At 36.8% G+C, this 144,179-nt stretch overlaps 1 protein-coding gene and 1 pseudogene across 3 annotated transcripts; one reads left to right on the forward strand and one right to left on the reverse strand.

Annotated features, from left to right (window-relative positions):
* The first annotated feature begins 2,135 nt into the window (after positions 1–2,135).
* On the forward strand, positions 2,136–116,684 carry RPS6KA6 (ribosomal protein S6 kinase A6). Of its 3 annotated transcripts, none has more exons than XM_040999525.1 (22): positions 2,136–2,221; positions 30,469–30,528; positions 48,069–48,182; positions 54,221–54,302; positions 55,267–55,347; positions 56,818–56,897; positions 68,094–68,200; positions 68,441–68,478; positions 74,950–75,092; positions 77,976–78,046; positions 78,279–78,367; positions 79,268–79,326; positions 82,064–82,166; positions 82,737–82,867; positions 83,391–83,513; positions 84,258–84,347; positions 86,185–86,343; positions 89,067–89,228; positions 93,034–93,110; positions 94,981–95,098; positions 111,501–111,641; positions 116,270–116,684. In XM_040999525.1, the coding sequence occupies exons 1-22, from the start codon at positions 2,141–2,143 to the stop codon at positions 116,393–116,395; spliced, it is 2,235 nt and encodes a 744-aa protein (XP_040855459.1). In that variant the 5' UTR covers positions 2,136–2,140; the 3' UTR covers positions 116,396–116,684. The 3 variants fall into 3 exon arrangements, with proteins under 3 accessions (XP_040855459.1, XP_040855458.1, XP_040855460.1); XM_040999524.1 differs by lacking the exon at positions 2,136–2,221 and adding an exon at positions 3,870–3,950 and having other exon boundaries at positions 116,270–116,546; XM_040999526.1 differs by lacking the exons at positions 2,136–2,221; positions 30,469–30,528; positions 48,069–48,182 and having other exon boundaries at positions 54,257–54,302; positions 78,279–78,372; positions 79,249–79,326; positions 116,270–116,546.
* LOC121169432 lies at positions 76,994–77,715 on the reverse strand (annotated as a pseudogene).
* Positions 116,685–144,179: the final 27,495 nt, after the last annotated feature.

Below are 144,179 nucleotides of genomic sequence, written 5' to 3' on the forward strand. Positions count from 1 at the left end.
GATTTGAAATACAGAAGACATGGTTTTAATTCTAGAATTTTTCATTTAATAGCTGTGAGACCTTGAAGAAAAATCACTGAGCCTTTCCTAGGCTCAGATTCCTTGTCTATGAAATACAGTAGTATAAATTTTTACAATTTGTTATGAGGGCTAAGTGAATTCATGCAGAACATAGGTCTGGAGCATAGTGGGCTCTCAATAATGAACAGTTGATACAATTGCTTGCTATGAAGAATAAATTGTGAAAGGTGGCCTGGGATCGAGAAGAGGCCATCTGCATACATTTGACTAGCAAAGGAGGTGGCAGAGAGTGAAGTGGAAGCTGGAAGGATAGCCAAAGGCCAGATGGTAAAAGCATTTGCATTAAGTCCTAAGGATTATGGATATTTTATTGGAGATGATGGAGAACTACTAAGGAATTTTGATCACTGAGTTGACAGGCTGGATGGATAGGTGATTGAGGGAGTATAAATTTGAAGTCAGACTAAGTGGGAGGGCACTATTAGTAATCCTTGTTTGTAATTCAGTGCCAGCCTTTGCGGGCCTGCTTTGCCTCGTTAACTCTCCATGCCAGATGGTGAAATAAATGAAGGGCATAGTTCAGTGTTCTCCCAGAGCACACCGCCATAGCCCTAGGTGTGGAAGCTGGGAAAGCTGCATTGTGTGTTGTATGCAAAACGTTAGAAATCTCAACCAGGTACCGAGCTTGGTCACCGTGCCAGTTAATTCTTTCTGTAGTGTCCAAGATAGGGGAACTTCTAATATTTGAGTTCAGAAGTGCTCTGGTTGGGAAGGATCTTGAGCATGCCTGTACATGAGATTGGACTTCCGTTCAGCTTTGTCGCTAGCACCCAGCCCAGTGCACAGTGTGGCAAAACACTAAAGCTTGGTTTGGAGAAGGTATTTAAATTATAATTATTGCCATTGCAGACCCAATATTCTGAGAGCAGCGTGGAGGAGGAGTTAGCGTTGCAGAAGTCGTCCTTCGGTTCCTCGGTAAGTTGAGTCCATTCAATGGTGTGTGTGTGTGTGTGTGTGTGTGTGTGTGTGTGTGTGTAAACACGAGAAACACTGTGTGAGGACAACCTAAAGCAAGCATCATGTGAGGGATAAGCAACGGTGGGTCGAGTGGATAGGCGGCACGGGTACACTCATTTCTTTCTTAAAGCATTTTTTTTTTCTGCCTCTGGCTTCTAGGAGGCTAATATACTTGTATAAATGGGTTGAAATCCCCGCCCGGGTATTTGTCCCTAAGTACCGACTGGGCGTGGTTAGGCCTGTAGGACACCTGCTTCTTATAAGGTCCCTAAGCAGACACTCCTGGCTTCTCCCCCGACTATGATTCTTCAGAGGCTGCAGAGGGTTCCCCTTTCCCCCCCGCCCCCCGCACCGGTTTTTTTTTTTTTTTTTTTTTTTGGGAATCCTCCCGCCGGCTAGGCTGCTCCAAAGACATGAGAGGGCCTGCTGAGCATGTGTGAGAGCGCTGCGCATGCTCCGTGGAGTGGGCAGGTTTACCGAGGCGCTAGCAGTGGCTTTTTACTACTCTTCACCCGCCTCCCCCGCCCAGCACGCCCCCTCCCCTCTCTCCCGCCCCCCACCACGCGGTCTCCCGCATCCACCCCGCCCCTCCTCCCCACCCTCCCTTCACCCACGGCTGGGGGAATCTCCGTTGACGTTCGGGTGACGCCGCTGTGCCGCCGCCGCCGCCGTGGGGGGTTCCGGGCGCCGTACAGGTAAAGCCGCCGCTGCCGCCATATTGCTAGTGGGGAGCGGGGAGCGGGGAGCGCGGAGCGGGGAGGGGGCCCGAGGAAGCGGGGTTGGTTGGGGAGGGGAGTCGCCGCCGAGCGGCCGTCGCGGCGGCGGCGGCGGCAGTGGTGAGCCAGAGCCAAGCGGCAGCTCTCGGAGAGAGGCAGCACAGAGTTGTCTTCTCTATGGGAGCAGCGGTCTGCGGCGGAGGCGACCCTCCCCTGCTCCCTGCCTCTGAGGGACCCCGCGGCGAGGGCAGCGGCCGCTGAAGGCCGGCCTGGGGGTCGCAGCGGCGGCGTCGTCGGCGGCGGCAGCGGCGGGCCAGCTCCGTAGGCGGGATGCGCGGCCGCGCCGGCGGTCAGCACCTCCTGTTCGAGCGCTCCTGAGGGGGGCGATGCTACCGTTCGCTCCTCAGGACGAGCCCCGGGACCAAGAAATGGAGGTGTTCGGCGGCGGCAACGCGTGCAGCGGCGAGGTTAGTGTGGTCGTGGAGATGGGCTGCAGCTACCCCCTACCCCCTTTTCCCTTCAGAACCCGGACCGGGGGCCGGAGAGCGCCGGGCCGGGGAGCAGAGTGCCAGGACGTGCCCCTTGCAGGCTGCCGGGTTGCGGAGCACGAGCGCTGTCCCAACTAGGCTTTTTGGCTGGGGGAGCGGGCGGGGAGGAGACGGCGGGCTCCGGTGAGCGGAGCCAGGGGCAGTCCCAGCCCGGGCTCGGCCTCGGGCGCAGATGGTGCCTCTCGGCCACGCTGGAGTTGTTGGGAATAAGTTTGTTCACTTTGCGACCCGAAGTGGGATTGCGGGACGCGCGTCTTTCTTTCTTCACCGCGTCGGATTTGCTGGTCTGGGAACACTTCGGTGGGGACTGCCCCGGGAGCGTTTGTAGGAACCCAGTGCAACAACAACAACAAAAAACCACGTAGCAGCGATCCAGTAACTCTGGGGACATTTGCGCATAGGGACCAGTGCTCCCTGGTAACTTAGCTTTCTTGTTTCTCTGTGGCTTGTTGTGGTTCTTTGTAACGACCCACGTTGAGATGAACTGGCGGCCAGGTTTCTTTATCTACATTCAGGTGATGTTCTGCTGCCTTCTCTTGGTCCCCTTGATTCTCCTGTTCTTTTCCTCCTCTCCCCTTCTTCCCCCAATCACTGCCTCCGCCCTGTTGGTCGGTCAAAGAAGGAGCAAAGTAAATCCCAGCCCTTGTAAGACGAATCCTTGGTAAGCTGTAGTGGGGTTCGATCAGAATATTTTGGTTTGCTTCTTTTCCCGCTCTTCTCACTTTTCAAACTATTCCGTTTGGGCTTCGGTCAGCTGTGCACTGTGATCTTAGATGTGCACGGAGATTTTGTTTTTATTGTTATGAAAGCGGGTAGCATTTAAAACACAGAAACGTGTCTTTTGTGATAGAAATTCGGAACCTTTTTTGATAACTTAATCGACTACATACTACTCCAGTAGAGGCCACCATACACCTAAAAATAGTTGAATGCCAAATCGATTCACAGTAGGATATTTTGAGGTAAGACTCTCAAACCTCAGCATCTCAAGGGTGCAACTTTGAATACTTGCTTCATCTTTAAAATACACTTTGGAGTTTTGTATGATTACCATGTTTTTTTTTTTTCTTTAAAAATTTTTCCACTGAACGGGGGTGAAGATTACATGCCAGAATAGTATGTAACAAGAAGTGTTACGAATATAAATTCAGAGCTTCCCAAAACTTAACCTTCTATATTTAAAAGAAATATTTTAGCTCTAAGCTAAGCAACCCTAAAATGCGTTTTTAATATTTGACATTTCTTAGGAACAGTAAACGAAGAGAAGTTCACTTATTCTCAAATGTGGGAATAGTGTTTACTTGCATGAATTTTCCAGCCAGATTTTTCAAGGGGAAAGGATTTTTATTCATGTATGTAATATATTGGTTTATAGTCACAGGTGTTTAGTTTACAAAAACAGTTAAATGCTTTGATACAAGGATGGGATGGGAGGTGGGGAGCCTTTCGCATGCCTACTATTTTATTATTTTTGTTATCTTTGAATGTAGTATGTTTTAAATTGTAATTACCACATATGGTTTTTTTATTGTTTACAGTATGTTTTAGGTATTGTAGAGATTTAACAATGGGTCTCTCTACTTCAGCAATTTGGAAAAATACTCGAGTGGAAATTGTTAATCCCTATGAAGTAAAACGAAAGGTGAAGGTAATGTGGTGAAGATAGTATTTATGCCTTCTTTCTCTAAAAAAATTACAATTGGTTAGATTTAACCTTACAGATAACCTAATTTAAAATATTAAAAAATATTTTTAGGTGAAAAATACTGATTTGAACAGACCCACATTATATTTGCAAGAGGTTTTTTTTTTAAATTTGTTTTTAATTTTTTTCATAAGAAGGAAATGATTTTGCCTTCTAGAATTTATATTTATTTTAGTTACATGTTTGTTGTTGTTGGCTTTAAAAACCATTAATTTGAAATATGAATTTTACAATCCCCAATTGCACAGTCGTGATAGTTTTCAGGGCTAAGGTATTTTCATCGTAGAGTATATACATTGTTTTAATTGTTCTGGAATCCTTAAAAAGTGGTTAATAACCTATTAACTTTGATGTCTAGAAAAAGCTTTCTCTCTCTCCCCTCCTTTTTTCTTTCTCTCTCTATGTGTGTGTATGTTGAATCCTGGTAAGGTTAAAGATTTAAGACACTACCATATATTTTTATTTTGGAGTCATTTTTGGTATCTTTTACCTGTCTTGTTTGCATGAGCAATTATTAACTTTTGAATTATTATTAGGAACTGGGTAAATTGATAGTTTGAGAAGCTTAATGTGTTTTGCCATCAGAAAAACTTCCTATGGATAGATGTGTTTTTAGAACAGCGCACAATAGCAAGTTGTAAGATGAAGAACGTAATCACAGTAAAATTATCCTAGTTCCAGTGAAGTATGGAGAATAGGCCTGTAAAAGGGAAACATGAATTTTGCTAGTTCCTGGGAAGAGATTTCTGGAAAGAAGGGAAAAAGGGTAAGGCGAAGCTCAGCTTTTGAGAGCTCTTAAATGAGACTTTCTCAATTAGGTCTACTGGGAATAGGAACTTCAAAGGGCATCACCCCTCAGGCAGCCACAATTAGCTCTTGCCTGGATTCTGTCAGGGTCAGGGAAGAGGTGTTACTTGAGGTGGGATGAGTATTGGTCATTTCTGGTCAGGGGTCATAAAGAATGGCCTGTTGGAGAAATGTGGACTTTTCAGGAACAGTACCTTGCACATTAGAGATTAGGCAAATAATTGTTTATCTTTTGTTTAGGGAGTGCTTGCTTCATAATGGAGGGATTGATTAAAGAGTTTTTGAACTGCAGATTATGATACATAATTAACTGGCACTTTATATTATTTCTTTATATTGCTTTTGTTTCAGGATACTGGTTTTAAGAGTAGTATTTTTCACTGATAAAACAGTTGGGATTAAAGCCACAGACTTGAAAAATCTAACCAAGATAATGTATCACAGATTAGGAAAAAAATGGTAGTTTTGATTAATTTTTGTAAGACTCTGAAGTAGTAGAGGAATGAACGTGAACATTGGAAGCAGAAAAATCTGCAATCCTACATCTGCTTCGCACTAGGTCTGTGATTCAGTGCATATAGTCCAAACTCTAAAAAGCCTCAGTTTCTTCATCTGTAAATGGGAGAATAGCCATCTTCAAGAATTATTTAAAGAAAATTCTGTGCTGGGTTTAATATGTTTACAGAGGGTGTTTTTTTCCATACATAGTGGATTGTCAATATACAATAGTTTCTATTTTCTCATAGCCATCATTTTCTTCCTTTCCTTGCCACTAAATTCTGCGTTATTGTCATGTATATGGAAACCTTGAGTTTCAGATAGCCAATGCCATAGCCCTAGCATTTTGTATTAACATTCTTAGAGCTGCTTCCTGAATCTGATGATTTCATCTAGGTGTGGTAAAGTTCTCATTCTGTACATTTGTGATCATGGATAGGGTTGTTCAAGGATAAAATATGAGGTTATTTTTAGCAGTGCTTTGAGGGATAAGAAGAAGCAAGTCGTTTCATTTACTGACTGGCTAGTGAAGTATTGAGTTGACATTTTTGCTCTTCTCAACTCTCGTCATGGTAGGAACTGATTTAATTTTCAAGTATTTATTGAGTACAGATAGTATAGTTACATAGTGCTGTAATGTGAGATTCTTAAATATTTAACATGGAGTCCTATTTTACACTTCCTCCCTGTTTTGCATTCAAGAAGGTAAAATAAGCATGTTTAGAAAACATTATAGAAGGGAAAGATCATTAACCATCAAGTGGTGGTGGGAGTGTGATTTTACTAGAGCTGATAAAAGTCTTATGAAGGACAGAAATGTAGAATGTTCTTAGAGATTGGTAATAATGTTCTTAGAGATAAAAAAATATATTTGAAGTGGATAGGAACAATATAAACAGAATTATCAAGATGGTTTTAGAAGAACAAATACTCTGATATCCTTAGGATGTAAGTCTGATATGTGAATGGGGGTTTAGTGTGAGATGAGGTAGCAAATATATTAGGGTAGGCTAGGCCCAGATTGTAGGAGGCTTTTAAAGTCAGCTTAAGGGTTCATTTTTAAAAATTTATGAATTTATCTATTTGATAAGTGCCAGAGAGAAGAAAAGACAGATTTGGAGACGGATAAGGAAGAGAGTGGGAGATTCCCTCTTCTGGTTCACTCCCCAAGCTGTCACAATAGCCAGGTCTGGTCCAGGATGAAACTAGGTGCCAGAAACCTCATCCTGGTCTCCCATGTGGGTTGGAGGAGCCTAAGTACCCTGTCTTCTGCTGCCTTCCCAGGTGTGTTACAAGGAACATAGAATAGAAGTGGAGCAGCTAGGAATTGGCACTCTGATATAGGATGCTTGTGTCACAAGCTGTAGCTTCGCATATTGTGATGAACTTCAACCCCAGTGTTTTTGTAAACGGGACCATTGAGGATATTTGAGCACATGAATGATATTTTTTTTATAGGATTTGTACCTTGAAAAATAATGGATGTATTATGTATGCTGGATTTGAGTTGGAGAGATAATCAAGGCGGAGAACAGTAGCTCTGAGGTTATTGTGCTAGTGGAATCAGTAGTGAAATAAAAAAAAAATAATGTTTTTTTACATTGCATTTTTGTAGATATAGGGATTCGTGCCATGTTCCGCTTCCTTCCTCTCCATTTTCCCCTCCCACCATTTTTCTTGGTGTTGTCACATATAATCCCTTAATGTAAGTTATAAGTTTAACTTTCTGATATATAAATATATCATGACATGATCAACACAGGCAAAAGTAGAAAACCTAGTATTGTATTTTGAAGGTATATTTAAAAGTTTCCTTGGGAGTCTTACTTTTATTTGAAAGTATATGCACATACTGCATAGTACCATTATTTGCTGGTATGGTAGTTTCCTTTATGTATATTAATACACACATATTGTACTTTGCGTATTGATTGTCTTATATCAGAGAGAACATGATATTTGTCCTTTTGGGACTGGCTTATTTCATTAAGCATACTAGTTTATAACTGGGACCTTTTTTTTTTCAAACAGCAAGATTTCATTGATTTTTCTGACAGAGTAGTGTTTCATTGAGTAGATTTACCACAATTTCTTTATCCAGTCCTCTGTTGCCAGCATCTGGGTTGATTCCATGTCTTCGCTATTGTGAATTGTGCTGCTATAAATATAGGGTTGAATGCAGGTTTCATTTCATTTGAATATATTCCCAGGAGTGGGATGGCTAGTGAGATTTTTAAACTTGGCAAGTTGGGGTAGAAGATGGGAGAGACCTGATAGAGGTGGAATTAGAATTACTGATTAGATATTGGCAAATAAGAGGGAAGAATGAACAACTGAGAGTAGTTATATCATGGTAGAGTTAAACTTAACTTAATGGATATTTAGTGCATAGTTGCAATATGAATCTAAGTGTGAGCCACAAAACTAGTAAAAAATAGATTTTTACAGCATTGGAAGATAGCTAAAAGGAATTTCCCTTCGTTAATATTGTCTTGAACAGTAGCAGAATGCTCTAAAGATTTCTGGTCTATGTGGCGCACTTAAAATTTTACTACCAAAGGTGAATATGCTCATTACTTACTAATTTTTTTTACATGATTTTAAATTGGACGTTGGATTTATAGTTATTGTCTCACCAGCATTCATTCTACATGTAAGTAGGCCCTGGGTACAGAGCATTGCTCTGAAAACGTTGGCTGGTGTCACTAGGGTGTGGAAAAGAGAACAGGGACGTGAGTCTTACTTATATGCTTTAATTAGTTGTTTTTTTTAGTTGATGAGGAGAAGGGATTAGAAGAGCACTAGTTTCTCTATGAATAGGTGCCTTCCCAAACTGGCTTTAGAAATACTCAGGTCAGTTCCTTCAGAGCAATGCCTCTTGAGTTCTCCAGCTTGATTAATTCATCAGGAAAGCTAATCATTACCTTGCTGTTCTGTGAGTCCTACCAATGGTACAGTTGCTTTCTTGGGCTGTACTGTTTTATTATCTCCCCATACCTCAGTACTCTGTTTTATTTGTAATTTTGAAGAGGAAATACCAAAATTTTTTTCTCTTTCCTGTGATTTCTTTGTTCTTTTTTTTATTGGAAAGGCTGATTTGAAAAGGAAGGACAGAGAGAAAGATATTCTGTCCACTGGTTCACTCCCCAAATGGCCGCAATGGCTGGAGCTGAGCTGGATCCAAAGCCAGGAGCTTCTTCCAGATCTCCCACATGGGTGCAGAGTCTCAAGGCCCTGGGCCACACTCTCCTGTTTTCCTAGGTTACAAGCTGGATGGGAAGTGGAGCAACTGGGACATTAGGCTGTGCCCATAGGGGGTCCTGGCAGTTCCAAGGCGAGGATTTAGCCACTAGGCTATCCTGCTGGGCCTGCCTGTAATTTCTTTTGGTTAGTGCTGTCACTGTCATTAGCAATGGTTCTGATGTTTTGATAATAATACATATCTTGAGGTAAGTTTTTTTGTACTTTGTCAGAATTTATAGTATTGACCATTTATTTTGAAGCATTATTTACTATTTCCACTAGTTTTTTTTTTTTTCCCTGATACATTTTGTTTTCATTTTGGTTTTTAGGTGAAAAATGAGTTGTATAGAAGAGAAATTTAGAGTTAATCTCTTTCATATAATAGGAGGAGGTATTTTCTGAATTATATTACTAATTTTACTGTTAGATTTTACCATTTATGTGTACATTTGAAGGAGCGTCTCTCCTTGCCTCCTTGCTTCCCTCTTTCTGTGTGTGTGAGAGAGAGGGCTAGGGAGAGAGAAAATATATTTGTATTAGTTTGATTTTGCTTATTTCACAAAGCATTTGAGATAATTTACCAGAAATACACTCCGATAACGAGTTATTTTGATATTTAGCTAAATATACATAAATGTGTAGAAAAAGTGGATAGTAGAGGTGTGGGTGAAGTATAATACAGCTTCAAAGGGTCTGTTACACATTCAAAATAATTCAATTGTAAAATTGACTCAGAATTTCCTTGGGCTTGTTGTTTGTTCAATTTACCGAGGAATTTAAAAAAAAAAATCCATGCAAGTGGCCCACTTTACGGATTCACAGTTCATTGATCTGGAAGGGGGCCTGAGATGATTGTGATACACAGCCCATTTGAAGAACCACTAGTTTAGGCCAGATTAACAAAAGAAATCATCGTATACTTTTCACTAATCAGCAAGGGAAAAACTATCTGTTTCTAAGGTAGGGATTAGGAAAATAAATGACTTTTGATGCTCTACTGTATATTTTATTTTGTTACAATTTTAGTATATGACCAGGGCCTAAAAGCATTTCTGCATTGTCTTATATGCTGTTGCTGTTTGGTTTTGAGAAATTTGTTTTATTCGTAAGAGTAGAAATGATTTTAATACCTTAGCTAATTTTGATGCACTTTAACCATGTAATTTAAGAGATTAAATATCTGTACCTTTTTATTGCCTAAATAGGGGGATAGTGCCTGCTTTGAGTAATAGATACCCTATTACATCTCTAACGAAAATTTCAAAGACCATGAATAATTACTAGTATAGGACCTTTCTGCTTCTCCTGTAAAGTGACTGGGACAATCTTTAAGAGAAACTGCAGTGGTTTTTAAAGTCAACATAAATTTTTACCAGAGGACCTGGCGCAGTGATTCAATAGCTAAATCCTCACCTTGAATGTGCCAGGACCCCATATGGGTGCTGCTTTGTGTCCCAGCCATTTCACTTCCCATCTAACTCCCTGCTTCTGGCCTGGGAAGGCAGTAGAGGATGGGCCAAAGCCTTGGAACCCTGCACCCATGAGGGAGACCTAGAAGAGGTTCCTGGCTCCTGGCTCCAGATCGGCTCAGCTCCTGCCATTGTGGCCACTTGACGAGTTAATCAGAGGACAGAAAATCTTTCTGTCTCACCTCTTGTTTTTAATTCTGCCTTTCCAACAAAAAGATGTTTTTTGGAAAAATAATTTTTTATCTGAAGAGACACTGTAATCCATTCTGTCTTAAATTTATGAAAACTATGGGAAAATAGGATATGAGAGTCATTAGGTGTGTATTATAAACCAGGCCTGATTATATGCCTCACATATAGTATCTCATTAAATTTTATTCATGCTTTGTAACAGCTTGTAAGACAGATGTGCCTTGCTAGCAAGATGACAGACACATGCAAAGTAGTGGGAAATACATTTGGAATTTGAACCTGGGTTGTTTTAAATTTGTGTTTATTCCTCTCTGTATTGCTCTCTTCCCACGTGTGGGCAATATTAAGATTAAAAAGTTGGCTGCAGACAGGTTGTTGCAGTGATACCAGATCAGGAACCAGATGTTCTAATTCAATAGCCATATATGTCTACTCATTTTAAATAAAGTGAACAGAATCCTAGTAAATCCTGGACTTAAAAGCTCTAAAACAATTTTGAAAAAGAAGAATGAAATGTAAGGTATTGTTCTGTTGAACGTTAAGATTTATCATGTAACTGCAGTAATTAAGACAGTATGATATTGGTGATGGTTGGACATATATATCAATGGAACATAATAGAGAATCCAGAAATAGATCCTCATAAATATGTTCAACTGATTTTTGGGAAAAATACAAAAAAAAAAATAAAGGTTAAGATCAGTTTTTAAAATAAGACAATTAGTAGGGGAAAATTCTCTGCCTGATTCAGCAAAACAGAACCTAAACTTGTGTTATACTTCCTTAAGTTAAGATTCTTTGAGGGAGATTATTTGCTATTCTCATTTTTAAAAGATATAATTATTTAAAAGGCTGTCTGATGGAGAAGAGAGAGGAAAAAAAATACTCTATGAACCAGTTCACTCTCCAAATGGTCACAATAGCTCAGGCAGCAAGATAGAGCTCTGTGTGGGTTTTCTGTGTGGGTGGCAGGGGACCATTTTACTGGGGCTATCTTCTGCTTTCCCTGGTAAATGATCAAGGAGCTGGGACAGAAGCAAGAGCAGTCAGGACTGGAGCTGGTACTGGTACTAGATGCTGGCATTGTGAGTGGTGGTTAAGCTTCTGTACTACAATGCTGGCCCCAACTGTTCTGTTTTTAAGATGCCACATTTTGAGATAATTTGGGCCATCTAAAGCACGAACTAGTAGTTGAAATAGCCAACATTTAAGAACAAAGGAATAGTTCATAATACTACATAAACTTTCAGTTAAGTGTAATTTGATAAAAGTCCTTTGAGTTCACGATTGTTCAGGCAGGGAAACTATAACAGTAGAATATTGTTAGAAACAGTTCAGATTTAAATATACATACGTATGTGGAAAACTACATCAATTGTATGTATGTAATAGAACATAGCTTAGAGATAATTCTTTTGTTTTTCTGCTGTATTTTGCAAATGAATAGTTCTAGACCAACAGAATGATCAGATGTTATAAAACATAATATCATATGGATGACAATCATGTAAGAATATGTGAATACTTTAGCAACTCACATCTATACATATTAAATTGATTTTGTTTGATCTCATCCATGATTCTGCATGTATCACTAGATTTTTTTTCCTGCTTTGAAGTATTCATTTGTATGGATATATCACAGTTGGTTTATTCATTAATTAGTTGAAGAAAATTTGGATTGTTGCTAGTTTTTGGTAATTGTTAGTAAAGCTATTATATATGTATGCATGTATATTTCAGTTTAATGTAACAATTTATTTTGTTTAAATACCTATATGCTTGGCAGTAAATGGGAGTCCAAGTTTCTCTGAATTCTTGCTAACATTGTCTATTATCAGATTAAATTTAAAAAGTCAGTCTAATAGGTATATAGTGCTCACTAATGTAATTTTAATTTGTATTCTCCTAATGACTAAGGTTGCTAGGTTTTTTTTCTTTATGTGTTTTTTTTTTATACTTCAAAAATTCCATGGAAAATGAGTGTTCTGAAAAATCTAAGGTGTTTCAGAGTTTTTTTTGGTAGTGAAATTTTACCTTTTATTTTTCATTAACTCTAATGTTACCCCATATACTTACTTACCATTCATATTTTTCCTGTGTTGAGTTGCTTTTTTCAGAATTTCTTAACTAATTTTGAAATTGGGCTGTTGCTTTTCTCATATTAACTATTGGACATGGATTCACAAGTATTTTTTCCCATCCCGTGGGAGTGTAGGCTTCTAATTTTAGTAAAGTTCAGTTTTTCTGTTTTTTTTTTAAGCAAATCACTTTTACTAATCTTTGTCTAATTCAAGTTCATAAAAGCTTTCCTGTTTTTTTTTCTCCAGAAGTTTTATGTTTGCATGCCTTACCATTTCCACTCATTTCCAGTTAATTTTTGTATACAATGGGTTTTATGAGTTGAGACCTGCTTTTTTTCTGCATGTTGGGATAATTGTTCTTGCACCATTTTTTGAAAAGACTTCTGTTTTCCATTGAATTATTGGTATATTACTTCAGAAATCATTAAGTCATGGATGTCTGATTTTCACAGTAGTTTTATAATACAGTCAAGGCACATGAAAAACTGTTCACAGTAGTTTAAATGAATTAGACTTTTAGAACTTTAGAATTGAATTTATTAAGTGTAGGTATATGTGGTGCTAGAATTCTTGATGCTTTTTCTACATAGAATGTAATTTTTGTAAGAAAACACTGAAGCCTTTATTTACAAAAGTTTAAAAAATAATACCTCTTTTGTAAAGAGATCTCTCTGTAACTATGTTTTAAGTAAATAAATCTTTAAAATATACACATGCTTTGACCATTAATACAAACATCTGATTCTGAACTATAGAGTATTTATGGTCCCCAACACTTCTACAAAAATAATATGTACTTAAATAATTGCAATAAAATATGTGTCATATTTATAAAGGGACAATCAAGTGACATAACAGGAATAAAGTTTGTGCAGGGGAAACAACCTGTTGTCAACATTTGGAGATTTCCTAATATGACTGATTGAAGTGCGGATAACACACATTTGTAACTTGGAGTCTGTCATTTTAAGATAGAGTTCATGATTACCAAAAAAATTTCCTGCACATGCCATTGTTTCACCACATATTCTGCTTGGCTAAATATTCCACAGTCTCTTGTCAAAATATATACAATAGACTGCAAAGAGATGTGCAAAAAATAAATAAACATATTCTTCAGGTAGTTTTATTAGCTATACATACTATTTTTAAAAGAATAATTTCCATGTATATATTTTTGCAGTCATTTATTTTCTAAACATTAGTGTTAATGACTGTTCTTAGCCTTCGCCCCCACTGTTTTTCATTTTAGTTGAACGACAGTGATACACAGCCATCTTCCATCCAGTGATTGACTCCCCAAATGCCTGCAGCATGGAGGGCTGTGCCAAACTGAAGCCAGAAGCCTAAGAATTCCTTCCTGATCTTGCATGTGACTACTAGCGATCCAAATGCTTGAGTCCTCATTAGTTGCCTCCTAGAGTGAGCATTTTAGCAGGAAGCTAGAGCAGAAGTGGAGGAATCAGGACCAAGCACTCTGATATGGGGTACCAGCAGGCAAAGTGGTGACTTAACAGTAGCACCAAGTACTTATCCTGTTTTAGTCCCCTTTAAAGATGTGTCCTATATGCATTTATGTGTAACTTCTTGCTCTGTAGTGACACATTTCCTATTTATTTCTCCATATTCATTATTCCTAACAGTTCATTTTAGTGTAGCAGTTGGTGACATATTAATTAATACTGTACATGAAAGCTACCAAATTGAGTAAGCTGTAGCTGATATTCTCAAACTTACTTGTTTGCCAGGAAAATAGGAACCTGGAATGCTGAAGTTTTCTGATTGACTGTAGCATAGACTTGTTTTTGCTGTTTTCTAAAACAATATTTTTAAGTTGAGAAATGATTGTGTATTTTTAATATTATGAAGAAAATGACATTAGTTTTGGGAAAATTTTTTCACTAATTTCTAAAAGCCTGATTAGTGATATGTGCCTCATGCCTTCAAATGGGGAAAAGAAATGTGAAAATAATGTGAGTTGGAGCTGTTTTGAGAATTATTCTATTAATTGATTGTTACCCTTATACTTAAGGAAAAGATAAAGCATTGGTTAGCAACCTATTTTTCGGTAGAGTCTCAGAACAGGATAGAAGATACAGGCAAGTGTTCTGGAGCTAGAATGCCTGAGTTCAAATCTTGACCTCTCAGTTATTGCATAACCTTTGGCAACTCATTTAATTCCTCTGCATCTTGCTTAGTAGCTCTATGTGTACAGTTGGAATAGCAGTAGAACACATGTAAAGCACTTAAGAGAGTGCCCGTTACACTGCAAGCACTCAGTAGACATTATATTAGATGTATCATGTCTGTGATCCAAATAATTAAACAAGTTTCTTGATTTTATTTATTTATTTATTTTTAAAGATTTAGTTATTTATATTGGAAAAGCAGATGTACAGAGGAGGAGAGACAGAGAGAAAGATCTTCCGTTTGATGGTTCACTCCCCAAGTGGCCGCAATGGCCGGAGCTGAACCAATCCGAAGCCAGGAGCCAGGAGCTCTTCTGGCTCTCCCACATGGGTGCAAGGTCCCAAGGCTTCAGGCTGTCCTCGACTGCTTTCCCAGGCCACAAGCAGGGAGCTGGATGGGAAGCAGGGCTGCCAGGACTAGAACTGGCGCCCAAATGAGATCCTGGTGCATGCGAGGCGAGGACTAGAACAACTACGCTATTGCACCAGGCTCAAGTTTCTAGATTTTAAAAAACCAATTATTCCAGGGTGATTTTTAAGCATCATATATAATTATGAAGTGATGTTGCATCTACAATGTATATGTATGTAAACCTTTTTTTCTTTTGAATGCTTGACTCTCCATGTTGCTTGAAGTTTGAAATCTTTTTATTCTTTGATTATAATAATGCTGGTTATTTTTCCTTATTAATTCCTCAAGAAGATGGTGTTGATTTCGCTGAGATGTTTCTGTTTTCTCTATTTACTGAGTTTCTGCTTTCTAAAATCATGATTTCCTTGAGTCTTTTGATAACAGATATGTATTAATAGGAAAAAGTACATATCAAGTAGGATTTGACCTGATGCTAATAGTTGTGTAGTAGCGTCTATTTTCAATCCATTTCCCAATAGCAACCTATTTATTTATTTAAACATTTTTCCTGTGTTCTATGTTAATCCTGAAGTGACAAAGAGATAAAATAATATGCTATGTATTTTTTATAAACAGATTCACTAAGGCAAACAAGTTGCTTTAACCTGTCACTAGCTTCCTGTGGATTCCTAGGTAGTTTATTTAGTTCCTGTTTCTTCCTATATGAAATGGACTTAAAAGTGTTTGTTGATTTTGATAAAGCATGTAATATGTAGAATATTGATATTCTTGTTTCCAACAAATAAACTAACAATTTGGATGTTTTAAACAAAGTGCTTTTGAATTGAATAACTCAGTGAAAACTTTTGAATTTATTCAGTAACCCCAAGGTACAGTTATAATACAAATCTGTGTACCTCTTATTTTTAAGAGGTTACTACTGTGGAATGTATCTACATACACATGTTGTGTACATGTGTGCATGCATCTGTGCTACAACTAATGTATTAAGGAGCTTCAAAATCTGATAGAAATGTAAATAAAAAGATAATAGGAACTTTTTATGAATTTTTAAAACTTTTTGTTAGAAAGTCAGACATACAGAGGTGAAGAAACAGAAAGGAAGATCTGTCTTGACAATAAAAAACCAATTATCAGCCTATCTATTCATTCTTCCATAATGATAAGAAAATGCCTAAATAGGCTGATGTATCACTAAATTGATAAATTTAGGCTTATAGGAAGCTTTCTTTAAAAAGTCTTTTTCTAGGGTGTGTTAATATTTTAATTTCATACCCCTGTTGTGTTAGAGACTCACTGAGGCTCTTTTCCAGCCTTTTATGTTTAAAAGTATTAATAGCTGGTTTCTTCCTATTCAAATAAGCTGTCAAGACAGTGGGATTACAAAGTATTTATGGCAATTCAATTTGTACCTTATTCCTACCTTACATAGTTCCATTTAGTCTTGGGATTAAATTGTTCAAGATTATTATGTTTAGAATATGTTCCTCTTGATTTTATTTAGTATTCCTTTAAAAATTATATATTTTATTTATTTATTTTTTTATTAGAAGGTCAGATATACAGAGAGGAGGAGAGACAGAGAAGATCTTCTGTCCATTGATTCACTCCCCAAGTGACTGCGTGGGTCTCCCACGCAGGTGCAGGGTCCCAGTGCGTTTGGCCATCTTTGACTGCTTTTCCAGGCCACAACCAGGGAGCTGGATGAGAAGTGGGGCTGCTGGGATTAGAACTGGTGCCCAAATGGGATCCCAGCATGTGCAAGGTAAGGTCTTTAGCTGCTAGGCTACTGCACTGGTCCCTATTTAGTATTCTTTCATATATTTTTTTAAGATTTATTTTATTTATTTTTTAAAAATACTTTTATTTTGGAAATTTTTACATAGTTGATTAGGGCACAATGGGTCAAAGGCTACATGAAAGTGGGTAAGACCATTGTTTCCACACTAATATTATTTTGTGCGTGTGTATCTGGGGTAAGGAAAGAGATGAAGGGAGAAGCCCCACTCAACCTCCTACCCATCCCAGGTCCCCGGTGTGAGGCATGCTCCTAGGGTCCTACTCATGTAGTTTTGATAGTTCAACAGTTCTGAATTGCTGCCAGTTTCACCGTTCCAAGTATGATGAAATCTCTTCAGAATCCACTGGCTGACATAGTCTCTTCATGGTTGGGGGTCTGAGATCAGCAGTTTAGTTGGAGGGATCTCCAAAGAAACTTCATCTGAGGTGATCCCAAACCTGACTCTTGTGTGTGCTTGCCAGTACAGGGTCTGGCACCATCCGTAACCCCAATCAGCTCATGCACATGCTGATGGTTGCAATTGCTGTTTTTGTTCCATGGCTAAGGAAACTTACTTTTACTAATGAGTTGCTTTCAATTTTGTGTTGTTAGTACTTTGACTTGTTGCATTGATGTTAATGATAGTTCATAATTCAGTGATGTTGGATTCTGTGTATTCCATTTCGGATTTTCTGGAAATGAAGACTCTGAAATTATGGCAGAGAACATAAAAATGGCTTTTACAGTAATAGTGCAATTTTGAAGTTATGCTTATTCTCATTTTTGTAATAAAGTGATTAAATTGTTCAGAACCTGGATAGCAAGCTGAACAATAGCTGTGTGACTCATTTTAACAGACACATAGGAGCATTTCCTGGGAAACATGTGTTTAATTAGAGAACATATGACTGACTTCAGCCCTTTTATTTTCAGTTGTTAGACTCTGTGTAGCAGAAACTTTATTAGGTGTACCAAGGCAAGGGCCGGCATTGTGGCACGGTGGGTGAAACAGAGGCCTGTATTGTGGCGTAGTGGGTAAAGCTTCTGCCTTTGATGTCAGCATCCCATATGGGTGTGAGTTCATGTCCCAGGTGTTCTTCTGATTCAGCTCCTTTCTAATGGCCTGGGAAAAGTGGCAGAAGATAGCCTGTGTGTTTGGGTCTCTGCACCCCATGTGGGAGACTTGGATGAAGTACCTGGCTCTTGGCTTTGGCTTAGCCCCAGCTGTTGCCATGTGGGAAATGAACCAGAGGGTAGAAGAGATTTCTGTGTCTATCTTTCCCCTGTACCCCAAGTCCATCTTTTAAATAAAATGAATGAATGAAGAATGAATAAATCCTTAAAAAAAGAGTACCAAGACATACTTATTTTTCCGGATACTTCCTTAAAGATAGAGTAATGTTTAGATTAGGAAAGTGCTTTGGAAACTTGTCAGAACTGGACAAATATTGTAATTTGAGAATTACTGTCTTTTTAATTTTAGAGAAATGTATTGTTACTTCAGTTTTTACATTACATTTAATGTAAGTTTTATTAGTTTCTACATTCTTTGAAAATGGTATGCTTGATTATGTTTTAAATGCTGTTAATAATGAGAAAAAGTGATGTAAATATTATTACCCCTTAGTCTCTTACTAGAATTAACAGTTTGTAAAATCCATTGTACTTCTCCTTTTGCATTCAGTGAAGTGTATTTGAAAGTTTATGCCAATAAAGTTCTGATATTTTAATGGTATGCAAAATTTATTGAAGATCCATTTTAATGGCCTTTTAAACTAAAAAAAAAATAGGAGACAAATTGTTGATGATACATTACTATAGCTTTAATCATCTGTAGTTTTCTTTTTCTTTAAGTGGACTGATTTCACATATATTACATATAGATTTAGGATCTTACTCATACTTTCTATCCCACATGCCTCTCCCTGTCGCCTGCCTCCTTCCCATGTTCCCTGTCCTTTCTTATATCTGTGATTGTTTTAAATTTACTGTAAATGAGTGAAGCTCTATCTCTTCATTTGTTTACTGTATCCCTGCTGAATTATGATATTTTTATTTGTGGAACTCTTCATTTAGTGTAGCATTTCACCTTTGACTATTATTTAAGGGTGTTAGTTTAAAAATAAAAATAAAAAAATACAAATTGAGGCAAATTTGGCTCATGGGCTGTAATATTTAGAGTATATTTACAAGTTTGTGCTAATTTCACTGGAAAATATAGTTCAGGATTTAACTGAAAAAATATCCTTAGAAATAATTTCCGAGTAAAGTATGCGATACAAAAAGAAAAAAATCTTAGGACTAACCCCAGCTTTGTGGAAGATTTAACACTAACACATTTTTTTTTTTTGAAACAGTTGTGGAGAGGTAAAGACAGAGAGGTAAAGGGATGTTCCATCTGCTAGTTTTCTTCCCAAGTCACCATAGTAGCCAGCATTTGGGCCATGATGAAGCCAGAGACCTGGATTTTCATCTGGGCATCCCATGTGGGTGGCGGGTAAAGCTAGCTCCTTTGATGCTGGATGCTGACACCTCGCATAAGTGCCAGTTCAAGTCCCAGCTGCTTCACCTCCGATACAGCTAGAGAGTTGGGAAAAGCAGCAAAAGGTGACCCCTGCCACCTTCGTTGGAGATTGAATCAAGTCTCGGGCTTTTTATTTTTAAAAAGATTTTTGAAAGAGCTGACTTTCTTTTTAGAATTTAAAATTCTCTTGGAAATGATCAGAAAAATACTGAAACTACTTTGTGGAATTAGCTTTCAAGTTGCTCTTAAACATTCTAAGTTAGGAAAATTAATAAAATGTGGCAGTTACTGAAGTTGTTTTGTAAATTTAAGTCATTTAGTTCACAAAATCAGTCATTTCATTCCACAGTTATTTTTCCAAGTTAATATTGGGTTTTAATAATATGCTACATAATAGAATTACTGCAGTCATAGATTAATAAGATGTGATCCTTTTTCTCTGGGAGCTTAAAGTCTGTACTTTTATGGGTGGGTTTGGGAGGTTTTTTTTTTAAAATTGACCAGAAATAATTCTGTAATTATTTTGTGGTAACTTTTGATTCACAGGTGTATTATTTTATTTATTTTTTCAAAAAAACGATTTATTGTATTTTTTTGAAAGAGAGAAAAGAGGGAATGATAGATCTTCTATCTGCTATTTCACTCCCCAAATGGCTTTTTAAATTATTAATTTATTTTGAGAGAGACAGATAAACATAAGCATAGAGAAGAGACATAGCTCTCATCTGCCTATACATGCCCCAGATGCCTTTAATTGCATCAAAGCTGGGAGCCTGAAATGCAGTTCCAGGTTTCCCAGGAATTGTGCGAATGCTACCTTCTACAGTGCATTAGCAGGAAGCTGGGATTGAGAGTCTGGCTACTACTCAAACCTGTTCATTGCAATAGATGATATGAGCCTCCCATTTCATGTTGTAATTGCTAGACCCAATGCCCATGCTTGTTTTGTTTGTAATTGACACCTAGTAATGGTACACACTTACGTAATGTTGTGATACATGTACCTAATATATAATGACTAACTTCGGGTATTTAGTTTGTTAGTCACTTGAAACATTTTTTTCTTTATAATGAGAACATTCAAAATATTTTCTGTCAGTTTTGAAATCTACATTAGTGTGTAGCTATAGTCACATTACTATATAGTGAAACATTACAACTTACTCCTTCTAACTGCAATTTTACACCTATTGTTCAGCTTTCTTCCCACCTGCTTAACCTTCCCAGCTACTACTGTTATGGTTTACAACTGTTCTACTCTGTTTCTTTAAGTTTGACTTTTTTTTAGATTCCACATTTTCAAAGTTCATGAAAAATGGGCTGAAAAATATTTTGATGCAAAATACCTTTGAAATCATTGTGCAGTTATTAAAAGCGCATGTTTTCTCATACATTTTTTGGAGTTCCCCCATATACCTGGATTTCAACTTTTTTGCAACAAAATAAAATTTATTTCTCACAGCCTTTTTGAAGTCTATTTATGTAAGTGACATCATCACAATATGAAAATCTGAAGTACTCCAAACATTTTTTGAAGACCCTTTGAGTCCCAACATGGTTCCACAAGTAAAAAAAATTCAACACTTGACCCTTGATTGTAGGCACACTAAAATAATTTTTTTTTTACCTTTAGGCTGAGAGTATAAGGTATTTATGAACATAAGTGAGTTTTCATTTTAGGTTTGTCTCATTACCAGGGTATTCCATTATGTATATGCAGATATTCCAAAATTTTAAAAATAGCCATAATCTGGTGTTGCAGGGCATGAGATATAAATACTTATTTATCTTTCTGTGTCTGGTTTATTTTATTTTATTTAAAATAATATTCTTTAGACATATTCATGACAATATTTCACTCTTTTTGTGACTGAATGATATTTCATTGCATATATAACTACAATCCCAAACCTCAAAAACATACTACAGGGCAGTCGTCATTAAAACAGTCTGCTACAGTTACAGAAAGAGAGTAAGATCAATGGAACAGAATAGAAATCCTAGAAGGGAGCCCACACTTGTATAGCCAACTAATCTTTGATAAAAAGACTGAAAATAATCCAGGGGAAAAGTCTGGTCTCTATAAGAAACGCTGTTGGGATAGTTGGATAGTAGCCTGCCAAAAGCCTTATAAGAAGACCCACACCTGTCACTTTATACAAAATTCAGCTTTAAATGGATCAAGGACCTAAATCTGTACCCAGAAACCATCAGACTATTAGAGGAAAACATAGGCAGCATTCTCCAAGATGTAGGAATTGGTAAAGAGCTTCCTCCAGGTACTCCGTGTAGGTACAGGGGCCAGAGTATTTGTAACATCCCCTACTGCTTTCTGAGGCATAACAGCAGGGAGATAGATTGGAGAAACTGCAGCAAAGATTTGAACTGGCTTTACCCACTGTGTCACCACACTGGCCTTCCTTACTGATTTTAATGATGGCTTTGCTCACCTTTGGTGAATCATTAACTAAAATGTTTGAAATAATTTCCTGTATTCTGTGTTTTGACAGAGAAACATTCATATGTTAGAGATTTATTGAGCCCATATGGGATAGGTGCTTTGGAAAAATTAAGTTAATTCTGACAACTGTTGTTTCTTATTGTTGTACATAAAGAAATTGACAATAAGGAAGTTTAGGAAACTTTCCCAAGACAGTAGATGTAGAGTTTTAGAACTTGATCTTAGGTCTGCTTGACACAGAAGTGTTGCTCTTTTCATGACACTATCAAATACACTGTCTTGTGAGTAAAGCACAGTAGCTGTCTCTAGAATGTTTAAGTCTGGATGCACTTGACAAGATATTTATTCGATATGGTGAGATTATTTTTAGCACTAAAATTTTTGACTTATATATACATGTGAATTTACCATTTTTTCAAGTTTATAGCTCAGTAATGTTAAGTACATTCACACTTGTACAACCAGTCTGCATATATTGCTTCATCTTGAAAAACTGGAACACTTAATGCATTCAACAAGAATTTACTGTTTTCCCTTTTTCCGAAGCCTTTGTACTTACCATTCTATTTTCAATCTATAAATTTGAGTACTGTAGCTACCTCATGTAAGTAGACTCAAGGAGTGGCATTTTTGACTGACTTATTTCACTTAGCATATTATCTTCAAGATTCATGTGTGTTGTATATGACAGAATCTCTTTCTCTTTCAATGGTGAATATTCCGTTGTAATTCATGTGCTGCATTTTATTTATTTGTTAATATATATTTGGGTCCCTTCAAAGGTTTTGGCCACTGTGAATAGTGCTACTGTGAAAAATATGTAAGAATGTGCTCAAATTTGAGACCAATTTTTTAAATTCCTGTACATCTGAAAGTGTAATTGCTGGGTCCTATAGTAATTCTATGTTAAATTTTTCGTTGAGTAACAGCCACATTGTTTTTCATAGTAGCTATGCCATTTGCATTGCCAATTACACTGCCTTAGTTTCTTTACATCCTCAACGATGGTAGAATTATTTCGAAAAAGTAAATTCCATGTTATGCTCTGGGTTTATTATATAGTAAATTTTATCTTCTTCACTTTTCATAGCAGCATAGTTATACCATTGATAACTCATATACTTAGAGTAACTCTTAAGAAATTGAAATATCCCTGATTGTTACAGGAGCATGAAAATACATTCTCTAAGGGCCAGTGTTATGGCTAAGAAGTTAAGCTGCCGCCTGCAGTGCTGGCATCCCGTTTGGTGCCAGTTCAAATTGATTCCCTGGATGCTCCACTTGCAATCCAACTGCCTGCTGATGTGCCTGAGGAAGCGATGAAAGATGGTCCAAGTGGTTGGGTCACTGCACCCATATGGGAGACCTAGATGAAACTCCTGGCTTTGGCCTGGAGTTCAGTGTATATGGAGTTTCACTATATATGGAGTGAGCCAGTGGATGGAAGATCTCTCTCTCTGGCTGTGCTTTTCTCTGTCAGTCTGCCTTTCAAATAGACAAATTTTAAAAAGTTACTCTCTGTAAAGTACTTATTAAGTTAGTGATAGATTTTTTTTCAGGAAGCAGGATGAAAGCAAAAACCATGTGTGGTCAACCTTAAGTTAATTATAACCAAAATTAGGGGTTGCATTGTGATGTAACAAATAAAGCCAGTGCCTGTGAAGCTGGCAGCACAATGCACTCCTGTTTGTGTCTTGGCTGCTCCACCCCTGGTCCAGCTTCCTGATAATGTGCCTGGGAGAGCAGTGGGAAATGACCCAAGTTTTTGTACACTTGGCACCCATTTTGGAGACCATGATTAATCCCTTGGCTTCATACTGGCCCAGAGCTAGTGTTTGGGAGACTCAGCAAGTGGATAAAAGAATACATATCTCTGCCTTCTCATTTCTCCTGGAATCTCTGCCTTTTAAATAAGCAGGCTTAAAAAAAACACCAAAATTAATTAGGTAGCTGTACTGATCATACATTTTTGTTTACCAGAAATTTGGTTCTGCTTGACTTTTACCCAGCTCTCTTACTAGCATGATATGGTCTATGTCTATCATATGAGAAAAAAAGGCATAAATTTAGTAAATAAATAATATCTTTAAGAGGTATTAACTTTAAATTTTGCTGGAAAGTTCATTTTGGGATTAGATTTTATAGTTATTTACATTTTAATTATTACTATTTTGCATTTCAGTTTTAAACTTGTTAGAATGTGTGCATACCCCTTTCTGTTGGTTCACTTCCCAAACGCCTGCAATGGCCCTGTGCTGGGAGCTGAAAGTAGTCTAGATTTCTTAGGTGAGTGGCAGGAACCCTGTCACTTGCCATCTTCAGCTGCCTCCCAGGACCTGCAATCACAGGGACTATAGTCAGGAGCCAGAATCAGGAACTGAATCAAGGCGCTCACATGGAAGATGAGTGTCTTCACTGACATTTCAGACATTTCAGGCACTAGGCTAGACCAGTCATTACCTGTCCCTTGGGTAGAACTGTAAATCACTGATTCTTTTCCAGTAATGTTGATAGTATTATGTATAACAGATTATCAAAAATAGTAGTGTAAATCATGATACATATATTATCTCAGTTTCTGTGGGCTAGGAATCTTTGGCATGACCAAACTAGGTCGTCTGTGTGGGGCTTAAGAAAACTATAATCAAGAAAATAATCTATTAAGTCCTCTCAGTCTGATGGAGCTGTGTCAAGATTTTAGCTTTCCTTGATTCTATTTGGAGGCTTGACTGGGGAGTAATCAACCTCAGAATTCCCTCTGAATCTTGTCTGAATTCCATTACTTGCAGTCATGGTATTAAAAGCCCCAACTCCTGTTTGGGTGTTGACTGAAGGCTGCTTTTAAAGCTGCTCAGGGTTGGCTGTAGCTCCTGGAGATTTCTTGATAATGTGTATATCCTCTACGTGACCACCTGATTCATTGAAACCAGCATAATAAGTGCTTAAGTTCCTAGTGTATCATCTGCCTTAATGCAATTGTTGAAATATAATCCCATCATCTTTACTATGCCCTGTTGTTTGGAATCCACTCACACAATGTTCACCTTGGTGGGGGGCAGGGAGATTTCTAATAATGAGAAATGAAACTCATAGGGGCCCATTTTATTGTCTGCTCACCACAGTGATCAGCTGGAAAGTTTCATTTTGTGATTGGTTTGGTTAATTTAACATACATAGGCCTTTATTCAAGTTGATATGGTCACACCTCTAAATTTGGGACTAATTTGCTCTAGTTGTTTAAATAAGGTGAAAAAATCGAATTCTTTAACAAAAGCTGTCAATGATTAACAAGTAAATATGAAACTTGAAAGATGAAATTTTCTTTTATAAAGTTGTTATGTACTTTTAACATTAGGTATTATATAAATACAATGGTTTTGTTTGAGATGGATTTTGGGAATCTTGCAGACTACTTGGGAATTTATAATACTATCAAATTTGGGGAAAATTTTTGTCTTGCACTTGCATATGTTTTGTTAGTTACATCACTTTCTGATTCTTCCATATTTGTGCAGTTGTCCTTCCTTCTTCAGTATATCTTTCAGTATCAACTCATATGTTCTGTTACTTGACTTCTCTATGTAACACTGAGGATTAGGTATATGAATTATAGAATCATGATCAGATAAAAGTAAGCCCTTGTTACAATACTACAAATGTATGTTCACTTTATTGTGTCACCTCCGATTCTAAGGACCTGAAGGGGCAAAATGCTTTTTTACCCCCCCATTTCAATTTTCCTTGAGGAGCTCTTTTTGTCAACAGTAATTGATAGATTTGAGTTGAGTTATGTGATTATTCTGAGGTCAGATGAGTACAGCAATTCAGTTTAGTATTTCTGTCTATTTCTGTTTAGAATATTTTAAAATGATTTATGTCTTTGCTAATGTACTGAAAATAATTTAAAAGCATTCTTTACTAGGTTCTGAATCACAGTCTAGTCACTTTGGTTTTGGAATATCTGAGTAAATTACTACCACTTTCAGACTTGTTGTCAAGCTCCCCAGAATGTTTGGTAGAAAATATTTAATCTCTATATGACACTTGATTTGAAAGTATAGCCTTTTCGCTTCTCTTTTTGTGCTTTAAATTTTATTTTTGAAATAAAAATTGAGAATTTTGAAAGTAATTGCTTTTATGTGGGTGAAAATGGCTAAAATTTTAGTTTCAGTGAATGTCATGGTTATCCATAGGAATGAGTATTCTTTTATTGAAAATTTGGAACCTTGAGGGTGCATGCAATGGGAGTTAGTGGGCTGTTGTGTTTCTAAAGCTCATTTCTGGTGGACTGAAATGATTTTCAGGATAGAGTGATCTTTTTGACTCATTCAGATTCATTTTATTTCTAGTTCTTTCAGACCCACAGCTTCAAGATAAATTAGTCATAAGTGGTATGAGTAGGACGTAACCAGTAGCTAGGTAACAGAGGAAAGCAACATTTTTCTTTTTATAAGGATAATTATTTTTCTCCCCTTTTTTTGCATAGTGATTTTTCTGTGGCTGATTTTGATAGTTGTAATAAAATAAAATTTTAAGTGTTGGAATTATGTCTTAATGTCGGTTTCCAGATTGTTTTAATAAATATTCTTTCTACATGTTAATGGTCAACCTGCCTATTTTCTAAATCCCTTAGAGTTCACCCATTCTTTTGAGGCAAGATTGTTACATCTATTGATGCCATTTATTGAAATGAGGAACTCTAGAGGGATAGCAGAGTTAGGCAGTAGGTCACTATTTCCTTTTTTTATTAGTTACATTTTAGAGATTTTTTTTCCCAGAGACATAAGAGGAGAATAAGTGGAAATATGGGTTGTTCAGTTGAATGTATGGATCAAGAGCTTGGAAGAATAGTCTGAGTAAATGTGAGTCATGTCAGTAAATTAACTCAGGGAAAATGACATGTGGTGAGAAGGTGAATCCATAGCTTAGGGGTTATGGATAGGAAAAAACGAAGTTGGAATGGAAGAAAAGTAATAGCACAAAAGCAGATACTCAAATAGAAAAGTGATCATGTGCGACTTGCTGCAGATGATGGATCTGTTGGCAAAGTAGACACTGTTGATCATTCTGTTTGGTTTTCATCAGGTTGTATTTATAAGAATGATGTTATATAAATGTTGATAATTTATTTTTTAAGTTGATCACAATTTTTCATACAGTAAAACTCATTCTTTATCAGGTAACAATACTAAAACTATATAAATACGTAGAGTTGTGTGAACACCACCACCATAAAAAATAGTTTCCATATATGCCTTTTTATAGCTAAGATCTTCCATTAGTCCTAACCCCTGGTAACCACTAGTCTCTGTTCCATCTCTTACGAGTTTTATATTTTCCAGAATTGTGTATATATGGAATCATATAGTATGTAGCCTTATAAATCTAGCTTGCTTACAATTAAATTTGAAATTCATCCATGTCATTGTGTGTGCATTAATAATTATTTTTATTGCTGTTTAGTAATCCCCTTACTACTATGTTCTTTACACCAAGCCCACCCTCTGAAAACCAATGATCTGAACGTTTTTTCCGTTTTGCATTTTTAAGAGTATTTCATATGTGGAACCCTATAACATCTTTTGTGTTTGGCTTCTTTTAGTTAATAAAATGCTTTAGATTCACCCAGTGAAAATGAGTAATTCTGTCCTTACTGATTATTAATATCCTATTGTTTATCCACTCATAAGGTGAAAGATGTGGTTTATATTCAGTTTATGGCAGTTATGAATAAAGCTACTAGTATGTTTCCATTTATCCCAAATACATGAATTTTCATGTGGTTTTTGCATTCATTTAATTTGATGTCCCATTTTATGCTCCTTTTCTGTCATTTTTTTCAGAAAATTTCCCATTTTTTTTGTTTAACTGAGAAAAGATTTAATTGTTTGGGGGTGGCTTTTTAAATTTTATCCTTTTTGAGATTTACTGAGCTTCTTGAAATCACATTTGACAAAAATTCAGATATTATTTGTTTTTTTTTAAAGATTTGTTTATTTTTATTGGAAAGGCAGATTGACAGAGAGAAGGGAAGACAGAGAGGAAGATCATCCATTCACTGGTTTACTTTCCAAGTGGCTCTGGTGGCCAGAGCTGAGCTGATCCAAAGCTAGGAGCCAAGAACTTCTTTTGGGTCTCCCACCTGGGTTGCAGGGTCCCACGGACTTGGGTCATTCTTGATTGCTTTCCCTGGCCACAGGCAGGGAGTTGGAATGGAAGTAGAGTGTACAAGACATGAATTGGTGTCCATATAGGATCCTGGCGCTTGCAAGACAAGGATTTAGCTATTGAGCCATCACACCAGGCCTTACAAATGGCTTTTTTTGAGATACAATTCACTTGCCATACAAATATACCCATTGAAACTGTGTGATGTAATGTATTATCACATTTACAAATATGTGTAACCACCATCAATCAGTTTTAGATGTTTTTTTCAACACATCAAAATGGCTCATTTGTACCCTTGGGTGATTAAATTCATCTCTCTAATTCTAGCCCTAAGCAACCACTAATATTCTTTAAGTCTTTATAGATTCACCTGTTTTTGACCTTTCATCTGAGTGGAATTGTCTTTATTGTTTTAAGTTATTGTGTCTGGGATGTTAATGATATTGTCCCATGTGTCTCTGAGGTTCTGTTTTTACTTCACCCTGCCTTTATATTACATGATGTCTATTGATTTGTGTTCTAGATTACTGCTACTCTACCATCGTCATTATGTCATTGAGCCTATCCAGTATTTTAAAAAATTTTCATACAATTTTTAGTTCTAGAATAATTTATGCATTATTATTTCTATATTTTTAATTTCTTTGCTGAGAACTTGTTATTATTCTGCTAAAGTGTGTTATGTTTACCAAGAGTGCATGAATAGTAACTGTTTAAACATCTTTATTAGATATGTCAACTTTGGGGTCTTCCTGTTGTGTGTGTTTGTTTCAATATAGTGCAGACTCCCATATTCTGCTGTATTGTTTCTGCGTAATGATTCCGGTGTTAAGTTAGTTTTTGGAGTATTTGATTATGTACTCTGGATGTACCCTCAGTGCATATAGTTGATATTGACTTATATCCGGAAGCCTTTGTTATACTTCTTTGGTTCCCTACATGTGAGGGTTCATTGTTGAGACTAGGACTCTTGCTGTATCGTTGAATTAATAGATTTTCTCTCATATAATTCTGTCATTTCTTCCATATGCTCCAGTTCTCAAGAGTTTCTTTTGGTATCTTGGTTTTTCATTGTATCACTCAGCTATATTCTTTTGGACTTGCCCTCAGGATGAAATGAAGAATGAAAAAACAAAAATAACGGAGACTACCCTCATATTTTTCTTATCACTAGGCATTCTTGCCTTGTTTCATCTTTCTTTTTTTTATTGTTATTAACATTGTATTATGTGATACAGTTTTATAGGCACTGGGGATTCCCCCCACCCCTCCCATACCCCTCCCCCCATAGTGGATTCCTCCACCTTGCTGCATAAACACAGTTCAAGTTCAGTTGAGATTCCTTCATTGCAAGCATATACCTAGCATAAAGTCCAGCATCTTATTGTCCAGATAATCTTTCTGGAGATAGATATTTTCTGATTATGGAGACTTGTCAGAGTAGGAAAGAGAGTTGGAAAGGAAAAATGAGGTAGGAAGAGAAAATTTGGATTCGCATTAAGTACATTTTTTTGGTCCTCTGCAGAAGCTAGAATTTCTTATGTAATTATTCTTACTGATGACGATGGGGTTCCGTGACTTTGTCTCATTTCAGGTCAGATACTAGAGATAAATGTAAAAAACAAGCCTAGGGATCTCATTAGAGTTATTTTTCAGTGTTCAAAATCACTGTTTAATCTGGTTGACACTGTTAATTTCCCAGAATTCTCAGATTTTTTGTATGTTCTGCCTCAGGGTTTTGAGTCTGTAATCAGGGGTGCGATAGACTTAGTGAGCTCACACCATCCAGGTTGTTATCAGTTACCCTTTTTACTGTTCTGCGTTTTCTTACAATTGAGCAGTAACCATCTTGATGTTGATTAATTTTCAAACATACTTAATTAGTGATCAACAAGATTTTCTGTAAAAGGACAAATATTAAATATTTTAGGTTTTGAAGGCTTAGGATCTCTGTTGTACTACTTAATTCCTGTGTTTTAGTGTTAAGCCAGCAATAGATAATAGATAATAGATAATAGAAAAACAAGTGCGTATGTCTATATTCCAAAAATATTTTATACAGAAAGCAGGGCAGATGTAGATCTTTGACTAAAGTTTACATTTTGTTTTTCTTGAAATAGTGACAAAGCACATTTTTTTTTCTTGCTAAGCTTTGTGTGTTGAAATAAGTTTGTGTCCATGGGCAGTTAAATCTCATTCATATGGTTTAATTTTTTCTGCATATTATGTCCTGAAATTTCGTTGAGCTGAGAGAGGGGAAAATATTTACAACAATGTAGTTGAATAAATTTCTTTCCATGCTAATTTGCTTTGACTCTGTCCCCGTGAAAATGTATTCTTTGGCTTTCTTTTTGTGTATGTGCCATAAATATTTGGTTGGGGATAAACTTCATGAAATTACATATACTCAGAATATGATTGTCTGCCATAGCAAATATCTAAATAGTATGAAATGAAAAACAAACCCTGAAAATCAAGAATTCTTTTGGATAATCGGGGAATCATATTAATAGTGTTCTTTTTCTAAATATTTTCTATATGTCCTGTGTGATTTTGTTTTTCAGTAAGTGTGAATCGTGTTAGATGTGGAGATAAGTGTGTAGAGCTTATTTTTCTTAGCATTGCTCTTCTTTTACAGTTGTATTTAAGGTGTTTAACAATGTTTTTCAGGTAAATGGTCTTAAAATGGTTGATGAGCCAATGGAAGAGGGAGAAGCAGATTCTTGCCAGGTAAGTGCTCATCTTCATATGTTAAGCAACAGTTTTGTCATATAAGAAAAGAGAATAATGGAAAAATAAGAGAGTACTTGTCAATCAAAGAAACTTTCTTAGAGAAGTTGGTATAGCAAATACTTTTCATTAAATTTTTGTAGTTATAAGAAAGGCAGTGATGGAGGCTTTCGTTCTTCTGGTTCACTTCCTGAAATGACTTAACAGCTGGTGCTGAGCCAGGCTGAAGTCAGTATCCAGGAGCCCTGGCCTGGCCTCCTGCATGGATGATGGGCACAAGTATTTGAGCTATGATTCACTGTCTTCCCAGATACTTCAGTACCGAGCTGTATCAGAAACACAGTAGCTGATTGGTACTCCAATCTGGGATTTGAACATTCTAAGTAGCAATTTAACTCACAGTATCACAGCACCCACCAGCAAACACAATTATCAACTGCAGTTCAAAGCATAGGACAAGTTTTCTTATCAGAAATTCTTAGGCATGAAGGTTTCAGATATCGTAATTGAGATGAAATTTACATACCATAAAATTCACCCATTTCAAATGTGATGAATGAAAAATTCTTACTAGTATTTGCGTTATTTGGATTACTTCAACGTAGAACTCTCTGGCTTAGTATCAGTAAATCTATTTACTATGTGTATACATGCATGTGTAAATCTATTTACTAATATTAGCAAAAATATTAGTAAATAATATTTTCTTCAATGTCAAGGTAGAAAGCTAAATTTGAAAATATTGAGCTACAGTGAAGCTTGACATCATTTTAAGTTCTCTTTCTGGCCTTTAGGAAGGATTATGTCTAAGTTATTTCTAAAGTTTCTGACTGGTTTTAAAGATTATTTGGCTATTAGGATATCTATGCAAGGTTTAAATGACAGACTATAATTTGATTCCACTTTTTAAAATTAATTTTGATAGCAGAGGAGAGACAGAAGAGGAGAGGTGATCTCCCATCACTGGTTCATCTCTTGAAATGCCCGAAACTCTGAATGCTAGGCATTGCCTAGAGCCAGGAGACAGGAGTATAATTCAAGTTTCCCACATGAGAACCTAGTTTTACATGCTGCCACCCTCTGTTTACTTTGGTGGCAAGCTGGGGTTAGGAGCTGTGCTGGAACTCTGACCTATGCCCTTTGACATGGAATTCAGGTGTCCTAGCTTCCAGACCAAATGCCCACTGCTACCTTCTAATTTTATAAGATCTAGTTTTACTGAAAAGTGTTCTTAAGAATTTAAGGAAAGTCAAGCTAGCATTCATGTTATTATTTTATGCTTGTTATGTTTTATCGTTAATTTTGTAGAGTTCTAGATGTTTAAAGCTAGAAATAAAATTTCAAAAATAACATTTTATAATTGTATAGAATAATTGTATAGAATAATCTGAAAGCCTGGAGAAGTTGTGCTTTCTACTAGGTGATAAATCTGGCAAGTAATAGAATCTGAAATTATGACACAATATGGCTCCTGTTAGTTCAGGCTATATTGTGTAAAAGTTGAAAGTAACAGCATCAACCTTTTCTTACTTAGTTGTGGATAAAATCAACCTTGATGTATTTTTCTCTTATGAAACTACTTCATAGATATTTATCAGTTAGAAACCAGCAGAGGGATTTAAGTTTGTGCAAAACTGCTTTGAAATGTTTCATATAACTACCTCTACAAACAGTGACAACGTAATATCACTCTAAGTTTTGATCAAGATCATGAGCACAGCATTGTCTTATCTTTTGCAGTTGATATTAGTAACATTATAGTTTTGATTATATTTAAATAGAACTATCAGTCTTGTAGAGGTACATCTGCAGGTAATGTGGACTAAGAGGCATAGCAATATTTATGTTGCTAAATTTCCAAGATAAGAAGCATTGGGAGCTATGAAAGGCATTGGAGAAGAGTGCCTTACTACATTAGCATCAGCAAACTTTCTAAGAAACACTATGCTGTACGCTACAGGGGAAAGGAATGAAGTGTGTATACATGCATGTGTACACATACCTATATGCATGTATGTAGCCACCATATATTTGTGATATGTACATATTTAAATTTTTAAAAACTAATTTTATTTATTTGTCAGAGAGAGATGGAGAGATAGCTAAGGAAAGAGAGATGTCTTCCATCTGCTGGTTTAGTTCACCAAATAGCCACAGTGGCTGCTGGGCCAGGCTGAAGCCAGGAACCCAGAGCTTGTTCTTGGTCTCGTGTGTAGGTGCAGGGGCCCAAGGACTGGGGTCATCTGCTGCTTTCTTAGGTGTATTACCAGGGAGCTGGACCAAAAGTAGAGCAGCTGGCACCCATATGGGATGCTGGCACTGTGGGCTGCACTGCAGCTTACCACTATACCACAGCATTGATCCTTATCTTTTAGCTTTAATAGAAAGTGCAGTTTCCAAGTGGGAAGGTAGTAGAAATATACAGTGTTCTGTGCTAATATAACTTACTTTAAGCATCAATTTGAGTGGTTAGGAGGTAGAACATTGACATTTTGTAGAATAAGAACCTAGAATGATATCCAGGGATTTGATTTAGTATGTGGTTTGAGTTACCTAGATTCAACACTATGGACTTTTTGTATTTGATAGTTAGATTATTTATCTTGTATCAGTAAACTATATTGATCATAAGAGTGGAAGACACACACACACGTACGTCCTTTTAAAAATATATTGAGATGAGCATTGTGGTACAGTGTGTTAAGCTGCCACTTAAAATACCTGCATGTCCTCTGAGGTCATCCATTCCTTATCGGATCTCCCACATGGGATGGAAGAAGCCCAGATCCTTCATCACAGGATCTAATGTCATCAGAACAATAGCCAGGAGCCCTGAGCGGTCCACAGAAACAGAAGAACAGTAAACTTCTTTCAGGACTCGGGAGAGGAGCTTTCTCTGGCCCTAACTTAGTTCCAACTGTGGCTCCCCACCCTCTCTTGCCATGACCATCAGGGTCACTCTGGAGCCCCCCCACAAAACATTAGATCAGATAGACAGAGACAAATAAGGAAAGCTTAGAACACACAGGAGACGGTCATCTTGGACTCACATATACCTTACTAGGAAGGACACAAAGGTCAGTTACTGCTCACTAAGGTATTGAAGATTTCTCTGCACACCCCTCCTAAAACTGTTCTGCTCCTCAATTGTTAACGTATGGCTTGGCTTGTTTGAGGTATAAGCCTGTTTGGACTATCCTAAATTCCCTCTAGTTCAGTAGAAATCATGCTTGAATACTTTAAGCTGCTAAATATACAAATGAAATAGACACAACACATCTGAATAGTACCCTATAACTATTTTAAGGTATATAGCAGCCGGTTGTGTATAAACTATATTTGAGATGGCAATGGAGTAATTACAGGATGTGGTTAAGAACTTGCTTTTTCTAACATACTGGTCACTCAATACCATGTCAATTAACTTCATGATGTTGTAAATTGTTGAAGTTGTGTAGTAGCTTTTAATTGGTCAGAATGATATTCTGTCAGCTCTACTTTCAGACCAGGGATAGTTTCCCAATGAAACTGTTGAATTTATCTGGACAGTAAGATGCTGGACTCTTCTCATGGTCCATGCCCACAATGAAGGAATCATGACTGGTTATGATTTGTACTACTGTAGCAATATGGAGCAATTCAATATGGAGGGAGGGTTTGGGGAATCCCAGAGCCTATGAAACTGTGTCATCAAATGAAATAAATGTAGTTTAAAAAATAAATAAAATACTTGCATGTCATATTGAGTGCCTGGGATTGAGTCCGAGCTCTGCTCTGGATCCAGCTTCCCGTTTTTGGATGTCCTGGGAGGTGACCCATTATGGCTCAAGTACTTGGGTCTCTGTAAAGCATGTGGGTGGAGCTCTAGGTGCCTGGCTTCAACCTGGTTTATCCCTGGCTGTTGGCAAGCATTTGGAGGGTGAAACAGTAAGTGGAAGATTTCACTCTTTATCACTCTAGCTTTGGAGTAAACATTTGGAAGCATTTACATGTTAGAGATCTTCAACAAGTTTGTGGAAAAAAAATATGTATATTATGAAAAAGTATGATTGCATTTTTTTCACCAAAATAAAACTCTTAATTCAGTTTTCCATAAACTTCTGAAGTATTCTCGTATGTAGGAATTTTCTTATTGTGATCGTCTATTTCATTGTGATATCAGCATCTGTATTTTATTTTTGACTGGATTTTAATTTGATTTTTAAAGTATGGTCTCGTATTGTGCATAGATTCTTTAGTACTGTATAAATTTGAACTTTAGGTATGCTTCTGTGGTCTGGAACTATGATGGATTGATTTAGATAACCACTATATTCTTAGGCATTCTTATTTTGAATTTTTGTAGTCATTTATTCTCTTCAGTTAAAACAAATGAGATTAAACAAAATGGTTTTAAACTCCGTAAACTTGCATATATAGCGTGACCAGCAAAGCTGGATTATAATTGGTCTAATTTTAAAGACATGTATTTATTTGTGTGATAATACATTTCACTGCATAATTCTCTACATCTAGCAACAATGTCAGACTAAAAGAAATGCCACATTCTTCATTAATGTTAGACTGATATGAGTTTATTTTTTATATGTTGGCAAAATAAACATATATATATATACATATATATATATATATATGGTTGCTGAGGGTTTTTCTTATATTTACTTTTAAAACACATATGAAATGGCCGGCAATTAAAGCACTGTGGGTTAAGCTCCCACTTGTGATGTTGGCATTCCATATGAATGCTGGTTAGAGTCTTGGTTGTTCCACTTCTGATCCATCTCACTGGTAGTGAACCTAGAAAGGCAACAGAAATAGCCCAAGTACCTGAGTCCTTGTTACCCCCATGAGAGTCCTGGATGGAAGTTCCTGGCTTCTGGTTTCATCCTGGCCCAACCCTGAATATTAGCATTACCTGGGGAGTGAACCAGCAGATCTTTTCTGTCTCTGTCTCTCTGTTTGATGTTCTGCCTCCCAACTAACTCATTCTTTAAATAACCCTCATAGATTACTGTTTAATGAAAATTAAATACATACTTTAAATTTTAAAATTGTTTTCTGTGATACAGTTTTCTAGGTGTAGGGGTTTCTGCCTTATCCTCCCCTTCTTCCCTCAACATTTTCACCTCCCACTAATTTTCTCCATAGTATTACAGTAGTATAGTCCTTCAGTAATAGTTGCAGGTTTAACATTACTGCTATTTAAGTGTATCATGGCATTGCAGATATAGCCAGTGGTTAAAAAAAATTAGTAACAAATTATCAAGGTAGATTTAACATTTTCACTGGGAGTCCTCTTTTTATTTGGGCATGGAGATGCTTGCTGGAAGTGAAGCATCTTCAGTTCCTGTTATGCTAGTATCCATTATGTAGTTCATCAATGAGTGTGTGTGTGTGTGTGTGTGTGTGTGTGTGTGTGTGTGTGTGTATGTATGTACTTGTTCACCTATATATTAATCTTGTATTTTGCATGAAGTTTGCTTTATATCAGAGAGAAAATATATTTTTCCTTTTGGGACTGGCTTATATTGCTGAGCATAATGATTTTCAGTTGGGATCATTTTGATGCAAATGAGGGAATTTCATTCTCTTTAATAGCTGTGTAGCTTTCCATGGAGTATATGTATCAGAGCTTCTTTATCCATTTCTCTTTCAGTGGGCATCTGACTTGTTTCCATGTCTTTGCTACTGTGGATTGTGTTGTTGTAATTATAGGGATTACAGGTCACTTTCTCATATGCAGCTTTGACTTCCTTTGGATATATTCCCAGAAGTGGGATACCTGGGCCACATAGCAGATAAATTTTCAGTTGTTTGAGCACTCTGCATACTGATTTCATAGTGGCTGTACTAGTCTTTGCTTCTACCAACAATGGAATGGAGTATCATTTTCTGCAAATTCTCACCAGCAGGTGTTATTCGTAGATTTCTTTTTTTTTTAATTTATAATCTTTCTTAGTTGCTTAGGGTACAAAGGATCAAGGGGCTACTGGAAAGTGGGTAAGACCATTGTTTCCACACTAATATCATAATTTTTCCCCTGTATCTGGGGTGAGGGGAGAAACAAAGGGAAAAGCCCCATCCAGCCTCCCACCCATCCTAGGTCCCCAATGTGGGGCATGCTCTGAGGGTCCTGCTCATGCAATTTTGATAGTTCAACAGTTCTGAATTGCTGCCAACATAGTCTCTCCATGGTTGGGGTTGTGAGATCAGCAGTTCAGTTGAGGGATCTCCAAAGAAACCTGATCTGAGGTGATCCCAGACCTGATTCTTGTGTGTTTTTGCCAGTACAGGGTCCAGTGCAGTCCGTCACCCCAATCAGCTTATGCACATGCTTGTCATTGCAATTGCTGGGTCAGTTCTGTTTCTAGCCCTGTCTTCCACATGAACCAATGGGTGTTGCAGTCCAGCCCGATCCTGCCCACTTCATACTCGGCCCTCACACAAACCAGTGGGAGCTGCAGCCTAGTTGGGGCAACTCCCCGTAACTCCCACCAGGCCTGTTCCTACCCTGGTTCCCATGCATACCAGTATGTACTGCAGACTTGTTCAGTCTGTCCTACATCCCATTTAGCTCTCGTACTTGTCAATGGGCATTGAAGCCTAGTTCAACCCAACCAGCCCTATTACCCAGATTTCTGTATATAGAACATTCTTACTGGAGTTAGGTGGAACCTCAGTGTGGTTTTTATGTGTCCATCCAAAGTTATTTTTATTTAAAAAAGAGAGACAGATACACAATTTTTCCATTTATTGCTTCACTCCTTTAGCACCTGCAATATCTGCGGTTGGGATGTGGGAATGAAGCTAGGATATGGGACTCCTACATTGATGGCATGGAATCTGCTGCCTCCTAGGGTGCATTTTATCATGAAAGTGGAATCAGTAGTGGAACTCAAACTTGAATCCAGGCATTCTGATGTGGGATACAAATACCTGAACCCCAAAATATAGTTTTTTGATGCTACTAATGTAATAGGAAATTCAAAGGTGAATTACTCAACAATTTCATTCTTTGTTGATTTCACTAACATAAGGTCAGCCCTATGTTAAGTCGCTAAATTGGTTTATGTTTTTATTACTCAAACACAAATGCAGTGTTCAATTGAAAATGTACATTAAATAAAACACTACTGATTTACTGATATATCAATCCCTACATGTCTAATTAGAGATATCATTGTTGACATGGATATCATAACCTATTTTTAAAGTTTTATTTATTTTTATTGCAAAATCAAATATACAGAGTAAGATCTTCTGTCTGCATGGTACCATGGCTTTAGGCTGTCCTTGACTGCATTCCCAGGCTATAAGCAGGAAGCTGGATGGGAAGTGGGGCTGCTGGGATTAGAACCAGTGCCCATATGGGATCCCAGCGCATGCTAGGTGAGGCACTTAGCCGCTAGGCTACTGTGTCAAGTCCAGATATTATAATTTTTTAAAACTACTCTTTCACAAGTACATTTCACTTTGTTAAACTCACCTGGAAAGTTACATAGAGAATATTTTGAGGTAGAAATCCTTTTTAGTGGTATGGCAGAGTATTTCTTCATCTATCAGTTTTGTTTTCATTGTGATGGATATTTTTAAAGACTTAATTTATTTTGATTTTTAAGAAAGATTTTGTTTTAACAGAGAAAGAAAGACAAATGAGAGGTCTCCCATCCACTGGCTCATTCCCCTAATGACTGCAGTGGCCAGAGCTGAGCTGATCCAAAGCTGGGAGACAGAAGCTTTCTCCTGGTCTCCCATATGGGTTCAAGGGCTCAAGGACTTGAATCATCCTCCACTGCTTTCCCAGTAACAGAACAGCTGGACAGGAACCAGCTCATATGGGATGCTGATTCCGGCAGGCAGAGGATTAGTTTGTTGAGCCACCACATTGATGCCCATTGTGATGGATATTTAGCTTTATTAAGCTACAGTAGTTTTCTTCTTTTGCAAAATTGTTGTTTACTTATGTTTTGTATTAATTTTGTTATATTAAAATATTGAAACCCTTTTGCTATAGGTATGTAAAATCTCAGATGAAAAATTATTTTTAGGTTACTTTGTTTTTATTGGAAAGGAAGATTTATAGAGAGAAGGAGAGGCAGAGAGAAAAATCTGCTGGCTCACTCCCCAAGTGGCCACAGCAGCTGTTGCAGAGCTGATCTGAAGCCAGGAGACAAGAGCTTCCTCTGGCTCCCAAACAGGAGCAGGGGCCTAAGAACTTGAACCATTCTCCTCTGCAATCCCAGGCTGCAAATAGGGAACTCGATGGGGAATGAAGCAGGTGGGACATGAACCAGAGTTCATCTGGGATGCCAGTGCATGGAGGTGGAAGATTAGCCAGTTGAGTTAGTGTGCTAGCCCTGAAAAATTATTTTTTGACTAAACACTGTTTGATGGCTACTAGCTGGTATATTTATGCTACAGTATGAACTATGCAAATATAACTATTGTAAGTTCCGTAACATCACTTTTTTCATGTCTAATGGTTGTCGAAGTTGTACTTGTAGTAGATGTGAAATAGGAAATGAAGATGATACAGATTTATGATCTAGATTTCTGTATAGTATTTTAAGCAACTTAAGTGGGAAAATAATTTGGATTAATAGATAAAATAAATTCATGTTTCTTTTAAAAAAAGAAAATGAAGATGTTATTTCAGTTTTGCAGATGGGAGAACTAAGAAACTGATCCTAATAAGTAGAATAAAGCCCACCCAAGCAGGACCTGACTTACCACACTTCTTTTGTTTTCAATCATCAATAAAAAAAATTTTGCAAGCCACAAAGTACTCTGCAGTTATCTTCCAGTGTATATATTATTTTTATCTTTTTAATTCACTGTGGTGACATTTTGACATTTACATTAATGTTAGCCCCTTTTCCAATTATACTAGTATTTGGCTTGGATTTTAGTAGGATTACTACATGAGAAGTGCATGTCAAGATGCTCTTCCTGGTCTCTGCATGTTTATTTTAACAAATCCATAACCAAATGATTCTTGAAATCTCAGAGCTATCTTTCCATCAAACTAGCCTGCCTAATTCTCCAGTAAAACAAATGCTGAACAGATGGATGTTACATTGTTACATAAAACCAAAGAAATGTAAGCTTTAAAAATCTCTCTTCTTTTGTTTTGACTTGTTTTCTGGAAGTTAATCCTACATTTCTATGAAGCTTGTAATTATAACATTGCTAATAGGCTACCCTGGCCCCACAACCAGCAAATGTAGGCATTTGGGGTAGTGAACTAGTGGGATATGGGGCACTTCCTGTCTTTCTTTCACTGTGTCTGTTTTTCTGATTCCCAGATTATTTATTTACTTAAAATCATGGAGTTTCTGCCATTGTCCATACCTACAGTATCAGGATACACTTACTTAAATAATAGAATAATAACCTCATGACTGTTTTTGAAAGACTGCACCATTGTAATAACAGGGAAATCAGTGAGTGGGAGAGGAAGGAGGGGAAATCCCAGAGCCTATGGAAATGTATCATAAAATAAGAACTCCTAAGATAATTTGGCAAGGTAGTAGGATACAAAATTAATGAATATAAATTGATGACACTGGTATACACAAATAACTCCATGGCTAGGAAAAAATTGTAAGTACAGTTCCCTTTAAGATAGAGGAGAAGAATTTCAAATACCTTGGAATTAACCTAACCAAAGATGTGGAAGGCCTCTATAATGAAAATGACCTCTATAATGAAATGAAAATGAATATTGAAAAAAGAAATAGAAGTCTTTAAAAGATGGAGAAAACTACCATGTTTCTGGATCTGCTGGAGCAACATCACCAAAATGTCTATATTAAAAAGTAATATACAGATTCAATGTGATCCCAATAAAAATCCCAACATTTTTCTTACAAATAGAAAAGATGATACAAAAGTTCATCTGGAAACACAAGAGACCATGAATAGGTAAAGCTATCCTGAAGAATAAAAATCAGGCTGGAGGAATCTCAATTCCAGACCTCAAGACGTACTACAGGGCAGTGGTCATCAAAACAGTAGATACTGGTACAGAAATAGAGAAGAAGGTCAATGGAACATATTAGAAACCTCAGAAGGGAGCCCACACATGTATAGTCAATTAATCTTCAACAAGAGAACTGAATAAAATACAGGGGATAAGTCTGGTCTCTTTAAGAAATGCTGTTGGGACAGTTGGATAGCACCCTGCCAGAAGACCCCCACTTGTCACCTTATACAAAACTCAGCTTTAAATGGGTCAAGGACCTAAATCTGCACCCAGAAACCATCAAACTATCAGAGGAAACATAGAAAACACTCTTCAAAAATATAGGCATTTGTAAGAAATTATTAGAAGAAAAGCTACTCAAACCACAGGCAGTTAAAGCCAAATAAACAACTGGGATAGCAAATTAAAAAGCTTCTGTACAGCAAAGAAAATGATAAAAAAAAAAGTGAAGTAGCCAGATGCATAGGAGAAAATCTTTGCACATTACATAATCAGTAGGGGAATAATATCCAGGATTTACAAAGAGCTTCAGAAGCTCAGCGACAGCAAAACAAACTTGTGAAGAAATGGGTGAAAGAAATGAGCAGGTATTTTTTTTAAAAAAAAATGGATTAAAATATTCAGGCTCCCTAGCTCTCAGTGAAATACAAATGAAACCACATTGAGATTTCACCTAATGCCAGTGAGATTGGCCTACAGAACTGTGCTAACAACACTTGCTGGCATGGATGTGGGGAGAAAGGTACCCTCCTTCACTGTTGGTGGGAGTGTAAGCTAGTACAACCACTGTGGAAGTTAGTATGGAGAATGCTGTGAGAATTGATCATTGACCTGCTATATAACCCAGCTATCCCACTTCTGGGAATATATCCAAATAAATGAGATCTGCATATGAGAAAAGGATCTGTAATCCTATATTTACAGTAGCACAATCTACAACAGCAAAGACATAAAAACAACCCAGGTGCCTGTCCGAACAGGAGTGGATAAAGAAACTGTGGCATATCTACTACAGGGAATACTACTCAACCAATAAAAAGAATGAAATTCTAGCATGTTCAACCAAATGCTCCCAACCAGATACCATAATGCTTAATGAAATAAGTCAGTCCCCAAGGGACAAATATCATATTTTCTTTCTGATAGAAGGCAACCTTCATAAAATATATGAGATCAGTAGCCCTTTCAGTATTGTTTTTGCTGCATGTCAGTGGTTTTGATTTTTTTTTTTTTTGAGTCTTTTAGTTCAGAATGCAAGATGTTGGCAGGGTTGTTTTCTGAGAACTTCCTCTGTGGCCTGTAGATGATTGTTTTCTCACTAAGCCTTTACACTATCTTTTTTTGTGTGTGTATGTATTCATAATCTCCTTATGAGGAAGTCTGTCATTTTTTTGTTGGTACTGCCCCATATGACCTCATTTTATCTTAAATTACCTCTTTAAAGGTCTTATCCCAAATACAGTCAGCATTCTCAAGTACTGTTAGTTATGAGGGGATGTGATTTAGATCATGGCATATATTTCTTTTAAAAAACTTGCTTATTTTATAAAGGTTAATAAAGAGGGAGATAGAGGGGGGGGGACCTATCTGGTTTCACTCTCCAGATACCTTCATTGGCTTACCCTGGGTGTGGCTGGACTGGAATAGGCATTATTAGAAGTTGGCAGCTCAATCTAATGTCCTCCAATTGTGGGTAGGGATCTAACCACTTGAGCCATCACTGTTTGCAGAGTGTGCGTTGGCAGGAAGCTGAAGTTAGGAACAAAGCCCAGTGCTGAACCCAGATGCTCTGATGTGCAGCATCTCGACTGCTAGGCTGAACAGCTGCCCCACTTACATATTTTTGTTTCTTAAATGATGAAATGATTCTATCAAAATTCTTTTTTTTACACATTCATGCTTTATTCCTGTGTCTTTCTGTTCCCAACATGTAGCACAGTATCTGATATATGGTGTGTGTTTAATGAATGTAATTGAGTTGTTGAGGAGTACATAATTAAGAGAGACTATATCGGAAGATAAGATGATGTATACTACAACTTTAGCATTAGCAGCATAAGGAAGCTGTTTTGAGGATAATTTGCTCTTAGGAAAATACAAATGGATCATTGATCAGTGCATTAGCATCTCTCGCTATATATATTTTAAAAGATTTAGTTTATCTGAAAAGCACAGTGAGAGAGAGACATACAAGTTTGTGTTCCTCACATTCTATTAGGAGCATGTTTATTTTATTAAATTTAGAAGTATCACAAGATTATAGTCAACACTGATACAATTCCATTATGATGCATGTAATTTCATTTAAAAAATCTATTCTTTTTATTTGAAAGGCAGAGTTGCGGGGGTGGGTAGGTCAGAAAGCAGATCTTTTATCCTCTGTTTACTCCCCACATGGCTGCGACCTTCACCGGGTTTTAGCCGGTCTGAAGCTTTTGCTCTGAGATTCTTCTGGGTTTCCCACATGAATGCAAGAGCCCAAACACTTAGGCCATCTTTTGTTGCTTTGCCAGGCCATTAGCAGGGAGCTGGATCAGAAGTGGAGCAGCCAGGGCTGCTGGAGCAGCCACCCATATGGGATGCTGGGTCACAGGCAGAGGCTCAATGTCGTACACCACAACGCCAGTCCTGCACGTCTTGTTTCACTATTTTCTTTATATATATCAAAAAGAAATGCTGAAAATATGTTTCTCAGCTTTTTAAATTTTTCTGATGTACCTCTGTTTTAAATGCTTATTTTTATCTCGTTGAAGGGCAGAATAATGGAGAGAATATGTGTCTTCTATCTTTCTCCCCCAACACACCCAACAGCCAAGGCTAGGCCAGGCTGAGCCCATGACTGTATTTGGGTCTCCCGCTTGGATAGCAGGGACTGAGTACCTGCCTTTCCAGGGTGCAGTATTAGGAAGCTAGTTTGAAACAGGAATTTGAGCCTTAACTCAGATATGGGATGTAGATTTCTCAGTCACTTAATCTGCTTGGCTGTAACACCTTCCTCTTCCCCATTTTCTGTATTTTTGGATAGTTTTGAAGATACTTCTTGATTTTACCTTCATTTTTGATGTAATGAAATGAGGAGTATAGTAAAACATATGACCATATCTACCTTCTTAACTTTTTTGTTGCATAGATTAGGGAGCTCTATCTATTTAAAAAATGTATTTTTCTTCCTTCTAATTTTTAAGTATTTGGCTTTTTAAAAAGAAGATTTATTTGTTTTACCAGAGTTAGAGAGAGAGAGAGAGAGAGAATCTTCTATCCTCTGATTCAGCCCGTAAGCAGTCACAGTGTCACAATAGCCAGAGCTGAGCTGATCTGAAGCCAGAAACTGGGAGCTTCTTTGAAGTCTCCCATGTGGGTTCAGGCACCCCAAACCTTGTTCCATCTCTGTTGCTTTTCCAGGCCAATAACAGGGAACTGCAGAAATGAAGTACCTGTGAGGGATGCTTGCACTTGAGGTGGAAGATTAGCTTGCTGTGCCATTGTACTGGCCACATTCTCATTTTGTAAGGAGATTGGGACAAGTGTAGTGCAGCCATTTAAGCTGCTGCTTGGGATATCCATATCCAGTTTTAGAGTGCCAGTTGGAGTCCTGGCTACCCTGCTTCTGATTCTGGGAGGCAGCAGTTGATGGCTTAATACTTGGTCACTTGCCAAAGTGGAGTCTTGAGTGCAGTTTCACACTCCTGGCTTGTCTGGCCAAGCCCTGGCTATTGTGGACATTTTGGGAGTAAACCAACAGATGGAAAATCTATTTCCCTCTTCCTTTTCCTGTTTCCTCCCCTTTCACCCCAACTTTCAAATTGATGAAAAAAAAAACTTTCATTAAAGAAAGCATTTACAGTTTAGTGAGAAGGAAAGATAAAGTGTTACGATGGTGTAATAATATTATATGGTTATTGTCTGCTGGGAAAAGTAGTCTTACCTGGTAGTGTTTTCATGTTGGAAGCTTGACATTACAATTTTAATGGATAAACATGTACTTTCTTAAAGTGATGAAGGAACACAGGAAAGATTTTTCACTTGGAAAACTTGCTTGTGAAACCAGAGTACAGCTATTTCATATCTCTGGATATTTTGTTAAAAACTGATGTCAAGGAAATCTATTTGGGGTAGCAGTTAAGAGCCTGTATATCTGAACACCTGGGTTTGAATTCAGGCGTTGCTCCTAGTTCCAACTTTGTGCTATTTTGTGCCCTGGGCAGCAGTGTTAATGGCTCAGGTCCTAGGGCCACTGCCCCCAGGGAGTAAGACTCAAATGAAGTGCCTGGTTTATGGGTTTGGCTTGGCCCAGCTGGTGAAAAATCTCATTCCGTCTCTCATGCTTCTTGATGAAATAATTAATACCGATTTAAAAAAAATGATGTCATTATTTGAACTTATTTGTCTTATTGACCATAAAACTAGTATATTGTGGGCCTGGGATGGTAGCCTAGTGGCTAAAGTCCTCACCTTGCAAGCATGGGGATCTCATATGGGCGCTGGTTCATGTCCTGGCAGCCCCGCTGACCATCCAGCTCCCTGCCTGTGGCCTGGGATAGCAGTTGAGAATGACGCAAAGCCTTGGGATCCTGCACCCGCGTGGAGACCTGGAAGAAGCTCCGGGCTTCAGATAGCTCAGCTCCAGCTGTTGTGGTCACTTTGGGAGTGAGCCTGCGGTTGGAAGATCTTTATCTCTGTTTCTCCTTCTCTCTGTAAATCTGCCTTTTCAATAAAAAAAATAAATCTTAAAAAAGAATGTATTATAATCAATGTTGAATATAATACAACTCCCTGGTGCTGAAGAGCCCTTAGCAGCCTACCTAAAAAACAAACAAAAAATATGGTTATGTGAAGTTTGTAGAATAATTTCTGATTTGGCAAAGGATGCTTATCTTTTGTTATCTTTTGTATGGCATAGCAAAGAGCAAACCTTAATCTTGACTTTTCTAGTGTTTGTGCTGCTGAAAAATAATTTAAAAAACACTAATGCTTTGAAAATCAGCAATATATTCAACTATGTGTTGAAGTCTTAGTTATCCACAATATTACTGGCAGTTTGCAGTTTGTTGTTTTTGTTAAGTGTATATATAATGTAATGTGCGCGCGCGCACACACACACACACACACACACACACACGCCTGCCAACATGGCATAGTTCAATAATTCCCAAATATAGGTATAGAGAGTTTCCATGAATATGTGTGTGTGTGTTGGTATTTCAGTAAACTATGCTTTTGACTTTAAGAAAAAGGTCATTTCCAAAGTAGGAATCTCACCCTCAGAGCAAACTGATTTTTTTGTTTTATGTATTACTTTATTTTCTCAATGCCTGCATTGTCTTTCTTTCTAATATTTTGAAATTATAACTTACTTATATGAAGTAAACAAATTTTATGTATTTTGCAGCACAAACTTAAAAGTGTAGTGATGCATCCTATATTACCTTCCTTTGTTCTCATGTCCCCCACCCAACACCCCCTCCTTTCTTATTTCTCTTTCCTCTTTAGATTTTTACAGTGATATACTTCCATTTCACTTTGCAATCACAGGATTGACACTCCATTAGGTAAAGATAACACATAGCAAGTAGAAAAAAAAAAGCCTACTACTCCTCAAGAATATAGAGAAAGTGATAAGCAAGGCAGTGTTGTCGGGGTTGGAGGGTGATCTTCCATCCCTGATTTTTTTTTAACAAATGGCGTCAGTGGCTGGGGCTGAGCAAGGCCAATGTCAGGAGCTTCATCCACTTCTCCAACATGGTTGGGTAAGGCTCATTTACTTGGGTCATCTTCCTCTGATTTTCCAAGCACAGTAACATGGAGCTGGATTGAAAGTAGTACAGTTCAGAGATGAGCTAGTGCTTTATGGGTTACTGGCTTTGCACACAGTGACCCAACTCACTGTAACAACAGTAGGTCTTAATTTATATATTATTTTAAAATACTTTTACCAGGCACTGACTACTTAAAACTATCTGGTAAAAGAGGGTTTTGAAATATGAGAGGCACCACTGATATCTTTTCAGAGCTAATTGCCTTTCATTTCTGTTTAGTTTAGTAATGATTCCTAACTACTTAAAATTAAAATATCTCTGCCTGAAAATGACCATTTCTGTGACATGGAAGCTATTTTATTTGCTGTAAAACCTAAATCATCGTGGACCATAGTCTTGTTTATTTTGACCAGTCACTCACTGAGTAATCAATAAATTGAAGGGTAAGACTATTGAGGAGGTTATTTGCATACAGACCAGAATAAATATGGTATAATGGAAAACTATCAAAACTTCTAGATATGATGGTTGACTAACATGTGAACTTTAATCCTGCGAATCTCATCTTTCTTCTATACAATCGGAGAGTTGAATAAGATACCTCATTTAACTCCATTATTTTGTGGTATTATAGCTTTGGTTTTCCTTTTTATCCAATTACTTTGCTTCTGTAAGGACTTGGGTTACAACTCGGAGCTTGGCATCAAGTGTGCCAGAAAGGCTGCACAGGTGATTTCTTTTCTGCCTGTCCTCAGTGGTGGGAAATCTGACATTTAATTTCTGTACAGAATTTCAGCTGATGTTGAGCTCTGACTTGGAAATATGTTTGAATTCTGCAGATTTTTTTTTTAATCTATGCCAGTTTATTGCCTTTTTTTTCCTTTCACAGTCATTTCTTTCTATGGGTAGTTGCACCTTTCCATATGTAAAAGGTATAGTGAAATAATATTTAAAACAGCTCTTCACCTTTTTCACCAAGATGATATAGAATGTGAAGCAGGAAGCTCCTTCCCCTACCAAAGCCAGAGCCAAAGCAATGTCTTTCAAGGCCAAGGGGACAGTGCCAAAAGGCACCCACAGCCAAAAACTAAACAACCAAACTAGCAGCAAGCCAGTTAGTAAGAGTGCCCCTGGGAGAAACAAGCTTGACCACTAATGTCATTGTCAATTTCCTCTGACCGCTGAGTTGGCAGTGAATGTCAGGGCCAACAAGTAGCAGATCAAACAAGCTGTGAAAAAGTTCTTGTGACACTGATATGGCCAAATCGGTACCCTGACCAGACCAGACCTGATGGGAAAAAAGGCCTTTATTTAATTGGTTCCTGTATGATGCTTTGAATGTTTCCAACAAAATTGAGATAATTTAACCTGAATCCATAGGCCAATTTTAAATATTTGCTTCTTCACTATGAAAAGGACCTCTTGAGAGTCACATTTTTTTTGTCACTCCCTATAATTAATTTGTATTTAAAAAACTCAGTTTTCTGTGATTCTGTGTCAAAAATCATATTCTAATGGGAGTCTTTACACTATTAGTTGCTAAAAAATGTGAATACCTAGTTAAAATAGCTAAAGCATTGATTTATTTTACATGCTTCTGCTTATGTGAAACAATGTGTTAGGAAAGTTGGTTGTAGTGTCTTTATACATGGTAGGAAACAGGGAAATGGAATACTGGGAGGCCATAAAACTGCTAGACTGAGGGAGTTGGGTACTTTACGACTTTGGTTTTAACTAGGGCTAGGCATAAATAAGATGTTTGAACTAGATTTGAAAATTGTTTGGATTTGTTTTTACAGGATGAAAGTGTTAAAGAAATCCCTATTACTCATCATGTTAAGGAAGGATACGAAAAAGCAGATCCTGCACAGTTTGAGTTGCTCAAGGTTCTTGGTCAGGGATCATTTGGAAAGGTAATGAATACTTTTCTTCATATTTGTGTCTTTTCTGAACATTAAACAAAAATAATATCTGTACATAGAAATCAGATAAATGTGACATCTCTTGAGTTCTCAATGGATACACAGTATGTGTAAGGTAGCAAAACATACGTATGGGATGATGTGTCGATTGTATTAAAATCTTTAAGGAGATGAAATTTGAAAGGAGTAAGCAGAATTGCAAAAGGTTAACTGTTATATTCATACATGTTAATTAATGATCCTTAGGAAAACAGCAATTTAAGGAGAGAAAGGCAAGGAAAAGCTACTAATTTCAGTTTGGCTGAGGTCTAGTTTCACACTTGATCTTAGCCAAAAGGCCAGCAAGCGATGAGGTCTAGTTTCAAAACTAGAGGCCTTTGAGCAGTATTCAATTATGGTACTCTGGAACATTTTCAGAGAAAGACCTACCAAACGCTCAAGGTAAGCACAACAGGTTGTACAAATAGTATTGAATATAGAACACAAATTGATTGTCTTAAGGAAGCATAATTTTTGTGCCATGGAATATACCTCACATGAGGTATAAAGTTTTCAGGACAGAGAAAGACAAACTTAGGTAAACTGTGACCTGACAATGACTTTGTACAGAGTGTGAAACAGAGAAGCTAGAACAACTGTTGATAGATTGGTAGTGGTAGTAGGTGTTTAAACGTTATCCGTAGAGTAGGCATATGCATTCTGTACACCTTTTATTTTATGAAGTTTTTAAAGGTATAATATTTTAACTTTTTTACTGTATAGCTATTTCAGAGTGTTAGATTTGAGAGGACAGAGTTTAAATTACTTTATACTATAAATGTGAATGCTTAAACATTTTACCTAACTAATGTCTTACCAGGCAAACATTTCAAGATATTAAAATTAATTTTTGTCAATTGTTGTATATATTTATCCATATATTTACATATTTGTACCTTTTTCTAGAAAGGATTTATGGCTTTCATAGATTAATATTATACAAATATTGAAGTGCCAAAAATAATATAAACAGAATATTTCAGCAGCAAAGGGTTGGATAAAACCAGGCTTGCACTGTTTTTCACAAATGCATGACATATAGATACATGACATAAATATATACTTCTAGAAGTAGGCCAAAAATGAACACTTCAGGTTTTTTATATGGTGTTACAAAGAAGCAGATATATTCAAATATATGCTTGTTGACAGTGTCATTAAGGTGGAAACATCAAAAAAACTGGAGGTATTAAGGGAATATTTGTACCATATATATCATAGTGAATATTTTTGTAATATCTTCATATGAAAATAACATACAAACTGGTTATCATTGTAGTCCTTAAATTTAGGAAACTTTTATGAGTGGACTTTGGATTACCAAGGATTTCACTGACATCTTTTTAAGAAGAGTAGAGTTCTGCATGTAATTCATCAACGAAAGAAATGTTAAAGTGACTTTTTGTTGTTGTTGTTTTGTTTTTTTTCCTAGGACATGAGCATACTTGCTTGTCAGTATTACATCATTTGTGTAGGCTTTGTGTGGGTGTGACTTGTTATATGCAGAATCTATTAAAAAATTTGGCCAAGGCCGTGAATCAGATAAGTGTAGGAGCCATTCCAAGAAACTTAGACTACAGAGTATTAAGTTTTTCTGCAAAGCTGCTTTTGTTAAAATGCAATAAATGATATTTTAGCTCATAAAAGTTAATGACATTAAATGTCTTTGTAGTGTATTAGACAGGGGGACTACTAAAAGTCAATTTAAAAATTTTAAGGAGCAAATGTTGTCATCATGAAAGGTAGGCACACAATTTTGTAACTAAGTGTACAAAGTAAAATGCAAATGATCACTAATGCATGGGTGGAAATGTAGCATACAAAACAACTTATTTTAAGATACAATCTTACTGAGTTTAAGACACAATCAAACAAAATAGTGTGGAAACATTTTTGAAATTGTCACAGTAGCCTTCCTGATGTACCATATGCCAACTCATTTGCATAAAGCATGTACTTTATTCATGGGTTATTATGAAAGACTGTACTTTGCTTTTGTGATGACAAACCTATAGGACTTAAAATGAATTTTTGAAAATATTAAATTTTTGTGTAGATAATTGATTAACCACCAAGTAATAGTTTTAAAAATAAGTCCTTATATCTTAAAGTTTCTAATTGATCCTTTCAATCAGCATGTGATCCTCCAGTTTGTTTTAACACATGCTTACTGCATATTTCTTAATAGAAAATACAAAGGACCATTTACAAAGAAGTGTATGGATGCAACTCATACTCAGTTCTCTTTTGGTCAGTTTCCTATCATTGGCATGGGGGTAGCTGTCAGAATAGGATAGAAGCTTCTTATCAGAATAGAAAGTTTTAGACATAGTAGTTTGAAGTTATGCAGCTACTTTTTTAGTTAATTGTTGGAAGAGGATAGAGATTAGTCATGTTTTAGCATGCCAGAAAAGCTCATCCATAGATCTGGAGGAAAAAAAAAAAAGACCAAATGACGGATAGTGTTCTGGAATGGTAGTTTTTGAGGTGTGATCTCCATCTACTTTGGCATACTCCCTTTTTAGGGAGTTCTCAGGTCAAATATGTTTCATAATAATCCTAAGATATTATTTGCTTAACTGCTGGCAGCTTAGCACAGTGCAAATGTATCCAAACAGTATCACCAGTCACTGCATTGTTTGCTGCCTCACACTTAGAATGTTTTTGATAAGCTATTAAAAATAAACTTATTTTTAATATTCAAATTCATATAAAACTATTTAGTTTTAAGCCAGAATAAAACGATTGTTTCAAGTCCAAAAGCTTGTCTGATTTGTTTTTGTTTTTGAGCTAAGCTGGAATAGTCACTCCAGTCATGGATCACCCTCTTTACTTATATTAGTGATGTACAGTTACATAGACTTGGGAACTTGGTAGGTGTTTTGTGAAAAATGAATAAGGTGAGTATTACTTCATGAGAAAATGAGAGGTTTAAAGCAAAAAGCTGAACTTTGGAAAATTTTTATTTGGTAATGAGTATGATGTCTTCTAAATAAATACTTTTCTGATGAGAGAGTTGTGTTTTAATTGAGAAAATCTGCATAACAGAGAGAATCAGTATTTTTAAGCTCACCAATGTGTTATATATGTTTGATCATGCATAGGAACAAAATCCATTCAAAGTACAAGATAGACCAGCAGATGGTTAATTGTTAAGCTTCCAGGATCTCCATTGTGACATCTGTCAAGTTCTGATGCCATATGAAAAAGTATCGACATTTCTATGAAAAACCATTATAATACTTCTCCTTCTTCTCAAATCATACCTTGTTAAGTCTGAGTTTCTGCTTAACTTTCAACAACAAAACAACTTAATTACAACAGATTGAATGTAGAGGCAGAGACAAGACTCCAACTGTCTTCTGTTAAGTCAGATACTGGAGATTTGTAAAAATGTACATCAGTGTCATTCTTTTCATCAAATGTTTTTAATTTTGAAAATCTAATTATCTTTATAAAAACATGTTCACAAATAACAAGTTTAATTTTTCAGCAATTATTAAGTTTTCCGTTTTAGGTCTAATATGATGAATACCCATAGATGCAATTCTTCAATCATTTTTAAGATTGTGAAAGATTTCTGAGAACAGAAAGGTTTAGAACTTTCTTCAGAGAGACTGATAAAAGTAGTTCTCCTACTTGTTTGTTATTCTCTGGTTATATGATTTGGATTATGAAAAAGTAAACTGCTAGGTAGGGTATCTGCAGTTATTTTACCTTATCAGTAAAATTGAGGGAAAACTGCCTTGGTATTTAGGGTTATTGCCATTTGTATGACTTTGCAGTTCCACCACCCCTGGCAGTTCAATCTATTGTTCTAAAAAGTGGTAACAACTCTATGTTAAATGATCTATACAGACATGTACGTATCTGTTAACAAGTGAAAACTTGTAGGGTAGAGTAAGTACATATCTCAGGTTGCAGCTTAATCACTATATATTATATTAATTTCCCCATGAAAATCTAGTTTGAATGTTTAATTCAGCTCAAAGGGCTTACTTTTGTAAGTTAAAAGCCAGATTAGACACTGTTAATTTATAAGGCATTTATATTCTAATGCTTCCATTCTGAAGGACACTGAGGGTAGGCCACTAATTATCCCTTGATTAGTGAAAACCCTTGAGCTTTTAGGAATCTACTTTCCAAATTTTAATAAAAATGACACTATGGATGGAAGCCATTGAAGTTCTATGGTAAAGACCCAGAGTATTTCCGGATTCTACATTGGTTGGGGAAATTTACTTGGAGTTCAGACAAGATCTGTGGCAAGTAATTTTTTTAATTGGTTAATCTTTTCAGTATAGAATTATTTGTGGTGGTCTGTGAAATGGATAATTTGGTTCAACCCCTAAACTTCATCTGCTCTTCAGATAGTTTTATATTGCAAAACTCAACTAGTTTTTAATATGTGAACTCTTGACTAGTCTATTCCTAATCTGAACTCTTTGTCCTATTCACTGGCAGAAATCCTCAGAAACCAAGAGTAAGCATTTAAATTTTTTTCATAACAGCTTGTCGGAGTAATTTATGTTTGTGTCAAGTTTCTTATTTTGGAAAGATTGATGTCATGTGACTTTTAGTTTTTGTAAATTCATTGTATTTTACCAAAATGTGATCTGTAGTAAATTGGAGGAAAGGAGAAAAGACACATGTTCTTTACAAAAAAAATATGAGAAGTACTGGTGCAAATATTTTTTAGAGATTTTCAGTGAACTGCCCTGTCCTCCAGTTTACTGATACATAATTATATGGAAGAAATGGAATAAAGAATTTTCAGATAAGCCTTGGAAAAGCAGCTTAAGTTAGTTACAGCTCCCCCACCTGCAGTTTTATCTGAATAACTTAGTTGCCTAGTTCCTGTTTGGATTTAAACTGTGTTTCCTGCAGTTTTATCTGAATAACTTAGTTGCCTAGTTCCTTTTTAAATTTAAACAGCATTTCAGTAGAGCTTGCTAGGGTTATGGGTGACAGGTTGAGGCAGAGAGCAGTATTACTAATTAAAGAATGAAACAGCTCACTCATAATTGATCCTATAAAGCTGTAATCTACTCACATAGATTCTACATAACTGAGGCTTTGTACAAACATTTTAGCTTTTAATAAGCCATGATCTCAGGTTAAGAAAATGACATATTAATAAATTAAAGCTTACTTGGTAACTATAGATAGAGTTTAACATTTTTTTTTTTAGTAATGTAATTTGCCACCTGTTTTGCATGGTGTGTAGAACTAAAAGTGTTATTTTTTTTATTATTGTAAAATCAAAGTACTGGATAACTTCTTAAATGGTCTAGGCTGAAATGAATACATCAAATTTATAGTCATAGCATCATAGGTAATAAAAATGAATTTGGGTCTTTCTTTAGATTTTTTTTTTATTGGAAAGTCAGATACAGAAAGGAGGAGAGACAGAGAGGAAGATCTTCCATCCACTGATCCACTCCCCAAATGGCTGCAATGGCTGGAGCTGAAGCAATCCTGAAACCAGGAACCAGGAGCTTCTTCAAGTTTCCCCTGCACGTGCAGGGTCCCAAGGCTTTGGGCTGTCCTCAGCTGCTTTCCCAATCCCCAAACAGGAAGCTGAATGGGAAGTGGGGCCACCAGGATTAGAACCTGCGCTGACATGGGATCCTGGTGCATGCAAGGCGAGGAGTTTAGCCGCTAGGCTACTGTGCCAGGTCCACAAATTTGGGTCTTAAAAGAAGGAATTTAGCTCAGACTTATGCTATTTGTCTCTTGTATTACATACTTTCACAGTGCAGCACTTTATCAGTAATTTCTATAATTTTTTTTCTTTCTAAAGTACTATTTTTAAAGAATGTTATTTACTGAATAAATGAGAAAATGAAAAAAATACTGATTGTGGTTGTTAATTACTATATAATTTATAAAAGAAGATATGAGATGCTGTAGGTGTCTGCTTGTGTGTTTGTCTGGGGTAAGAGTGGCTTGATATATGAATTTTATTCCTTTTTTCATTCCCCTGTTAGGTTTTTCTTGTTAGAAAGAAGACTGGTCCTGATGCTGGGCAGCTTTATGCAATGAAGGTGTTAAAAAAAGCTTCTTTAAAAGGTAGAAAATCAGAAGGTTTATTAAAATAGAATTTGGCAAAAGTTATTTTGAGAAATATGCTGTATATTGATTATATAAGGTAAGTAGATATAGTTTTTCATTGGCATTCGTGGTTGTTAGGTTTTCCTAGCCAGTAAGTGATATTTCTGGGTTTGATGTTGTGTATGCCTTAATTATTTTTAAAAATTTACGTATTTATTAGAAAGGCAAGGTTACAGAGGGAGAGGGGAAAAAGAGACTGTGTGCTGGCTTACTCCCTAAATTGCTGTGATGGCCAACGGGGGGGCCAGGCCAAAGCAGGAGGGAGGTGCTTCATCCCATTATCCACATGTATGATAGAGATCCAAGCACGTTGGCCATCTTCTGCTGCTTTCCCAAGCATATTGGCTAGAGATCCAGATCTGAAGTGGAGAAGCTGTGGCATAAATCGCTGCCCACATGGGATGCTGGCAACTCAGGCACCAGCTCAATATCTAGTGTCACAGTGCAGGCGTCTATGTATGCCTAATTTAATGAGAATGTACCCTGATAAAATCTTAATGCTTGAAAAAATTGGCATTTCATGTAATTTAAACTGAACTTATTATTATATTAAGCTGTACTCTTTTCTTTCAAGATTTTTTCCCCTGTTCTGTATGTTACATATGGACGAAACACAACCATCTTCGTATACTTGTGTATGCTGATTGCGTTCTAGGCTGTGGCAAAAATACCACTAAGTTCAGTTTTAATCAGTGAGTTCATTTGGCTGATTAAAGACTAGAACATAATAAATTGGTATTTAATACTCATTTATTTTTCATTTTTATTCATGCCTAGATCTAAATTGAATTTGTTGACTTTTTGAGAATATAATTAGTTACTCAATATCATACAAACTATTTTTAGTGGTATGTTATTCATGATATCTTTAGTGCAATTATATATGTGAGTAATACATATTCTATTCTTATGTAATTTTTAGTTCGAGACAGAGTTCGGACAAAGATGGAGAGGGATATACTGGTGGAAGTAAATCATCCATTCATTGTCAAATTGCACTATGGTATGTAATCTTTCTGCTATTGAAATAATTAACATTGCCTTTCAGAGGAAATTCTTGTTAAGAAATAAGTACTTAAATTCTCTTACTATATTAAACTGTAAAATGTCTTTGTCTTTAGTAACAATACCTAGCTTTTAGTTTTATTTCCTGCATTTATCTAAATTGATTAACTTGCCTAAGGTGACAAGTTTAGTATCTTACTTGCCTGACAGTATTTTTGCACCCTGCTAGGCTGTACCCACAGTGTACTTTTAATAATAATCATATTGATCTTATATCCTGATTCTGTTTAGGAAGACCACATAGTTATATTAGTCTGTTTAAATTATTGTTTATACTTAGGTGAAGGGGAATATCTGTAGGAAAGTAAGAAATAGTTGGTATATTGGAAAGAGCATGAACTTTGACCTCAGACATTTCTGAATCTGTTAACTTAATGTATGCATAAGATTGTGCATGAGATGGAATAAGGCTTCCTTAGGATCTGAAAACACTTTCTACATTCTGTTTTCTCTGTGTGTATATGTGTGTTTGAGATATGTGTGTATGTGTGGAGATATGTGTATGTATATGGAAAGGCCATGCAGTATAATGATTCTCTGTATCATTTTCATTTTTCTAGATTTTAAAAAAGTAGCGATAATTGATCTTATTTAGTGTAATTTGAACAAGTAGTGCACTAAAATATATATCCAGTTATCTCTATAACACCTGTTAAGAAATCCCTATGCGTTTATACACACCTTTTAACCCTTATGGAATAAGTGTGTTTAAAGACATATTTCAGTCTGCAATATGTCATTAACCCATAAATACATGTTGTATGTAGAATAGTGAATCGATACTGCAGACTATAGAAGTAGAACAGTCTGTGACCTAAACAAATTTAAAATCGATAGAAAGGATTAGTTTATAATAAATTAATTATATGAATCAAAGTAGAATAATTGGAATAAGGAAAGCATAAGTAAGAAACAGTGAGATCTTAGGAGTAGTAGCAAGTAATTTGGATGGGGAAGGAGTTAAGATTAGTGCAGGGAAATGTGAAAATCAGCAAATCCTGAAATACTTAATAGAGGAGGTGACATTTTTTTTGAGCTTTATAGAATTAATTATAAGATTTTCCAAAGGTGATTTTGAAGTAAAATTCAGAGAACTGTGATAGAACAAAATACTTCACACATCAGCAAAGTTTTGGTGGTTGATGTTTCTGTGTAAGGTTGACTTGCTTGAAAGGTTGACTACATCCTGTGTAGGGATTTATTGCTATTTTAACACTAGGTTAGATAGTAGATTAGATGCTGGATTTAATTTTGAGGTAATTTTACCCGATAATGGAAGGAATAAGTAAATACCTGATTGTTTATAGTGTTCATGATAAAATTCTAAACAGATACGGTAATTTAAAAATATGCTAAGCTTTTAAGCCTTTAATATTATTTTGTTACTTACATTCTAATTTCTAATTAGCTTTTCAGACTGAAGGGAAGCTGTATTTAATATTGGATTTTCTCAGGGGAGGAGATGTCTTCACAAGATTATCTAAAGAAGTGAGTATGTTTAAATGTTTGCTCTATTTTACTGGACTAAAGCTAAGAAAATTTTGTTTTTGCTGATTACATTTTTTTCTCTAGAAATTCTAAGCGATAAGTATTCTGTTTGTTTCATTGAATGAAATTTAATGTTATAACAAATTAATGGCATTTTCTATTTACTTGTCATTTAAGTTAGCTCAGTGTGTTTCTCATTATTTTCTTAGACATATTTATTATATGAATAACTGAATGAGGTAGATATGGGCAAGCCTAGGACTTTGGGTACTCAAGCTACTGAAAAGCCCCTGCAAAGTGTTTATTTAGCCATTTTAAATATACCTTTATAGAGTCAAAATTGACATACCATAAACTGCATGTATTTCAAAGTGCACAATTAGATAAATTTTTACGTTTGTGTGTAACTGTGACCATGATTATTATCAGGAAAATGACCATATGCATCAAGCCTAAAAAGTTTTTTCATATTTCTTTGTAATGCCTTTTTCTTTTTTAGGTTATTTTAATTTTTTTAATAATTCGTTTTAGTTTTGATGATGTTTACATAGTTGAGACGAATGCATGCCCATGTTGACCACTGATTAGGGTTGGGAGGGTTGAGGAATGGGGAAAAGTGGACAACGGCTTCCAATTTCCCTTCCTCCTGTATCTGGGGAAGGTGGGGAGAGAAGGGGAGAGGGCTGCTCTCAACAGTCCAACCTCATCAGTATTCAGGAATGGAGGGCTGCCACCTGATGTAGTCCAGGGTCCCCAGTGTGGAGCATGTTCCAAAGGGATGGCTTAAGTGGTTGGGATAGCTCTGTGATGCTACTGATCTTGTTGCTCCAAGGTTGAGGATATCCTTCCAAGGTCCATTGGCTGACGTAGTCTACCTTCAAGACTCCACTTGCCCACATACTTGCTGTCAAAGCTTCGCCAGGGGAGCTGTCCAGTTTGTTCTGCCCTCCTCATGGTACTAAACATCCTCTGTTGGCATCAGTGAACTGGTTGTCATGTGCCCCATGAGTATCTGGTCATGCTTTCCACTACACAACCCTCAACTATGGAAACCCAGTTCTGACACATGCATTCCAGACTACAGATTCTGTGATTTTCACCCATGATTGGAGTTCTGACTCCATTGATCCAGTTAGGACATCCCCAAGAATCCTCACCAGAGGTAACCCCAACCTGACTCCTGTATGTGCCAGCCACTGCAGGGTTCTGCTCAGTCCATTACCCATATCAGCCTATACACACACTGGTAATTGCAGTAGACAGGTCAGTTCTCTCTCCAGCCCCATCTCATATGCAAACCAATGGATTCTGTGGCCCAGCCTAACACTACCCACCACACACTCAGCCTTCACGCACACCAGTGAGAACTGCAGTCTAGTCAAAGTGACCCCCATTATTACCTACCAGGTCCATTCCCAACCCTGGTTGCTGTGCATGTTGATATATGCAATAGACTGGTCCAGTCAGTCCCACATCGCATTTAGTTCTTCATACACATCAATGAGTGCTGCAGTACCTCAACCTAACGGACTCCACTAGCCTGTCCACACTTGTGCTAGGCCTGCCCCTAGCCCTGGTTCTCATGCTCACCGGTGGGAGTTGTAGCCCATCATAAGGTTGCCCACAATTTCCCCTACTATGTCCACTCCCAGCCCTAGATCTTGCACTTTTCAGGTGGTTCTACAGTCTGGCTTGACAGAACTTGCCCCCATTCCCAGCACCTGCTAGCTGATGCTGTGGCAAAGCCAAATGCCTACTGTTAGTCTGGCTAATGCCTGCACTATGATTGTTTAGCCCAGTCTGGCTGTACCCCTAACCCAGCTCACATGCTGGCCAATGTGCCCAGCCTGGTCTTTCCCGAGTCCTAGCTCTCATACTCTCCAGTGGGAGCAGTAGCCCAGCAGAGGAGATCTTGCAGCTTCCCTACTGGGCTCTTTGCCCACCCCAAACAGGCTTGCTCCCAGCCACAGATACTGTGAATCCCGGCAGTTGTTCTGAGCCAGCCTGGCATAGTACATCACACAGCTTGGCCTGTGTGGACCTGGCCTGGTCCATCCCCAGTCCGGACTCTAGCTGGTGGGTGCTGCAGCCTATCCCTGCCCAGCCTGCCCCAATCCCTGGCTTTTATGGAAACTGGTGGGTGTGATGGCCTATGCTGGCCTGTCATGGCCTACACCCCATCTTGGCTCCCATACATGCCAGTGTACTGTGGTTTGGCTGGCTTGGCTCTGCCCAGTTTGCCACCACCCCTCCCCTGCCAAGCCAACACACATTATTTGCCAACAAGTGAAGTAACCCTGTCCAACCTGACTAACACCCAGCCCTGATTCCCATGCTTACCAATGGGAGCAACTGCCCACTAGGGAAGTTCCCCAAATTCCCCTACTAGGGCCTCTCCCAGACACAGATCTCACACATACCAGTGGGTGCTAGGCTCTTATCCAGCACAGATGGATGTTGTGGCCTGGCTTGCCCCACATGCTATTCTTGAGTGCACCTGTGGGTGCTACAGCCTGGGCCAGCCTGGCCTGTTCCCAGCCCCAGTACTGGTGAGTTTTGGTGAGTTCCATGATCATGCCTAGCTCAGCCTGTCACCAGCCAAACCCTCAAGCAAATGAGCTGGTGTGGAGTGCCACAGGGATGAGACCACAATCCCCCACAGAATCTGTTTCCAGACCCAGTTCTTCCATGAGCTGGTTAGTGTTATGACCCAACCTAACATGGTCCACACTGTGCCATATCACTCACTTGCAGGTACTGTGGTTGAGCCCTGCCAGGTAGGCCCCCCAGCTATGACTTTTATGTGTACAGGTCTCACACACGGGTGGATATATTGATTTGGCCCAAAAGAGCTTCTGATTTCTCTTCTCTAAACCACCCAATCTCAGCCGCCTCATTTACGTGCAGTTATAATAACTTGGTTGGTGGAATCTCCCCAGAAGTCATTCCTCAACTAACATTCTCCCACAGACCTCCCTCGTACACATCTCCCAAAGCCCAGTGCTCTGGCAGCTTTGGGCCGTCCTCGACTGATTTCCCTGGCCACAGGCAGGGAGCTGGATGGGAAGCGGGGCTGCCGGGATTAGAACCGGCGCCCATATGGGATCCCGGACGTGCAAGGCGAGGACCTTAACCACTGCGCCATCGCATTTGTATATTGATTTTAAAATCAGAGTTTCATTTTTTAGAGAAAGATAGCTTGGATTTTTATTGGGATCACATTGAATCTGTGGGTTTGTTTGTGCATAACTGACATCTTAACAGCATTAAGGCTTTCAATCCATTTATGATTGTTATGTCTTTTCAGTGTGTAGATTCTGTACATATTTTGTCAGCTTTATCTTTAAGTAATTCCTGTTTTTAATGCTTTTATAAATAGAGTTGATTTCATAATGTCAATTTCAAATTGGAGAGAAAAGTGTTAATATATAGAACTGTGTCTCATTCTAGGTAAATTTACTTTCTACTTCTCACACATTTTGTTTAGATTTCGAAGTTTTTTCAATTTGTGAATAAGGAGTTTTATTTCTTTGCCATATGGACATTTTTTCTTTCTTTTTTTTCTGACTAACTAGAACATGCAATCCATTATTGAATAGAATTGGTAGGAGTAAACATGCTTGCCTTGTGTGATTATTGACTTTCTTATTTTTAAATTTTGGTCTCATCTTTTTTCTTAACCTCAACTTTTTTTTGAAATTTTACTTTTATTTCTGGTGTTCATGGTATTAGCTTTAATACTTTGCTGTGTGATTTAAGTTGTTTCTTGGGGTTTATGGTATCAATACTTGAAATCAGGTGGCTGAATTTGATAAGTGGCTTTTCTTTGTAAGTAAATCTTTATTAAAACCTAGTCATAACCTTTTGCTTAAATTTTGTCTATGAATTTTATTTGTGCTTCAGTAAAAGCATAGTTACATGATCATTTATTGAGTAATGAGTATTATTACTTTTCTTGCATGCTTGATACTTTTTTCGTACAACTGATATTTAGTATAATTTTTAGTTTTATTCTGGAATATAATTAATTTGTTAGTAAACATTCTGATCACTTTGAATCTTTTAAGTTTTATCTTGTATGTCAAAGAATACATATAGGAAAGGGTTAACTTTGCCTCAGTATTGAAAGGTGACACTTATTGATCCTCAATATACTTTGAATTATGAGATTTTTCATTTTCATAGACCATTGTGAACTGGAGCTATTGTGATCATTTGCGAGCTTAGTGGATACTTTTTTTTTTTTTTACCCCTTTAGGATTTTTTTTTTAATAAGGCTAAAGATCCGTAACTGGAAATTTTTTATGGGATGAGAGACATTGTGAATTTTATCGTATTAGGTGATGAATTTTGTTATGTTTCTGTAAATATTGTTGACCTTTGTTCTGGGATGTGGAATAAGGTTGATTTTTTCAGTTCTTATCTTGTAGGTATGGTAGCTTGGGCTAGAAAAACATTTGGTGGTCAGTTTTGTTCTGCTACTGAGCCAAACATTTTGATCATTGTATTTAAAGTTTGTGTCTTAGATTTTCTGCTTATACTAGAGGTAACAACAATTTTGTGTCCAATTGTGAGTTCTATGGATTGATTCCTATGAGCCTTGGTTTTTCTTTCATGGTTCAGATTAGTGTCCTTATTCACATGTCCTCAATATTTCCAGAATATGTGATGGCTTTATCTCTAGAATTTGCTCTGGGCAATTCTGTCTTCTCCAATAATACAGCCTTTGAATTCTGTCTTCCTTGTCCCAGAGTTTTGGCTTCCATTCATCAACTCAGGGAGTTTTCTTTCCAGCCTTCCCTATATTACCACTTGGATAATTCTGTCCAGGTAGTAATCTACGGCAGTAGTAAAGTGTGCCATTTTTGTTCCTCATTTCTTTTTTTTTTCTTTTTGGAAAAGTGAAATTAAAGTGCAGATTTATTTTGATGCAAAAATGAAGTCTATACATAGTTTTTTCATAATGTGCGTTTCTGTGCACTTTTTTCTTTTCTATTTTGCTTTCCACTTATTGTCTGAATTTTGTCCTGTGCTTTAGATGTTCAAGGCAGAAGAGAATATTTTATTCTTTTGCATTTCATATTGTCTTGAAGTGGTAGACTAGGAGTAGCAATTTAACTGGATAAAAGTAGTTCAAAATTTCACTTTCAGAATGTACATTGTTTTGTGTATAAGAGCTACTGTTGATTCCAAGAGCTTTGGAACTTGCTCTGGAAAGTGAAACAGTGTGTTTGTGGGAGGCTAGCCAGTGCTTAAGGGGCTAGGTCTCTGGCTTCTATCTGTCTACCTCCAGTGCAGAACATGCCATGCATGAGCATCACGTGTGTTTTTCTCTATAGAACGGAATTCAGTATATGGTAGGATCTGTCTAGGATTTTTTTTCTAAGGAGTATTTTTAGAGGACCTTGTTAAAAAGTAGTCCCAGGGCAAAGAGGGACAACAGTATAACAAGGCTTCAGTATTCATGACTTGTTTTGTGTTAGATTGTACAGGTGTCATGAATATGTCTGCAAAATTTTTGTAGTCATTTCTAATGTTCTGTTACAGACCTCCATTCTTTTTTTTTTTAAGATTTATTTATTTATTGGAAAGTCAGATATACAGAGAGGAGAGACAGAGATGAATATCTTCCATCCGGTGATTCACTCCCCAAGTGAGCGCAATGGCCGATGCTATGCTGATCCGGAGCCAGGAGCCAGGAACTTCTTCCGGGTCTCCCAAGCGGGTGCAGGGTCCCAAGGCTTTGGGCCGTCCTCGACTGCTTTCCCAGGCCACAGGCAGGGAGCTGGATGGGAAGTGGAGCTGCAGGGATTAGAACCGGCGCCCATATGGGATCCTGGCATGTTCAAGGCGAGGACTTTAGCTGCTAGGCCATGCTGCCGGGCCCCAGACCTCCATTCTTGATGTGCAACTATCTATACTCATATGAGCACAGAGAGGCAGTCAGTAAGTTTTGATACCTAAGTCTCGGGTAGTAGGTAAGACCAAATAATAATTCAGTATATTCATTGAATAGAAACATTTTTAAAATGACTAAATGATGCTTCACTAGGTAGCTTATGAATAAATAGTTTGTTGGTTATACTTCATGTTTGTGTCCAAAAAATTGTTAAATTATTTAGAATAAAGACTTATTTCTTAAAGACATTTTTATTTTTTATGCTTTTTATTTTGAATTTTATGGTATAATTCCATAGGGTCAGGGATTTCCCCCCTTCAAATTCTCACCCCTCGACTGATTTGCCCTATTATTACAATAGTATAGTCCTTCATTAAAAACCTTTTAAATGTACATTTTTATGTACGTTGAAGAATTTTATTTTATATGTCATTTGTATTTTATAAGGTACTTCCCAATTTTCTACATCTACACTCTATCCACACAGGTGCATACAGACACACGTAAATATATAAACACATGAAGCAATAAAATTGTGCCCTAATTTGCCAGTAGCAAGAAAATAGAGAAGGGTTGGATAGCTAGTACCAAAGCATAGTGAGAAACACCTAACAGCTTTCAGTGTGCCGTAGAACTACAGTTGACAATAATTGATTACAGACTGTATAATAACCTGGAAACAACAAAATGATAGGTTTCAAACACAAACAAAAGTTGGAGAAAATGAAAAGCTCATTACCTCACTTGATTTGTTTATGCTGTATATGTGTGTTAAAATATGTTGTACCCATGCAATGTACAAATATTGCATATAAAATATTTTAAAAGAACATATACTATGAGTGGTTGATTGTTTTAAAACTGTCCAATCTTCTGAAGTTAATTTATTGGCTGAAGCAAAGCTCTAAACAAAGCCTCATGAGAATTGACAATTATTTTACAGTTTATCTGTAGAAATAAACAAATGAAAGATGAAATTTAAAAGTAACAAACTTTCTTTTCCTTTCTTTCATTTGTTAAAATTTTGCCAGTTTTTAAATTTTATTTTTTATTTTTAATGATGTTTACGTAGTTGAGCATGGTGGGAATGGTTGAGGACTAGGGAAAGTGGCTGAGACCATTGTTTCACAATTTTCCTTTCTTCCTCCTGTCCCTGAGGGTGGTTTGTGAGGGGGAACCTCCCCAGCCGCCCAACTGCCACAATACCTGGGGATGTGAAATGGGGAAAAACCTCACCCAGCCTCCCAGCTGCGTTAATACCTGGGGATGTAAAATGGCCATCTGATATCATCCCTGGGTCCTTGATGTAGAGCATACCCTAAGAGTTCTGCTTAGGGTATGATAGTTCTGAAATGGTTTCAGTCTCACTGACTCAAGGATGAGGAAATCTTCCTAAGATCCATTGGTTGACACAGTCCACCCCCAGAGTCTCCATATGCCCAGGTATTTGCTGTCAGCACTTGGCTGGGGTAGTTGAGCTGGAACCAGGGTCAGATTGGGCTGAGCCAGGCTATAGCACCCACTGGCAATTGCTGAAGTGAAACAAGCCGTGCAACACTGGGGTGTAGCACCCTCTAGCACACATGAAACCCGGGGTTGGCGGTGTGAGCCCAGTAGGAGTGCTGCAGGTCTCTCTCCTGCTGGGCAAATGCTCCCATTGGTGAGAGTGAGTACTGGAACTAGGGGCACTACAGGCCATTCAGGGCTATAACACCTGTTGACCTGCGTGTGAACTGGATTAGGGGCTGGGCTAGCCATGAATATGGCAAGACAAATGCTTTCATAAACTGCTGATGGGAGTGAAAATTATTATACCCATTTTGAAAAATAGTTTTGTCTGTGTATGTCAGGAATCTTGTACTATTTATGTTCCTTGACCCAGTATCTCCTGTTTTATTTCTTAGAAATCTATTTTTAAGAAACATTAATATATTCATATTGTGATGTTTTTAATATCGTAAAAGCCCTAGAAATTACCTGATTCTAAATTAACAAAATTTAGCAAAATCATAATTATTTGTAATGATTGATAAGGTATATATTGGAAACTGTTTTAAAGATATGATGAAGTGCTTATAATATTATGTGGTGACAGTAGAGGTCATTAACTAGTATTTTTAGTATGATTACAAATGTGTTAAAGCATACATCACATAGTCACTAACATATATGTACAAATGATTTGAAGAACAGGTAAGAAAAAACTATGAATCCTCATTTCTGGTACTGAGCTATGGATGATTTCATCAGTCTCAAAGGTCAAGAATAACAATTCTTAGTAACAGTTCTCTGTTGCTTGTGTTATTATTATTTTTGTGCATATATATGTGCATTTGAGAGGTAGAGGGACACAAACATAGAAAGAAAAAGAGAGCCAGATGGAGTTCCCGTCGACGGATATATCCCCTAGATGCTTACAATGGCCAGAGCTAGGCTGGATTCGGTACCACAGTATCATTGCAGGTAGCTAATATTCAATTTCTTGAGCCATCATACTGCTTCCCAGGGTCTGAATTTGTAAGAAGCTGGAATCAAACTGGAGCTATTTATGAAACTCAGCAATTCTCTTAAGGGGTATAGACATCTTGACTATTCTCTTGTAGATCAAATGTCTGCCCCCCAAAAGTTACTTTTAGACAAGTATCCCTGAGTTCGAGTCTTCTTTCTACCTTACTAGTTGCATTGTTCTGAGCAGGCTATTTAATGACTCCATGTCTTTGCATGTGTAAGTTGTAAATAATACCTACCTCATAAAGTTATTTCCAGATTATAATATTCTGTGTACATTGCTTGGTACATAGTTAATTGATTCTAGAACATAAGCAGTACTTAGGAAATTTCTTTTTTAATACTTATTTAATTTGAAAGATTCAATTCCAGAGAGAAGGTGAGACAAAGAGCTCTCTTCCATCCACTGGTGGCTGTAATGTGTAGTCCAAAGCCAGGAGTTAGGAACTTCATCTGAGTCTTCCACAAGGGTGACATGGGCTGAAGTATTTGAGCCATCCTCTGCCACTTGTGCAGACATGTTTAGTAGAATACAGGGATGTTGATGGTGTTGCAGTAGGTGGCTTAACATGCTGTGTCACATTGCAGGCCCTGTAATGCAGTCTCAGATTTGCATCCATCGTGGCAATTTCCATGATGATAACTTAATAACAAGATGATAGGTTTGCCATACACTAGCAAATGCACCATTTATTTTCCAGTTTAGAGTTTTAGACGATTTTTATTTAATGCTTTAAAAGATGATTAATTTATTTGATAGCTAAATACACAAGCATACATGATTCTATCTTTTGGTTTACTACCCAATTGCTAGACCAGGTCAAAAAACTGGGACCCTGGAACTAATGTTAAGTGTTCATTGTGGTTTGTAGGGAACCAGGTATTCTCAGAGTATGCATTAGCAGAAAGCTGGAAGCGGGATTAGAGCTTGGACTCAAATACACACACTTCGATTTTGATTGCAGACATCCCAAGTAGCATTTTAATGACTACATAAAATGCTTGCCTAAATAAATTTTTCTCATGTGTTAGATTTTGGTGAAGATTTTGGTTATCCTCGCCCAGAAGTTACATGAGTAAAATATATTTTGATTGCTAGTGAAATGAAATTGTCAGATGAAAATAGTGTTTGTATACTGTTCCACTGTAGCGTTCAAGTTAGTAACCCTAAAAGTAAGATGATAATCTTTAAAAAATATTTATTTGTTTGTTTTTATTGGAAAGTTAGATTTACAGAAAGGAGAGACAGAGAAAAAGATCTTCCATTTGCTGGTTCACTCCCCAAGTGGCTGCAGTGGACAGAGCCGATCTGAAGCCAGGAGCCTCGTCCATGTCTCTGATGCAGGCGCAGAGTCCCAAGGCTTTGGGCTGTCCTAAACTGACTGCTTTCCCAGGGCAGAAGAAAGGGGCTGGTTGGGAAGCAAAGCAGCTGGGACACAAACTGGTACCCATATGGAATCCTGGCACAATTAAGGCGAGGCCTTTAGCCACTAGACTACCATGTCAGGCTCATAAGCTTTGCTTTTTGAATGATCACTTTTTTTTATAAAGAAGAGAGACACTGAGGGAATATCTTCCTCCCACTGTTGCACTCATCAAAATGGCTGTAATGGCCAAAGCTGAGCTGATTGCAAGCCAGGAGTTAGGTGCAGGGTCCCAGTGACCTGCTCCATTCTCTGTTGCTTTCCTGGGCTATAAGCAGGGAGCTGGATGCAAAGTGGAGTAGCCAGGACATGAACTTGTGCCCATAAGGGATGCTAGACCTTGTAGGTGCAGGATTAGCCTGTCATTGAACCGTAGCACTGGCCCCACTATTGATCACTTGTAAAAGTACATGGCAAGGGAGGGGAGATACTGGGAAATGGCGATGCAGTGGCTCAGTGGCTAAATCTTTGTCTTGTACGCACCAGCATCTCATATGGGTAGTAGTTTGTATCCTAATATCTCCACTCCCCATTCAGCTCCCTGCTTGTGGTCTGGGAAAGCAGTACAGGATTGCCCAAAGCCTTCAGACCCTGCACCCACGTGGAAAACCTGAAAGATGCACCTGACTCCTGGGTTGGGATCGGCTCAGCTCTGGCCATTGTGGCCACTTGGGGAGTGAACCAGCAGATGGAAGATCGTTCTGTTTCTCCTCTCTATAAATCTAACTTTCCAATGAAAATAAATAAATCTCATATGAAAAAGAAAAACTGAGGAATACTGTGCCATTGTTCTCATTTTACTAATGGAAGAGACCTGAAGATAAACTAGATCAGAGATGAGTTTTTAAATTATGTATATTAAAAACATTACGAATTAAACATCTGTGATGCTATATTAGAAGATTTGAATTAGCAGAGCTGTTAAAAGTCAAATTCCTGAGACTTGAAAGATGGAAGCAATGGTATTAACATTGCTGAAACAAGATACCAGTATATTTGAAATAATTTGTTAGGACATTATTCTTTTAAATCAGAGTGTTGACCTTAATAAGTGATATTAGGAAACCAAGTCATTTTAAAAAGGTAAATCTTGTGCTATTACTATTCAATCAATGCAAGAACTTTTAAAAAACATAGTATGCTTAGGAAAATTTATATGAAAGTGGTCATGTTGAAGAGAAAGATTCCTAAAGAAATTAGTTTCATATGTCTGGAAATCTTTATTCTGTGTCATTCTATGAATTATGCCAGTGATGTGAAAGTTGGCTGTGCTTATTTTCTGTATTTGTCTACTGGCTTTTAAAGAATTACTATTTTAAGAATCAATATTAGAAAAATTAAATGGCAAATTGTTATTTTTTCTAGGTTTTGTTTACAGAGGAAGATGTGAAATTCTACCTTGCTGAATTGGCCCTTGCTTTGGATCATCTGCATCAATTAGGGATTGTATATAGAGACCTGAAACCAGAAAAGTAAAGCTTTATTCTTATGTATCTCTGGACATCTCTAGAGCTGCGTTTTGATATACTTCATGTAGTTACGTGAAACCTATTTGTAAAATGTAAACTTTATAACTAAGGCACTAAATTATTTTTAAAATTAATCTTAAAATTTTCTGATATATATAAAAGTGCTAGTTTTGCATTGATGACATTTATGTAAATATATAAAACATTTCGTTTCAACTTCTTGAATATGAATTTTCTTTACAGCATTTTGCTTGATGAAATAGGACATATCAAATTAACAGGTATGCAAATTTTCTTATATCCTAAATTCATTATTTTATATCTTTTACAATTTTAATACTTTCATACTTTATACTTTCTTTTGTCTTCTTCTTTGATTTGATTTGAGTATTATTCATAGTTTAGTGAGCTAATGTTTGTTTAAGAATTAGTTTTCAATATATTCTATACTCTGAGTCTCTTTGGGGACAATGCTTAACTGATTGTATAGCAGAAGATTGGTAGAATAAGAGAAAATAAGTTCAAATATCTGCATACTTGTTAACATATTATTTGTGTCGTCCTTACAACTTAATTTTTTCTAAAATCTTCCTTGCCTAACAAGATCTGTATAAAAAATTATTTGATATGACTTACTTATTTAGAAAACCATGCTTATTCATAATATTCCACTAAAATGAAAAACACAAAATTAAACTGTATATTATTGCTATAAGATATTTTCTGAAGAATACAAATTAAATGTAACTACTATAAAAGAAAAAAATGAAACTTAAAGCAAATGTACTTGAACTATTTCCTTAATTTTTATTTTTCATGATTCAATTCCATAGACTCAGTGTTTTCCCCTTCGATTGTCCCCATTTATCTTCCTCCCACTGTTTTCCCCCATGTCATTACACTAGGGTGGTCTTTCAGCAACAGTCACAAGTCCATGATTCTGCTATTTAAGTGTAGATAATAGTAGAGAATCCAGTATCCTGTTGTAATGTATGTTTAGTAGTTTTCATTGGGAGTCCATCTTTTATTTAGGAGTACAATATGCACTGTATCTTCACTTCTTGGTAAGCTAGTTTCCCTTATACAACTGAACGGAATATTTTATGACAATATATATCTATATATGAAAATTTAAGCCTTCTCTAATAATCACTTGCATATTATTTTCAATACTTATAAATACCCATCAAATTATTGGGTTCTAAGCTTTTCATATGCTAAGTTAGCTCATAAAAGAATAACAAGGTTACAAGGATGTGAAATAGTGCCCATTACTACCCAAAACATTTTCTTGATATAAATGATTTATACATTTTATTTTCAAATTGGTTGTTTGGAAAAAGACACTGTGTAGCCTATCTTATTTAATCTTGTAGCTGGTTCTATGATTGTAAATTTCTGTCCATGAATTTCTTAGGGAATTCTAATGTTAACCATCAATTCTTTTAAAAATACAGTATAGCAAAGAAAATATGGATTTGTATAACTCTAAAAGATAAAAGAGGGCTAAGAAGTTCTCCTTCTCTCCGTCCATCTAGAATGGCTAAAGAAACCAATGTTGTTTCTGTACAGCATGGGCTATATAATGCCCATGAAATAATTTGGTTTGGCCCTGCCAACCCAACCATACGCACAACTCAAAATTCAGGAAATCAATAGGCAGCCAATTTTTAAATTGATAATTTTGTATAACCCATGAATTACGTTATAAGTATACAAATATGGGGCTTGTCATGAGAAAGGCTCTCCACCCCTGCTTAAAGGTATGTTGTGTTTATCTGAACTAATTTTGAAGATTTGCTCTTAACTACATTTAATTTTCCAAATGGAAATGTCAAATCTTGATGAAATATAAAGAATATAGTAGTTCATTGTAAATATTTTAAAAATTATACATAAACTTATAATGCATGAAGTTAATGTGATAAGAATATTTGAACAGAGAAGTCAGTTTTCAGAGCCTTAAAATTGTTTGTTGCTGTTGGGATTTTAATGTAAAAAGCAACTGCTAAGCCTTTTTGTATTTTAAAATTAAGGTGTAATTTACCTACAGTTCAATTCATCCCTTTGCTGTTTGTATTATGGAGGGAACTTTCTGCCTCTTATTGCATCAGCATCGACATCCTGGCCATGTCAGTGTATTTGGTTTCATATGATATCTCTGTGAGGGAACTAAGTAAAGTGAAAATGCTATCTCTGTGGTATTCCATGGTATGTACCTGTAATTATCTGAAAATACAAGGTTTACTTTAAAAATCAGGTTTTTTTGTATAGTTTTGATAACTACATAAGATCTTGTAACCACCACCAAATTTAAAATATAAAGCAGTTTATAACCATGCAATTCCTATTGCACATCATTCCTCCCTTATTTCAAGCTGACTTGCTGTGCGTGCCTCTAGTTTTCACTTTCTTCAATATAGTATAAACAGGCATGCAATATACCCTTTACATTTGACTCCATTTACTTAGCATAGTGAGTTTGAGGTTTGTTCATATTTTTGCATGTGTCACTGATGTGAATAATTTTTAAAAAAACTTTTGAGTGGCATTGTTTATCCTTTCCTAGTTAAGGGTTTTTTTCATTGTTTCTTGATGTTGGCAATGACAAAAACCTATGAGGCTTTTTTATATGAGCATAAATTTTTATTCCACTTATGTAAATACTTAAGGAGGGAAATTACTTGGACATATGGGAAGTGCTCATTTAACTTAATGAGAAACTTCTGAACTCTTTGAAAGTGAATGTACTATTTTATCTACCCATGAACAATATATGGGAGCTCCTATTTTTCTCCATATTCATTAACACTTAGTATTATATTAGTATTTTTGTATTTCTCTATTCTAATAAGAATGAAGTGGTATCTCATCATGGTTTTAATTTTCATTTTTGTAATTAATGGCATTGAACATCTTTTCATGTGTTTATTTGTTTGGAAAAGTGTCTGTTACTTGCCTATTTAAAAATTGGATTGTTGATTTTCTTTGAACTTTCAGTTTTCCATAGACTTTGACTACAAGTCCTTTACCAGATATTTGAGATAGTTTCTCCAAGTCTGCAGTTTCTTTTTCATTGTCTTAATGAGATCTTTTGAGGAACAAGTTTTAATTTTGATAAAGTTCAGTTAACCTACTTTATTCTTTTATAGATTATACTTTCATTGTTGTATCTGAGAAGCCATCGCCTAACCCAGGATCACACATATCAAGTGTTTTTTGAAAAATTATACTTCTGAGTTTTATATTTAAGTCTATGATCTGTTTTGAGTTACAATTTGCTTATGGAACATGGATGGATTTTTCTATATTGATATCTTATTTATTCTGGCACCAGTTCATAAGTCTGTCCTTCATCTATGGAATTCCTTTTCCACTTAGCCAAAAGTCGGTTTATAATGTAAAACCAGTTCTATTTAATGTAACGTTTATGATCTTTATTGCTGTATTATGCAGCATTGACTGGTAGAAGCAGTAGGACTTAAGGGAAAATAGGCTTGGATATAACACTAAAAGTTTAGTCAGTGACACTAAAGCTGTTTAATGTTATATATTAATATAATATTAGTATTTCATCAATAATCATATATATTATCTCACCTTGGAGAAAGACTGAAAGTTAGTTTGTGGAAGTGGGAGTCAGAAAGTTTGCATTAGGTGAAATCTGCAATTTGAAGGAAAGTTGTAACCCTTGAGGTATATACCTGCATGAATTTTGTATATTTTCATTTAGCTAAGCTTAGTTAGGTTTAGTTTTATTTTCTTTATGCTGATCTGGTATTTCTTGTAGATCAAAATAACACATAAATGGATGCAAAATCTTTGTTATCCTCAAATTGTTTCCTAATATATCAGTTGAATTGAATTAAATTCATATTTCAAAATGAGGATTATAATTAACTGTATATATTAGCTGTTTATATTAGTGTGTTATTAGATTCTGTTCTGTTCCTGTGATGTCTGTCTAGCCTTTCTCCATTGCTTGACTGTCTTGATTTACAGTAATGTTATTGTAAGTCTTGAAGTTAAAGAGTATAAGCCCTTAATTTTTGTCTCATTTTTCAAAATTATTTTGGTTATTTTCTTTGGATTTTTATATGTTTTACAAACTTTATTATTTTCATTTGAAGGCACATTTTTACAAAGAGAGAGAGACAGAAAGAGAGGTTTTGTATCCACTGGCTCACTCCTCTAGTGGCTGAGTGCCCAAAGCTGAATTGATATGAAGATAGGAACCAGGAACTTTAGCCAGGTCTCCCACATGGGTGCAGGGTCCTATTCTCCACTGCTTTGACAGGTCATAAGCCATGAGCTGGACCAGAAGTGGAACAGCCAGGACATGAACCAGCACCCGTATGGGATGCTGACACTGCAGGATAAGGATTAGCATGCCTTGTCACTGTGCTGGCTACAAAATTTTATATTACATTTTAAAGACAGCTTATTGATTTTTTCCAAAAAAGTCTTGCTGGAATTTAGTTAACATTAGGTTGACTCTATAGATCAATTTTAGGATACTTTACCTCTTAACACTGAATCTTGCATGAATAATCTAAACTTTCTATGTAAGTCTACTGCTCTTTCTTCAGTGTTTCAGAGTAGACAAGACTTTTATTTATTTTTGATATTTCTATGTATGCATGCTGTGCACAGTATTTCTGACCGTGTTATTATAAATGATAGTTTTTAAGCTTCAGTTTCCAGATTTTTATTAGTAGCGTATAAAATATATTTTTCTATCTTTAGTTATTTGAATTTATTTATTTATTTGTTTATTTAATGATACAATTCCATAGGCTCTGGGATTTCCATTATCCCCTCCCTAAATTTCCTCCCCTCACTGATTTGCCCTATGCTAATACAGTAGTATAGTCCTTCATAAGCAGTCATAAGTCCATCATTCTGCTATTTAAATGTATCCTGACATTGTAGGCATGGACAATGGAAAGGAGTCCAACATCCCATTAAAAATATATATTTAACAGTTTTACTGGAAGTCCATCTTTGTTTTGGAAGTGTAGATGTATGCTGCATTGACCTGCATCTCTGAATATGAGAGTCTCTATTACTGTACATGTTACTGTTCATTCCCTTAAATAAAAAGCCATTAAACAAAACAATAGGAATAAAATTTAAAAATTCATACTACTATGAAGTTAAATAGCATGCTAGCGAATGATCAGGGTATCACAGAAGAAATAAAGAAAAAAAAAACGTTCTCGGAGAAAATTTTGCTACTGTATGACCTTTAAGTCAGTGAAGAATTTAATAAGAGAAAAGAAACTATTTTGAAGAGATGAAAATATAAACTAAAATACCAAAATGCATTAGTTGCAGCAAAAGCAGCATTGAAAGGGCCACTGATCTTATGTTTTGCATGAACATTGCCTTGTATCAGAAAGAACATATGCTATTTGTCTTTTTGGAATTGACTTATTTCACTGAGCATAATGATCTCTAGCTGGTAGAATTTCATTCTTTTTAATGGCTGAGCAGTATTCCATGAAGCAGATGTACCACAGTTTCTTTATCCACTCCTCTTCAGACAGGCACCTGGATTGTTTCCATGTCTTTGCTATTGTAGATTGAGATGCTGTAAGTGCAAATTTCATTTCCTTTGGATATATTCCCAGAAGAGTGATAGCTGGGTCATATGGCAGGTTTATTTGCAATTCTCTAAGCACTCTCCATACTGATTTCCATAGTGGTTGTACTAGCCAACACTCCCAGCAGCAGTGAAGGAGGGTGCCTTTCTAACCACAACCGCGCCAGCAGGTGTTGTGAATGTTGGCGAATCTCAGTGGCATTAGGTGGAATCTCAATGTGGTTTGCATTTGTATTTCCCTGGTAGCTTGGGAGCCTGAGTATTTTTTCATATGTCTATTAGCAATTTGAATTTATTCTTAGAAAAATATCTTTTGATTTCTTTCACCCCTTTCTTCACAGGGTTGTTTGTTTTGGTGTCACTGAGTTTCTGGAACTCTTTGTAAATCCTGGATATTAGCCCCCTATCTGTTGTGTAGGGTGCAAAGATTTTCTCCCATGCTGTTGATTGCTTCTTCACTTTTTTGATCATTTTCTTTGCTGTACAGAAGCTTTTTTTTGTTTTATATAGTCCCATTTGTTTATTTTGGCTCTAACTACCTGTGCTTTTTGTGTTTTCCAAGAAGTCTTTCCCTTGGAGCATGCTTTCCTATATTTGCCTCTAATAGTTTGATGTTTTTTGGGTGTAGGTCCTTGATTTAGGTTCTTGATCCGTTTAGATTTTTGTATAAGGTGATAGGTGAGGATCTTGCTTCTTACTTCTGCAGGCTGCTATCCCACTGTCCCAACAGCACTTGTTGTAGTGACCAGGCTATTTAAACATTTTAAAGAAAAATGCTACCGCATCCAAACTAAATAAGATCTGCTTTTATTTTCAAATGTCAAAGTTACTCTATTTTGTCTTACTCTATGTTAAATTTTAGTTCAGTGTGCAGCTTTAGTTTTTTATTCCCTTAAAGCTGTGCTTAAAGTTCTAGTACCTTTCTGAGAGCATGCATTTTGAGGATGTGATTAAACTCAGTAATCTTTTACTCTTCTCGTAGAATATCATTATGAAATCCAGACATTTTATCCTTACTTTTTTATTGTTATAGGAGCTTTCTTAAGAGTTACTGTAGTTTAGCCAAAAATAACTTTTATATTTAATACATTATTATGTCTGATTGGGTGTTTTCTGCTTCCTGAAGTTGTTTTTAAACTCTTTGCAGATTTTGGACTCAGCAAGGAGTCAGTAGATCAAGAAAAGAAGGCCTACTCATTTTGCGGTACAGTTGAGTATATGGCTCCTGAGGTAGTAAATAGAAGAGGCCATTCCCAGAGTGCTGATTGGTGGTCATATGGTGTGCTTATGGTATGTAGAAATATGTCAAATGTACATAATATTACTTATAATCTTAAGTTAATTTCCAGGATGTGTCAGGTAAGGAAGCATTTCTGATAATTCATGATTAAATTTAAAAAAATAGGCTTTTAATAATCAAATTTCATTTAAGGTTGCTATCAAAAGGCTAAATTATAGCAGTGCTATAAAAACTGTTCATATTTGAGACTTAGGAAATAATTCTGCCAGACTCTAGATTTCAGAATTCTGAGTTTAGTGGTCATATGATTTTGTAGGTGTGACAGAATTTATTGTCTTATCATATACTGTTTTATTGTCAGATTGTTTCAAGTATGCCCTAGAAAGATTGTAAACCTCTTGAGGAAAGGGGTCATGCCTTGTATTATATTTTTAATCTCACTAGTACTTACCATAGTGAGCATTTAATAAATGCTAAGTAAATATAGACTAGTTTGCTAAGAGATCATGCATAAAATTTGCAGAAATAAGTTGGAAGCTAGATGAACAATTTTGAGTGAGATATGATTTGTTTTAGGTCAAATAATCCATTTTCCCATTTATTTTTGAATGATTCATTGTATAACATAACAATATATCAAGTACCTATGGTAAACCAGTCACTTGAGGAAGGCTATGGTGTGGGAACCTGTTCAAATAGATGATATGGCATTTTCTGTGATTCAAGTAGGCATACAATGAGAATGAAAAAGCAAATGAAATCGCTTGAAACAGACAAAACCTATCTAAAAATACCATTAGTATTACAGGAAACACTTTATATAAGTTTATATAAGAAAAATGGAGGAGGCGGAATTTAAATTAAGGTTGAGAGATAGATAAAATTTAAATGGTTGCATGTCAAAGAAGTAGAGTATTGCAATTATATTAGCAAAGACTTGGGGAACCAGTTTAACCAGAATAATGGAGAATGAATCAGAAGGTACAGGAAGTAAAGCTGTAATGTGATTTACTTGGTAATAGTGTACTATTATATGTGTTCTTAAATGCATTGGTAATTAGAGAAAAATTGTATTTTTGGATGACTATGACAGCATAAAAAATTCATTGACAATGGAATAAGCAAGAAGCAGAGATACCAAAAAAGGATTTCCTTGCAAACAGTTACAAAATTATAGAATACAAAAGGGGCAATATTAATGACATTGCAAAGGAAGAAGTGACTAACTTTAGCAGATTAAATTATACAACTGCAACAGGAAGATAAGAGCCAAGATAAAAATACCTGTAAACTAGTGAAACTTTAGGGGATCGAAAGGATTGGGAGATAAATAGAAAAGAGATGGCTAGGATTAGAATAACTGGTTTTGTAAGTGAAGAAACAATTTATGTTTAACACGTGCCATAAGTTACTATAGGTTATTAACCACCAGATAATGATACATTAGAGGGGCAGTAAACAATAAAATCAGTATAATTTGGAGGCTTATTTAATATGTATACTTAGACTTACGTGTGTCTGCAAACACTCAACTATATCATCTATAGCTAGGGGAGAAGTAAAATCCCATGCACTGTCCTTTCTTTCTCTATCTTCTAGTCCCTCTACTACCTGTCTGTTTCCCAAGGGTGAACCATTAAATGTAGATTTTGGAGGGAACATTGAAATGTGAGTGAGAAAGAGGGTTGAACAGAAGATTTGGGAGTTATCAGGGTATGAAAGAATTGGCCAGATAAAATAATTTGAATTGTGATTTCATGTAAGTGAGCAGAAGACTGAAGCCAAACCATTGTTGTGCACAAGCTTGAGATTAAAAGAGGGATACAATCTTTATTTCTAGGAGTCTCATGTCCTACTGACTGAGCTAGAATGGCTCTCAATCTTTATTTATTTATTCATAGGTAGTTTTTAAAGAAACAGAATAAACATCTTTGTCTTTATTAAGGCGGGTTTATTTGCCTTTCCGGGCCTTGGTTTTCCTTAGGTAGTTCTCCAGCTCCTTGCCCTCTAGCACCACACTGACCCGGCCTTGGTGCAATGCAGGCCAGCAGCTAGCCCTGCTGGTACTGCTCCTCCAGAAGACTGCTGATCTTGGCATTCTTTTTCCTTGCATCGTATTTCTTCTCGATTTTCTTGGATCACTTTTTAAAATCTCCCCCTCCTCAGGAGTCAGTTTGGCTCCTTTCTTGTGGCCCAGGGGCAGAGCAAGTGACACTCCTACCATTGCTGGTACAGAGTGCTGTGGATGAGCACGATGCAGTTCTTCACCAGGTCTGGGTGTGCACCAGCTCATTGTAGGAGGCATTGTAGACAACAGCAATGATCCTGGTTTTGTGAGTACAATACTAAAAGCCCCAGGAGAAGTTGCCCATGTCCAGCTTCAGGACCTGGTACTTCTTGTTGCCTCTTCTCACTTGCACTGTATGAATGCTGCAGGGGTCATTCTTTTTGTTAGCAGCCAGGCGGCCCAGCTCATGCTTCTGCTTCTTGTGGCAGGGCTTTCTTTTGCCCCCAGTCTTGAGGCACTTGTGCCAGTCATCCCCGAGAGATACCCATTGCTCGGCGCTGGCAGAAAGAGCCTCAATCTTTATTTTTAAACTTACACTTCTATATAACTATTTGCTTAGTTATATGCATTACAGTTAAATTTCTTTGGGAAAATATTTTCTTCATGCTATATATGTTTGTCTCAAAGTGTTTTTTTTTTTCCCTTGGTTGTTTTGTTTTTTAAAGATAATGTGTGTGTGTGTGTGTGTGTGTGTGTTTGTATAAGTGACCTAGTTTTTTTGGTCCAGTTTTGATCCACTATGATTTAAATCCTAGATGTTTTGATGATCATGTATGTAGCACAAGTCTCATTGTTCTGAATAATTTTTTATGTGTTCTAAATTGTATTAAAATGACCCTTAGGCTTTTTGTCTGTTTTGTTTTAGTTTGAAATGCTTACTGGTACTCTGCCATTTCAAGGTAAAGACAGGAACGAAACCATGAATATGATACTAAAGTAAGTGTAAATACTATGGTTTTCTTTTGGGAAAAGAATTCCTTGCTTTCAGTTTTGAGAAACATAATTTGGCTTTAAATCCATACAAATGAACATTATTTACACTGTCTTCATATTCTGCCAAATAGGGAACATTATTTGTTGTTACAAAGGTACCTTATTTTATTTTAGATTTTTCAAACTTGAAATGTTCCTAGATTTAAGTGAAATGTTTTTAAAATCTGTTTTCTAGAGCAAAACTTGGAATGCCTCAGTTTCTTAGCGCTGAAGCACAGAGTCTTTTAAGGATGTTATTCAAAAGGAATCCAGCAAATAGATTGGGTATCGTTTATTTTCTTGGCTTTTGTAAAAATACATGGCATATATTGGGAGGATAATTACATCTTTATATTTTCTGGTTTCATTTAAGTTCACTAACTACTCTGTATAACTATATGATAAAGACAATTTTGATGAAGTAGTTTGTTAGATTAATTAGATTATACATTTTGCATCATATTCCTGAAATAGCAAATGCTGTTATGTCTGTGATCAAAAATATATTGAAATTTCAGTTTATACTTTTGTAGTTTATGCCACGGCATATAAAGTCATAAGGTGGATTATTGAGAAAAAATTCACTTAAAGTTTAATATTGGAGCTAGTGTGGCACAGTGGGTTAGGTTACTATTTTTCATGCTGATATCCCATATGGAGTGAGTCTTGTCTACCCTGTTTCTAATCCAGTTCCTTGCTATTGTACCTGGGAAGGAAGGCATAAAAATGTCCCAAATATGTGGGCTGCTGATACCCATGTGGGAGTTCCAAATGGCGTCCCTAGCTTTTACCCAATGTAGAATTGATTGTTGTAGCCAGCTAGGCAGTGATCCAGCAAATGGAAGATTTCACTGTCTGTCTGTTTTGTTTCTGCTGCCCTGCCTTTCAAATAAGTAGCTAAATTAATCTTTAAAAATACTTTAATGTTATACTGGACATGATTTTGATTGTCAAGGGAGACACTATGGTATTTTATGATCCCGAGTGACTCAATATGAACTCCAGTTTTTCAGTTACTAAAACCAAAGGAGTGGTTAATAAAATGCTGGGCACGAATCATAGATCTTTCACTTGAAGGAGCCCTATGAAATGTGTGTATTTCTACTTGTAGATGACAGTCTTATAGCCTGTTATCAAGATGAAAAAATAGTCGTATCAGTGAAAAGGGTCTTTCCATTTTTACAGGTTCAGAAGGAGTTGAAGAAATTAAAAGACATCTTTTTTTTGCAAATATTGACTGGAATGTAAGTGAAATAGAGAATTTGTTATTGAATATATTGAAATGAGAAGAAACCTGAAGAGTAAATGCTCATACATGAATTTTTGTGACAAATTTAAACAATTTGCTTTATATTTAGTGTAAGGTTTTTATTTGCATGTGCAGTGTATCATGGCAATTACCTTAATCAGAAGATATGTGAATAATTATTAATTATCTTTCTAATTTTTAACTTCTTAAGTATGGTTAATATTGTGTCCTTTTCTAGATTGAGCAGTGGGTGGAGGAACATAATGCGGATCATATATAAGTGATATATTCTTTATAGGCAATGAATTATAAAGTATCTAAGTTGTTATTGAATGTTAATGTTATGTGATATGTGTTAGAGTAAACTGAATTTTATTAAGAAGTGGGTATCTTTTTATGTATTTCAATCAGTCTTGAGAGGACTTGAAAACAGAAAAATTCCAAAATTATAATTCAGATTTTATGCGTGCTTTTCTTAGTTGTTAATCTCAGGCTAATGGCTTTTTTTTTACTAAAGCTGAACTTATTGTTTGCTTTATAATGCAGGTTTATATATATTTTATGTGATAATCATAATCGTTAAGCATTTTTTGTTTATCTAGTTCAGCATTGACTGATTTTTTTTTTCAAAGTTAAGGACTCTTTTGATTTTGAAGGCAGAATAGAAAACTCTTATTTGCTGATCAAATCATTATGATATAGCTTATATAACAGTTTTAGTAGGACATATTTTGATTTTTCAAATAATTACAAAGCTATAGCATGGCAGTTATCATACTCCTAATACCATAAAAAAGTGGACTTGCTGCATGGGAACATACATTTTGTCCTGTCTGTGTACATATCTCTGTTTTAGAAACCTTTTATTCTCTTTAAATTTCTTCCAAATGCTTTTCTTCCTTTCACCTTACCTGGATAAATGGGAAAAAATTTTTTCATCATTACTATATCTAAAACAGTTATGAACATTGTAATTAATATAATAAATTACACACTTATTTAAACAAATTCATGACATTTATTTAAATAAATGAGAGTTACTTTTAAAATAATTCAAATTTTTCCTACTATGGGGAAGTTTTACAAAGTGAGTTGCTATAAAAAAGTTCTTATCTATTTTCTGTATCTTTCAAAAATGTAAATTTTTCTAATTAGATGGTTAGACAAGACTAAAATTTTGAATTCCATGATAGTAACCTCATAAAATCTCTCCTTTCTTTTATTCAAAGATCATTTTACATGAAATGTGTGGGATATTTTTAAAAGTTCCAGGAGGAGATATGCACCTGATTTTTAATGATTAGGTTTTGCTTGATCATTAAGATGCCCGCGTCTATATCTGAGTTCCCGGGATCTATTCCCAATTCCTGTTCCTGATTGGCTACCTGCTGAAGCAAACCTTGGGAAGGTTTGTCCTTTAAGAAATATGATTCCTTCCACCCATATGGGAGGCCTGGATTATGTTCCTATCTCCAGTTTTTAACTCATCCCTGGACACTGTGGGCATTCTGATACTCCCTCTCTGCCTTTCAAATAAATAAGAAAATAAATAAAAATATCAGGGCTATCATCGTGATGTAGCAGATAAAGCCGCTGACTATGATGCCAACATCACATGAGTGCTGATTCCAGTTGTAGCAGGCTCACTTCCAATCCATTCCCCTACTAAACCAGCAGACTATGGCTCCAGTTCTTGGGCCCCCTAGATGCACGTGGGAGAACTAGAGGAAGTTCTTGGCTCCCTGTTTCTGTCTGGCCTAGACATAGTCACGGTGGCTGTTTGGGGAGTAAAACAGTGAATGGAGCATTGATCTCTCTTTCTGTCATTCTGTGCCTTTCAAAATAACAAGATTAATCAATTAATTGATTAATAATATCAATGTTAATATTACAATCCTTCCCTTTCAAAGAAATGAATTAAGAATCTTTCAAAAAAGGATTAAAATTGAATTATTTGGATGAGAAGGTATTTTGAACTTTATATACTTTTTCTAGTAAAGTCTGAAAAATCTAAAGATTTCTTACATAGTTCTTAAAATTCATGAACTGATTTTTAAAATCTTGAGCAAGCACTTTTAGTTGCTTTTGTGTGGCAACATTGTGATATATTCTATATGATTATATTACCATTTAGAATTCAGATTATTTATTTGTATCCAAAATTGAAAATCTTTATTCCTTGTGAATGCAGTTTGTGCTTCCTCTGTTTCCTGGCCTCAGTAGAATTGAATATGATACTAATTGGTTAGAATTTGGGTAGCAAGTATGTGAAGCATGTTGGAATTTCTCTTATACAATTGTGAGTCTTTGGTAAAATACTGTGAATTTTATGCTCTGTTTTGCTTTAAAAATTACTCATGCAGTATCTGATCCAAAATGCATAGGACCCACAAGTATTTGGATTTTTGATATTGGAACATTTGCATACATGGAATGTTTGAAATTGCATTCATTTCAAAACAAAGTGTATGTATGTATGTATATGTATTTGTATGAATATGTATATATGTATATATATATATATATACATATGTATATACATATATATCTCCTGGAGTTAATTTTATACAGTATCCATGGTGTACCATCACATGCCATCAGGTATGGAATTTTATGCTTGTAGCATGTCAATGTTCAAAAACTTTAATTTTTTGGATTATGGATGCTCAGTCTGTGTTTAAGAATTTTTTAAGCATCAGTGTCTTTTTTGTGTTCACCATTATTTCTTCTAGAAATTATACAAAAGAGAAGTTCAACCTCCTTTCAAACCTGCTTCTGGAAAACCAGATGATACTTTTTGCTTTGATCCTGAGTTTACTGCAAAAACTCCTAAAGGTAATGCATTGTTATGTGTAAAATCAGGACTCTTATTGAAGTTGATGGATTAAAAACCTTTTTTCTAAGTCAAAAAGGATGTTAAGTTTGCAGAGGATGGGCCTTCCCCTTATGGAATTGTGGATAATACATACAATGTTGTTGAGGTATCTCTCAAGTAGACACTTTTAATGTGAACTGTGTATCAGAGAAGTGTGATCTCAGATAAAAAGTAGTAAGACTTTTTTTTTTCATTTTTATAAGTTGTTTGACATTGTGATGATTTACACATGGCGGTGAAAAATCTGGTTATTTCTTTGACTCTTATGGTAGATTTAATGTGGTTTTAATTCTTGTGGCATTACCTTCATATATTCATTGAACTAAACAATGAGGATGCAGCAGTGAATAACACAAAAATTACCTCGTGGGGCATGCATATGAATGGTGAAAGATTTTAATGAATAAAATAAAACATATGCTAAATTAGATGGTGATATATAATGGTTTCCTTTGTATTTTTAGAAATTCTGAATTTTTTAAACCAGGATTTTGTGTAGTTCTAATTAACTGTAATTATTTTGAAATTAGATTCTCCTGGTTTACCAGCTAGTGCAAATGCTCATCAACTCTTCAAAGGATTTAGTTTTGTTGCAACATCTATTGCAGAAGAATACAAAATCACTCCTATCACAAGTGCAAATGTATTGCCAATTGTTCAGGTAAATTCCATTTGATCACATTTGGGCAAGTATGCAATTGGAAGATAATTATTTCTTTCAGGTATTTCTAATAGATTTTAGTAGCTTTGCAAAGTGATTTTTACTTCATATGTTTTGGAAAAAAATGTATTAGCCTTTAATCATATTTGTGCAGCTGTTTTGGCAAGAAAGTATTTGGACAACTTATAACTGTTTTTGGAGAACTATACCATTGTTATAACATTAGGGAAGTCAGTAGGGAGAGGGGAAATCCATGAGCCTATGAAAATCTGTCATAAAATTTAAAAATCAGTTAAAATGTAGAAATAAAAGAAAATATTTGGAGAATTTATAAGCTGGTTTATTTATTGTGTTGACATTGGAGAACTACAAAGTCTGCTATTTAGGATTGCTACATAATTGACATAAGCCATTTATAAATATTGACAACTCTAAGATTTAAGATGGATATATATTTGTAGTAAAAATAGAAAGCATGAAAATATGTCATTGTCTTTAGTATTTTACTTTTATTGAAAAACAGATAAATGGAAATGCTGAACAATTTGGTGATGTATATGAATTGAAGGAGGATATTGGTGTTGGGTCCTATTCCGTTTGTAAGCGATGCATACATAAAACTACGAACATGGAATTTGCAGTAAAGGTATTGTCACTGAGCCTAACTTTTAATTTTTTGAAATGTATTTACTCTGTTAGACCTACCTTCAGACCAGAGAAGGTCTCCCCAAGAGGCCACTGAACTTATCTGGACAATAAGACGCTGAACTTTATGCTAGGCATGTGTTTGCAAGGAATGAATCTCAACTGAACTTGAACTATGGTTATGCAACAAGGTGGAGGAATCCACCATGGGGGGAGGGGTATGGGAGGGGTGGGGGGAATCCCCAGCGCCTATAAAACTGTACTACATAATACAATGTAAGCAACAATAAAAAACAAATTAAAAAAAAAAAGACTACCTGACATATTTTCAGTGGAGGTAGGAAAGATATCATGGGAGAGAATTCCAATACCTAATATTTTCTCTTTTAATTTCTAAGACTTTATATTAGAGGAACAATGTATTTCATGATCAGTGTATTTCATTCACTTTTTACTTTTGGGTAGTTTTGCTTTAGGATAATTTGTTAAGATTGACCAGTTGTGACACACTGACATTTGGATCACACTGTCATTTGGTATAGTTTCAGTGAAATGGAATATAGCTAAGTTCTCTAGTTTATTTTTTTTCCGTTAAATTTCAGTTATAGGAATCTTTTAAACATTAAAATAATGAAGTAAACATTGTTTTGAGTTATGTGTATGTTTAGTAATATAGCCAAATTAAAAATGTATATAAAGAAAATGATTTATTGTCTCTGAGATTTTTCTCTTGTTGGCTTCTTAGATCATTGACAAAAGCAAGCGAGACCCCTCAGAAGAAATTGAAATTCTGATGCGCTATGGACAACATCCAAACATTATTACTTTAAAGGATGTAGGTATTTTTAAGCCTGGATACTGAAGTTTTAAAGTTATGACTTGGAACTTTACATTTTGCATTGAATTGATTTTTATTATATTTTCAATTTCGTGCAACATTACCTCAGAATTCTTCGAATTGCCACTTCAGTTTTTTTTTTTTTCTGTGTGTGTGTATGTGGGTATGTATAGATATAAAGTATCACATATTGGGGCTGGCATAGTGGCATTGCAAGCCATTCCTCCTATTGAGGCACAGGCATCCTATATGGGCACTGGTTCTAGTAGCGGCTGCTCCACTTCTTTTCCAGTTCCCTGCTGGTGACTGGGGAAAGAGTAGAGGATGGCTCAAGTTCTTGGGTCCCTGTACCCATGTCGGAGACCCAGAAAAATGTCCTGGCTCCCAGCTATACCTGGCCCAACTTTGGCCATAGTAGCCATTTGGGAGTGAAACAGTAGATGGAAATTCTCTCTATCTTTCCCTCTTTCTCTCAGTAATGCTTTCAAGTAAAATACATATGTCTGTCTTTCCATTTTTTAAATTATTATTTTATGATATAGTTCTGTAGCCTCCGGGATTTCCCTTACCCCTCCCCAAGTTTCTTCCTCCTCCACCACTGATTTCCCCTATATATTATTACAATAGTATAGTTCTTCATAAACACTCATAAGTCCATCATTGCAGGCATGGACAATGGGAAAAAGTCTAGCATTCTATTGTCAAGATATATTTAACAGTTTCATTGGGAGTCTGTTTTTATTCTGGAAATTTACTGAATTCTGTATTCATCATTTCCTTGATGTATTCCTCACTTAACTCAGGTAGGCAAAGGCTTTTGCTCATTTGCAGGGTAGTCTTCAGTAATATTCATTGTGCCTCTGTCTCTTCTTTTACTCTTGGTCATTGTGCTTCTGGTTAGACGATTCTTCTCCTTAGGGTAGGTTTCCAAGCTGTGTCACCCACAGATCTACAGCTCAATTTTACTTACTGCAGTTGGTACTTGATTTTTTATTTGCAGTCAGTTGTGCCACTCCCTCCAGCGAGTTCCAGGTCTGGGCTCTTGTGTTAGACTTCCACCATGTTCTCTGTAGCCCTAGCTCTTGGCTCACCACTCTCTACCTCTTGTGATCCCGTGCTGAGACTGTACTATTATCTGTACAACTTTTCTCCCACTCTGGTTCAAGCAGTTCCCAGGATTAGGGAGACACCAAGTGTCCTAAATAACTAGGTTGTTGGTGGCACTGATCTTGCCAGAACCTGTTGGCCATTAGGTTTGAGGGCCACTTGGACCTGTTTTGACTGGTAGTATGCCAAAGTTGGTATTATTTTCCCCAAAAAGACATGTCTTAAAAATAATCTCAAGTGTCCTGATCCTCTTAAAAAGGGTATAAATATTTTTCTTATTAATTCTACATTATGTATTTTAATTAACAATATTTCAAATATGTCAGATAATGGACTTAGGGAAAATATTTCATAACAAATAATATATTTATTTCATAAAGAAGCTTGATGTTAGAGAAATGAAGAATTTATAATAAGGGAAAATTTATATTAATATCATTTCAGAGGCACTGAGGTTTTTTTTTTAATTTATATCATTTCATGAGCCATAGCATATATCTACAAAATGTAATAAAATCATACATTGAGCATGATCTTTAAGGATGTATCAGAGATTGAACAGCTGATTCAATCTTCATTACAGCCTTATGTTATTACTAGTAAATGAATAATATCTTCTTTTAAATGTGAAAAGTTGACTTTCTGAAAAAACAAAGTAAATATATTTTAAATATTTTGTAATTGTAAATTTTAAATAACCATATTTTGGAAATGTTTTGTTTTTTAGGTCTTTGATGATGGCAGATACATTTACCTTGTTACAGATTTGATGAAAGGAGGAGAACTACTGGATCGTATTCTCAAACAAAAATGTTTCTCAGAACAGGAAGCTAGTGATGTGCTGTATGTAATAACAAAGACAGTTGACTATCTTCATTGTCAAGGAGTAAGTTGTATTTGTATTTTTCCTTTTACTTCTGTAGCTTCATAAAATTATATACAGGACATGATGCCATATGAAATTAATTGCTTTTCTGACAGTTACGTATTTTCATAGGGTATATCATAATAAAGCTAATAATGTAGTTAAGGTTTAAACTTAGGAAATTGGGATTTGGCATGTTAGTGTTAAAGTGGCTTGAATTATATCATTATACCTAACATGGACTGAGCAATAATTAAACCTGATCAAATTTAAAAGTGAAGCATAAATGAATTATCTAAATATATTATGTAGGTATTCAAATTACTGTAAGTAAAGACAGTAAATCTTCTTTAGCATTTTTGTTTAAAAAATTTAAAAGAAATTGTGCAAGTTTTGTGATACTATATGAGGTTTTGGTACATGTGTACATTATGTAATGTGAGTTTAGGATAAACATATTTATTCTTTAAAGCCTTTAACATTCCTTTGTAGTGACAACATCCGAAAATCCTATCTTCTAGTGTTTTTTTTAACCTAGGAAAATATACAATGAATAAGCTTTATTTCTACATTACTGTCAATAGAGCTGTCAAAGAACCAAGAACAGCTTTTTTCTGTGTAGCATTAATCACTACCTGTCAATCAGCGTTTCTCAATCCCTCCTCCACTGCTTCCTTTCTCAGTGTATTATTAACTTCTATGAGATCATCTTTCTATAGACTCCACATATGCGTGAGGTCATGTGACATTTGTCTTTCTGTGCTTGGCTGATTCCACCAGTCAGAAGCCAGGAACCAGGAACTCTATCAAGCTCTTCACTTGGGAGACAGAGGCTCAAATGTTTGGACCATCATTCTCTACCTTCCCAGGTGCATTATCAGGAAGCTAGATCACAAGTGGAGTAGCCAGAGCTTGAACTGGCACTCTGATATGGGATGATGTTGTGGCTAGCACATTGCAGCCCTTCTTTTGTCTTTTCAGTAGTAGCCAATGTTACCAGAATGAGGAGGTATCTCACTGGAAGTTTGATTTACATTTCCCTGATGATTATCTGTTCTTCCCTTACTTTGAGAAATGACTGTTGACATCTGCATTTTTTATTCTTATTTTTCATTATTCAGTTCCATAGGCTCAATGATTTCCCCTTCCACCATTTCCATTTAACCTCCCCCATCTGTTTTCCCCTGTGTTAGCAAAATAATATAGTCTTGCACCAAAACCACAAGTCCATCATTCTTTTATTTATAAGCATATCATGACCTATAGGTATAAGACAATGGCTGGTAGTCCAACTATCCTCTTTTAAGATATATTTAGCAGTTTCATTGGGAGTCCTTCATTTGTACATTTTCTAATTTGCTTGGGGACTGTAAATCTTGACCCTTGACAGCCATCCCTCAATCACAATCAGAAATTTGGATTCTAAACCTTTAATTAGTAATATATTAAATTTTCTATTTAATAAGGATACTTGTTAGTTCACTTACTGTCTCTTCAAAAGGAAGGCAAATTAGTTGAGTTTCAAAGAGGTCAACTATATAGCTTTAGAAGGAAACTAGGAAATAGTTTTAGAAATTTGTGTTGCAATATGTTTAAAAACAGCAATTCAAAATTGAGACAAAATTCTGCCTGTGTCTTTTAAAATTAATACAAGTAAACTATTATTCAGTTTTTGGTATGGTTTAGTAGAGTACATTCTCAGTATTATGAAATAAATTGTTTAATACCAAAGAACAATTCAGTGACAACTTAGTGCTTAACTTTCTTTATCAGTTCTCTAAAGAATAGTAAGAGTTTTGAGAAGAAGTTAAACATCACAACTTTATAAACATTGAGGCTTTTATATCAATTAAATAAGTAGGTAATAGAGACATTCTGACCATTTCTGCGTGGCATACATTGTAAAAGGTGTTGCAAGTCCAATCATGAATTAATACTTGATCCTTTTCTTTAAAGAACTTTTAGTGTAGTAAACTTCTGATTTAAGTCAAGCTAGATTTAAATGAAATAGATAGTAATAGCAGGAAAATCATCATAATGGGAATTTCAGAATTTTTTTTCCAGTTCTTCATTTCATTTAGTTCTTTATTCTGCTTTTTTGCTGCGAGTTGCATAGATTGCAAACATGTTTTGTTTACTTCATCAGAGGTTATTACTATTTCCTTTGTTTTATTAAGGGGTTTTTCTTGCTTCAGCATGACCTGAAAACTGTTTTTTGGACACTGTTCATGTTTTTGTCTTTATATGAACTATTTGACTGTCTCCAGCATGTTATTGGTTCTTTGTGTGCAGTTGCTCAGAATCTCATTTCTGATCCTTTTAGGCCAAAAAAAATCTCTTCTTTGTGTGATCATTATGTCTCATCTTGACTATATGTAACTCCAATTAAAATCCACAGATGTGGGGAACTACTTGCGTCACTCTATATTCCCTCCCTCTTTGAAGAAAATATATATTCCTCACCAATTTGTTTCTGTTCATGCTTGAATACCTCTAGATATAGGTCCAGGTTTTGCAGTTGTTGGATTATTAAGTAGGACTTTTGTGCATTGCCTTAAAAAAAAACTGAGAATTTGGTTTCAATATTTAAAATTGGTGGTTTTGATTGATAAATAACTTCCTGTGTATCCATTAAGGTTGAAAGTTTTGTAGTTGATGAAGTTTATGTCACTGAAAATAATATAAAATATCTTATTTCACAGATACTTGGTTAACTATAGAAATATAATATTTTTATGTTCAAGGTTGTTCATCGAGATCTTAAACCTAGTAACATTTTATACATGGATGAATCAGCCAGTCCAGATTCAATTAGAATCTGTGATTTTGGGTTTGCAAAACAACTTCGAGGAGAAAATGGACTTCTCTTAACTCCATGCTACACTGCAAACTTTGTAGCACCTGAGGTATTTTTTCATCATTATTTCTGTGTAATTCTTTTTATTTTGGTTGAATATATATAGAAAGTTACTTTTAGAAAGATTTATTTATTTTTATTGGAAGAGAAGATTTACAGAGAAAAGACAGAGCTGGTTCATTCCTGAAATGGCCACAACAGCCAGAGCTGAGCCATTCTGAAGCCAGGGGCCGGGAGCTTCTTCCAGGTCTCCCACACAGGTGCAGGGTCCCAAGGCTTTGGGCCATCCTAGACTGCTTTCCCAGGCCACAAGCAGGGAGCTGGATGGGAAGTGGAGCATTCGGGACACGAACAGGTGCCCATATGGGATCCTGTAGCCACTAGGCTATCACGCCAGCCCCAGAAAATGACTTTCTAATAGTTAATAAATTCTCATTCTAAAATTTGCCAAAAGTTGCTTTAAAATGGGGATATTAAGGAAAAACTGTAGCATCTGTTTCATATGTGCTTTATGATAGACTATTAATATAATTTTCCCTATAAGAAATTGTGCTTGCATCTAATCTATATTTAATAAAGTTCCCAAAGAATGTATAAATTTTTTGTGTTATAAAAAGTAAAAAGGAGTGATTTACTGCTTTCAGCTGTGCAGTAACAGCTTGAACATAAAGGTGTTAGCCTTGCTACGATACATCAATGGTTTTACAGAACAAGAGGACAGAATATTGAGATCAGAGCTCTTCTGTTAAATATAAGGATTTAACAGAATATTATCTAAGTATTCTGACATTTACATGACATATGCAGCAGCAGAGCTTAGAGTAACGCTTTTAACAGCCATTTTTTTTTAAAGATTAATTTATTTTTATTGCAAAGTCAGATATACAGAGAGGAGGAGAGACAGAGAGGAAGATCTTCTGTCCGATGATTCACTCACCAGGTGAGCGCAGTGGGCCGATGTTATGCCGATCCGAAGCCAGGAGCCAGGAACTTCTTCCAGGTCTCCCAAACGGGTGCGGGGTCCCAAGGCTTTGGGCCGTCTTCTACTGCTTTCCCAGGCCACAAGCAGAGAGCTGGATGGGAAGTGGAGCAGCCGGGATTAGAACCGGCACCCATATGGGATCCCGGGGCGTTTAAGGCGAGGACTGTAGCCGCTAGGCCATGCTGCCGGGCCCGTAGCTAGTATTTTTATTTTCAAAATGCTTACAAAAGTTTCCTTACCAAATATGATCCCTTGCCTAGTAATAAATATATATTTTTTAATCTTTGTAGAGGAAATGCAGAAATCTTGTTTTTGGTAAAGTTTATTTGTAAAATTTCAGATTCTTTCAGAAGGTATTAGTGAAGTATATAGAATGTATTCTGCTTTAACCTAGGATCAGAAGGGTTCTAGTATCCATATAGATATTTCAATAAATAATAACATTTATTGAACTGTCCTTCATTATTGCATCACAGTGAATAAAGAATCATTTTTGGCTAAGAAATCTGTGAATTATAATTTTAGCTAACAAAAACAAAGGAGTAGTGACTTAATTTTAGCATATACATCAATTCGATCATGTGTTTTGCTACCAGTTTTGCAAAAGTAAACCCACCTTATCCTTTTATAAAGACAAAGACATTATATGATATTATATTATTCCACTGATATTTAATGCCTACTGAAGTATAAAAATGTTCTTGAGTTAATGGCAATTATGATAAAGCTGAAAGATATTTTGCCTACAGCTCTTGATAGTTTTGAAGATCATCTTTTTTGTGTGGTTTTGAGCTGAATATAAATTAATTTGAATTAATTTGAACTTTCGATAAAAGAGAATGGAATTCTATGTGTGTGTTACTTTTTTTGCTAATTTGGGATGCCAAAACAGACAGAAGGCTATCACATTAACTGATTTAATTTTGATATATTCCTTTATTTAATTTAATGCAAGTAGAAAGCAACATGGCCCACCCATTTCTGTATTCTTTCATTCATCCTATTGTCCTGTGCTTTTTTGTTTGCATGTGTGACTTTGTGTTCTCAGTATCAAAGGGTGGTGATCCCTAGCAGTAGAAAAAAAAGTGGACAATTTTCTCTTTATTCATACAAAATAAATTTAAATGTATGGTAAATTTAAAAGAGGTTTTTCATGGTTGCCTCTGATTAATCAATGTGATGCTGCCTGTACAACTCTATTCTCGTAACTAGGAAGGTTATGGGAATACGAAATATTCACCGCTGACTTGCTAACCAACCCTCACCTATCCAGCTAGTTCCTAAAGAAGTGGCCCTCAAAATTAGCTGTACATTGGATGTGAGAACCAGAGAAAACATGGTGATACCCTGAGATATGAGTGGTAATGAGAAAACAAAAGAAGAATGGAATACAAATAGCAGGGGTTATGTTTTTCCTAGACTATACCAATTTAGTTATACTATACTGTACATAGATAAGTTCTATTTTATTATTTATTAGAGCCATTTCGGTCTCTACATGTATTAATTGTATAAGTCAGTTACATGTTTTTATAATTTTAAAATTTTATTTGTGAATCAGAGTTGAGGATCTTCCATTCACTGGTTCAAAGAGAAAGATCTTCCATTCACTGGTTCACTCCCTAGATGGCTGCAATGGCCTGGGATGAGCCAGGCCAAAGCCAGGAACCAGGAGCTTCTTCAAGGTCTCCTGCATGAATGGCAGGGGCCCACACTTTGGGGGCAGAGGTCCAAAAAGGGAGATGATGGAAGTGGAGCAGCTGCATCTTGAACTAGCACCCATATGTGATACTAGCATGGAAAGGATGGCATTATATTCTATGCCATAATGCCGAACTGTGAATGTGGTTTTTTATATCCTCTTTAGCTTCTCAGTTCGGGTAGGAAAAAATTATATCTTGAATTTTAAGTACTCATTATTCATGTCTGGCAATTGTCAAAGTCAAACATTCATGTTTTTAGCCTTTTATAGCCATGTTGATGCTTATGCAATTCTTAATGTTAATCCATTAATGCATCTCCTTTTTTCATATGCCTAGAGGCTTTAGCAGTGGGTTTGTTTTTCACATGAAAAAAAAAATGGGCTTATTTCATGTATTTTTCAAGCAAACTCTAATAACTTCATAGAGAAGTCTCACATGAGTATATAATAAAGATATTATTTGGATTTTATTAGTATTATCTTCCAAAGCAAAAAGATCAACTGCCTGAGTTATTATATGAAAAGTTAATTAAGTTGTCTAAAATTTATTGAATGTATATTTGTGATCCAGAAGTATGCTACGCTTAGGACTTCAGCTTTGTATATAGTATACGTTTGTTCTGCTTTCCTAAGATCATACATCATCATGCCATCTCATGTGATAAACAGGAAGTTATAGATATTAAATGCAAAGGTTCTTAAAGAATGACTACTGTACTACTTTAGCTAGTTTTATGATATTCGGTGAGTTACTTAGTATTAACCTCAGTTTCCTCATCTTTAAAATTGAAATATAATAATATAAAATATGAAGCCAGAATAACAATTAAGAACCTTAGTACTTGTTGTAGGATATATTTAATAATCTATATGTATCAATCTGATTTCCTCATAGTACTAGTGAAAACTGATTGAGTTAAAGGAGTATATTACAAGATTGTTTCTTTGTTTTGTTTAGTGTTGTTTTGCTTTTTGGAATGGCCATTTTACTTCATTGCTATATAATACCTGCTTATTCAATACTTGCTGATGGCAGCAGGCATTGTCTTTAGTATTAAGTGAATAAACTGATTATAAGTATGGTGAACTTGTGCAAGAAAAAAAACCAGCTTTTTGGAATAAACAAATTGAATTTATTCTGAATAATACCACATTTTATTTCATTTTTAGGTTCTTACGCAACAGGGATATGATGCTGCTTGTGATATTTGGAGTCTAGGAGTCCTTTTTTACACAATGTTGGCTGGGTAAGAAACGTATATCTGAAAAGTACTTACATCAATTTTTTGGTTTAATTTCACCAGCATGTCTTAATTTAGAAAGAAGACAGTTGAAATCCTACTTACATGTAAAAAAATTATATATCTTTACTTATAAAACTAAAAAATCATTAAGTAGTATGTATAATGAGATAGTATTAGGATATAGTCATTAAAAGATTTCTACTGGTACTACTAAAAAATAAAGCACGCATCTTTAAATTTTTTTTGACATTGAATGATATATGGAAAATTTTATTTGATCATCACAAATTTTTCTATAAATCTTGCTGCTAGTTTCATTTTACTTTATTTTTGCTTTTATTGGGAAGATTTTATTGTAAGATTGTACTTTATAATTCATTTAAATATTAACAATACTAAACGCAGAAACACACAGCTCACTTTCTCTGGAAAAATACATTCAAAACAAATGTATAGCAGTGAATAAATAGCACCTTTGGTTAGAAGTGAAAATTTGTGGTAGAAATTACTCTAAGAGACTTAAGATATAGATTTATCAAGTAATTATAACATACATGGGTGTTATTTTAAAGCTTTATTTATTTTTTTTTTTTGCAAGGCAGAGTTACACAGGTAAGAGGGGAAAGAGAAAGAGATTTTCCATCTGTTGGTTCACTCCCTGAAAGGGCACCTGCAACCAAAGCTGAGTCAGGCTGAATCCCAGAAGCACTTGGGCTCTTCTCCCAGGCATATTGTTAGGGAACTGAATTGGAAGTGGAGTAGTTGGGACTCAGACAGACCTGCACACTAATGGGCTGCCAGTGTTGCAAGTAGCAACTTAATGCACTAGGCTACAATGCTGGCTAAATATGTTTTAAAGAATATATTTAGTATAATTCAGATATGTTTATCAACCTGTTAGAAGGATGGTGACATATTTTTATTGACTTGCTGATAATTATGTCAGCATATATTCTTGTGCATTTTTTACACAGTTACAAACTAATGCAGTCTTTATAAACTGCTATTACTACTGAATTTAAGGATAATATTTGTATATCAAATGTTGTTCGTAGAATATGATTTCTAGCTTGCTACTTTCAAGTATTTACTTAATGACAAAAAAGTATTTGTTAGTGTTATTCATTTTAGTTCTATCTCAATTTACTTGTTACATAGGGGAATTATGAGATTGATATATTAGTGTATCTTCTTCGCACTGCTAACCAGAAATTGATCTTCCCATTCCCAAATTTAATAGCAGTAACAATTCTATTGAAATGACACAAAATTCATCCCTTTTGTCATTTTATATCTAATTCTGAAAAACTGCTTTAGCTTTATTTTCATAAATATTCATCTACACAAAAATCTCAATGACGGTAGAGTTTTTATTGCATTGATACAAATATTTATCCAGTCTGTTTTTATAGACATTAATTAAATATATTAACTTCTTTGATTAATAATACTGGTAAAATAACAATAAAATGAAGAAATGCTGTAAAATTTGTGTGAATGTGTGAGGTTAACATATTTTCATAATAGTTGTATCATTTTCTAACTTCTGCCAATGAATAAAAGAAACTGCTTTATTTGCTCTGACTGAAGACTGTAGATTTATGTGAAAAACTAACTTTATTTACATTGCTTAACTGATCAAGACAAAAGAAAAGGATTGATATGGACAAAACTATTCATTTTAGTAAGCAGTTTGTTGGGATTAAATCTCTTGCTTGTAAAAGAGCATTTTATATTTATAGTGAAGGGAAATAGTAGATATTCTTAATCAGGTATGGTAAATGTCAACTTGCAATCTAATATTACTTGGTTTCAGTAGTATTTAACATGTATGTTAACCTTTCATGTCTATTAAAATCTGTTTTATTAACAGCTACACTCCATTTGCTAATGGCCCCAATGATACTCCTGAAGAGATACTACTCCGTATAGGCAATGGAAAGTTCTCTTTGAGTGGTGGAAACTGGGACAGTATTTCAGATGGCGCAAAGGTATACATTACAAATGTATTTTGTTGCATGTATGTTAAATTCTTTCAGATCTTAAAGCTGTAACCTGGTGTAAATTTGTAGAGTATCTGATGGTGTCATATGTCAGCATTTGTTTTTAATTGAGTAAATTCATGTAGATACATGCAGAGAGCAAGACTCAGACAGATAGACTTATCTTCCCAAACGATCTTAACAACTAGTAAGCTAGGCAGGCTAAAGCCAGGTCCTAGGAATTCAATTTAGGTCTCCCATGTGGACAAAATACTGGAGCCATCACCCGCTTCTTCATAAGGTGCACATTAGCAGAAATTTAGACTCAGGAGCAAAACCGAGACTTGAACCCAGGCACTCCAAACTAAGGGATAAGTATCCGAAGCTGTTTTAATTTCTGTACTAAATTCCTGCTTCTCCAGATTGAACAAGGTGCAAAAGTGACATTTTCTTCCTGACATGTTCTAAACTACCTTTCCTTTCTTATTTAGATTTTGTGTTTGCAGCAAAATATAAAACTTAATTTAACCAAAGCCAAAAGTGCAATTTGAAGAAAAGAAATGTGTTTTTAGAAGTTTATTTCTAAATTTAGTATAATTTTCTGCATTGTCTTCTTAAGGACAGAAAGTGACTATTATGTAGACAATTTTTATAATATAACATAGTTTTAGTTTACTAGCTTCTCTTCAGTGCAACAAAGTATCTATTACAAACTACTTGTAAAGAGGTTTATTTTGTCTCATTGTTTTAGAAACTCCAAGTCCTAGATTAGGTGAGCACCATTTGTTCAATAGTTGGTGAAACTAGAAAATAATTATGTCAGAAAATGAGCAGAGGAATGATCACATCTTAGGCCAGAATGCAGAAGGGGAGAGTGGGTGATCTTGACTCATGCTTTTACAAACAGCCATCTCCCAGGAACTGCCTCCTAATGGCACATCCCTAATGACCTGCCTGTATGTCCACATCCTACGTACAACATAACTGGATTCAGTTTCTACTCTCAGTGCTTTTTTTTTTTCTTTTCAGGATCATATACATAAAGTCATATTTTGTCTGCTGTTAGAATATTTTGAAAAAAATGCTTTGGGATCATAATTCTATTAAAGTTTTCATTGACAACCCTCTGTAATTTTCAGCTGATTTGAACACAGCAGTTTTAGTACTCATTAAGCAAAAGTTTCATTGTAAATTTTCAGTTGCATTTTTTCAAGCTCTTTTAAAGATGTTTGTGATATTGACCAATTTATCTTCTATTTGACTTTTGTCCACTTCAATTAGGGCACAAACAAGATTTTTTTCTTGACAAATTCATGTTATGGTTTGTTTTTTTATTTACATATTTTTATTTATTTGAAAGGCAGGGAGACAGAGAAAGATGCTCTATCCTCTTGTTCATTTCCCATGTGTCTGCAACATCTGGCACTGGGACAGGCTGAAACCAGGAGCCCACAATTCGGTGTATGTCTTCAACACATGGGTGGCATGGACCCAACATATTATGCAGTCATCTGCTGATTCCTAGGGCCTGCATTAGCAGGAAAACGTAGTCAAAGTGAGTCCATGACTTTCTCTACCCAGGCATTCTAATATGAATTCTCGTGTCCCAACTGATATCTTAATGTAAACAATAGCTACCCCTGGATAGTCCCTTCCTTAAAACTAGTTATCCATTTGTTAACTGATGATTTGGGGCATTGTATCCAAAAATATTTTGTAAAATATAAGTGATTTTACTATTCTTCCAGCCAATCTTCACCATCGACTAGCTGTTTGTTCTTATTTCAAACTTATCAGAGTTCGTGTTGCTTTGATAAGAGCTCTTCAGATCAGTGTCATATCCTAGACGGTATTCAGAAATGTTGTAACAAGTTATGGGTTTATTTTGGTGTAAGAAATTTTTAAAATCTGTTCATACTTTTTCCACGAATCTTTTGAAGATTCTTTATATATTTCACACTGTCTCTACCCATTAATTTGTTGACAAGCACTGAGGTTTACTCTATCTCAGCTGTTGTGAGGGAATAGTACTAAAATAAACATGGGAGTAGGGATATTTCTCTGACATGTTGATTTTATTTTGGCTCTGTATTCAGTAGTTGTGTTACTGCATCACATTCGGGTAGGAAAAGAATTGAGGAGAGGGTGTTCAAGAAGTACAGTTACAATTACGTGGAAGGAATACATAATGGTGGTATACTGCACAGTAGAGTGATTATAGTTAACAGTGTACTGTGTATTTTAAAATAGCTAGCAGAGTTCTTACTACAAGGAAATGATGTTTCAGGATATGCATATGTTAATTACCCTAATTTGATCACCACACTGTATATGCATATATCACATTGAACCTCATAACATGTACAGTTATATCAATTAAAATTTTGATATGAGTGAATAAAGTGCTAAAGAGTGAGATTTATGTCAATTGTGGCTAAATTTTCAGTTTTTCATGTTTTGTATGTGTCTTTCTGATTCTGTCTAGTCTTAAATTATATATACCAAAGTTCAACCTTATTCTCATATTCTCTTTTAAACTCATAGTTTGGAAAAGACATTGGGTTATTGTTCAGGTATCTCCCCTTATATATTAATTGGCATTGTTTCTGTCTTTGAAACATTTTAGGGGCGGTTAAAACCTTGTAGAAAACTATCTTATACATTTTAGCAATTTTATTTTTGGTCTATTCTAAATGAGCCATGAAAATAATCTATTGTTCATTTGCTCATAGTTCTTACACTAATGTTCTTTTAATTATGTTAACTGTAGCACTTACTGTCACTTTGGGATAATTGTTTTACTTAATTATTAGCAACATATGAATTACTTTTCCCTTTTCATACTTTCTTGCTATTGTGAATACTGCCATCAGAAGCCTATAAATGATGATCCCATTAGTCTCTTAGGCTCCTAGACTGTTCAATCAAATTGTGTGGGGGTGGGGAAGATAATGGGACTCACATTGGTTGCGTATGTCTTGCTACTACGGTAGTCCTAAATACTCACTTTGGAATCCTAGACTATGAGGACCCTGGCATTGCTCTGCACCAGGAAAAAAGGAAAACATTTTGTAAAGCAAGAATAAAAACCAGAACACAAAAATGCATTGGTTTCATTTCTTATTTTGAAAAAAAAACTCAATAAATAATATCTGAATGTCTATCTAAATACATTCCCCTTTGTCAGCAAATAGATAGATATTCTTACTGATACATATATTATATTATAGATATTCTTACTGAAAAGTTATGTGTGACCTTTGCCCTTGTCTCCTTCAAAAAGAACAATTTCTTTTTCTCTGTTGTGTTTGTTCTCCCATTTTGAATAAGAGTTGCTTTTAGTAGGGAATGCTTTTGTTCATGTGCTTACAGGTCATATATTTCTAAAACTTATCCATGGTTATATATTGAGTTACACAGCTAGAATTTATTTTCTGTGCAGCACAGTGTTCAATCCACCAAAAACATGTAGGGAAAACTTTGCAGAAGAACAAAATTTATTAACCTTTTCATTGATGAAATGAAGGAAAATGTCTTTAACTCCTTGATAATAGAAGACTGAAAAGAAAGGTGTTATTGACTGAGTCTGTAATGAAAATTAAATTTTCAGAAGCTTATATATTCAGAGCAGATTTATAGTTAAAACATATTGAAATTCATGTAGAACTGCTAATACTATAACATATAAGTATGTTTTGCCAAATTGTGCTAAAGAAAGATTACAGAGTTTAAGCATATTTGATAGTTAAGAATTCTGTTATGAAAGATAAATATTTGTTGTTATCTATAACCAAGTCAAAAGGAAGTACCTAATGATGTTTAGAATGTCATCTTTCATAATGAGGAAATGTGAATCTTAATGTATTCCATTAAGTTAAAAATATTTGTAGTGAATAATGAGTAATAACTGATGAAAAATATTTAGTCGTAGTCACATGATCACACTGATAAATTGTTAATCAGTAGGTTCCAAAATTTAATGAATTTGCTATTTGATTACTGTGAGAATAGAAACATTACTATGTTCCTGTGTATGTTTCAAAATATTCTAAAGTTTGGTAGCTTTTGCTTAAAATTGATTTAAAAAAATCTTTGAGGAACTGATTAGATCAGGTTAGTTTTTAATGAGCCATGGTTTTCTTCCAATCAGGTTATCAAACTACCTGTCTGATTATGCATAAAAAATCACTCTTGTTATATCTCAGTATCTTTTTAAAATTGATTTGCACTACTAGTATCCACTTCAAGAAAAAATGAAAACTTACTCATGCCAAAGTAACAAATTTCTGTGAAAAGTGATGAGTTCATTTTGCTCTCACTGTAGTTACCCAGAAAGTTCATTGAATATTACATTGAATATTATTTAATATAGTGACATCTGTCCTCTGATTTGTCATTCTGTCCGAAAGAGCTTATTGCTTATTTCTGAGGGAGGTTAAAAGAAGTAAGATAAATTAAGTTACTGAAGCAACTTCAGTTTTCTTAAAGGAAACTAGCAAAATGTTGATACATCTGTTATGAAACCACTTGATACTACATACTATTTTTCTCTGTTTTTTTTACTGATACATAAAAATCATATATGTTTCTGGGTTATCATGTGATGTTTCAACATCTATATGCAGTATGTAATATTCAAGTCAGGATAAACATATCCTCAAATATTTGTCAATATTGCATAAATATTCAAAATAGTGTAGCTTATTTTTATTAAAGATATACAGTGAATTATCATTTATATTTGCCCTACTTGTGCAGCAGAACAACAGATCATTTTTTCCTAACTGTAACAGTACAGTTGCATCATTCCCACACCCCTAAGCTTCCCTGCTGCTACTAATCATCCTTCTGCTCTTAACTTCTATGACTTTTTATTTTTCACTTATGAGATAGCAGTGTTTTGTTCTCTGTGTTTTGCTTATCTCACTTAATGTAAGAAAAGCTGATTCTAACCATGTGCTCTCTTCTCAAATGACAGAGTTTTGTCCTTTTTTGTAGTCATGTCTCATTCATTGAGTCTACCATATTCTCTTTATTTGTAATCAATGCTCTGCTAATATCTTCCTCAGGAAAAATGAGTATAATGTTTTTCATGTGCTTTTGTTATAGCCACATTTGTTGTATTCTCATTTTGAGTGACATATTAAGAGAATGCTCTGCCTTTGTAAATAGGTTTCTGCCTCAAAAATAAATTGTCCATTTTGTATCTATGACATTTGTAGGACCTTTTAAAATGTACTTTAATTTTATATAGCTTAGCAAAATTTTACCTCAAAAGTAATTATAGCACTTTTTAAAAACTAGATTAACTATGTACCACAGTTTGCCTAGTGCAGTCCTAGCTCAAGTATCCCTGGATTTGGTTGAATTACATGCCTATATAATTTAGTTTTCACTGTACTTAATTTCAGTAAAATTTGTTCAGTGAATATGTAATAAAAATTTATGTTACTGTATTTCATGATGAAATACATTTTTTCAACAGGGTTATTTATATTTTGATATTTATATTTACTATGAATAGTTACTTTATGTTATAAACATGGAGCCTTAACTGTATGATAGTTATTACCATAAAAAGAAAGTGTTCATAGTTATATAAATTTCAGGCATTGAGTTTGATGAGGGAAAAATGAGAGGTAGTGTACATAATTGCTAACGCACATGACTGAAGTCACATTACCTTGATGTAAAACTTGGCTCTGATGCTTAGTTAGGGAACTTAAAAATGATGCTTGACTTCTTTGATCTCAGCTTTTGCTGTTAAGTAAGTGTAATACAATACCTGCTTCAGGGTTGTTAGATTAAGCAACTTACATGTTACGTATTTTCGTGTGTATAAAAACATGTTATATATGTGGTACCTACTGAATGTTCAATAACTATTAAGTCATATTAAGAATGTCTAAATCATTCTGATATATAATCAGATTTAATACTTGGAACTTCCTATTAGCAGTAAAGGCCCACATGAATAAAATTTAGAGAATTGCAGTGGTTTTCCATATTCATAGAAGCCCATTTCCTAAAATTCTTATTCTTTCACCTTTATCACTACCTGTAACTTTCAGTAATCCCTATGAATCCTTACGCATGTAGAAAAGTTCGTATAAGGTTTAATGATGAGTAGAGTAGGATTTTTTTTTTCCTTACTGAGTTTTAGTCTATTTAGGTTACTTTTGTGTTGAACTATACTTTGATGAGTAGGGTACAGAGACTTCTTATGTCTTCTGACAGGCAAATCTATGCTTTGCAGATGTTTTCTTTCAGTCTATGGATAGTTCTTTAATTCTCTCAAGTTTCTTTCCAAGAGCAAAGGTTTCTAATTTGATAAAGATCAACTTATCATAATTTTCTTCCAGTTTTGATGTCATAATAAAAAATCTTTGCCTTATCCAAGAGTTCAGATATTTTCATATACATATATGTGTGTATATGTACATTTTATAGTTTGGAGTTTTATCTTTAGAATTATGATCCATTGTAATTTATTATTTGCAAAGTTGTCAGCTTGACTTGTCCATGTATATCTAGTTGTTCCAGTACAATTTGTTCAGGGAAAAATGATAATATTAGCGTGGAAACAATGCATATAGGTGGATTTGATTTGTTCCAATTTCTTATTACAGATTTTGCATCTGAGTACGTAAGGGATATTGATATATTGTTTCTATTTTTGCAATGTCTTTTTCTGATTTTAGTGCCAGGGTAATACTGACTTCATTAAATGAATTGGGAAACATTCCTTCCTCTCCAAATTCCTGAAACAGTTGTATAGAATTAGATTTACTGATTTTTAAATGTGTATTAAAAATCACCAGTAAAGCCCTTTATGCCTGGAATTTTCTATCTAGGAGATTTTAGCCATAAATTCAATTTTTAAAACAGTTGTGTGGCTGTTTAGGTTATCTGTTTCTCAAATGAGCATTGACATTGTTTCTAAGTTTATCCTCTTATTATTTTATTAATCATAAAGTTATATTCTCCATACTTGCTAATATTGACCTTTGTTTATAAAAGATAGTTTCATTCAATATAAAATTCTAGGTTGATATCTTTCTATCAATAATTTAAAGATACTACTACAAAGTCTTTACACTTGAATTTTTTTCCTTACAAGAAATAAATGATAACCTCTCCTTTTGCTTCAATGTATGTGGCATGTCTCCTTTTTTCTATACCTGCTTTTAAGTATTTCTCTGCATGTTGAGTTTTGATCAGTTTGGTTTTGATTTAAGTTTGTGTAATTTTCCCCTTATAATTAGGCTTCATTTAGCTTGGATTGGTTGCTTTCTGGTTTTCATTAAACGTGGAAATTTAGAGGGGTGATATTTCTTCAGTCTTTCTTCTATACCTCTTTCCTTCAAAACTTCATTTGCATATATATTTTGGCCTTTTGAGTTTGTCACAGAGCTTATTGATACTGTTTTCTTCTGCTTGTTGGTCTTATACTTTGTGTTCTTCAGGATAGTGTCTGTTGTTGTGTTTTTCCCAGTCTTTTTCTTCCTGACAAATTTACTGCTTTTTTTATCTCACATTTTAGTTTAATCTCTGAAAGTTGCATTATGTCTTTTTATAAAATCTCTTTCTCAACTTTGCAAGTTCTGAAATAGAGTTTTTGCAACAATTTTAATGTCCATGTCTGCTAATTCTTTTTTAAAAAGGTATATTTGATGTATTTATTTCTTTGTAAGGCAGTTACAGAGGGGAGGGGAAGATAGAGATCTTCCATCCTCTGGCTCACTTCCTAAATGACTACAGCAGTCAGAGCTGGGCTGGTGCAAAGCTGAGAGCTGGGAGCTTTTTCCAGTATCTTGTGTGAATGCAAGAACAGAAGACTTAGGCCACCCTCTGCTGATTTTCTTGGCACATTAGCAGGGAGCTGGATCAGAAGTAGAGCAGACAGTGTTTGATCATGCACTCACATGGGATATAAGTACTGGAGGGAGCGGCTGCCCCTACCCTCTTTATTTGCTTATTCTAATGTGTGTCAGTTCTGGGTCAGTTTGTATTGTGTTTTTCACCTCATTATATTTTTTATCTTCTGTATGCGTACTATTTTATGTAATTTTTATTTTTTTTTACATACTGTAAATATTTCATGTATTTTGATTGACATGACGGGCCAGGCACAATGCCGAGATTGGCTAATCCTTCCCCTTTTATGCACCAGAATCCCATATAGGCAGCAGTTTTTGTCCCAGCTGCTCTACTTCCCATCCAGTTCCATGCTTACAGCCTAAGAAAGAGGAGAATGGCCCAAACCTTTGGGACCCTGCACCCATGTGAAAGACCCAGAATAGGCTCCTGGCTCTTGGTATTGGATCAACTGAGTTCTATCTGTTGCAGTCACTTGGGGGAGTGACCCAGAGGGTAGAAAACCCTTCTGTCTCTCCTTCTTTCTCCAAATATGCCTTTCCAATTAAATGTTTTTTTTTAATTGACACGATATAGTTATACTGATTTGGGAGGGGGGTCTAATGTGAAAGCTATAGAGTGTGTGCTGATCAAATTTTGATAATTAGCATTTCCACCTCCATGTCTTTGAACATATTCTAGTTCATCATAAAATGTGTACTAGATTATTATAAAGTGTAGTTACCCCACTGTGCTGTAGAATGCTTAGACTAATTTTTTTCCATCTTAGTGTGTTTCTTGTTTTGGTAACCATTGTTTAGTCTTCCTATATCTGCTTCCCAACCTTTAGTAGTCACTATTCTACATTCAGATCCACTTTTTGTTAGTATTTTTTGTTTTGTTTGTGTTACTTTATTTATATTAAGTGAAAAAATTTCACATATTCCTTGATTCAGATTTAGAAGAATAGTGACACCTCCCAATCCGTCCTTCTCTTATCTCACCCCCCCCCCAATTTTACAGTGACAGTTTTCTATTTCCCTTCACAGTCATAAGCTTAACATTGTAAAAGGCAAAGATATCAATACATACCAAATGGAACAAAAATTCTTCTGCATGTGAGAGAATGTACTCTATGCATTTTGTTGCAAGTGAGAGGAATTTTGTTTTTCTTTGTTTGTCTTATTCAATTTTGTGAATATAGGAGGATATGTCAGAGCTCATGGAAAAGTGCATTTTTCCAATCCATATGTAGTTTTCTCAAAATATGCATTTCCATGAGCTTTTTGAGGACTTCTGGTATGCACGAATTTCAGAATATTCTGCACCAAAGAAAACATGTTAATTCCATTCTCTGTGGACATTTCTCCTTAAATACCACCTTTTCTTTAGCCATTCTTTCATTAGTGAGCACCTAGGTTGATTCTCTGTCTTGTTTATTGTGAATAATGCAACAGTAAATAAGGGAGTGCAAGTATCTCTTTGGTGTACTGATCTCATTTCATTTGAATCTATGCCCATAAGTGGGATTGCTGTTATCATATAGTAAATTTCTTTGCAGATTTTGAGGAATTTTCACACTGTTTTCATTATAGCTGCACTAATTTACATTTTATATTTCTATCAGCAGAATATTAGTGTTCCTATTTGTTTACATCCTCACCAGCATTGTTAATTTTTGACTTTTTATTAATATCCCTGTGGTGAGATGATGTCTTTGTAACTCTTAATTACTCTCATAGACTTTGTTTATAAATTAAGCAAGCTAAGGTTCTTTTTTTGTGCTTCAGGTAAATTTATTTCAACATTGTTTTTCTAGATTAAGCGTGAGTTAGCATAAGTGTTTTCAAGCTTTACTCCCTTAATGTTTGAAGCCTATTTTTTAATATAAATTTAGGTTGTGTCTGTTTCTTATCTGTTGTGAATAGTGGTGCAGTATACATGAGCTTGTCATTGTCTGACACACTGACTTCACTTCCATTGAGTATATACCATAGCAGGACATTTTTGGATCATATAGTAGCTCTACTTTGAGTTCTTGGAGAAACCCTCATGCTGCTTTCCTCAGCAACCATACTCATTTCCATTACGAACAACAGTGTGCAGAGTGCCCTTTTCTGCATATCTTCACAAGCACTTGTTATTGTTTCTCCTTTTTGATTATAGCCAGTGTAACAGATGATGTCTTATTATGATGCTAATATGTATTTTTTTGATTAGTGAGCATTTTTTTTTCATGTACCAATGGCCATTTTTATGTCTTCCTTTGAGAAATGTCTGTTCAGATCTGCTGTCTGTTTTTCGTTGGATATTTTTTCTCTATGGGGTTGTTTGAGTATCTTACATATTTTGGATATTTACCTCTTATCAGATATAAATTAACAATTGCATATCTGATTGATCAATTATCTATACCACTGCTTCAGTTTGACTTTCATAATAAATGGCTTTTTTCTGAAGAGGTGTCTGAAGGTAATGATTTGGTAGGCTATGTTGGCTTTTGCTTCAGTTTGGAGCTTTAGTGTTGCTTTCCGCATTGCACAGGGTGATGTAGTCAGTTGCCCCTTCTGTCTCCAGAAGGCACACAAGAGAGGAAGTACTTGATCCGCCTAGGCAGAGTAGGTATGCACAGCAGTGATGGTGGGATGCCTGTAGTGTGGCCATTCCAGCAGTGTGAGTGATGGTATTGTACATGCATGCTGTTGGCTTTGTTTGTTTTCCATCTGCACTGTCAATGGTAGATATGATACAGGGTTTGGGACCTGGATGGGTTTTAGGGAGTGGCATGCCCTTGGTCTCAATGGCTACTCAGCCTCGAACGGCTGAATGTCCCTATTAGATTGGAACTCACCCCTAGTCCAACAGCTTTGTGAATTACTGGAGGTCAAAGGCAGTATGTTGCTGAGCTGCAGCTTCCTGAGCTCTAGGGTTTGGGAGTAGGCAATGCAAGACAATGCCTCCCTAAAGCAAAGCTGCCTTGCAGACTCTAGATAGCTCTTTCAACTTTACTCCTAGCCTGTGATATCTGTAGAACTCCCCTCTAGCTGGTATTGCCAGTATTTGTGGTGATAGACCCACTGGGACTACACTAGTCACCATTTCACCTACAAGTAGTAGTCCCCACAAACACAGACTCAAGGTTGCAGTTGTCCAGTATGCTTTGTTCCACTTGTTATGTATGGTGCTTAGATCTCAGTGTCTTACAAATTTCCATCTGTTGCATGCTGGGTACAAGTACCACTTACCTTGAAATGCATCTATGTATTTGTTTTTGTGATTCTTTGTAGAAGATGCTACAATGGCTCCTACTTTGGGCCTGCCTACTAATTTGGCTCAGATGCCAGAGATAGTGAATTCTACCTGGTTGGATAATGTGTTCCTACAAATACTTGTGAACTTTATTCTGGGTAGAAATTAACTTGCTAAAAAGTTGTGTTTTTCCTACCCAAGATTTAGAACAGAGCAGTAGTAGGATTTTGGCTACTCATTGTTCAGGCAAAATGCCTCCATTTCTTCTACCGAGTACTTGAAAATCATGAGCTTTTCTTGTCTGATTCAAGCAGGCAATATTGTTAAAATATCTAATTTTCTCTAGATATAAATTTCCAATCTTTTAAAGAGGAAATATTTTTAAATGACATAATTATACAAATGTATGGGACCTACCTGTATAAGTTAACACTTTCCCTTCATGAAGTATTTTCAGATAGTTCTCAAGGCCTTCAGATTTTCTTCCCTCAAATATATGTATATGAATAATCTGATGAATGCTTAAAAATGACCCACTGTTCAGCTCTAATTCTCTGTTTCTCTTTTTATATCTTTTATACTAAGTCTGCGAGCTCTCTCAGGCTTGGTCTCCTATGATTCTGAGTTCTTTCTTCTCACCTTAAATTTGAATGTTGTTCCTAGATTTATTTTATTTGCATAGCTTTATCAAGGTGGTAAGATCACCTTGCTTGTTTACCATTGCTTAGAGATCAGTTTCATTTAATGTATAACATCTATTGTGAAAACTATTTTCATCCATTATATTCTTTTTGAGGGGTGTTTTAGATAGTTGGGTAAATCTTGACCCTGTCATTGAAGACAGCAATCCTGTGAAGAAATGGGTGGATAAAGAAACTGTGGTACACCTACTCTATGGAAAAATATTCAGCCATTAAAAAGAATGAAATTTTACCATTTGCAGCCAAATAGCCCGAACTAGAGACCGTTATGTTCAATGAAACAAGTCAATTCCAATGTTGTTTCTGATAGAAGTCTACCATTATGCAAAATATGAGATCAGTAGCCCTTTCAATACTGTTTTTACTGTGTCTTCATGAATTTGATGTTTTTGTTTTTATTTTCATTCAAAAGAAAGTTTTTTGGTTTTCTTATTAATTTCCTCACACATTCATAGATCTACAGTAGCATTGTTTACTTCAGGAAGGTCTTAGTTTTTTTTTTTCATATTTTTCAGTGACACATTGATCATTCATTAGCATGTTATCTAACTTCATGTTGTAAATTTCCTATTTTTTCTCAGTTGTTGATTTTGTCTTATGGCTTTTCATTTAAGGGAATGTATAATAACTGTATAGTATAGACTATCATGTCCAGATTTTAAGGTACTATGCAGTCTGCATCTATTTCCAAATTAAGATGGATCCCCAGTAAAACTATTGAATGTATCTTGACAATAGGATGCTGGCCTCTCTGCCATTGTCCATGCCTGTAATGTCATGATATACTTAAATAGCAGAATGATGGACTCATTACTGATTCTGAAGGACTATACTATTGTAGTGATATAGGGAGTATCAGTGAGGGGGAGTGAGGCTTTGGGGATAGGGGAAAGGGAAATCCCAAACCCTAAAGAACTGTATCATATATTTAATTTAAAAATATATTAAAAACACACAGCTTAGAAAGAAAAAAATCCTGATACTTCATTTTGGACAATAGTTGAAGTCCTTGGACCAATGGAATTTATTTTTAATTTTACTTCTTTTTACTATTATCATTTTATGATGCAGTTCCATAGGCCTTGGGATTTCTTCTATCCCCTCTCAGTTCCCTCCCCTCCTCACTGAGTTCCCCTATGTCATTACTATAATATAGTTCTTCATACACAGTCATATGTCCATCATTGCAGGCATGGACCAAAGGAATTTTATCATTTTTATCATTGCTTAAGTCTTTTCTATTGTAATAATTCATTGTTAACTTATTTTTATTATCAGCTTTCAATTTATTTCTGCACGTTCTTCCAGTATACCTTATGCAAATGTCCATTTCATTAAAATAACAGCTTTTCAGTTTATCTCTGCTTTAAAAAAATGTTTTAGAAATTTTATTTTAGTACTAATTTTGAAATATATAAGTTTACCAGTTTGTACTTACATGCCTATATTTTCATATTAAGATTTGTAAATCATGTAAAATTTTGATTTAGTACAAGGTTGTGCTGCATGGGATTTGCCACAAATATTCACTCATTAATTTAAAAATTATTTTCAGTTTTATTTTCATATGAATGTAATTTTGATGAACAGTATAACCAGGGCATAACTTATTATCATTAAATATTAATTAAATGTCTACTACTTACCATGAATGCTTTTAGATGCTTGACACACAGTAATTATAGATCATATTTTGCTCTAAAAAGCTTAGTAGGATGAGACTGTAAATGAAAAAGACATTGTAACAGTATAATCTGTGTACGCGCAGAGGTAGGAAGAGTAAGAAGTACCATGCCCAGGTTTAGGCACAAAAGAAGGCTCTTTGAAGGCAGATACATCTAAGCAGGGACTACCCATCTGTGTTTGCCATTTGCTGTCAAAAAGGAATACTTAGACAAGATGCTTTTTATCTATTTTAAATAGATCGTGCTTCTGTTGATCCATGGCATGGGCCATAATAAGAATACATGTTTGATTACTTTGGGAAATTAAGCGTGATTTTGGTGGAAGGAACCCCATTATTGGAAGCCAGAAATTTGCCATTGATTTTTTTTTCAGGGAAAGAGGATGGTGCATATTCTTTTGTCCCCCATCTGTAGATGGGAAAATTTGAAGGTGTAGGGAGTAGGTTACTTGGTTAGATCAGCATATTTCCTGGTAAGGATTGTGTAAAGACCCATGTGATAGGTTAGTAAAGAATTGAAAAGGGCACTGGAAGCTAAGAGGAAGAACTTAAACTTCATTGGTTGTGATATTTATTGAGGCTGTTTACACTCTAGGCCAGCAAGGGATAGGGGTAGACAAAAGCTATAAATAATTGACCACAGTGTTTTAAGGTATCACTAAAATATAACTTTTCAAAATATTTTAACATAGAAAAGGAGCACCTTAGTTTGCCTATCACAGTCAGGGCAAACTCATCCAGCCATTTGTCAAGGATCATGATTGTAGGTTAGGCAGAGTGATTGCTTGGCTTCAGCTCTTCTTTGACTAGAGTGATGCAAAGTATGCAGACTACCACCAGATTAGTTTCTTATTTTCTTCTTGGTTATTTTTAAAATTATATTTATTTTTTATATTGGAAGGGCAGTTCAGATTTACTGAGTTCACTCCCAAAATTGCCACAATGGGCTGGAGCTGAGCCAATCTGAAGCCAGGAGCCAAGAGCTTCTAGTTCTCCCACGAGGGTGCAGGGTCCCAAGGCCATCCCCTCTGCTTTCCCTGATCATAAGCAGGGAGTTGGATGGGAATTGGAGCAGCCAAGACATGAACTGGCACCCATATGGGATCCCTGTGCTTGTAAGGTGAGGATTTAGTCACTGAGCCATTGTGACAGGCCCCAGATTGTGATTTTTTTTCTCCTGAGGAAAATGCCACTAACACAAAGCTAGATCTTCCAAGGACCCAGTATAAGGACTAGAAGTAAACCCATCTATTTGCTGTTCCCAGGACTGACTTGGGAAATGCTTCATACTTGGCTTTGGAAGTTGCTAGTTCATTACTCAGATTAGTCTAAAGCCTAACTTCTGCTACTTTTAAGTGTTTGAATTTTTTTTTAAAGATTTATTTTTATTATTTTTTTCATTGGAAAGGTGGATATACAGAGAGGAGAGACAGAGAGGAAGATCTTCCGTCCGATGATTCACTCCCCAAGTGAACGCAACGGGCCAATACCATGCCGATCCAAAGCCAGGAGCCTATTCAGGGTCTCCCACGCGGGTGCAGGGTCCCAAAGCTTTGGGCCGTCCTTGACTGCTTTCCCGGGCCACAGGCAGGGAGCTGGAAGGGAAGCGGGGCTGCCGGGATTAGAACCAGCGCCCATATGGGATCCCGGGCGTGCAAGGCGAGGACCTTTAACCACTTGCGCCACCGCGCCGGGCCCTAAGCGTTTGAATTTAAAAAAAAAAAAAAGTCCTTACTCCTTTGCCAGGTGAAGACTAACTTACAGGGATTGGCAACCTGACCTGGGAAGCATTGGGAGCAGTTCACATTCTTTGCCCAGTCTTTCTTGGTTGGCTCTCCTACTCCTTAAAATAATTTTAAGTTATTATCTTAGTCTTCAGAGTCCTTCATTTCACTGCTTCCGTCTGCTCTTGAGAAGTTCACAGGTAGAAATTTTGTTTGTATAGTAGAAAATATTTGTTAGGGTATGTATACTTTTTTTTCTAGCTGATATTTGGTAGAACGAGATTATTAAGGTGCTGGTACCATGGTGTATTAGGTAGACCCTCTGCCTGTGGTGCCCACATTCTATATGGGTGCTGTCTCATGTGGCAACTGCTTCACTTCCTGATTCAGCTGCCTACTAATGAACCTGGGAAAACACTGAAGGATGGCTCCAGTCACTTGGGTGACCCTGAAGACGCTCCTGGCTCCTCGCTTCGGATCCAGCTCAGTTCCAACAGTTGTGGCCATTGGAGGAGTGATCCTTCCTATATAACTACCTTTCAAATAAAAAAAAAAAACTTATTTAAAAGCATTGCATAATGTAATACATTTAAAATTGCATTTCACTGTGTTGTTAAATTCACAACATGTTTTTCAACAGGTAAAATAAGCATATTTACAGATTAAAAGCTTACTATGTTCTTATCACTACTATGCTAGCAGCCAGTTACTAAGATTGGATTTATGTTTTTGCTTTGCATGGTATGTTATACAGTAAGCTCCCAGATACTGAGTGGATTCACACAGTAAGAATCTCTCCTGCATATACACATACCCTTACACTTTCAAGTACAGCTTACCAGCAGTCCAGTAGCCCCTTTTTCATCATGGCAATTTAGCACATTCCAGGATAAGTTCCTCTATGTTTCATTTTCCTCCTTCCTCACTATCCGTGTTCCAGGTCTATAGAGTCCTCTGAGTTGAAAATTATAAGTGAGGATTTACTGTATATTCAATAACCCATTCAAGACTGTCATTTAAAAGTTAAATGTATAGAATATTAATTTTGTTTTGCCAAATAATATTCTGTCAAATAATACAGATTGCAAAGTTGAGTCCTTTAATATTTTGAGGACATGCGTATGAAATGACATATAATTATATGCATGTGATTATATACATCAACATGTACATGTGTGTATTTCTGTTTAATTTAGGATTTGCTTTCCCATATGCTCCATATGGACCCTCATCAACGGTACACTACTGAGCAAATACTAAAGCACTCATGGATAACCCACAGTAACCGGTTGCAGAATGATCAACCAAAGAGAAATGATACATCCCATGTTGTAAAGGTAAAATGCACATCCTTTTATGTGCTTTCTAAGAGCTTATTAATGCCATTGTATAGCATTCATTGATGTCAGAGATAATTGTTTAAAGTATCTTTATTTTTTAAAGATAGTTTTGGTTTAGGTTGTTTTAAATACAACCATGGGCTTTTTAAAAAAAAATAGTTTTAATTACATTTCATTTTACGCCAGTTTCAAAGGGTCTGGGATTCCCCCAACTCCTCCCCATACCCTCCCCCTATGGTGGATTCCTCCACCTAGTTGTAGTATTACAATTCAAATCCAGTCATGACTCTTTCATTGCAAGCATGTACCATGCATAGAGTCCAGCATGTTATTGTCCAGATAATTTCAACAGTTTCTTGGGGAGACCATCTCTGGTCTAAAAGCGGAGCTGGCAGAATATCATCCCGACCAATTAAGAGCCATGGAGTCTGGACCTTGGGATTGGGGGCGACTTGCGGTTCCCCGCAGTGTGGCGGCTGTGGGAGGTACCCCTGCCAGGCCAGATCCAAGGCTGGGGACTCAGGTCAGAGCCACTGCCAAAACGCAGAGACTGAGTCCTTGACTTTGGATAGTCAGTGCACCAAATGTTGCCAGGCTCTGCCTGCTGTGCACCCAGTGGCAAGCTCTGGGGTTTTTAGGGTATGAAATTGCTGCTTAGGGACACACATGAATAAGTCCAGCTTTAGTGTAGGTGAGAGATGAATTCTGGGTCATTCCCAGTAACAGGATCATGAAACTTTCTATCAAGTGTGGGAGCAGAGACCTGATGGTTTGGAGGGAAGTGTCCATAAGATCTATTGGGGCCAGACTGAATCACCAGCCAAATTAGGAATCCTGAGATGGGCTGTTAGCATTGAGCATCACTGATTGCCACACACCAGTCCACACGAAAGCTATGGATGGGGGCCTGTCTGGCAGGGCTAGGTACCATTACTTGACTGGGTGGTGGAATAGTGGACGAGTCACACCTGGCAGGGTCAAGACAGTAACCAGCACTGGAGAGAACCAGGTCTGGGGGTAGATTATCTGGGGGGAAAGTGTGGGCCCAACCCTATGGAAATATACGTCCTGCAGGTTAGCTTGCAAGCTGGGGTGGTGATGGGCTAAGCTAGGAGTAACAATGGCACCTGCCATCACTTACAGGTAAAGGAACCTATGGCAATCTGGGCAGGTCAAGGCAGCACCACCCAAAGGTGCATCCAACAATAGGATGTGTGGCTGGCCGAGCTGCAACTGGAAGTGAGCAGACTGGGCGGGGCCAAGCAAACTTCAACTCACAAAAAAAGAATACAAATCAGGATGGAGCACATATCATTCCAACCTAGGCTCTTACACCAACTGGTCTGCATGAGGCAGGGATACTAGGCCATAGCATCGAAGGCAAAGGCAGAGACAGGTGAGGGGCTAAGCCAACTGGGTCACAGTACCCACTGATGTGCAATCTAAATTGGGCTGAGAATAGACTCAGTTCGGGAGCTGTGAGAGTACACACTTCTGGGTTGGGATTCCCACAGGAGGGTGCGGAGGCTGGAGTGGGGGCTGCGTTCCGGTCTAGATATGGCTATAATCTCCCTAGGCACAAATGTGGACTGGGGGGCTGGGTGCACCACGCTGGGCTAGACACCAGCACCATCTGGCGCTCTGGAGAACCTGGGTAGATGTAGGACGGAATAGGCTGGGTCTCTGCCCCTACTGAGCCATGTGTGAGCAGTGTCTGGGTATGGACAAGCCTTGGCTGGGGTGAAACGTCCACCACCAAGAAGTGGAATGGATTGAAGGCCAGCAGTGAGGACTGGCCCATGAAACCACCATTATGTGCAAAACCTGGCATAGGGAGAGGTTCTGAAGGAGGAGCTTGGGAAACTCCTCGGTCGGAACACAGCCCCTACAGGTGAGCGCAAAAAGCATGATCTGGAGCAACCCAGACCAGGCAAGAGGAAGATACCTACCATCATACATATGGTGTAGGTCAGGGGCAGACCAGGCTGCACCAGTTCACATCAACCACTGGTGAATCCGAGCGCAATAACAGAGTGTGGGTCAGGCCAGTTTCAGTTTCAGTTGCAACACATGCCAGTGCACATTAAGGAATGCCAAGGTGAGGTGAGCTGTACCAGATGTGGTTGCAGCACCCAAACAGCCCACATGAGAACCAGGGGGAAGGGGAAAAGCTGTCAGTGGGAATGTGGGTTCCCCTGCTAGAAAACCACTCCCACTGGAAAGCATGAGTTGGGATGAGGCCAGACCAGACCAGGCAGGGCTACAATACCTGTGGGAATCATGTGAGCTAAATTGGGGAAGGGCCAGATTGGGCTGCTTGTTCAGAATGGTGTAAGCAAAAATTAGAGTAGGTGAGGGTTGGTTGGGCTTTGCCACATCGTCAGATGGCAGAGTTTGGCACTGGGGGGCTAAATTTGTCAAGTTAAACTCCAGAACCACCTGGAGAGTACACAATCCAGAAGTTGGAGTGGCCTAGTAGGGAGACAGATAGTAGGCACCTCCCTCGTGGGTAACCACTCCCACTGGAGAGCATGAAAACCAGGACAGGGACAGGGATGGCTAGACAGAATAGCACCTGCCAGTATGTGTGTCGGCTGGGTAGTAGGTTGGTTGGGTTGAACTAGGCTTCAATGCCCAGTGACAAGTATGAGAGCTAAATGGGATGTGGGACAGACTGAACAAGTCTGCAGTACGTACTGGCATGCATGGGAACCAGGGTAAGAGCAGGCCTGGTGGGGGTTATGAGGAGTCGCCCCAACTAGGCTGCAGCTCCCACTGGTTTGCGTGAGGACCAAGTATGAAATGGGTAGGATCGAGCTGGACTACAACACCCATTGGTTCAAGTAGGAGACAGTGCTGGAAACAGAACTGACCCAGCAATTGCAATGACCAGCATGTGCATAAGCTGATTGGGGTTACAGATGGTGCAGACCCTGTACTGGCAAATTCACACAAGAATTAGGTCTGGGATCACCTCAGATGAAGTTTCTTTGGGCATCCCTCCAACTGAACTGCTGATCTCAGAACCCCAACCATGAAGAGACTATGTCAGCCAGTGGATTCTGCATAGGTTTCATCGCAATTGGAATGGCGAGATTGAGAGCAATTAGGACTGTTGAACAATCAAAACTGCTTGAGCAGGACCCTCAGAGTGAGCCTCACATCGGGAATGTGGGATGGGTGGGAGGCTGGGTGGGGCTTCTCCCTTTGTTTCTCCCCTGACCCCAGATATAGGGAAAAAATGATGATATTAGTGTGGAAACAATGGTCTTACCCGCTTTCCTGTAGCCCTTGACCCTTTGTATCCTAATCAACTAAGTAAGATCATTTTTTTGAAAAAAGCCACAACATAACATCAACAATAGTGTACAACCTTATAGGGTTAATTGACATGGTATTGAGTGACCAATATGTTGGAAAATACAAGTTCTTAACCACATCCTGTGATTACTTCATTGACATTTCTGTTTTAGTTTATACTCGTCTGGCTGCTATATACCTTAAAGTGGCTATAGGGTACTATTCCTCTGTCTCATGTCTATTTTCATTTTAATACTTAGCAGCTTATAACATTGAAGCATAATTTTTACTGAACTTGGTGGATAACCATGGGCTTTTTAAAAGTTTTATTTACTTCTTTGAAAAGCAGAGTTATAGATTGAGAAAAGGAGAGGGACAGATGGAAAAAGGAGCCTTCCGTCCATTGATTTATTCATTATACAGCTGCAATTGCTGAGGTTCGGCCAGGCCAAAACCAAGAGCCAAGAGCTCCCTCTGGGTCTCCCACATGAATGGCAGAGGCCCATGTGTTTAGGCCATCCTCTGCTGTTTTTCCAAGCGGTCTGGAGCAGTATGGACTGAAACAGCACCCATATGGGATACTTATTGCTGACTGAGGCTTAATGTGCTATGCCACAACACTAGCCCCTGTACTTACTTTCTTAACTTTTCTTTACTACTGTTTTTCTGATGATAGTATACTAATTGATTAATTTTATTTGCCTTGATTTTGAAAGAGCTAGAAGTTGACTAAATAGAAGTTCAACAGAGTAAAAACCCAATCACTTTCCCCAAGAAGCCGTTTAACCTATCTGGACAATAAGATGCTGGACTCTATGCTTGGTATATGCTTGCAATGAAGGAATCTCAACTGAACTTGAACTGTGCTCACGCAACAAGGTGGAGGAATCCACCACAGAGGGAGAGTTATGGGAGGGGTGGCAGGAATCCCACTACCTATAAAACTGTGTCACATAATACAATGTTATTAAAAAAAAAATAAATTTAAAAAAAGAAAAAAAAGAAGTTTCATATGGAAACAAATGACTGCTGTTAGTTCTTAGATTATAACCATTTAAATAGTACCTAGATTCATAGACATCGAATCCAGATTTTATATTTTATTGTTTTAAGAGGATTTTTCTGAAGCATAGTAGTCGAAATGGAAAGTATAAAAGGAATCAGTTATTCATCAAGGGAGCAGTGATGAATATATCAAGCATACTCAGTTATATTTCTGGGAATAATTTTGTTCTAGTTAAATGTCTAATGATATAATATGCAAATTTTTTCTTTTTGTTTCCAACAATTGTTACTCAATTTGTAATGATTTGTCTTTATTTTAGGGAGCACTGGTTGCCACATATTCTTCCCTTACTCATAAGACCTGTCAACCAATTCTGGAGCCTGTTGCTGCTTCCAGCTTAGCTCAGCGACGGAGCATGAAAAAGCAAACATCAACTGGCCTCTAAGATTTGCAATGTTCCTCGGCCAAACTGAGTGAAGAGAAAATTGTGTGGCTTTTACCTAATCTTATATCAAAGGCATTGTTTTCTGTTACATTACTTGAATATTTCAAACCCCCCTTTTTAGGAGGAGTGATATTTTTAAAAATATATATATATCCACAGGTCCGCAATATTCATACTATGTTGTTTTTACAGTAGTGTTCAAGTGTTTATTTCAACCTAAAATTGGTGTCCACAAGGTCCTGACAACTAACTGCTAAAATTCCTTTAAAATAAAGTTACTTTGATAGTTTTTCTGGTTTCATAAAATCATGATTTGAGGAATCATTTGTTACTAGTCATCAAGATGCATATATAACAATAGAATAATGCCAAACAATATCAGTATTTTTAAACATCAGATTCTAAAGGGTAACCTTTTTTAAACAAAAAACAAATTTTAAAATTATTATAGAAGCTTATTATTGTATAAAACCAAAGGAGTTCATTCATTTGACTATCTATAGTTACTACATGTAGACCTAGTAGTTTGGTACCAGGGCAGAGTAAGTTGTGCTAATATATGAATTTCAGATATGGTTGGTGCCAACATTTTTATGGAAGAATCAAATCACAGATGATATGTGCATAAAGACCTGTATGTTATCCATTAACAGCCACATCTAGAAATAAAAGTTTCCCATAATGCTTTTGTACATTTTACATCTATGAAGTTGTAGTACAAGGATTTTTTTTTTTTTAGACAAAGGCTTTATATCGCTGTTGTAATCTTTGAAATAGGTCATAGTTAAGCCTTTGAAAATAAAATATATAATGTTGACACTGTCTTGGTGTTATGTAAGCTGATTTTCAAGTTAACCAGTTTGATTTAATCATCATCTGTCCCCTTTATAAATGAACTACACTGTTATATTTCTGGCTTCCATGTGCTTTCAATAACAGTGTAGAATATTAATCTAATTGAATCCTATAATAATATAGTTGGAATTTTGCTGTAGTGGACTTGTGCACTTAGCACACATGATACAGTGTAATATATTTCAGTAATCTTTAGAAAATACTACATGATAGTTATACTTCAAAAAGATAAACTGGCATTTTACATAGAAAATAATTTTAATGATCTACATGAAATTTGAGTACATTTAACTATCATATTTATTTGAAAAGATCTGGCCAAATTGGTCTTACTATGAAATTTATGATTCAGAACCACTGTGTAGTATGTATTGCTTTAAGAATTGTTTTGTGTTGTTGAAGAAAATATCACTACTACTACTACTACTGACAGAAAGAATTCATGAATGTAAACTGGAGGATGTCACAGTTTTGCTTAGTGAATATAAGTAAACTACTTGTGAGTGCTAGGTGTACTGTTTGCTGTGTATTTTATTTTGCTTAGTTCAAAATTGATTATTGAGTAAACAGTTTAGGCTAGGAGACTCGTAACTTTGGTATTTAATAAAAGAAGCTATACATATTCTCTTTATAATGTAAGTGATCTATATACATGCACAAAGATTTGTTTCCTGGGTGTGATATATATATAAAAGTATGTATTCTTATTTTGAGATGTCATTTTGAAATAATTGAAAGACATTAAAGAACACCTAATTCCACATGGAAGCATTACTAAGAAATATATTGGTATCATATTTTATGACTTTTATGTTTTTATTTGTCTTTTCTTTCTTGATTTTGCTTTATTACTGCAAGTGCTCCATTAACAATTTATGTCCATGTATTTGGAATTATTTTCTTCCTGTTATCTTGCTTATGCTGTTAGTTAGATGTTCTTTCTGTCAGAATTACCATGTCAAATTCAAAGATGTGATTTTAGTGTTGAATTTTTCAAGACAGGAATAAAATCTTCATGTGTGCTTTTCAAGTAATAAAATTTGGGGGAATTAGAAATTGAAAAATCATCAAAAAAACAACCTTCAGTCTTTCCACAATGGTTTTGAAAAGTAAATGATCTTAATTAATTTTCATTTAGCTTGTTCACAAGGGTCGTGTTTTCCATTCCCACATGAAATAGCATGATTCTTCATCAGTCACTGAAGACTAACAATATATAAAAGGCACAAGTGTGCTAGTGGGTATACCCAGTGTTTGTTCAGAGTTTTGTGCTGGAGAATTCTGATCCAAAAGGGCCACACCCTCTTCTGTTTCCCTAAACCAGGAGTTGCATTCTCTTAGAGCAAATATTTTCAGCCAAAGGGTGAAAGAAAAGCTATCTTCTTAAGTTCATTCACATTTTCTCTTAGTAGATAATTAGCATTTTTCAAGGAAGATATCCATTAGCCAAACAAGTTTGTGGTTGCTGAAGCTAGAGGCAGTTTAACCAGGTGAGATTAACTTCAGTCTCATTTTATCAGGGAAGATTTTTGTCAGGCGAAGAATTTACGTGTGTGCTCCTGGGTCATATTACCTAACTTCTACTTTTTATACAGTTTCTTCCTTTCTTCTTCTTATTTTATATATTTTTTTCTTAGAAGCACCCAAGCTTTTGAATCACAGTGACCTAATGTAGCACAGTAGTGTGGAGGAAGGCGGGGTTGGAAGTCATTTCTAGACTTTTTATCTAGACTTCAAGATCTGGAGATTCTCTTTATTACAGTGTTAATTCACAGGAATGCAAAGCATATTAAGTATAACTTTACCAATTGCAGTTGAACTTTGAAATCATATTTTACATTTTAAAGGTTATTCAGGCATTTTTGTGTGTATCTCAATCAGTGATTACCGAAATTGGCAGAATAACTCAGTACTATGCTGTCTGCCTTCCTTGCAGGAACGTAGTGGCATTGCTAGTGACTATTCAAAATATACATTATATTCATGAATGCAGTGTGCTTGGCTTTTATTCTTATAGTAATATTCATTGATTTGTTCATATAATTTGAATGAAATTAGAGTGCTTAATGACTTAAAAGTAATTTGGTTACAAATCCATCAGGGAAACATACTTGAAGTGTTAGTCCTAAATTATAAGTCCACCTTTCTTTGAAATTTGAAAAAAAAATGCATAAAGGAAAAATACTTTTGAAATACAAAAATTCAATCCAGTCATATATACCTTATAATTATTGACTAGCAAGAAATTTTAACTCAGTGCTTGCAAACGAATACATATGTAATTCACAAATTATGTTTTTCCCCTGTATTCAAGTTTCTAAGCCCTGAAAAATAAAGCTACTTCGGATGACTTGCTTTAATTCTAGTTGTCTGCTTAAGGGAACTAATAGTTTAAATGGTAGTTTAATAAATTGTCATAACATAAGCGATAACATTATTTACTTTTTTCTTTACTATCAGCTGAAATTACTGAGGTCACATTTGATTTCTATTTTAAAACTTATTTTCTCTGAAACTGATACTACTTATAGCAAAGAAGCTGGTTTTTAGTCTAGTAAAATTATTTACAACTGTAAAAAAGCAGTCAAGTAAGAAACAGCCATCCTTAGTATTATGCGTAAAATGTTAACTGAAAATATCCAAATGCAGCATGATTTAGAAATGAAAAATTTATTTTGCAGTAAATTCTTTTGTCAAAGGGTGAATGTGGTTTTCAGATTTTGTTTTGTTAAATGGGAAATAGTTTTGGTTTTAAGTTGCATAAGCTTTATGCACAGAAAGCATAGTTTGCTATAGCTACATTTAAAAAAAATCCAGCACTTCTCAATAAGTTTTTCAAAATTTCTAGATGGTTGTCCAGTACAGAAATACCATTATTACTCAAGTTTCATTACACTTTTCAAGGTATAGATCGCATTAACTAGAAGTCCTGTGTAACTTGTATTCATTAGTACTTAATACCTTGAAAACTATAATTGAAAGAAATGGTCCCCAGCTCAGATAACTTTTTCATTTTTCAAACTATATTATGGAATTTATACCATCATTATTTATATTTTTTCCTTAAAGCACTATCCTTTCGCCATTAAAATTTTATGCTTTGTACTACATTTTCAACATCTAAGACCTAATCTAGCAGTGCATTTTGCAAATTTTTTTCCTCATAGTGTTGCTAAAGAAATGGCTATCATTTTGAATTTACAACATGCCAAAGATTACATAGAAATTATATTTATTTTTGTTGTTAAAAACTCTGTGATCAACAATTATCAAGTTACCATGTTAAATTACTGGCATTCTCTGGGTACTAAATAAAAAAGCTGCAACTTTCTAACATTTTACACTTGGCCATGCTTCATCATTTATGGATATAAGACTCCTGTCTGCTTCTACTATGCATATATAGCTAACTGCAGAAGTCACTAGAAGTGATACATATTTTTAAAAATTACTTGAAATAATGACAGACAAAATGAGGGAAGAAGAAATGGAAGGAGAGAGAGAGAGCTTACATTTGCTGGTTCACTCCCTGCAAATAACGCCAAGGTTAAGGCTGGGACAGGCTGAAGCCAGGAGCATGGAACTCCAGCAGACAGAAACAAGTGGAATAACAGAAATTTAGTTAAAACTATAGGCCATGTTAATTTGTGTAACATCTTTGCATGCTTGATTAAATTGAAGAAGCTTGATTTCATGTACTTTTCTGTTTCAACTTTGTAAGCACTTTGAACAACTTTGAACAGCACAGATTATAGACCAACTTTGGGAAGTCTACAAAAATTATTTTCCACCTTAACACTTTTTTTTTGTTTGTGTCACACAGGCTCTTTCTACCCCTCTTACTAAAATATGTAATTGTCATTTGTGCTTCCACAACGGGGAAAATCGTATTGTGTGTGTGTGTGTGTGTAAGAAACACATTTCCATGAAAGTTTTACTCCATTTTTTTTTCATTTTTAAAATGGTTTATTTGGTTTTATTGGAAAGGCAAATTTGTAGAGACAAGAAGAGACAGAGAAGATCTGTCTGCTGATTCACTGTGCAAGTGGCCCTAATGATGGGAGCTAAGCTGATCAGGAGCCAGAAACTTCTTCCGGGTCTCCCACACAGGTGCAGGTTCCCAAGGCTTTGGGCCATCTTCAGCTGCCTTCCCAGGACACTAGCAGGGAGCTGGATGGAAAGTGGAGCTGCCGGGATTAGAACTGGCACCCGTATGGGATCCTGGCATTTGCAAGATGAGGATTCCTCCACTAGGCTATCATGGCAGCCCCTCCGTTTTGTTATTTTGTGTTAAGCATTGCTTAACAAAATAGCCTCATTTTCTAGTTTCTTGGGCAGTGGAATAAATTTATCTCTATAAGTGCACACATACTTTAGTCTTCCTAGGCTAATAAGGAACATAGGGTAAAGAACAGAAGAAACAAATCATCAATGTTGTGGAGACTTTTCTCCATCTCAGTTTTCATTGCAGATCCATTCTCAGTATTTTCATGATGGCAGGAGACCCATACCTTACCTCCTCTTTTAGGGCTGGTTCCTAGGGCTAGATTCAACTCTAGGGGAAAAAAATGCTTGAACAAGGAAAGAGAGGTGTTAATTCTGATAGAAAAGTATCATTTTGTGACCAGAATAGGGGAAAATAAATATTGGATAGCAAACCATGTTTGCTGTTTTCCTTTGGACCCAATATCCTTCCCATATGTACACTTTTAAAAATTGCTATCTATACAATGGGTATAATGTACCGTTCTCCAAAAAGAAAAAAATACCCAAAGTCTCATGTATATCTGAGATGTACCTCGAAAGCCAAGCATTGTAGGTAACGCATCAGAGAGGGATGACAAATGACTTACAACTAAGCTTTGGTTTCTGTTTAGATCTAGTAAGTTTTCATTTTGAATTGGTCGGGTTTATTTCAATTTTAACCCATCCTCCTCCTCTGAATGGGTTTCTTGTTTGAGTATATAGAGTAATATCTTTCTAATTCAAAACGATGTAGGAAACTGTGCTAGAGAATTTTGACTACCTCAGTATTGTTTTTACCCCCTTTACTCATACCCCTTGTAAGATATCAACATCACTGTTTTGGGGTTATCCATTTCTGTGGGGTTTTAGATTTTTAAAAAGGTTTTTTTTTTTTATTGGAAAAGCAGATTTACAGACAGAAGAACTGACAGAAAGAGCTTGCATCCACTGCTTTACTCCCCATGTGGCTGCAAAGCTGGAGCTGAGCTGATCCGAAGCCAGGAACCAGGAGCTTCCTCCTGGTCTCCCACATGATTGCAGGGTCGCAAATTTTTGTGTTTTTTAAATAGAAAGATAGGTATTTTGCCTTACTATGCTCCCTTTGTTCTTTTTCAGAGATGGTACAATATATGTATTCTCTTGCACTTTATTTTTTTGGTTAATGTTGAAAATCCATATTATCATGTAGATACTCTTTCAGCAGCATGGTACTTCATTGTATGTGTTAAGTTATCCTTTCACAGGGAGTTTCTGATATTTTACAATGTCAAGTAATGTTATAATGAGTAGCCTCTATACAGTTTATACTGTGTACTGTTGGCGTATCTTAAGGATAAATTTGAGAAAGTGCGATTGAATAAAGGATAAATACATATGTAATTTTCTTAGTGCCATAACCCTTTACGCATTATGGCGTTTTGCATTCTTCCCAACAGTGTATGAGAGCGTCTGCTTTTCTGTAAGTTTAACACTAGAAGGCATTGACAGGTTTAATATTTTTGCTAAGCTGAGTGATGAGAAATGACACTTCAGCATAGCTTTATTTTGTATTTAATTTAATATGGGATCATGGCACGTTCAAGGCGAGGACTTTAGCCGCTAGGCCACACCGCCGGGCCCAATGGAAGCTTTCTAATAAGACAGTTTAAGTATTTGTTGGTTCTTTTTGTTGGATTTAGTTTTCTACTTCCCAAGATCTTCCTGTTCATTGCTTTCTAGTCATTCTTGTACATTTGTTTTCTGTAAGAACTTTAGGATCACTTTAAATAAACCTTATAAGAAATGTGGCTAAATTATATCTACATGTACATAAAGTAGTAAAGAACAGAATTCTTCCAGTAAAAATTCTCATTTGGATTGTGAATAATGGGAAATAACATCCTGTGGTCCCCAGTCCACGGAACATAGCACAGTTCTAGACCAGGACTAAGGATTCCCTGCATCAGCCAGGGAGTGAGGCTCTCAGTATTGAGCCCCCTGGTTTTGCATGCTTTATGTATGTCTGCAGTCCTCAGTGAGTATGTCTGAAGCTAGGTATTTAAATGAATTTCATGAAGCTGCTCTCATTAGCATTGTATATCCTTTCAGTGTTCCTAGAATACCACAGATTGACTTAGACTAGTGATTCTCAAAAGTTGACCTTTGGAGCAACAGCATCGGTATCATTTGAGAACTTAGAAGAAATTTGTATTGTTGGGCCTACCTCATATATACTGAATCAGAAACTATTGAACTGAGTGAGAAATATGGTATATGATTCTTCAGGTGATTTTGATGTATGCTGAGGTTTGAGAACTACTGGTTTAGGAACGGAACAGTACAGGTTACCTACCAGGTTTGAGCATTCTCTAATATGGTATATTTAAAAGCATAACATGCTGGAGGCTGACCTTGTGCAGTGTATTGGGCCACTGCTTACGTTGTCCACATCCCAAATTGGAGTGCCCCTAATTTGAGTCTCTGGCTTTACTCTGTGTTCTGCTAGCATACTTGTGGGCGCAGTGCATGGTGGCCCCAGTACTTGAGACTTGTTTACTCAGATGGAGTTCCTGGCTCCTTGCTTTACCCTGAAGAAAACCCTGACACTGAAGCTATTTGCGAAGTGATTGAGTGGATTCAAAGTCTTTGTTTCTTTTCTCCCCTCACTGTTGACGTCGCCTTTCAAATAAAGACTTTTACAATAAAAAATATAGGATGCATATCATTATTTTCATTTGTTTGACACTATGAGTTAGTAACCAAACCTGGAATTTTCTGTCATAATTTTTAAGATAGACTGCAGCCTGAATATTACTATATTTCATTTTTATTTCCTATCTCCTTAAATATAAGTTCATTTTTTTAAATGTAAGGCTTATTCTCTCTGATGAACAAGATATAGAAACAAGATGTGATTTAAGCAATTCCATTTTCTCACCTTTGTTTCTTAAAAAAGAATCTCATAATATAACTGATGTGTCTATCTCTTCCTGATTTTTTTCTTTTAATTTGTGCTTCTTCTCATTTAAGCTTCCATTCAGTCTAACCTGACTAGATAATATCTCCATAAATGTGTACCTCTCAAAAATTCTTTATTTTCTGTAATTTTTGAATGCTTCATGTTGTTTTTATTTAAGCTCATCAGCAAGATCTTTCTCAGCAATCAAGTCTCTTTTTATTTTGGATGTTCTTACGTGGTTTTCCACTGTATTTTTATTGTATTGTATCACCTTTCGCATTCTTTACCTTTCAGCTATCCTGTTTGTGAATTTGTCCAACTTCTTAAGTCGGATATGTGGGACTATCCCCACTATTTCACTCATTATCACAAATGTCAACATATGATATCTTATTCTCAAGTTTCCTTTCACTAGGCAGTTTTTTTTTCATGTTGATCATTTTTTTTCTTTTTTTTAAATTTGGAGATTGTTTACATAGTTGGGAGGGATGCATGCCCATTGGGTCTCTGATGAGGGTGGGAAGAGTCAAGGCATAGAGGAAAGTGCGTGAGACAACATTTCAATTTTTTATTTTCTCCTATGGCTCTGAGGAGATAGGGAGAGAAGGGAGCCACTTTTTGTTGTCAAACTACATGGATACTTGGGGATAGGTGATGGTCCTTTGATGACATCTTAGAGACCTTGATATGAGAAAGAGTGTTCCAAGGTGAGGAGTGTTACTCAAGTGATTTTGATAATTTTGAGATGTCATTTACTTCATTGCAACAGAATTAAGAAAAGCTTTCCAAAGTCTCTTGGCTGATTAGGTCCACCTTAGTACATCCCAAGGGTTAAGAGATTGGAACAACCTGTTCTTTCCATCTGCTGATTAGGCACTTCATGTCCACTGCTGGCCTAGATGAGCTAGTTGTCATGAACCCACTGTGCATGTGGGCATGGTGCACAGGCATCAGCAGCTGAAGAGATCCAATCCTCATATACACACTCTAAGGTTGAACCATATATATTGTGATTTTCCCTGTGGCTTGGCTTTGAGTCCAGCCATCTACTTGCAGAGTCCCCCAAGAAACCTTGCCTGGGGTAAACCCCCCATAGTTGCTTTTGTGTGTGCCAGCCAACACAGGGTCAGGTTTGGTCCATCACCTGCACCAATACCTGAGCATAATGGTGGATGCAGCTGCCTGGTCCATTCCACTCCAAGCCTCCTCTCTTACATGAATTGATGGTGCTACAGCCTAGCCCAGCCCAGTTCAGCCCAGGCCACCATAGGCCCAACTTTCATGTACACCAGTGGGTGCCTCAGTCTAGTCAGGGCAACCCCCAATAACCCTAACCTGGCCCTAGGTGTGCCAGATATGCTGTGGCCTCACCTTGTATGTCCTGCATACCATCTGGCTCTGATGCATATGCACAGGTGCTGCAGCATAGCTCAGGCTGAACCACCTGTAGGCCTGGTCCACATGCATACTAAAGTGTGCTTCTGCCTTGATCAGACCAGCCCATTCCACCCCAGCCCTGATACCAGGTACCAGCAGGAGCTGTATCAGAGCAGGGGAGTACTCACAGTTCCCCTACCAAGCACACTCCAATCCCCAAATCATACACCTGATAGGGGTTATTGCCTTCCAGCCTGATGACTTGCTCCCAGTTCTAGTGCTTGCCAATATCTGCTGTGGCCTAGCCTGGATGACCCGCATCCATTTTGGCTCTTGTGTACACCAATGGGTGCAGGAGCTTAATCTAGTCTGGCCCACCTAAATTCTAATCTCACTCATCAGAGGACGCAGCAGCCCAGCAAGGGAGTCTCCAAAGCACCCCTACCAGACCTGTTCCCAGCCCAGATCTTGGAAGTGCTGGTGGCATGGCCCACCTGCGGTCTGAGCTCTCACTGGCAGTTGTTGCAGCCTAACCCAGGCTGGTGCAGCCCACACCCTATCCTGGCTCTCATACACGTATGCCCATGGGTGCTAAGACCTGGCCCAGCCTGGTCTGTCCTCATATCTGGCTCACACAATTGCTGAAGAGTACTGCAGTCCTGCCTTGCCTGATCTGCCCCCAGGCCTGGCTATTGTGCTCCCCAGTGGGAGCTACAACCTACTAGGGGAGTTCCCAAAGTTCCCCTACCATGCTTGCTCCCATCCTCAGAGACCATGCATGCTGTCAGGTGCTGCACCCCTGCTTGGTATGGTCTGAGCTTAGTCCCAGCCCTTGTGTGTGTTGGTGGGTGCTACAGCCTGGCTCAGACCAGCCTTCTCCCAGCCCTGGCTCCCACAAGTGTCAAATGAGTTCATTGGCCCAGCCTGGCTCAGTCCATCAGCACTCCCCAGCTCTCCACAAGCCAGCTGGTGCTACAGTCCCACAGACGCAAGCCCAGAAGAATCTGCATATAGATTCTGCCCCCTAGAACTGGACCTCTCGCATTCTGGTGGGTGCTGTGGCTCATCCTTACATGAACCAACCCTTGCTCCAGCACTCACGGGTGGGTACTGTGGCCTAGCCCAGCCAGGCATGTCGCTAGCCCCAACTTTTGTATATACCAACCAGCAAGCGATGCTATTTAGCCCAGCGCAGCTATCCTACATGGGTGGATACCTTGGCCTGACCCTGGCATGCCCTCTGGTTTCCTCCTTCTAAACCACACCATCCTTGCTCCCATGCCTACACGCAAGTACAGTGGCTGGGTCTGTGGAAGACTCCAGAAGTTATTCCTCCCCAGTCAAACATGCCCTCAGCTGCTCTCACTCCATTTCATCCCCAAATTCCCTTCTGTGGGCAATCTGCAGCCCTCATCCCCTCCTGGGGGCCGGAATATCACATCTGGAATTTCCTGTCTTTCCCACTTAAAAAAAAGAAATAGGCAACTATGCCAGCACACTGTTTTAGTTAACACAAACTTGGCACTAACCAGGCTCAGAGTGTCCACCAGCTATTGGCTACTTTTCTCCTAACAGTGTAACACTTGAATAGGTACAAGGCAACCTATGCGGTTACCTAGAGCTGGAGTAAATTTAATCCAAAATATAAGGTTTCATATATGTTTCTGTCTTCTGAAAGAAAATATTTTCAACAAGACAAATAAAGAATTTGAGAAACACTGTTTTTATCAAAATGAGGTCTGTAATAACACATCTTCTGTTGTAATGCCTTGGTGCAAGCGCTGGCTTGTTTCCTAGTTCCATGTTTCTGCTAAAACACATCCTGCGAGTCAGCAGGAGATGACTCAGCTTGAGGCATGCCATCCACATAGAAAACATTTAGGTTGAGTTCCCTGGCTTTGGCCCCTAAAGTAAATAACTTTTAAAAGAGCCTTTACATTTACAGTATTTATGAGAAGTGCATTTTCTCAGGATTGTTATCATGTAACCTTATGAAAACAGTTAATGCCCATTGTAGATTGGCTATTTTATAGTATATTTCATTTTTAAAAAGTGTGTATGTATTTATTTAAAGGTAAACTGTGAGAGTGAGAGGTAGAGAGAGAGAGAGCATGCAGTAAAGAGCTTCCATCTGCTGGTTCACTCCTCAAATGGACACAACAGCCAAAGCTGGGCCAGGCTGAGGCCAGGGGTCTTGGTCTTCATCCAGGTCTCCCACATGGGTGGCAGAGGCCCAAGTACTTGAACCATCTTTTGCTGTATTACATTCTGATATGGCTTGCCAGCATTGCAGATGGTGGCTTAACCCTATTGAATGGACTTTAGTATATTTCTGAAGTTTTCCTTACACATCTTTTTTGATTATTGCCTGCATATTTAATCACATGACTCTTCTCACCTTTTTTTTCATTTCTGTGTAACTTACACCTGCCAAAAATACTACAACAGAAAAGCCTCCTGAAATGAGTTTTCCATTATATTAGAAGTACTCAAGACAAAGATGATTACCATTTATGTTTGAAATTTTAAACATAGTCAAGCATAATTCTCAGAATAAATGCATTTATTGGTACCATTATGCTTTCTAATAGGACTGTTTTAAAGGATATAATGTAATAATTTTATATGAGGTTATTATATAATATCAACACAATTTATAATGTATATTTGAATCCTTTATCATATAAACGCTCAAGTTTACATGACTCATTTCTCATACAGAATTATATGTATATCAAGACAAATTCAAAATACTAGAGTTTTCAAAGTAAACTAGGCAAAAAGGAAAAAACTGAATGTTTCCTAATTCAAACTTCAGAAAAAGTTTTATGTACAATCTTAATTTTTCATTAACATCTGAGCATTGATAGAAAATGAAAATCTTCCACGGTAGTAAAGTAAGTCAACATTTTCCCTCACACTTTTGTTTTGTTTTATTTTTTTAAAAGAGACATGATGATACTTCCCTACTCATAAAAAAGGATAAACTAAATATGCAAAGTACATTAAATGATGATTTCTGTATCTGGGAAGATGGAACAGACATACTATTTCTATTCTTTCTGCTGAGTATAACTGAAAACACTGGACTTTTTCATATAATACAACCATGAGATGTCTCAGAAAGATAGAGATGACAGATCAGGTAGGGATCTTGGAACCTGAAAAACAACTCATTGTTCAGTTCTCTAGATTTTCTTTCTGCCTTACATATCCTGGAATGAGTGCTAGAGAAATAACATCCTCATGCCCAAGGTTGTAGCACTACCCAGCCCTCCTCCCCCAAATCCCCAACATAAGTATACTCTCTGTCACTAAGTGTTAAGAAAGGGGCAGCTTACAAGGTAAAAAATTCTTAGACAATAACTTTTTTATTAAAGCCCAACACTATATGCTTAACAGCAGACCCTTCCTCATCCCTGTCAACAGAAGACATGTGGAGAGCCTACATGTCCTACTTACCAGGTTGGAGCATCCCAAACCCCATTGGAATGGTATCAGAGCAGGTAGAATGGAGAGATACCACTTCCATTTCTGTTTATCAGTAATGACCTCTTCTTTCCCACAAGAGTCAGTGGAAACCACATACAGAAATGGACAAATTCAACTACCCATACCTTCACTGTGTACTTCAAGAAATGTCATTGAAGACTCAAGTTTTACCATCACCCAGCAATAATGAGGTGGCACAACCTCCTTTTTGACATCAGTGAAAGCTGCATGGGGAGAAGTGGCATACTGCAGTAACCAGCAAAAGAAATCAAGACAAATCATAGCTAAATGTAAACAGAACTAAAAATTCATTGAAAGCAATCAAAACATGATGGCTTGCATATGGAGGAAAATTCAAAAAACAAGAATAGCTCATCAGAAAGTATGAATCCCCCCCCCCCACACACAGAGAGCTATAGGCAACTGCTAGGGTAGCCTTATACCTAGGCAAGTGTTACACTGCTGGGAGAAAAGCAGCCAGTAGCCCAGGTGCCAGCTGGGGAGGGGAGCTGTAAATTGACCAGGGAAGGCATTTGGGACTAGTGAAGTGTGAACAACTGAGGGCATGTTTGACAAGGAAGAAATCATTTTGGGGGTCTTCCATGAACTGGGCCACTGCATTTGAATGAAGGCAAGGGAGCTGAGAACGAATGGTTTAGAGGGAGGAAACCAGAGGCCATGTCTGGGTTTGGTCAAGGCACCTGCCCACTTGGGAGACTTGGACTATATAACACATCCTGCTGCCTGCTGGAATTCACAAAATCTGGGGCTTGGGGGCATGCCTGGCTGGGCTAGGTCACAGTATCCACTGGTGAGTATCAGAGCAGTGGGTGGGCCATAGAACCCACCAGAACATGAGAGAACCAAATCTGGGAAAAATTTCCATAGGGGACTTGTGGAATTGCCTCTGTGGGACTGCAACACCCACTGGTTTGTGCAGAGAGCAGGAAGTGGGACCGGCTCAGCCAGGCTACACAATAAAACTCACCTGAAAAGAACCCATCTGACACTTAAATGGGTTGACGCTGGAAAGAGGAAAGGTGAGGCCAGGCTGCAGCACCTACTGACATATGCAAGGCCAGGAGAGAGGGCAGACCCGCCAAGCAGGGCCACTGTCCCCGCTGGCATATATGAGTCTGGGAGCAGACTTAGTAGGGGAACACAACAGCCAGGGCTGGGGGAAGATCAGGCAAGGCAGGGCTGCAGCACACTTCAGCAATTGTGTGGGCCAGATATGGGGGCAGCCAGACTGGGCCAGGCCCTAGCACCCATGGGCATGCATGTATAAGAGCCAGGATAGGGTGTGGGCTGTACCAGCCTGGGTTGGGCTGCAGTCTGGGCAGCAGCAGCACCCCACAGCATATGGAAGGTGCATTGCTGGTAGCCAGCCTTGTAGAACTCTGGGGACTCTCCTGCTAGTGAGTGCAAGAGCCAGGGTTTGGAGCGGGCTAGACAAATTTTGACTGCAGCATCCATTGGCACATGTATGAACTGGCTCTGGGTGTGGGCTGATCAGGAGATTGGGTCTGTAGTGGGCAGGTTGGGTTGGGATGCAGCACCCATAAGTTAATGTAAGATACTGGGCTGAGGAAGAAGTGATGAAACAGCATCCACCAGGATGTGCGTTGGCAGGTGCAGGTGACAGACCATAAAAGCATGCATACTGGCTGGCACACACAGGAGTCAAGTCTGAGGTCACCCCAGGTGAGGTTTTTTGGGGTCTCCCCAATTGGACCGTTGTACTCAGACCCTGGCTAAAGGGAAATTACAGGATGTGTAATCTGACCTTGCAGTGCATGCCCTCAGTTGCTAATGCTGTATAGTAGACAACATGTCCAGATGCACACAGGGGACATGACAGCCAGCTCAACTAGTCCAGCAGGGAACATCAATTGCCTTGTCAGAGGATGGAAAGCAAAACAGATTGGACAATTCTGCTGGCCAAGTTTTGCATCAAGTTTCTTAGTCCGAGGATGCACTAAGATGAACTTTGTCAACCATTAGACTGCAGAGATTTTTTTCAGTCTTGGTGCAATGAAGCCATCAGTGTCTTCAAACTATCAAAACTACTCAAGTAACACTCTCGGAACATTTCTCCCCACATCAGGGTCTTTTGGCATCATCAAAAGTTCATCCCCCATTCCCAATTGCTGATGCAGTTTGGCAGCAAGGAGTGGCCCTCTGCCCTAGCTCCCCCGTGGAAACAGGAGGAAAAAAAAGTCTGAAATGTGTGTTGCACCCACCTTCCTGCATAGCTGACCCTCCCCACCCTAATTAGAGGCCCACATGGGCATGCATCCCTCTCAACTATGCAAGCAACTATGTAAGCAATATTACAAATAAACACCACACACACACAATGAAAGTATGCTTAGCAGTACCACTATTTCCTCTCTCTCTCTCTCTTTGCTTTTCAAATAAACAAATCTTTAAAATACGTGACTTTAATGTTCAGTATTTCATTTTACAAAAGAATGCATGCTTGTTGAAACAAATTTAGTGTTGAAATACTTGAGTAAAGGCAATCCCTTCCTGCTGTTTTTCTACATTTCCACTTCTCAGAAGTGATCTAGGTCAAGTTTATCTGTTCAAATATTCATATTTTCATATGCAAATAGTAAGTTCATGCACATTTCTTTTTTGCAAATATAGAAATATTCTACACATACTTTATATCTTTGTTTTCAGGTGCAATAAGATTTTATCTACTTAACATTTCTTTCTTTGATCATTTTTACCTAATTCTCATCAATGGCAGTCCATCGCCTGCGTTTGCAATGATGCATTTTAATTGTCTGCTACTGACAGCCTTTGAGGTATATCTAATTTTTTTCATGTCACAAATAATACTAGAGAGATTACCTATGCAAATCTAGAGGACTGCTGACAAATAATTAAGTTCTTTGAACTTAAATTTGTGCGTCAAAGGGTTATTGAGAATGCATAGTAAAGATCTGTGTGCAAGCATTTTTGTAGTGGTTGACACTGGTTAGGATACCTGGGTCCCATATTGGAGTGCCTGGATTTGAGCCCCAGCTCTGCTCTTGATTCCTTCTTCCTGCTCATGCATACCCTGGGCTGTTGGATTAAATAGATCCTTCCCACACATGTGAGAGACCTGAAGTAATTTCCCAGCTACCAATTTAGCTGTGAACTCCATCTCGGTCTGCCACATGGTTGCAGAGGCTCAAGCCCTTGGGCTGTCTAGCAGTGCTTTCCCAGGCACATTATCAGGGAGCTGTTTTCGAAGTGGAGCAACCAGGACTTGAATCCGTGCTCACATAAGATGCCAGCTTCACAAGCAGCAGTTTAACACGCTGCACCACAACTCTGATCCCCTAAGCTTATCATTTGACGCCATTTCCCCCAAAACATTTTTAAGTATCTTTATATGATATGTGACTGCTTCAAAGAATCTTCATGAGGTAGGTGGAGATTATTTTAATTTTTGTGATGTCTAGTAATGTTACTTCTACCAGGCAAGTGAGCAGTGATATTTTTTTAAAGAGTGACAAGTTTTGGACAGGATCAAGAAGGCCAACTCTTGAAACAATTAAAATGGTGTCTCGATTATGCCTCCTACCTGGAGAGCCCCATATCTCCCTGCCCACCAAACTCAGTGCCCTTGGCAACTAGAGCTACCTGCCTACAATGTCTGTTCAAGCTACCGGAGTCAGATATAGACAAATCTTCTTCTATTCCTCCAATTAGTTCCATTTCTAGTCTCATTAAACAACTGATCAACCTGACAAATACATCACTGCAATTTGTTTCTCTCCAGCATTCACGTCTATGCCGTCAACCTTAATAACGTTGGCATTTCAAGCACCTAGTCTGGTCAATGGAAGAATCATTTTTTTCATTAGGCAACAACTGTTTCCTTCTCTCTTTGTCATCCTAATGCACCACTTAGGCAGCCACTGCTTACGAGTAGGCTGTCTGAAAATCATTATCTAAGGCTTCCAGGTATCATTAAAAAGCAGCAAAAATGTTTAGCTGACCGTAAGAACCATATGCCTTTAACAAACTTTAGTATTCAGTAAGCATACTAAATTATTCTTCAGGTCTTTTCCTCCTGCCAATCCTTTCAATAGGAAGCTTGCCAAATTTGAGCTGTTAGAGTCTTAATGAGGTAAGAGTATCTGGCAGATAAATGCATTCTTTTAATTTCGTGACTAGCTATACACACGAAAACAGCACATACCTTGCCTACAGCCATTACCCTGACAACACTGTGTTATTCTGTTGGTTCAGTTTACAAAAGTTTATTCCTGGGTAGTCTTCAGTGAAGGCTATAATGACATTGGGTTGCTGCCTGTCCAGAAAACAGACATGTATCATTGATTTCTATTTCCCCCCAGATTCCATGTGGAAAGATATATCACATACACTAACTTAGTTCTTTGTATATGGGCTTGCAATACAAATGTCACAGTACTAAAAGCACTCCAGAAAATTTATTTTGTGTTCAAATGTTTGTATATATACATATATATTGTGTGTATATATGCATATATCCAATACATTTCTTAGACATATAACATCATTAAAACATACCTATAGGTATTTGTGAGCCTTCACTGTAACCTCCCATGGTCCATGTTAACAAGAAACTGGAGTTTGGAATTGAGCCAAGACTTGAACCCAGGCATTTTAATATGAGATATATGGGAGATGCGGGTATTTTAACCAGTATCTCAATCACTAGATTGAATGTTCACCCCTCCTATTTCTTTCATACATTTTGTTTATTTGTTTGTTTGTTTATTTAGAGACAGAGATACAGATGCAGAGAATCAAAGGCCTCCTATCTTCTGGCTCATTCCTCAAATGCTTCAGAGTAAATTGTCAGTTGAGGAACTTATACTTCAGCTCAGGCTGCCAACATGGGCGATGGGATCTGAAATAATTGAGCCATCATGTGCTGTCTCCCAGCGTGCACAACACTTGGAAGCTGGGGTCGAGAACAGAGCTGGGTCTCAGACCAGGGTGCAGGCAATTCCCAGGGCTGTCTTAGCTGACACACCAAAATGCTGGCTTGCCTCTACTTTCCTGAGGTTCCTCCATGCTATTTTTCTACAGTGGCTGTACTAATTTACATTCCCAAATGGTGGGCTTTAGTCATGTATGACAGATTCTAATTTACAGTAAGAAGGTTTCTATCCTAGGGTGAGAGCCTATCCTGCTGCTAAATCAAAAGTAATTAAGCACATCTTCTGTGTTGTCAATTAAGGGTAAAACCTTCTGCTTCATCAATAAATAAACCTGAAGGTATGGTTGAAGCTCACTTATCAAACTTGAAAACACATATGCAGATAAAAAGGGAGTAATCCATAGCAATGTTGATTGCTGCCAGGAATAATAGGAGGAAATGCAAATAACTGAGAGAGGATAAGTAAACATTTTAATGAGAAGTTCTATTTAAAAAGCAAATGTTGGAGGAGATCTGAACAACACTAACCAACTAGACCTAAGAGACATCTATAGAAGCAAGGGGAGTGTGGTTGTTTTCTTGGAGCTGTGCCTAAGGCGTTCTTGAAATCTGTTCTCTTTATATTAATAAAAAAGAAACAAAAATTGAACAGTCTAACCACCAAAAGCATTATTAGCCTCTAAAACGAATGTTAATGATGTCCACAGAAGACACACAGACAGCTTGTCGGATTATTAAAATGTACTCAAAATTACTAATAATCAGAGAAATGCAACTTAAGATGTTAATCAGATATACATATTGGTGAAGGTGGAAAGGATATGTATGAATTGAAGCTCTCATGTGGTGTTCAGAAGTATGTACTCTGGGACACCTACCATAGAAAACAGTATTCGATATGGTGAGATGATGAGTAAAGAAAATCAGCAACGGTGTTTGACCTAGCCATTTAGATTCCAGTTAGGACACCATGGCTCTGGTTCCTGATTACAGGTTCCTGCTTTTGTGCACCCTGAAAGACAACAGGTGGCAGACCAAGGATTTGGATCCAGGCGACCCACATAGAGACTTGGACTAAATTCCTGGTTCCTGGGTTCAGTGACTGGGTCATTCTTGCATTTGGACTGTTATCTAGCTGATGAAAAATTTGTCTCTGGGTGGCTTTATGTTTTCTAAATAAATACAAATAGAACTAAATTGGATCAATCAATCTTATTTGTTGGTATTTATTTAAAATAATTCGTATCAGGGTATCAAATATTTGTCCTCTGACATCCATTGGTACATTATCACACTAGCCAAGATGTTGACCCAATCCCAATGCTTACCAACTGACACATGGATAAAGAAAATGTGATACATACAGAAGATACAATGTTACTTCTTAAAAATAAAGGCAATCCTGACATTTACAAGAACATGATGAACCTGAAGTACAATATGCTGAATGAAAAGGCCAGTCACAGAAATGCAAGTACTACATGGTTACACTTATAATGAGATATCAGAAATTGTCAAACTCATAAAAAGAAAGAGTACAATGGTTGTTGTCAGAGGTTGTGGGGAGAAAAAAATGAGGAATTGTTACTCAAAGCATATACACTTAAGTTCTGCGGGATGAAAACAATTCTAGAGATTCACTCTACAACAATGAACTACCTATAGTTAGCAGTATTCTATATTGCAGTTCAAAATTTATTAAGAGAGTAGATAGCTTGTTGAGTGTTCATAAGAATAAAAAGTAAAATAAAAAAAAGTAAAATAAAAAAGTAAAATAAAAAGTAGTAAGGCAATATATTAAAAAAAGATTCAAATCATGCAATGTTAATTTTTGGACTGTAAAATGATGAAATTAAGGATCAATAATAAAAAGAAATTTGAAGAGTTAAAATACATGGAAAATAATTTATATCTTAAATAATCAATGGGTCAAATACTAAATTACAATGGATATTAGAAGATGACCTGAAGACTGATTAAAGTGAAAGCACATTACTACAATTGATGGCATGTAATGAAAGCTGTGCAAAATCAGAAACCGATAACAGTATGCTCCCTACTAGAGACCATTAAGGTCAGTGATACTAGACTATCTACCATTGCCTATACCTACAATATCATGATACACTTTAAACAGCAGCATGTTGGATTTGTCAACTGTGTGTGCTAGGGCGGGGGAGGGTGGGACAGAGAGGGTATCCTTGTGCCTTTGGAACTATACCACTAAAAATATTAGAAGAGGAAAAAATCCACATGAGAGACAAGAAAGTGTTCAGTATTGTGGCACAATGGGCAAAACCACCATTTACCATGCCAGCATTCCACATCAGAATGCAACTAACGTTCTGGTTGCACATCTATTGCAGCTTTCTACTGAGATGCCTGGGAAGGCAGTGGAACACTAAGTACTTGGGCCTCTGCTACCCTTGTCAAAGACCCAGATTGAAGTCCTGGCTCTTGGCGTCATCTTGGCCCAGTCTAAACTGCTTCAAATGTTTGGGTTGTTAACCAGCAGCTGCAAGGTCATTCTTTCTCACTCTCAAGTTAATTAATTTAAAAACATCTTAAATCAGTACACTAATCCTCATCTTTTTTTAAAACTTATTTTTATTTGAAAGTCAGATAAACAGAAAGGAGGAGAGACAGGGAGGAAGATCTTCTGTCTGTTGATTCACTCCCCAGTGTCCGGTGCTGAGCTTATCTGAAGCCAGGAGCCCGAAGCCTCTTTCTGGGTCTCCCACGTGGGTACAGGGTCCCAAGGCTTTGGGTCATCCTAGACTGCTTTCCCAGGCCACAAGCAGGGAGCTGGATGGGAAGCAGAGCTGCCGGGATTAGAACCGGCGCCCATATGGGATCCTGGTACTTGTAAGGCGAGGACTTTAGTCACTAGGCTGCCATGCTGGGCCCTCTAATCCTCATGTTAAGTCAGTAAAAAAGGAGGAGCAAACTACTCACCCCCAAAGCAACCACACGAAAGGAAATAATAAATGTGAGAACAGAAAAAAAAAATGAAATTTGTTTTTGAAATGAGAACTTAAGGAAATATAAAGGTAATCAATGAGTAAAGTTAGTTCTGGTATGAGTTTTTTTTTTTTTTTTTTTTTTTTTTTTAAGAAACTGATGAACCTTCAGGTAGAATAACCAATAAAAAATAGAGACAATGTAAATTATTAGTATCAGGAATAAAAGAAAGGCTATTATCTTTAAGCTTCCTAAAATGAAAGGATTGTAGGGCAGCACTGAACTCTCAGTGTGCTGAAAAATTAGATAAGTAAGATTAAATTGTCAGGCTAGAGCACAGAACAACCTGGAAATTGCAAGATCTGGGGCTGATAGTAGATCTGGCTGGACATGTGGTGGCATCTGCCAGCGTGAGTGGGGGCTGGATAGTGGAGGTCAGTCAGGCTGAGCTAGGTTGCAGCACCTATTGATGTGTTCAAAAGCTGAATGGGATGCGGAATGCACTGGATCGGTCTGCTGCACATACCAGCATGCAAAGGAGCCAGGGTTGGGGCAGACTTGGTAGGGGGTTATTGGGGATGAGTAACTCGGACTAGGCTGCAGTTCCTGCTAGTATGCGTGAAAACTGAGTGTGTGGTTGACAAGAATGAGCTGGACCACAGCACGTATTGATTTGTGTATGAGATGGGACTGGAGACAGAACTGACCCGGCTATTGCAACCACCAGTGTGTATACAGGCTGATGTGGGTGATGGACTAAGTCGAACTTTGCTCTGGTTGGCACATTAAGGAGTCAGATCTGGGGTCATCTCTAATGAAGTTTTTGGGGTCCCCCAACTGGATCACTGGACTCCGAACTGTGACTACGTGGAAAATCACAGGACCTTTGGTCTGACTGTGGAGTACATGTGTCAGAACTGGGTCTCTACGGTTGTTAAGGCCTGTGTAGTGGACAACATGCCCGAATGCACATGAAGGACATGACAAGCAGTTCATTGAGGCCTTCAGAAGACTTCTGCTACCATGAAGGGCAGAACAAATTGGACAACTCCCCTGACCAAGCCTTGACAGTGAGTATCTGAGCAAGCGGAGGCTGTAAGGTGGATTATCTTAGCCAATGGTCCTTGGAAGGACCCCGCAACCTTGGAACAATGCAATCAACAGCATCTCAGAACTATTAAAACCACTTAAGCCATAGCCTCAAAACATGCTCTACCTTGGACACCTGAGGCTGATATTGTGTGGCCTCTCCTGTCCCCAGGTACTGATGTGGTTGGGCTGCCACTGGGAATGGCCCTGTCCCCTCCTCTCCCCACTTTCCCCAGATACAGGAAGAAAAAAGGAGATTGGAAGCACTTTCCCCCATTTATATACCCCCCCCACCCTAGTTGGTGGTCCACATGAGTATGCATCCTTTTTAACTATGTAAACATCATCAAAAGGAAAATAAATTTATTATTAAAAAGATTAAATGGAGAAATTCTTTGAAACAAACTATGGAAACTTGCTCAGAAAGAAATAAAAAATTCAAATAGAATTGTAGGAACTATAGATATTGAATGAGTAATCTTAAAAACTACTTATAGTCTGGCATTGCTATTGCAGCAAGTTGAGCCGCTGCCTGTGACACCAGCATCCTACATGAGCATCTGCTGTCCCACTTGCAATCCAGTGTCCTACAAATACATCTGGTTATGTCACTGAAGATGGCACACATCCTTGGGTCCCTGTATCCATGTGGGAGACCTGGAAGAAGTTTCTGGTTCCTAGTTTTGGACTGGCTCATCCCTGGCCATTACAGCTATTTTGGGGAGTGAGCAGATCTCTCTCTCTCTCTCTCTCTCTCTCTCTCTCTCTTTCCCTCTCTCTCTCTCCTTCTCCCTATAACTCTTTCAAATAAGAATAAAATAAAGTTTGTGACGAAATTGAGCATTGTTTAGTGGTTAAAAATAAAATAAAACTCCAATACATTAGAAATAAAAGGGAACTTCTTGAACTTGTTAGTGTTTATAAGAAATGCAAAGCTAATAGTATGTAATAGTAAAAGCCTGAATGGTTTCCAGATAAGATCATGAGCAGGACATGGATGTGCGTTCTTGCCACATTTACTCAACATTGCAGTAGGGGATTTATTTGTGGGAATTATGAAAGAAATCCAAGTGAAACTAATCTATGCTTGGATATGAAAACTTAAAAATGCCTCTATTGATCTTGTATTTAGAAACTTTAATTAAATAGCAGCTGAAAACCCTTAGAGCTAATGAGCCATTTCACTAAAGTTCCTGAATACAAAATCCAGATAAAAAGTCAACTTTACTTCCAGATATTAGTAATGAATAATCAAAAAATGAACTTAAGTAAATTGTTCCAAATATGTAGTGTCACACAAGATTACATGTGGAGAAATAAGTTTAACTAAATGAGTGCTCAATAGATAAACCCCAAAGTACAAATGGTGCTGAAATAATTAGAGAAGTATGATGAAAATGGATTTAAAAATCCATGTTAGTGCATTGGAAGACTTAATATTCTTAGAATGGTAACAATTCCCCAATCTGATCTACAAATTCAACACAATGCCCATGCAATGCCCAGCGGACGATTTTCCCCCAGAAAATTGAAAAGATGATCTAAAATTCAAATGAAATTGCATGAAAGCCAGAATAGCCCAAACAATCTTGAAAAGTCTAAAATAAATTTGAGGACTTATACTTCTTGGTGGCAAAACTTACTCTGAAACTAGTGAACAAAGACAGCGTGACACTGCCATCTGAATAGACTTACAGAATGATGGAACAGAATTGAGAATCCAAACGTGAGCCTGTACATTGTAGTCAAGTGATTTTCAACAAGACTGCCTGAACATTTCAAGGGAAGTAAAAGTAGCCTTTCAACACATGATATCTGGACAAGTGGATATGAAACATTTGTACCTAGCACAATGGCCATGAACCTTGAAAACATAATAAGCAAACAGCCAGAAAGAGAATGCCACATATCTTATGGTTTCCTTTATGTGACATGTCCGGAATAGCCAAATACAAAGCGATAGAAAAGCGATTCGTGACTGTCAGGAGCAAGGAGCTGGTAGGGACGAGGCGTGAGTGCTAATAGTGTGGGCTACCTTTGGAGAGTGAAGAAAATGTTCTCAAACTACAGAGTAGTAAATGTACATACACAATGTACAAAACATGTTATATGTTGTAAATATATTAAAAAAAATCACTGGATTTTACACCTTAAATTAGAAAAGTGCATGGTACCAGATTTTTTTTTTTTTAATCAAGGAAGCAAATCTTTCTGGGCAGCTACTCTATGACAGACACTATATTTAAATGTGCCTTTGATTGACTAATTGGATTGTGTAGCAAATTGGCTAGGGAATTACTAAAATTTAGATCATCAAGACTCAGACCTGCTTCTCTGGGCCTGAATATAAATCAGCATGCAGAAAGCATTAATTAAAAAAAATATCTCAGATTGGATCTTTTGAGGCAATTTAAGGAAATTCTTCCTGTATATGCCTCACAGCTGCAGTATGCAAGGGCTGAGGAACAACACCATACCTGAAGAAATATCTGTGTGTATATATAATGATACTTACACATGCCAAAGTGCTTCTACAAGGATGCTTACAAAACGAGTAATAGTGGGAGTATCTGGGGAGGGGAGCAGAGGTAAAATGATTAAGCTTTTATTACATCCTTTTCCAAATGGCTTATTTATTTTTATAGTATATGTTTTCAAAAAGGCTTTCCATTGAATTAGTTTGTGGTGTTATTAGGTCTCAGTATGAATCACATCTTGTGGGTACGGTGTGAAAAATGCGGTTTTGAAGGCATTTCCGTTCGAGATTCTAAGTCAGTAGAATGGGGCAGGTGGCACTGTCTTTTCAACATCCTCTTTGGTGATTTTGATGCAGGTTTTCCCAAGACCACTCTGAGTCACATTTTTGTAAGAAATGCTCAGAACATAAAATAGATTTTGGCTTGAGAGCAGGGGGCAGAATGACAGGGCACAGAAAGATTTCTAATGGTTGCTAGTTTGTGGGAAATTTACTTTTTTTAATGAGCTGTATACTATGCTTTCCTCGGGATTTTGTTTCCATCTTCACAAATAACAAAAACACTTGGCAAAAGCATCTGAAATGTCAAAGTTTAACAGTGAATCTGCTAGGGAACAGGGCTATTTTATTCTTTTCTTTCGTTTCCAACATGTAGTTCTATTGTTTTCACAACAAAAATGTTTTTATAAGAAAAGAAACACACAGGCGTGCATATGTGCACAGATACATATACACACACACGCACACATAAACACACACATCACTGGAGAAACCATCTAATTAATTTACCCTAGGCCTTAGGGGAAAAAATAGCCTAAAATTCAAACTATTCCAAGAAATGAAAGGTGTGAAATAGTGCATTGACTTTGTATCTACCCACATATCCTTCAATCACCATACCCATACACACATATACCAAGGGCAGCAGATATGTTCATTCAATGTAAGAGTATTTTAGTTAGAAACAGCAGCAGGTTTGGCTCATTTTATTAAGAAATAAACGTGGGGAGAAGGCAGTTTCAGAGTAGCAAAAAGGAGATAGCTTCCTCATGATTCTAGCAGCGCTTCTTGTCATACAAACAAAAGGGCCTTACATTTCCATTGCGTATCATGGTTTTACTGAGCACTTTTATATTTTCATTCACGTTGAGCTGGAATCTTCCTAGCAATTTTGTAAATGAAATGAGAGAACCGAGGCCTGAATAGGTTTTATGGCTTGATGAAGTCATATAACTATCTAATATTTTGATATTTCCTGTCTCTGGAATGATCTGTTCAGTTTTTTTCCTTTGCATTTAAAAACATGTTTAATTGTTATTGTTTTCCATCATCTGTTTTTGCAGGTATAGGGACTCCCCCCTTGATCTCCCCTTCCTCCCCCCCGCCACCCGCTTACACAGCTCTGTTCTTTGAAGCTCCTAAAAAATTAGAATGGAAATAACTCATGTTTTGGGGGGCTTGTATGCTTTCATACTTTTCGTATTCAAAATGTCATCGAATTTTCAATGTGATCTTACATGGTGGGAACAATTGCTCTCTCTGATTTGCAGACTGAGATAGGCTGTAAAGCAAAAGAGCCAGATTCTAATCTTCATCGGTTTGATTCCAGCATAAAGTCCTTTACATTGTGTTATAGAGGGAAAAGGGAAAGGAGGGAAGCTATTTGTCGCCAAAATTTGTAAAGGAACAGATCAATATAACTGCGATGAGACACTGGTACCCATCTACCACAGGTTGGCCTTTCTGAGTCAGTGAAGAATTTGAGGATGTGATATAGGCAAAGGGAGCAGAGTAATCATATTTACTGCTAACAAGTGAAAGCATGCGTGGAAAAGGCAGGGAGGGTATGCTGCCAAGTGTGCTGCTCCCAACACGGCTGAGGGTCAAATAGGGAGGTGGGTGTCTGATTAGGATTGAATTGTATATTCATAGGGGGTGATGTTTGGGGGTGGAGTTTGATTACCCCATTTTCTTGATTATCCCATGTTCAAAGTCTCAAGATTGCCATGGTATCAGCTGCAAGATGCAAGAAGGAGTCACCCGTGGTCATTTTATTATAATGACATTATGATAAGTTATATATCATTGTAGAGATGCAGTCAGCAACCATGTTGGTTACCATCAAACTGATGCTGGTTCTGGGCTTTGCAAAAGCAGTGGTTCTGCACCATCAAACTGAGGGACCAGAATTGGGTGGAGTAAATAGGGTTTCAAGGAAGCTCCAGTGATCTCGGCTTCTGCTCTTTGATTTGACTTTGTCCCCTGTAACACATTACATTGTGGCCTGTGTTCAGCCTCCTAGGCCAACTAGCTTGATCTAACTTGCTTGTATCCTTTGTCCCAAATCTTCTGCTAGCGATTACATTTGAAAAGTGTTTCAAAGTGTGAGTCGTCATGGAGCTTTCCAAAAACACTACTGATGGGAAACTCCTAGAAATAAAGCACATTCTTAGAGAAAACTTGTATTTGTCTAAAAATGTAATTTGGCAACAGTAAGGCAAACAATCAGATGTGTACTGGTGAATTAGCTTTTATAATAAAAAAAAAAGGCTTCCCTGATAGTGTCAGAAGCACATATGCAGTGTATGGAACTGTATTTTTCTTGATTCTCATTTAAAATTGCAGTAATCATATTCAAAGAAGAAAGAAAAGCACGGGTAGTGAATATTATGGGTTCACATTTGAGAAAGGAAACAGCAATAACAACAGCCAGAACTAAGATGTTAAAATGCCACTGTCAACTATTTTTTGTACCACGCTGGGGAAAATTGACAGGAAACCAGGTGGTCAAAGGGATCAGAAAGTGCGTAAATGCCACTCAGAATTGCTCTTAATGGATATGGAAGCTGTCGTAGTCAGCTGTGTGGTAGCAGGAAGAAACTTCACCATTTGCTTCGCTCTTTGAGTTAGCTTTAGCCCAGCGACCCCCTGCTTCTCTTGACCTGCATAATACACAGTCTTTATGTTGTCTGCCTTGCATGGTTATTATTTATGTAACTACCTCGGCTCCCAGACTATGAGTTCCCTGTCTCCCCTACAGGCAAAGCATAGTACTCTACATAATAGTTACTCAGTAAATGTTTATTGAGTAGCATACATGAATGAATAAAAAAGATGAAGGAGTGATTCAGGCGAGGCTTCCAGGGTGGGAAGAAGAGGGAAACTGTGGTTTTCTCTGTATCTGGGTATTTCAATCAAGGTTTTGTTTCATGTTTTCTTTACTACTGCTAACTCTATCGCATCTCTGTGAAACTTCTGGCAAATTATTTTAACCCTTTCTTGTCTGCTTTCTTACTTTCTTTGCATTTCTGTCTTGCCAGTTAAATGAGCAGAACCATTTCAGTCTGAAAACCTATATGCTCCCAACACCAAACACTATACTTACATCTTGTGTATACGTGGTAGAATTTTATTAAAA

Source organism: Ochotona curzoniae, unplaced genomic scaffold (genome assembly GCF_017591425.1).
Source record: "Ochotona curzoniae isolate NIBS_2020 unplaced genomic scaffold, NIBS_Ocur_1.0 scaffold_1852, whole genome shotgun sequence".
In the NCBI taxonomy this organism is placed as follows: domain Eukaryota; kingdom Metazoa; phylum Chordata; class Mammalia; order Lagomorpha; family Ochotonidae; genus Ochotona; species Ochotona curzoniae.

Bases quoted from the DNA above. Each gene is read 5' to 3' on its own strand.
- RPS6KA6 (XM_040999525.1), top strand. From the start codon at position 2,141: ATGCTACCGTTCGCTCCTCAGGACGAGCCCCGGGACCAAGAAATGGAG. The intron at 68,201-68,440 runs GTAAAGCTTTAT...TTTTCTTTACAG, and splicing joins AGAGACCTGAAACCAGAAAA to CATTTTGCTTGATGAAATAG. The intron at 111,642-116,269 runs GTAAAATGCACA...TCTTTATTTTAG, and splicing joins ATACATCCCATGTTGTAAAG to GGAGCACTGGTTGCCACATA.